A 144,179-nucleotide genomic window follows, 5' to 3' on the forward strand; every position below is an offset into this window, starting at 1 on the left:
CCATCGACAGTAAAAAAAACATAAGAAATATTGAGAAAATTCGTGTTAGAATTATTAATCTTACTTTTTCGGTCATATTTAATAATATATATATATATATATATATATATATATATATATATATATATATATATATATATATATATATATGTATATATATATATATATATATATATATATATATGTATATATATATATATATATATATATATATATGTATATATATATATATATATATATATATATATATGTATATATATATATATATATATATATATATATGTATATATATATATATATATATATATATATATATATATATATATATATATATATATATATATATATATATATATATATATAACTGAAAACTCACACCCCAGAAGTGACTCGAACCCATACTCCCAGAAGCAACGCAACTGGTATGTACAAGACGCCTTAATCCACTTGACCATCACGACCGGACATAATGAGGTGATAGCCGAGGCTATTTGAACCACCCCACCGCCGGCACTCGGATAGTAATCTTGGGCATAGCATTTTACCAAATCACCTCATTCTTTGGGGCACACGTGAGGAACACAAATGCGAACAAGCCTGAATGGTCCCCAGGACAATATGCAACTGAAAACTCACATCCCAGAAGTGACTCGAACCCATACTCCCAGAAGCAACGCAACTGGTATGTACAAGACGCCTTAATCCACTTGACCATCACGACCGGACATAATGAGGTGATAGCCGAGGCTATTTGAACCACCCCACCGCCGGCACTCGGAGAGTAATCTTGGGCATAGCATTTTACCAAATCACCTCATTCTTTGGGGCACACGTGAGGAACACAAATGCGAACAAGCCTGAATGGTCCCCAGGACAATATGCAACTGAAAACTCACACCCCAGAAGTGACTCGAACCCATACTCCCAGAAGCAACGCAACTGGTATGTACAAGACGCCTTAATCCACTTAACCATCACGACCGGACATAATGAGGTGATAGCCGAGGCTATTTGAACCACCCCACCGCCGGCACTCGGATAGTAATCTTGGGCATAGCATTTTACCAAATCACCTCATTCTTTGGGGCACACGTGAGGAACACAAATGCGAACAAGCCTGAATGGTCCCCAGGACAATATGCAACTGAAAACTCACACCCCAGAAGTGACTCGAACCCATACTCCCAGAAGCAACGCAACTGGTATGTACAAGACGCCTTAATCCACTTGACCATCACGACCGGACATAATGAGGTGATAGCCGAGGCAATTTGAACCACCCCACCGCCGGCACTCGGATAGTAATCTTGGGCATAGCATTTTACCAAATCACCTCATTCTTTGGGGCACACGTGAGGAACACAAATGCGAACAAGCCTGAATGGTCCCCAGGACAATATGCAACTGAAAACTCACACCCCAGAAGTGACTCGAACCCATACTCCCAGAAGCAACGCAACTGGTATGTACAAGACGCCTTAATCCACTTGACCATCACGACCGGACATAATGAGGTGATAGCCGAGGCTATTTGAACCACCCCACCGCCGGCACTCGGATAGTAATCTTGGGCATAGCATTTTACCAAATCACCTCATTCTTTGGGGCACACGTGAGGAACACAAATGCGAACAAGCCTGAATGGTCCCCAGGACAATATGCAACTGAAAACTCACACCCCAGAAGTGACTCGAACCCATACTCCCAGAAGCAACGCAACTGGTATGTACAAGACGCCTTAATCCACTTGACCATCACGACCGGACATAATGAGGTGATAGCCGAGGCTATTTGAACCACCCCACCGCCGGCAATCGGATAGTAATCTTGGGCATAGCATTTTACCAAATCACCTCATTCTTTGGGGCACACGTGAGGAACACAAATGCGAACAAGCCTGAATGGTCCCCAGGACAATATGCAACTGAAAACTCACACCCCAGAAGTGACTCGAACCCATACTCCTAGAAGCAACGCAACTGGTATGTACAAGACGCCTTAATCCACTTAACCATCACGACCGGACACAATGAGGTGATAGCCGAGGCTATTTGAACCACCCCACCGCCGGCACTCGGATAGTAATCTTGGGCATAGCATTTTACCAAATCACCTCATTCTTTGGGGCACACGTGAGGAACACAAATGCGAACAAGCCTGAATGGTCCCCAGGACAATATGCAACTGAAAACTCACACCCCAGAAGTGACTCGAACCCATACTCCCAGAAGCAACGCAACTGGTATGTACAAGACGCCTTAATCCACTTGACCATCACGACCGGACATAATGAGGTGATAGCCGAGGCTATTTGAACCACCCCACCGCCGGCACTCGGATAGTAATCTTGGGCATAGCATTTTACCAAATCACCTCATTCTTTGGGGCACACGTGAGGAACACAAATGCGAACAAGCCTGAATGGTCCCCAGGACAATATGCAACTGAAAACTCACACCCCAGAAGTGACTCGAACCCATACTCCCAGAAGCAACGCAACTGGTATGTACAAGACGCCTTAATCCACTTGACCATCACGACCGGACATAATGAGGTGATAGCCGAGGCTATTTGAACCACCCCACCGCCGGCACTCGGATAGTAATCTTGGGCATAGCATTTTACCAAATCACCTCATTCTTTGGGGCACACGTGAGGAACACAAATGCGAACAAGCCTGAATGGTCCCCAGGACAATATGCAACTGAAAACTCACACCCCAGAAGTGACTCGAACCCATACTCCCAGAAGCAACGCAACTGGTATGTACAAGACGCCTTAATCCACTTGACCATCACGACCGGACATAATGAGGTGATAGCCGAGGCTATTTGAACCACCCCACCGCCGGCACTCGGATAGTAATCTTGGGCATAGCATTTTACCAAATCACCTCATTCTTTGGGGCACACGTGAGGAACACAAATGCGAACAAGCCTGAATGGTCCCCAGGACAATATGCAACTGAAAACTCACACCCCAGAAGTGACTCGAACCCATACTCCCAGAAGCAACGCAACTGGTATGTACAAGACGCCTTAATCCACTTGACCATCACGACCGGACATAATGAGGTGATAGCCGAGGCTATTTGAACCACCCCACCGCCGGCACTCGGATAGCAATCTTGGGCATAGCATTTTACCAAATCACCTCATTCTTTGGGGCACACGTGAGGAACACAAATGCGAACAAGCCTGAATGGTCCCCAGGACAATATGCAACTGAAAACTCACACCCCAGAAGTGACTCGAACCCATACTCCCAGAAGCAACGCAACTGGTAGTGGATTAAGGTCAAGTGGTGATGGTCAAGTGGATTAAGGCGTCTTGTACATACTAGTTGCGTTGCTTCTGGGAGTATGGGTTCGAGTCACTTCTGGGGTGTGAGTTTTCAGTTGCATATTGTCCTGGGGACCATTCAGGCTTGTTCGCATATATATATATATGTATATATATATATATATATATATATATATATATATATATATATATATATATATATATATACATATATATACATATATACATATATGATCAATGTTCCCTTCGGGAATCTTAATTTTAAGATGAATAGGAAAACCAGGGATATACTGAACATCTTGTTTCAGATTCTTTACTTTAAAATACATAACGTTTCGAATACTTCTCGTATTCATCATCAGATCTAAAAGAAAAACAGAAATCACAATCAAATAACTGGTAAACAAAGAACTCATACTGAATATAATTGCCTATCAAAGAAAGGAAAATGCTTAAAAAACAAAACACTTAAGCTTACTCAAAGTGATCAATTCAAATAAAACTTAATTGTCACATTGATAAAAGCTAATTTAAAAATCCATTAAAATTACAAGAGGAATTTTATAACTACTAAAACAAACCCTTCTATTAAACTTACGCGAAGTGATCAGAAGTGAAACTTGATAGCTAACACATAGATACTAAACACTATAACAAATATTTATATAATGACTACAAATCTACAAAAAATGTATGTAAAATACAAACAGAATAAACGACAATTATAAAGTACTAACCAAAATCTTATAAAAAACTCAAATATTAAATAAAATTAAATACCAAAAGATGTATTATGTATCCTTAATAAAAGATTATATTAATGTACAATGTCAAGACTTGAAATAAGTAAGAAAGGGCAAAGACATGGTAAACTAAACAAAATTATAATAAAATTAAACTACCAAAATAAACTAAAAATCAAATTACAGGTCCCACTGTGCACTATACAGTGTACAATTGAACAGCTGAAAGGTTGCTATTTAACAGAGGCCGCAGCTCCTTTATATATGAGGATTCCATTACTCTCAAATCTGACTGGCCATTCATACAAGTGTCCAGAATTTTAAAATCAGATTCCAGCAGAGAATGATCAAACTCATAACAATGGTTTCTAATCTCCGAAAATGCTGGTTTAGACAATGCTGGTTTTATTTTATTATAATTTTGTTTAGTTTACCATGTCTTTGCCTTTTCTTACTTATTTCAAGTCTTGACATTGTGCATTATTATAATCTTTTATTTAGGATATATAATACATTTTTTGGTATTTAATTTTATTTAATATTTGAGTTTTTTATAAGATTTTGGTTAGTACTTTAAAATTGTCGTTTATTCTGTTTATATTTTATATACATTTGTTGTAGAATTGTTGTCATTATATGAATATTTCTTATAGTGTTTAGTATCTATGTGATAGCTATCAAGTTTCACTTCTGATCACTTCGCGTAAGTTTAATAGAATGGTTTGTTTTAGTAGTTATGAAATTTCTCTTGTAATTTAATGGATTTTTAAATTAGCTTTTATCTATGTGACAATTAAGTTTTATTTGAATTGATCACTTTGAGTAAGCTTAAGTGTTTTGTTTTTTAAGCATTTTCCTTTCTTTGATAGGCAATTATATTCAGTATGAGTTCTTTGTTTACCAGCTATTTGATTGTGATTTCTGTTTTTCTTTTAGATCTGATGATGAATACGAGAAGTATTCGAAACGTTATGCATTTTAAAGTAAAGAATCTGAAACAAGATGTTCAGTATATCCCTCGTTTTCCTATTCATCTTTATATGATCAACCAGGCTGTGACTCATACGTCAGGCTGCGAGCAGCCGCGTCCAACAGCCTGGTTGATCAGTCCGGCAACCAGGAGGCCTGGTCGACGACCGGGCCGCGGGGACGCTAAGCCCCGGAAGCACCTCAAGGTAACCTCAAGGTAGGTTATATATATATATATATATATATATATATATATATATATATATATATATATATATATATATAATATATATATATAATATATATATATAATATATATATATACATATATATATATATATATATATATATATATATATATATATATATATATATATATATAATATATATATATACATATATATATATATATATATATATATATATATATATATATATATATATATATATATATATATATTATGAATAACAGGGATCCCAGGACAGAGCCTTGGGGCATTCCATTTACAACATTTTCCCACTCTGACTTAACCCCATTTATACTAACTCTCTGTTTCCTTTGGTATAGCCATGCCCTAATCCAGCTTAATATAGCACCCCCAATACCGTGAGCCTCTATCTTTTTAATCAGTCTTTCATGTGGCACTGTATCAAAAGCTTTGCTGAAGTCAAGGTACACAACATCACAATCCTTACCACTATCAACTGCCTCAACTATGCTGGAATAAAATGACAGCAAATTTGTTAAACATGAACGGCCATTTGTAAAACCATGTTGTGAATCTTTATTAATTTATGCTTTTCAAGATGAAGACGAATGGTATTTGCAATTATCGACTCAAGTAACTTTCCTACAATAGACGTTAAGCTAATTGGCCGATAGTTACATGCAAGTAATCTATCTCCTTCTTTGAAAGTTGGCACCACATTAGCAACCTTCCACGACTCTGGCACTCTGCCTGTGCTAATGATTTACTAAATATGGTAGACAATGCCTCGCAGAGCTGCTCATTGCCTTCTTTAAGCACCCTGGCAAACACTTCGTCTGGCCCTGGGGATTTGTTTGGCATGAGCTTCACTATTTATTTATAACATCCTCCCTAGTAACTGCTAAACTAGTCAACCTGTCCTCGTCCCCACCCACATAGACTTGTTCGACTGAGGGGCATAATGTTCAGTTCTTCTTCAGTAAATACACAGATCAGATATTTATTAAAAATACTCCACATCTCATTGTCAATATCAGTTATCTAGCCTTTATCAGTTTTTAATGGACCTATTCTTTCTCTAGTCTTTGATATAACTGAAAAAACCTTTAGGATTTGTCTTTGCTTGCCCTGCTATGCGAACTTCATAACTTCTTTTTGCCCTCCTTATTTCTTTTTTTAACATTTCTAACCAGTTGGACGAATTCTTGTTCTAAACTGACTTCCCCATTCCTAATCCTTTTGTACCACGCTCTCTTTCTATCTATAAGGTTCTTCAGTTCCTTTGTTATCCATTTCGCGTCATTAGTATTCGATCTGTTCAATTTGTATGGTATACTACGTTAGGTTGTATTAGCTTATATCTTTTAAGTTAATACTATATTAGCTTACAGGTCTCTATAGAGTCATCAGGTGGTATTAGCTTACAGGTCTTTATAGAGCCACCAGGTGATATTAGCTTACAGGTCTTTATAGAGCCACCAGGTGATATTAGCTTACAGGTCTTTATAGAGCCACCAGGTGATATTAGCTTACAGGTCTTTATAGAGCCACCAGGTGATATTAGGTTACAGGTCTTTATAGAGCCACCAGGTGATATTAGCTTACAGGTCTTTATAGAGCCACCAGGTGATATTAGCTTACAGGTCTCTATAGAGCCACCAGGTGATATTAGCTTACAGGTCTTTATAGAGCCACCAGGTGATATTAGCTTACAGGTCTTTATAGAGCCACCAGGTGATATTAGCTTACAGGTCTTTATAGAGCCACCAGGTGATATTAGCTTACAGGTCTCTATAGAGTCACCAGGTGATATTAGCTTACAGGTCTCTATAGAGCCACCAGGTGATATTAGCTTACAGGTCTCTATAGAGTCACCAGGTGATATTAGCTTACAGGTCTCTATAGAGCCACCAGGTGTTATTAGCTTACAGGTCTCTATAGAGCCACCAGGTGATATTAGCTTACAGGTCTCTATAGAGCCACCAGGTGATATTAGCTTACAGGTCTCTATAGAGCCACCAGGTGATATTAGCTTACAGGTCTCTATAGAGCCACCAGGTGATATTAGCTTACAGGTCTCTATAGAGCCACCAGGTGATATTAGCTTACAGGTCTCTATAGAGCCACCAGGTGATATTAGCTTACAGGTCTCTATAGAGCCACCAGGTGATATTAGCTTACAGGTCTCTATAGAGCAGGGGTGGGCAACCTTTTTGAGAGTGCGCGCCAAAATCAGCCAAGACTCTGACACAAACTTTTTCCACATGCCACCATTTTTTTTAGAACATATTTGGTATCTCTTAAGAACTTTTTAAACGAAAAAATAATAAATTACCTCAGTGCAGTAAAACATAGAATAAAAAAAAACAGAAAAAAAATTATTTAACCTTCAGAAGTACATTTCAACAGCCTTTAAGCTTTTGTGACTTTAATAGAATACAACAGATAAAAAACTTGTTGACTCCTTTTATATACTGTCAGTGAGACTTCTGCTGCTGCATAACTGATGACAGAGATTTTACATCGGGTTTATATTTAGTAACATTGAGAGATATGCATGCAGCGCTAGTTTCATCTGTCATGCTACTCCTGTTACGAGACTTAACAAAGTTCATAATTGAGAACAAAGATTCGCAAGCATATGTAGACGAAAACATGGTTAGCAATGCTGTTGCAAGGTTTTTTAAAGAGACATAATTTTCTGGAATAGTATTCCAAGTCCTTAATACTTCGTTTTCCGCATTTCTCTTTGTTACTTTCATCTCTAATCTCTCTCTTTCAATATTTTCCAAGTCAACTCTAAGGTCAACAAATTTCTGCTTCCAAATTGAGCTACTCTGAAATTCAATCAACTGCATCTCAAAATCATCCATGTCTATCCATGAAAACATTTGCAAGTTTAGTTCATCCATTTTGATGCTGTCTGGAAACTTGATGAACTTTACTGTGTCTTCCAGTTCTCTGAATTTGGCAAATCTTGTAGAGAACTGCCAAACTGTTGACTCGATAATGTTTACAAACAGCTTTTGAAGACATTTGTGGTCTGTTCTGTCATCTTTTAGATCACTGATGTACCTCTTTAGGTTTGGAAAGTATCTAAATCTCTCATTATCTACATCCCTCTTAAAAACTTTAAGCTTCATTTCAAAAGCTTTATGTAACAAAACATAACATCAAGTGTCTTACCAGCGCCCCGTAACTTAATATTCAATTCATTTAAATGTTCACAAAAATCAGCAAAAAACATCAGTTTACAAACCCACACGATGTCAGACAATTCCTGGTATGACACTTGTTGGTCGTTCAAATAGAGCTTTATCTCATCTAAGCATTCAATAAATCGTTTCAGAACCAAGCCTCTGCTAAGCCAACGAACATGGTGGTACATTTTCAGTCCTTTATACACAGATTCTACCTCATCCAGTAGAGTTTGAAATTGTCTTTTATTTAAAGGCCGACCACAAATGTAATTAACAACCTTGGTAACTGTTTGCATCACTTCTTGCAGTTCCTTTAGGCCAACTTTTGCACATAAAGCCTCCTCATGTATGATGCAATGGAAGCCAATCAGTGGATGACCAACACTTTTTGCAAACAGATTTACAAATCCTGCCTTCTCACCAGTCATGATTGGGGCACCATCTGTTGTGACGGATACTACTTTTGAAATGTCAATTTGCCGAGTAGAGAATTCGTTCACAACTGTTTTACATATTTCAGCCCCGGTAGTACGCTCAGGTAGTGATGCAAGAGCAACCATCTCTTCACATACTTCATCACCCCTACAAAATCTAGAATATATGGCTAGCCTAGCTGATGATGTAATGTCTGTACTTTCATCAACACAAATAGAAAAAAACTTGCATGAAGACAAATCTTTTGTCAATTGTTCAGCTGTATTTCTTTCCAACTTAAGTATCCTATCCTTAACTGTTTTCCTACTCACAGGCAAATCTTTAATGCGCTGAATAATCTTTTTCTTTTCTGAAAAGTTGTCAAAAAGAAAAGGTGCACATTCTAGCCAAGCTTCTTTAATATACTTCCCATCACAGAGAGGCTTTCCGTGTTGGGCAATAACTTTTGAAACTTCAAAACTAGCAGCAACTAAGTTGGAACTAGACCTACCTGAAATATAATTCATAAAAGTTTCAGCTTGTGTTTTTGTCTTGCTCAGTTCACGAGAAATTAATTCTCTTTGTTCCTCCTCAGTTTTATTGCTTAAGTTCTTATGAACATTTTCAAAATGTCTCTTTACAGAAGAAGTTCTACAAACAACTGTGTCAGAACAGAAAATGCATAAAGCTTTATCATCCTTCTTAATCATGCCAAACTTTTCAGTCCAGTATTCCTTAAATTCTCTAATATCCTCTTCATTTGACATATCGTTTCTTAGCTGGTGGTGGTGTCATTCTGTACACTATGTAGAGGGCATGAAATTAAAATAAGTAATATATTGATATGCATGGAAGAGAAGGAAGATCAAAAGTAAGTCAAAATAGTATATGATGAGTAACTCCAAAGAATAGCAATGATAACGGATTGTGTTGTCGTTGTGAAGTGCAGTGACGAGAAATGTATTAGCCTACTTCTACTGAAATGTGAGTATTTAAAGAATTATTTATTTCCTGTTAATATTATAGCACACACAAACTTTGTAGTAAAGTATACGTACGTTTATTCTAATACCAATCAATAAGTTTAATAAGCCAATGTTTGAGGTAAGCGTGACGAGACAATGAATATAATAAAAATCTTCAGAGGATTTTTTTTTCTTTTATGAAAATTAAAAGGTTTTCTTTATTTTACATAATTCCAGAAACACCACCAGCAGCCGCTTATCACAGACACTACTTCCTAGGCATTGAGTACTTATGCCAAGAGTTTATAAGACTTCACTTGGTTCGATAGACAAACCCCGTTTTTGTGTGTTTGTGTGGTGTGTTGTGGCGAAACATCGTTGAGTCGGTGACATCTTGCTTATGTCAGCTCTGTTCTTAGGGAGCAGGCGAGCGAGTACGTGGGAATTTAAGGATTAAGACTATTCTTACAATGATATTGAGTTTCACAAAGTTATGGATTTATAAGGGGAATAATTTTCACCTGGAGATGAAGTACTGACCTTCTTCTCGGGGAGGAGGCAAGTGAGCAACTGTGAGAAACACTACGAAGCAAGACTGTGAGAGAGAGTTACGAGTCTGAGATCGTCTGAACATGTGTTCATTACGGGGACTTCATGGGGGTGGGGGACTGTTGATTTCACTGGTTATATTACGGCCGTCAATGGAGAGAAGGGGAGAGCATAAGAATTCTTATCTTTCTTTAGCTTCCGAAGGTGAAGATGCTTTAGATTTAGATAGTAAAGTGAGTTTAATTAATATGCGTCAAACTGAAGTCGGGCGGCATTCAAACACATGAGGTTTAGGGGGGGGGGGAGATGTTGTGAGGGTTTGAATTCAAAGTTTACGAAATTAATTTGTAAAGGTGGGCAGACATGGCGTATTTTGCCTTCACAGATATGAATGTCAGTGTACACTATGGTTATGGGTGGAGCCTTTAGGTTAGAAAGGCTTATTACATAAAATATGAGCCAAAGTAAATAGAGGGGAATCATCATACATCGGCATGATCGATGACGTAAAAAAAGAAGGTAACTATGGCAACAAGATCAACTTCTTTTTCTTGAGACCTCTTTAGCTTCGTAGAGCTTAAACCTCTTCACCACCAGGACGTCTTGAGACCTCTTTAGCTTCGTAGAGCTTAAACCTCTTCACCACCAGGACGTCTTGAGACCTCTTTAGCTTCGTAGAGCTTAAACCTCTTCACCACCAGGACGTCTTGAGACCTCTTTAGCTTCGTAGAGCTTAAACCTCTTCACCACCAGGACGTCTTGAGACCTCTTTAGCTTCGTAGAGCTCAAACCTCTTCACCACCAGGACGTCTTGAGACCTCTTTAGCTTCGTAGAGCTTAAACCTCTTCACCACCAGGACGTACATATACTGTCATGGCATGTAAGCTTATACCCCAAGGAAAGTAGTTTTTTTTTGTCTGAGCTTATGGTAACCTATGCTCTTGCGTGCCAGAGACAAGTCATCGGCGTGCCAAGTTTGGCACGCGTGCCAGAGGTTGCCCACCCCTGATATAGAGTCACCAGGTGATATTAGCTGACAGGTCTCTATAGAGTCACCAGGTGATATTAGCTCACAGGTCTCTATAGAGTCACCAGGTGATATTAGCTTTACAGGTCTCTATAGAGTCACCAGGTGATATTAGCTCACAGGTCTCTATAGAGTCACCAGTTGATATTAGCTGACAGGTCTCTATAGAGTCACCAGGTGATATTAGCTGACAGGTCTCTATAGAGTCACCAGGTGATATTAGCTCACATGTCTCTATAGAGTCACCAGGTGATATTAGCTTTACAGGTCTCTATAGAGTCACCAGGTGATATTAGCTCACAGGTCTCTATAGAGTCACCAGGTGATATTAGCTCACAGGTCTCTATAGAGTCACCAGGTGATATTAGCTCACAGGTCTCTATAGAGTCACCAGGTGATATTAGCTTTACAGGTCTCTATAGAGTCACTAGGTGATATTAGCTTTACAGGTCTCTATAGAGTCACCAGGTGATATTAGCTCACAGGTCTCTATAGAGTCACCAGGTGATATTAGCTTTACAGGTCTCTATAGAGTCAACAGGTTGTAACAGTAGGACTGTTAATATAGAAAGACCATAGTTCTAACATTTAAAGCTGGCGTTCATAAGAAGTGAGGATACGACCTTTGTAAAGTTGGTAGTTGACCTGACTGGTCAGGGAGGGTCATTCCCTGAGGGATTAGAGCTCATATGTAGAGTACAGGAGCGCCACAGGCACCCTGTGTCGAGTCATCAAACTAGGAGAATAATTCAGGTATTAAAGAATTAGTAGTAATATTCCATCGTGGTTAAGTACTTATGTTAAAATTAACGTCACTTGGGAATAAAGAATAAGTCTCGTATGTTATCAAAGAAGTATTTGACTATAGTAAGAATATGAATATATGTAAGAAGTATCTCGATTACTTGGTAAATATGTACCTACCAGCTTGCTTGGTAATTGCTATAAATTAGTGAAATACAAGTTCAAATAAATATTGTATTAGCCCGGCTCAAGTATCTCGATATTTCCCAATTGTTTTGGAATAATAAGTCACCTTCAGTGACTTATATAATCACTTCAGTGACGATATACATATAATATTATAATATTAAACATATAAATATATATACATATATATTGTTACAAATATACAATATACATATAATATTATAAATATATAGATATATACAACAAAACAAGGCAAAATGGGAGTAAATAAACAAATTTGTGGCCACTGTAACAACTCCTTAAAGACGAAGGTAACGGGAATTGAATGTTATATCTGTAAGACTAGATTCCATTCGGCTTGTACAGGAGTGAGTAACACTACGGCACTGAGAGCTGGCCACTTGCTCTGGGTGTGTAAAAATGACCTGCCAGCTTGGAATATCCTAAAAAACCTTCTAGATAACATGACGCATGATCGGAAAACATCATTCATTGGAAGCCTACCAGCCATCCAGAAGGAGTGGGAAAGGAACAACAATTCTAATATACAAGGGGCGGAGGCTATAGTCAGGGATGAAACTGAGGCTGAAACTCAGGAAGTTGCAAACTCTGACTCAGTAGGCCTGGATGTAGATGACAGTAAACTAGAAAGTGTACCTGACAGCTCGATAGGTACAGACACCACGACGGTTATCGATAGAGCAATTCAGAACAGAAGGACAGACTTATGCAAATTTTATGCAAAGGGCATATGCAGACATAGATATGCTGGTAATAAGAAAGGATTAGAATGCAGTTACCAACATCCCAAAAAATGTTTAAATATGCTTAGGAAAGGTGAGTGTCGATTTGGATCAATATGTAGGTTTTTCCATCCTGACATGTGCCAAACCTCACTGGAGGACAGAAAATGCTATGACCTTAGCTGCCCACACTTTCACGTGAAAGGCACGGAACGCTACATAAAGAGTGGCAAGCAGGATAATGAATTTGGAGGAAACTCTATAAATTTTTTATACCAGACCGGCAGAGAATTCAAAAGGAGCAGCATGGAGAGTGTATGGAACTGGATGCCAGATCCACTTGCATTCCAGAATTACAGATACAATTACCCACCGAAAGGGAACTACAACTACGACAGAAAACTGCCCTACAACAATCAGTACTGGTCAGAACAAACTCATTATGTCCACGATTAATGGACGTGCCGAAAAAGTCTCCCATTCAAACTATCACTAATAGAGTAACCTCATTCATCTTTGCCAACATACAAGGACTGAAAACAAGAACAAACAACAAAGTACAGTTCATAAATGGCCTCCTCACGGAGTCAAATGCAGTATTTGGAGCTTTCACAGAAACCCATGCAGGGGAATTGTTGGACAGTGAGATCTGGATTCCAGGATATAACCTATACAGGTGTGATAGGAAAATTAGGTCACATGGAGGAGTGGGTCTGTATATTAGGGAAGACCTTGTATGCTCGGAGCTCCTAAACGTTACAAATGAGGTGGTAGAGGTACTGGGATTAAAAATAGAGAAAATAAATTTAGTGATTATACTAATATACAAACCGCCAGATGCAACGGCTGAGGAATTCACAGAACAGATAAGCAAAATAGAGAATAGCCTTGATAATTTGGAGAACCCGATACCTGATATTATTTTCCTAGGTGACTTCAACTTGCCTAGTCTCAGGTGGAAAATAGCAAACAATAATATTATACCAGGAAATCTATCAGGACCTAACCAACCACAGATTAGAGAACTACTTAGATTCTGTGACAAATTTTCACTCAATCAGCAGATATCGGAGCCAACGAGAAATGAAAATATTCTAGATCTGGTCTTTACGAACAATGAAGACATTATCAGAGACATTACGATATCAGATACCACATACTCAGATCACAAACTCATTGAAGTGCAAACGACCATCAATACTCAGAATAGACCTAAAACGTTGATAAAGCGAGAGGGGCTATTCAGTAAATTCAATTTTAATAATAAAAGGATAGACTGGGAGATAATAAACAGGGAACTTACAAACATTCCATGGGGAACTGTTCTAAATAATACAAGTCCTACAGAAGGAATAGAAAAACTTACTTCAGAAGCGTATCAAGTCTGTCTGAAACATGTTCCTTTGAGGAAAGCCAGAAAGAGATCTAACGTAGAAAGAGAACGCAGACGACACTATAAACGCAGGAAAAAAATAACGGAACTGCTTATGCAGACACGAATTTCCCGTCAAAGAAGGAATAATTTAAATAGGGAGATTGAAGAAATCGAGCGGAAATTGAAACACTCATATGAAACTGAAGAAAGGCAGTTAGAACAGAAAGCAATTCAGGAAATAAAGAAAAATCCAAAATATTTCTTCTCATATGCGAAATCAAAAGCAAAAACCACTGCCAGTATTGGACCTATTCGTACAAGTGAAGGTTCATACACGGAGGATGACAAAGAAATTAGTGAAATCCTAAAAAAGCAGTATGAGGACATGTTTAGCACTCCAATAAACAACATGAAGGTGGAAGATCCAGACAAATTCTTTATGCGGGATATTCAAACCCCTGTAAATATAACTGATATAAACACGAGCGCACTAAATTTTGAAAAAGAAATTGAAAACATGCCCATGCACTCGGCCCCAGGTCCAGACTCATGGAATTCAATATTTATAAAGAAATGCAAAGTGCCGGTAGCACAGGCACTCAGTATAGTGTGGAGGAAGAGCTTGGACACGGGGGAGATACCAGATGCACTTAAAGTAGCAGACATAGCCCCTCTACACAAGGGAGGGAGCAAAGCATTGGCAAAAAATTATAGACCAGTTGCACTAACATCGCACATCATAAAAGTATTTGAGAGTGATTAGGAGTCAGGTCACCAATTTCATGGAGACCAATGACCTTCATAACCCAGGCCAACATGGATTTCGAGCGGGAAGATCGTGCCTCTCACAGCTACTTGAGCACTACGACAAAGTCACTGAGGCATTAGAAGAGAAACAGAATGCTGATGTGATATACACGGACTTCGCAAAGGCCTTCGATAAATGTGACCATGGCGTGATAGCACACAAAATGAAGTCACTGGGAATAACCGGTAAAGTAGGACGCTGGATACTCAGTTTTCTGTCAAACAGGACTCAGCGAGTAACTGTCAACCATATAAAATCTAGTCCAAGTGCAGTGAAAAGCTCTGTACCTCAGGGTACAGTCCTTGCACCACTGCTTTTCCTTATTCTCATATCAGATATAGACAAAAATACAAGTCACAGCTTCGTATCATCCTTTGCAGATGACACAAAAATCAGTATGAAAATTACCTCGGCTGAGGACATTGAAAAACTTCAAGCTGATATTAATAAAGTTTTCGACTGGGCATCAGAAAATAACATGATGTTTAACAGTGATAAATTCCAGGTACTCAGGTACGGTAAAAATGGGGACCTTAAACATAATACAGAGTACAAAACACAATCAAATGTACCTATAGTAGGAAAACAGCATGTAAAGGATTTGGGAATAATAATGTCGGACGACCTAACGTTTAAGGAGCATAACCAAGCAAATATTGCGACAGCCAGAAAAATGATAGGATGGATTACGAGAACTTTCAAATCCAGGGATCCCATCACAATGGTTGTACTCTTCAAGGCACTTGTGCTGTCCCGTCTTGAGTACTGCTCAGTACTCACTTCCCCCTTCAAAGCAGGAGAGATTGCTGAAATAGAGGGAATACAGAGAACATATACGGCACGCATAGACGCAATAAAGCACCTAAATTATTGGGATCATCTCAAAGCCCTCCAAATGTACTCACTAGAAAGAAGACGAGAGAGATATCAAATAATATACACCTGGAAGATACTGGAGGGCCAAGTACCAAATCTACACAGTAAAATAACAACGTACTGGAGTGAACGACATGGAAGAAAATGTAGAATAGAACCAATGAAGAGCAGAGGTGCCATAGGCACAATCAGAGAACACTGTATAAACATCAGAGGTCCGCGGTTGTTCAACGTCCTCCCAGCAAGCATAAGAAATATTGTTGGAACAACCGTGGACATTTTCAAGAGGAAACTAGATTTATTCCTCCAAGGAGTGCCGGACCAACCGGGCTGTGGTGGGTATGTGGGCCTGCGGGCCGCTCCAAGCAACAGCCTGGTGGACCAAACTCTCACAATTCGAGCCTGGCCTCGGGCCGGGCTTGGGGAGTAGAAGAACTCCCAGAACCCCATGAACCAGGTATCAACCAGTGACGAGGACAGGACTTAAGTTAGTAATCTTCTTCGAAGATTAATTTGGCAACTAGCCTAAGTCAGTCTCTCCCGAGGCATGGCCGAACAACTGGCCTGGCTGTGGTATTTAAGGTAATTGTTCTGTCTGACTTAAGTACAGTGGTAGACTCCACATTATTTTTGGAGTCATTTGCCTCATGAAAATATTCAGTTAGGAAGTGTTCAGATTGGGAGTATTTTTATTTTCTTTGATAATCTTTGATTTAATAAATTTTGTTTATAATTTTATGGTGTTTAGTGAAATTTCCCCCAACGTTTATATTACAGCGTTGTTGGGGTCCAGCGCCATGCTTGGCACTAGGATCCCTCTGTATGCCAGCAAACATTTATTTAATATCACATATAATCCCTTTGTACTTTGATTTAATTCCACTCCACACTTAACGTAAATCTTATCCCAACTATTCTGATAACTGGGGATCCATTTGCGGGGTTTATGCCTAATTGACGGTATCCCACTTCACCGTCAATTGGGGGAGTTCCTCGGCGGGTAGACGGTAGTCGGTGGTGGCGGCGTCTCAGAGGCTTGTAGTGAAGCATATCAGAGGTGAAGGTGTCCTCCGCCCGTGATCTAAACGATCGAATGTTTTAGATCTCGAGAAGCGGTACTGAAGGTTACACAGCAGAACTCTGCTCTGTAGAATTACTTAATAATGACAAGCATTTAACCAGTAAGAGAGGTTAATTCTGACCCCGTTACAAGGTAATATTAGCGTAAATGTCTTAATAGTACCACCAGGTGATATTACCTCACAGGTCTCTATAGAGTCACCAGGTGATATTACCTCACAGGTCTCTATAGAGTCACCAGGTGATATTACCTCACAGGTCTCTATAGAGCACCAGGTGATATTACCTCACAGGTCTCTATAGAGTCACCAGGTGATATTACCTCACAGGTCTCTATAGAGTCACCAGGTGATATTACCTCACAGGTCTCTATAGAGTCACCAGGTGATATTACCTCACAGGTCTCTATAGAGTCACCAGGTGATATTACCTCACAGGTCTCTATAGAGTCACCAGGTGATATTACCTCACAGGTCTCTATAGAGTCACCAGGTGATATTACCTCACAGGTCTCTATAGAGTCACCAGGTGATATTACCTCACAGGTCTCTATAGAGTCACCAGGTGATATTACCTCACAGGTCTATAGAGCACCAGGTGATATTACCTCACAGGTCTCTATAGAGTCACCAGGTGATATTACCTCACAGGTCTCTATAGAGTCACCAGGTGATATTACCTCACAGGTCTCTATAGAGTCACCAGGTGATATTACCTCACAGGTCTCTATAGAGTCACCAGGTGATATTACCTCACAGGTCTCTATAGAGTCACCAGGTGATATTACCTCACAGGTCTCTATAGAGTCACCAGGTGATATTACCTCACAGGTCTTTATAGAGTCACCAGGTGATATTACCTCACAGGTCTCTATAGAGTCACCAGGTGATATTACCTCACAGGTCTCTATAGAGTCACCAGGTGATATTAGCTTATTAGTCTCCACAGTGCCACCTAGTGATAGTCTCTACAGTGTCACTTGATTAGCTTACAAGTCTATATAGAGCCACCAGGTGATATTAGCTTTCAGGTCTCTATAGTGCAACTGATGAGATCAACATACGAGGCTCTGCAGTGCCATCAGATGAGATCAGCACCCAAACCTTTATTGTTCCACTATAGGATTGCATTCGAGGTTCTATAGTGCCACCAGATGAAAGCATCCTGCAAGGCTCTATAGTGCCACCAGATGAGATCATCCTGCAAGGCTGTATAGTGCCACCAGATGATATCATCCTGCAAGGCTGTATAGTGCCACCAGATGAAAGCATCCTGCAAGGCTCTATAGTGCCACCAGATGATATCATCCTGCAAGGCTCTATAGTGCCACCAGATGATATGATCCTGCAAGGCTGTATAGTGCCACCAGATGAGATCATCCTGCAAGGCTGTATAGTGCCACCAGATGATATCATCCTGCAAGGCTCTATAGTGCGACCATATGATATCACCCTGCAAGGCTCTATAGTGCCACCAGATGAGATCCGGCAAGGCTCTATAGTGCCACCAGATGAGATCATCCTGCAAGGCTCTATAGTGCCACCAAATGAGATCATCCTGCAAGGCTCTATAGTGCCACCAGATGATATCATCCTGCAAGGCTCTATAGTGCCACCAGATGATATCGTCCTGCAAGGCTGTATAGTGCCACCAGATGATATCATCCTGCAAGGCTCTATAGTGCCATCAGGTAAGATCATCCTGCAAGGCTCTATAGTGCCATCAGGTGAGATCATCCTGCAAGGCTCTATAGTGCCATCAGGTGAGATCATCCTGCAAGGCTCTATAGTGCCATCAGGTGAGATCATCCTGCAAGGCTCTATAGTGCCATCAGGTGAGATCATCCTGCAAGGCTCTATAGTGCCATCAGGTGAGATCATCCTGCAAGGCTCTATAGTGCCATCAGGTGAGATCATCCTGCAAGGCTCTATAGTGCCATCAGGTGAGATCATCCTGCAAGGCTCTATAGTGCCATCAGGTGAGATCATCCTGCAAGGCTCTATAGAGCCATCAGGTGAGATCATCCTGCAAGGCTCTATAGTGCCATCAGGTGAGATCATCCTGCAAGGCTCTATAGTGCCATCAGGTGAGATCATCCTGCAAGGCTCTATAGTGCCATCAGGTGAGATCATCCTGCAAGGCTCTATAGAGCCATCAGGTGAGATCATCCTGCAAGGCTCTATAGTGCCATTAGGTGAGATCATCCTGCAAGGCTCTATAGTGCCACCAGATGAGATCACCCGGCAAGGCTCTATAGTGCCACCAGATGATATCATCCTGCAAGGCTCTATAGTGCATCAGGTGAGATCATCCTGCAAGGCTCTATAGTGCCATCAGGTGAGATCATCCTGCAAGGCTCTATAGTGCCATCAGGTGAGATCATCCTGCAAGGCTCTATAGTGCCATCAGGTGAGATCATCCTGCAAGGCTCTATAGAGCCATCAGGTAAGATCATCCTGCAAGGCTCTATAGTGCCATCAGGTGAGATCATCCTGCAAGGCTCTATAGAGCCACCAGATTAGTTGGGTATAATATTGAGCCAAGTAATGATGACAACTTTTTTAAAATTATGATATTTAATTATAATAAGTTACAACCTTTATTTCTAGTTGTCGTAATTATGCAATATTGCTACACTAACAGTTTACCAGAGTGTCTGGGACTTACCAGAGTGTCTGGGGACTTACCAGAGTGTCTGGGACTTACCAGAGTATCTGGGGACTTACCAGAGTGTCTGGGACTTACCAGAGTGTCTGGGGACTTACCAGAGTGTCTGGGACTTACCAGAGTGTCTGGGACTTACCAGAGTGTCTGGGACTTACCAGAGTATCTGGGGACTTACCAGAGTGTCTGGGACTTACCAGAGTGTCTGGGGACTTACCAGAGTGTCTGGGACTTACCAGAGTGTCTGGGGACTTACCAGAGTGTCTGGGGGACTTACCAGAGTGTCTGGGACTTACCAGAGTGTCTGGGGACTTACCAGAGTGTCTGGGGACTTACCAGAGTGTCTGGGGACTTACCAGAGTGTCTGGGGACTTACCAGAGTGTCTGGGGACTTACCAGAGTGTCTGGGGACTTACCAGAGTGTCTGGGGACTTACCAGAGTGTCTGGGACTTACCAGAGTGTCTGGGGACTTACCAGAGTGTCTGGGGACTTACCAGAGTGTCTGGGGACTTACCAGAGTGTCTGGGGACTTACCAGAGTGTCTGGGGACTTACCAGAGTGTCTGGGGACTTACCAGAGTGTCTGGGGACTTACCAGAGTGTCTGGGGGACTTACCAGAGTGTCTGGGACTTACCAGAGTGTCTGGGACTTACCAGAGTGTCTGGGACTTACCAGAGTGTCTGGGACTTACCAGAGTGTCTGGGACTTACCAGAGTGTCTGGGGACTTACCAGAGTGTCTGGGACTTACCAGAGTGTCTGGGGACTTACCAGAGTGTCTGGGACTTACCAGAGTGTCTGGGGACTTACCAGAGTGTCTGGGACTTACCAGAGTGTCTGGGGGACTTACCAGAGTGTCTGGGGGACTTACCAGAGTGTCTGGAGCTTACCAGAGTGTCTGGGACTTACCAGAGTGTCTGGGACTTACCAGAGTGTCTGGGACTTACCAGAGTGTCTGGGGACTTACCAGAGTGTCTGGGGACTTACCAGAGTGTCTGGGGGACTTACCAGAGTGTCTGGGGACTTACCAGAGTGTCTGGGACTTACCAGAGTGTCTGGGACTTACCGGAGTGTCTGGGACTTACCAGAGTGTCTGGGGGACTTACCAGAGTGTCTGGGGACTTACCAGAGTGTCTGGGACTTACCAGAGTGTCTGGGACTTACCAGAGTGTCTGGGGACTTACCAGTGTCTGGGGACTTACCAGAGTGTCTGGGGACTTACCAGAGTGTCTGGGGACTTACCAGAGTGTCTGGGACTTACCAGAGTGTCTGGGGACTTACCAGAGTGTCTGGGACTTACCAGAGTGTCTGGGACTTACCAGAGTGTCTGGGACTTACCAGAGTGTCTGGGGACTTACCAGAGTGTCTGGGGACTTACCAGAGTGTCTGGGGACTTACCAGAGTGTCTGGGGACTTACCAGAGTGTCTGGGACTTACCAGAGTGTCTGGGACTTACCAGAGTGTCTGGGACTTACCAGAGTGTCTGGGACTTACCAGAGTGTCTGGGACTTACCAGAGTGTCTGGGACTTACCAGAGTGTCTGGGACTTACCAGAGTGTCTGGGACTTACCAGAGTGTCTGGGACTTACCAGAGTGTCTGGGGACTTACCAGAGTGTCTGGGGACTTACCAGAGTGTCTGGGACTTACCAGAGTGCCTGGGGACTTACCAGAGTGTCTGGGGACTTACCAGAGTGTCTGGGGACTTACCAGAGTGTCTGGGACTTACCAGAGTGTCTGGGGACTTACCAGAGTGTCTGGGGACTTACCAGAGTGTCTGGGACTTACCAGAGTGTCTGGGACTTACCAGAGTGTCTGGGGACTTACCAGAGTGTCTGGGGACTTACCAGAGTGTCTGGGACTTACCAGAGTGTCTGGGGACTTACCAGAGTGTCTGGGACTTACCAGAGTGTCTGGGGACTTACCAGAGTGTCTGGGACTTACCAGAGTATCTGGGACTTACCAGAGTGTCTGGGACTTACCAGAGTGTCTGGGACTTACCAGAGTGCACTCTTGTGCTCAGAATGTCACGCAGTTTTTCTAATATTTCAATAGTTAGTTCTGGGAACTTACAGTATGTGACGAAGAGTGAGACGAGTGTTATTTACCTGTCTATTGCCGTCTCCCCTTTTCTCCGTCTCTTATGTCCGTCCCGCGTTGATTCTCCGTCTTCTCTAATGTTTTTTGTTAATGAAGCGAGAGAGAGAGAGAGAGAGAGAGAGAGAGAGAGAGAGAGAGAGAGAGAGAGAGAGAGAGAGAGAGAGAGAGAGAGAGAGAGAGAGAGAGAGAGAGAGAGAGAGAGAGAGAGAGAGAGAGAGAGAGAGAGAGAGAGAGAGAGAGAGAGAGAGAGACAGACAGACAGACAGACAGACAGACAGACAGACAGAGACAGAGAGAGAGACAGAGAGAGACAGATAGACAGATAACATTAATCACCATTGAGGCGTCACAGTTGTTTGGGGTAATTCAAAACTCAGATGTATAATGTTTGTATATATATATATTTTGCGTGACTAGGTTGGCACATGAAACAATACGCTGTACAGCATCTGTAAACCCACATATGTAAACCAATATATGTAAACTTACATATATAAACTCACATATGTAAACTCACATATGTAAACTCACATATGTAAACTCGCATATGTAAACCACATATGTAAACCCAAATACGTAAACCCACATATGTAACCCCACATATATCTTCAACAAAACTCTCCAAAGTGGCAAGACTTGACCCTCCTGTTATAGAAGTTATAGAAGTCAGATAATAACAATTATAAGCACAACAAAATACTTAGAATCTCGAACGGCGAAGATAATTGTATACAAATTCAAAATCAATGTCAGTAAAAAGTTTGACATTGACATTGATGAAACCATTGCGTCGCCCGTGACGTCATTCGTATCAAATAAGACGTCGAATGACGCAATGAGCTTGTGACGTAAATTTCATTCAGATCTAAATAGATGTTTTAATCAATCTCCAAACTCTTAAAAAAAACCAACAAACTATGACGTCACGAATGCTATATTATATATATATATATATATATATATATATATATATATATATATATATATATATATATATATATATATATATATATATATATATTTCTCTGGGGTCACCCATAGTATAGAAAAAACGGCAGGAGGCACATACTGTTTATCTTGTATATGTGGCTATATGTGGTAATATGTGGCTATATGTGGTAATATGTGGTCATAGAGCTGGTGTTGATATGGTGGTTCCCTGCACCACGGGGTCACTATTGGTGTCACTGTGGAACACACGCGCGCGTTCAACAGTGGAACACATGAACACACACGCGTTCAACAGTGGAACACATGAACACACGCGCGTTCAACAGTGGAACACATGAACACACGCGCGTTCAACAGTGGAACACATGAACACACACGCGTTCAACAGTGGAACACATGAACACACGCGCGTTCAACAGTGGAACACACTCGCGTTCAACAGTGGTACACATGAACACACGCGCGTTCAACAGTGGAACACACTCGCGTTCAACAGTGGAACACATGAACACACGCGCGTTCAACAGTGGAACACATGAACACACTCGCGTTCAACAGTGGAACACATGAACACACGCGCGTTCAACAGTGGAACACATGAACACACGCGCGTTCAACAGTGGAACACACTCGCGTTCAACAGTGGAACACATGAACACACGCGCGTTCAACAGTGGTACACATGAACACACGCGCGTTCAACAGTGGAACACATGAACACACTCGCGTTCAACAGTGGTACACATGAACACACTCGCGTTCAACAGTGGAACACATGAACACACGCGCGTTCAACAGTGGTACACATGAACACACGCGCGTTCAACAGTGGAACACACTCGCGTTCAACAGTGGAACACATGAACACACACGCGTTCAACAGTGGAACACATGAACACACACGCGTTCAACAGTGGAACACATGAACACACACGCATTCAACAGTGGAACACATGAACACACGCGCGTTCAACAGTGGAACACACTCGCGTTCAACAGTGGAACACATGAACACACTCGCGTTCAACAGTGGAACACATGAACACACGCGCGTTCAACAGTGGAACACATGAACACACACGCGTTCAACAGTGGAACACATGAACACACACGCGTTCAACAGTGGAACACATGAACACACACGCGTTCAACAGTGGAACACATGAACACACACGCATTCAACAGTGGAACACATGAACACACGCGCGTTCAACAGTGGAACACACTCGCGTTCAACAGTGGAACACATGAACACACTCGCGTTCAACAGTGGAACACATGAACACACGCGCGTTCAACAGTGGAACACATGAACACACACGCGTTCAACAGTGGAACACATGAACACACACGCGTTCAACAGTGGAACACATGAACACACACGCGTTCAACAGTGGAACACATGAACACACACGCGTTCAACAGTGGAACACATGAACACACACGCGTTCAACAGTGGAACACATGAACACACGCGCGTTCAACAGTGGAACACATGAACACACTCGCGTTCAACAGTGGAACACATGAACACACTCGCGTTCAACAGTGGAACACATGAACACACACGCGTTCAACAGTGGAACACACACGTGGGCAGCCCTTCAATATGTGCTAGAGGGCCTGGTGCTTTGTCCCATCCTCTTTCATGGTACCAAGTGGTATTGTAGAGTATCAAATAATACCAAGAGTATTAGAGGGTATCAGTTCATGGTACGAAGGGTACTAAAGGGTATCAGTTCACAGTACCAAGAGGTGTTGATGGGGTATCAGTTCACAGTACCAAGAGGTGTTGATGGGGTATCAGTTCACAGTACCAAGAGGTAGTGATGGGGTATCAGTTCACAGTACCAAGAGGTGTTGATGGGGTATCAGTTCACAGTACCAAGAGGTGTTGATGGGGTATCAGTTCACAGTACCAAGAGGTGTTGATGGGGTATCAGTTCACAGTACCAAGAGGTGTTGACGGGGTATCAGTTCACAGTACCAAGAGGTATTGAAGGAGTATCAGTCTGAACTAATTGTTTGCTTTTTTGTTGTCTAATATTAACTTGTGAAGACTGAAGGTCAAGGCTGGAGTGGAGGAACAACAGACTTTGTACAATAGTTGACAGTTTCCAAGTAATGTACAGGTGGAGGTGTGACGAGTACTCCAGCGCACACACACACACACACACACACACACACACACACACACACACACACACACACACACACACACACACACATATGCACACGCACACACACACACACACACACACACACACATACACACACACACACATGGGGGCCTCGTAGCCTGGTGGATAGCGCGCAGGACTCGTAATTCTGTGGCGCGGGTTCGATTCCCGCACGAGGCAGAAACAAATGGGCAAAGTTTCTTTCACCGTAAGTGCCCCTGTTACCTAGCAGTAAATAGGTACCTGGGAGTTAGTCAGCTGTCACGGGCTGCTTCCTGGGGTGTGTGTGTGTGTGTGGTGTGAAAAAAAATAGTTAGTAAACAGTTGATTGACAGTTGAGAGGCGGGCCGAAAGAGCAAAGCTCAACCCCCGCAAAAACACACACACACACACACACACACACACACACACACACACACACACACACAGCGATGACAAAGAGATGCCTCACTACGTCTTGGCCTTCATAAAAATAAAAATATACATTTGATGCCAGGTGATAGTGGACAGCTTGCTCTGTCGTGCGTGTGTCCTGGCCGAGTGCTGTCCTCCGTGTGCGGGTAAACGGAGTAACTCTCACACACTAGTTATTCCACTCATTATCCCAAAATTAATGAGGTCAGGAAATTGGCTCCCGGGCACCTGAGGGTGACCTAGTGTTGCCCCTACAGGCGTGGCGGTCCCCGGCAAGCTGGAGGGACCACACCGTCCTCCCCCGGCCTAGATGACGAGGACTGGCTCCCACACTCGGTCACACGTATATTTACACATGTTTTACCACCAGGCGCGGGAGGGCTTCCTGCCCTGAGGAGTCTGGCCACCGTGACCAGGGCCGTGTGCGCTGGCGTCCTCGAGGGGAGACTATCTTGTGGGCGCTGAACGATGGATTAACCACCAATAGTGGTGTCCCCGCGGGGACAAGCGGCACCCTGTACACACGTTCCACTATTCCGGGGGTGAACGCTGAAGCCTAGTTGTTCAGAGTTTTAACGTGAGGTAAGAGGCAAAAACACAAGCCCAGAACGTGGGCAAAGCAGGAGTGGTGCGGACGCGGGAGGTCCTAGCGCGTTCTGCGCAGCTCACCGGTTATAAGCGACCTGGAGATTTGCCTCAGTAACTGAGCAGGACGCCAGCCGCACCTCCGAGCGTGACGCACCACCACACATCTCTCACATCCGTCGAGATCCGCTTCTGTCTCTAAGATGACATAACTTCTTGTTTCATCCCTATTCTCTTCTTCAAGATGCCAGGTGGACGCTTGATAGACAGTGGGTACACGCCAGGTACACACACGGTGGCCTCCAGGTACACACAAGGTGGCCGCCAGGTACACACACGGTGGCCACCAGGTACACACACGGTGGCCACCAGGTACACACACGGTGGCCGCCAGGTACACACACGGTGGCCGCCAGGTACACACACGGTGGCCACCAGGTACACACACGGTGGCCACCAGGTACACACACGGTGGCCACCAGGTACACACACGGTGGCCACCAGGTACACACACGGTGGCCACCAGGTACACACACGGTGGCCACCAGGTACACACAAGGTGGCCACCAGGTACACACACGATGGCCACCAGGTACACACACGGTGGCCACCAGGTACACACACGGTGGCGACCAGGTACACACACGGTGGCCGCCAGGTACACACACGGTGGCGACCAGGTACACACAAGGTGGCCGCCAGGTACACACACGGTGGCCACCAGGTACACACACGGTGGCCACCAGGTACACACACGGTGGCCACCAGGTACACACACGGTGGCCGCCAGGTACACACACGGTGGCCACCAGGAACACACACGGTGGCCACCAGGTACACACACGGTGGCCACCAGGTACACACACGGTGGCCACCAGGTACACACACGGTGGCCGCCAGGTACACACAAGGTGGCCACCAGGTACACACACGGTGGCCACCAGGTACACACACGGTGGCGACCAGGTACACACACGGTGGCCGCCAGGTACACACACGGTGGCGACCAGGTACACACAAGGTGGCCGCCAGGTACACACACGGTGGCCACCAGGTACACACACGGTGGCCACCAGGTACACACACGGCGGCCACCAGGTACACACACGGTGGCCGCCAGGTACACACACGGTGGCCACCAGGTACACACACGGTGGCCACCAGGTACACACACGGTGGCCACCAGGTACACACACGGTGGCCACCAGGTACACACACGGTGGCCGCCAGGTACACACACGGTGGCCACCAGGTACACACACGGTGGCCACCAGGTACACACACGGTGGCCACCAGGTACACACACGGTGGCCACCAGGTACACACACGGTGGCCGCCAGGTACACACACGGTGGCCACCAGGTACACACACGGTGGCCACCAGGTACACACACGGTGGCCACCAGGTACACACACGGTGGCCACCAGGTACACACAAGGTGGCCACCAGGTACACACACGGTGGCCACCAGGTACACACACGGTGGCCACCAGGTACACACACGGTGGCCACCAGGTACAGCCCGTGATAACTCTGGCTGTCCCCATGATCTTTCTCCTGATGCTGTGATGCCGTGATACTGTGATGCCGTGATGCTGTGATACTGTGATGCTGTGATGCCGTGATGCTGTGATACTGTGATGCTGTGATGCCGTGATGCTGTGATGCTGTGATGCCGTGATACTGTGATGCCGTGATGCTGTGATACTGTGATGCTGTGATGCCGTGATGCTGTGATACTGTGATGCTGTGATGCCGTGATGCTGTGATACTGTGATGCTGTGATACTGTGATGCTGTGATACTGTGATGCTGTGATACTGTGATGCCGTGATGCTGTGATACTGTGATGCTGTGATGCCGTGATGCTGTGATACTGTGATGCTGTGATGCCGTGATGCTGTGATACTGTGATGCTGTGATACTGTGATGCTGTGATGCCGTGATACTGTGATGCCGTGATGCTGTGATACTGTGATGCTGTGATGCCGTGATGCTGTGATACTGTGATGCTGTGATGCCGTGATGCTGTGATACTGTGATGCTGTGATACTGTGATGCTGTGATGCCGTGATACTGTGATGCCGTGATGCTGTGATACTGTGATGCTGTGATGCCGTGATGCTGTGATACTGTGATGCTGTGATGCCGTGATGCTGTGATACTGTGATGCTGTGATACTGTGATGCTGTGATACTGTGATGCTGTGATGCTGTGATGCCGTGATGCTGTGATACTGTGATGCTGTGATGCCGTGATGCTGTGATACTGTGATGCTGTGATGCCGTGATGCTGTGATACTGTGATGCTGTGATACTGTGATGCTGTGATGCCGTGATACTGTGATGCCGTGATGCTGTGATACTGTGATGCTGTGATGCCGTGATGCTGTGATACTGTGATGCTGTGATGCCGTGATGCTGTGATACTGTGATGCTGTGATACTGTGATGCTGTGATGCCGTGATGCTGTGATACTGTGATGCTGTGATGCCGTGATGCTGTGATACTGTGATGCTGTGATACTGTGATGCTGTGATGCCGTGATGCTGTGATACTGTGATGCCGTGATGCTGTGATACTGTGATGCTGTGATGCCGTGATGCTGTGATACTGTGATGCTGTGATACTGTGATGCTGTGATACTGTGATGCTGTGATGCCGTGATGCTGTGATACTGTGATGCCGTGATACTGTGATGCCGTGATACTGTGATGCTGTGATGCCGTGATGCTGTGATACTGTGATGCTGTGATACTGTGATACTGTGATACTGTGATGCTGTGATACTGTGATACTGTTATGCTGTGATACTGTGATGCTGTGATACTGTGATGCTGTGATACTGTGATACTGTGATACTGTTATGCTGTGATACTGTGATGCCGTGATACTGTGATGCTGTGATACTGTGATGCTGTGATGCTGTGATACTGCGATGCCGTGATACTGTGATGCTGTGATACTGTGATGCCGTGATACTGTGATGCCGTGATGCTGTGATACTGTGATGCTGTGATACTGTGATACTGTGATGCTGTGATACTGTGATGCCGTGATACTGTGATGCCGTGATACTGTGATACTGTGATGCCGTGATACTGTGATGCTGTGATACTGTGATGCCGTGATACTGTGATGCCGTGATACTGTGATGCCGTGATACTGTGATGCTGTGATACTGTGATGCTGTGATACTGTGATGCCGTGATACTGTGATACTGTGATACTGTGATGCCGTGATACTGTGATGCTGTGATACTGTGATGCTGTGATACTGTGATGCCGTGATACTGTGATACTGTGATGCCGTGATACTGTGATGCTGTGATACTGTGATACTGTGATACTGTGATGCCGTGATACTGTGATGCTGTGATACTGTGATGCCGTGATACTGTGATGCTGTGATACTGTGATGCTGTGATGATGTGATACTGTGATGCCGTGATACTGTGATGCCGTGATACTGTGATACTGTGATACTGTGATGCCGTGATACTGTGATGCTGTGATACTGTGATGCTGTGATACTGTGATGCTGTGATGCTGTGATACTGTGATGCTGTGATGCTGTGATACTGTGATGCTGTGATGCTGTGATACTGTGATGCCGTGATACTGTGATGCTGTGATACTGTGATGCCGTGATACTGTGATGCTGTGATGCTGTGAAACTGTGATGCTGTGATGCTGTGATACTGTGATGCTGTGATGCTGTGATACTGTGATGCCGTGATACTGTGATGCTGTGATACTGTGATACTGTGATGCTGTGATACTGTGATGCCGTGATACTGTGATACTGTGATGCCGTGATGCTGTGATACTGTGATGCCGTGATGCTGTGATACTGTGATGCTGTGATACTGTGATACTGTGATGCTGTGATACTGTGATGCCGTGATACTGTGATACTGTGATGCCGTGATACCTGGTTGATACCTGGTTGATGGGGTTCTGGGAGTTCTTCTACTCCCCAAGCCCGGCCCGAGGCCAGGCTCGACTTGTGAGAGTTTGGTCCACCAGGCTGTTGCTTGGAGCGGCCCGCAGGGCCACGTACCCACCACAGCGCGGCTGATCCGGAACTTCTCTTAGAAAACCGTCCAGTTTTCTCTTGAAGATGTCCACGGTTGTTCCGGCAATATTTCTTATGCTCGCTGGGAGGACGTTGAACAACCGCGGACCCCTGATGTTTATACAGTGCTCTCTGATTGTGCCTATGACACCTCTGCTCTTCACAGGTTCAATCTTGCATTTTCTTCCATATCGTTCACTCCAGTACGTTGTTATTTTACTGTGTAGATTTGGGACCTGACCCTCCAGTATTTTCCAGGTGTATATTATTTGGTATCTCTCTCGTCTCCTTTCTAGAGAGTACATTTGGAGAGCTTTGAGACGATCCCAATAATTTAGGTGTTTTATCTCGTCTATGCGTGCCGTATATGTTCTCTGTATTCCCTCTATTTCAGCAATCTCTCCTGCTCTGAAGGGGGAAGTGAGTACTGAGCAGTACTCGAGACGGGACAGCACAAGTGACTTGAAGAGTACAACCATTGTGATGGGATCCCTGGATTTGAAAGTTCTCGTAATCCATCCGATCATTTTTCTGGCTGACGCGATATTTGCTTGGTTATGCTCCCTAAACGTTAGATCGTCGGACATCATTATTCCCAAATCCTTGACATGCTGTTTTCCTACTATGGGAAGATTCGATTGTGTTTTGTACCCTGTATTATGTTTCAGATCCTCATTTTTGCCGTACCTGAGTACCTGAAATTTATCACTGTTAAACATCATGTTATTTTCTGCTGCCCAATCAAAAACTTTGTTGACATCTGCTTGTAGTTTTTCAATGTCTTCAGCAGAGGTAATTTTCATGCTGATTTTTGTGTCATCTGCAAAGGACGACACGAAGCTGTGGCGTGTATTTTTGTCTATATCAGATATGAGAATAAGGAACAGTAGCGGTGCAAGGACTGTACCTTGAGGTACAGAGCTTTTAACATCGCTTGGACTCGATTTTATCTGATTGACTGTTACTCTTTGTGTTCTGTTCGACAGGAAATTGAGTATCCAGCGTCCTACTTTTCCAGTTATTCCCATTGACCTCATTTTGTGAGCTATCACCCCATGGTCACATTTGTCGAACGCCTTTGCAAAGTCTGTGTATACAACATCTGCATTTTGCTTTTCTTCTAGGGCTTCTGTGATTTTGTCATAGTGGTTGAGTAACTGTGACAGACAGGATCTTCCCGCTCTAAATCCATGTTGTCCTGGATTGTGCAATTCATTGTTTTCCATAAAACTAGAAATTTGATTCCTAATCACTCTTTCAAACACTTTTATTATGTGTGATGTTAGTGCAACTGGCCTATAATTTTTTGCCAAGGCTTTACTCCCCCCCTTGTGCAACGGAGCTATATCTGCAGATTTAAGTGCTGCTGGTATCTCCCCTGTATCCAGGCTCTTTCTCCATATTACGCTGAGTGCTCTCGCTACTGGTACTTTACATTTCTTTATGAATATTGAATTCCATGAGTCAGGCCCAGGAGCTGAGTGCATAGGCATATTATCAATTTCTCTTTCAAAGTCTTCCGAGTTTGTGGTAATATCCGTTATATTATCTGCAGCTTGAATGTCATTCATAAAGAAGCTGTCTGGGTCATCAACTTTCATGTTGTTTATTGGTGTGCTAAACATAGCCTCATACTGGCTTCTTAGAATTTCACTAATCTCTTTGTTGTCCTCTGTGTACGTACCTTCATTTGTAATTAACGGTCCAATACTGGTCGAGGTTTTGGATTTTGATTTTGCGTATGTGAAAAAATATTTCGGATTTTTCCTTATCTCTTGTATAGCTTTCTGTTCCAATTCCATTTCCTCAGACTCATATGATCGCTTCAACGTTTGTTCTATTTCCTCAATCTCCCTGCTTAGGCTTGTTTTCCTTGCTTGTGATAGTTGTGTCTGCCGAAGCATTTCCGTTATTTTTTTCCTTCTCCTGTACAGTCGTCTCCGTTCTCTTTCTAGAGTGGTCCTCTTTCTGCCCCTCCTCACAGGTACGTGCTACAAGCAGACCTTGTAAGCTTCAGCTGTCAGTTGAGCTATTCCCTGTGTGGGAGTTTTGTCGCTTAAGACCGTCTCCCATTGAATGGTTGCAAGGTCTACATTTATTTTTTCCCAGTCAATCCTCTTATTGTTGAAATTGAATTGATTGAATATTCCTTCTCGCTTGTTGGGTCTCTTAGACCTACTACCGTTATTTATGCTAGTTCGCACTTCAATGAGCTTATGGTCTGAGTATGAAGTATCTGAGATTGTGATATCCCTGATTAGTTCATCATTGTTTGTGAATAACAAGTCTAGTGTGTTTTCGTTTCTAGTTGGTTCTGTAATCTGTTGATTGAGCGAGAATTTGTCACAGAATCTCAAAAGTTCTCTAACCTGTGGTTGGTTATTTCCCGGGTCATTCCCTGCTATGATATTTGTGATACTGTGATACTGTGATGCCGTGATACTGTGATACTGTGATGCTGTGATACTGTGATGCTGTGATACTGTGATGCCGTGATACTGTGATGCTGTGATACTGTGATGCCGTGATACTGCGATGCTGTGATACTGTGATACTGTGATGCTGTGATACTGTGATGCTGTGATACTGTGATGCCGTGATACTGTGATGCCGTGATACTGTGATGCCGTGATACTGTGATACTGTGATGCCGTGATACTGTGATGCTGTGATACTGTGATGCCGTGATACTGTGATACTGTGATGCCGTGATACTGTGATGCTGTGATACTGTGACACTGTGATGCTGTGATACTGTGATGCTGTGATACTGTGATACTGTGATGCTGTGATACTGTGATGCTGTGATACTGTGATGCCATGATACTGTGATGCTGTGATACTGTGATGCCGTGATACTGTGATGCTGTGATACTGTGATGCTGTGATACTGTGATGCCGTGATACTGTGATGCTGTGATACTGTGATGCTGTGATACTGTGATGCTGTGATACTGTGATGCTGTGATACTGTGATGCTGTGATACTGTGATGCTGTGATACTGTGATACTGTGATGCTGTGATGCTGTGATACTGTGATGCTGTGATACTGTGATACTGTGATGCTGTGATACTGTGATGCTGTGATACTGTGATGCCGTGATACTGTGATGCTGTGATACTGTGATGCTGTGATGCTGTGATACTGTGATGCTGTGATACTGTGATACTGTGATGCCGTGATACTGTGATGCTGTGATACTGTGATGCTGTGATACTGTGATGCCGTGATACTGTGATGCTGTGATACTGTGATGCTGTGATACTGTGATGCTGTGATACTGTGATACTGTGATGCTGTGATACTGTGATACTGTGATGCTGTGATACTGTGATGCTGTGATACTGTGATGCTGTGATGCTGTGATACTGTGATGCTGTGATACTGTGATGCCGTGATACTGTGATGCTGTGATACTGTGATGCTGTGATGCTGTGATACTGTGATGCTGTGATACTGTGATGCTGTGATACTGTGATGCTGTGATACTGTGATGCTGTGATACTGTGATACTGTGATGCCGTGATACTGTGATGCTGTGATACTGTGATGCTGTGATACTGTGATACTGTGATGCCGTGATACTGTGATGCCGTGATACTGTGATGCTGTGATACTGTGATGCTGTGATACTCTGATGCTGTGATACTGTGATGCTGTGATACTGTAATGCTGTGATACTGTGATGCCGTGATACTGTGATACTGTGATGCCGTGATACTGTGATGCCGTGATACTGTGATACTGTGATGCCGTGATACTGTGATGCCGTGATGCTGTGATACTGTGATGCCGTGATACTGTGATGCTGTGATACTGTGATGCCGTGATACTGTGATGCTGTGATACTGTGATGCTGTGATACTGTGATGCTGTGATACTGTGATGCTGTGATACTGTGATGCTGTGATACTGTGATGCTGTGATACTGTGATGCTGTGATACTGTGATGCTGTGATACTGTGATGCTGTGATACTGTGATGCCGTGATACTGTGATACTGTGATGCCGTGATACTGTGATGCCGTGATACTGTGATACTGTGATGCCGTGATACTGTGATGCCGTGATGCTGTGATACTGTGATACTGTGATGCTGTGATACTGTGATGCTGTGATACTGTGATGCCGTGATACTGTGATACTGTGATGCCGTGATACTGTGATGCCGTGATACTGTGATGCTGTGATACTGTGATGCTGTGATACTGTGATGCTGTGATACTGTGATGCTGTGATACTGTGATGCTGTGATACTGTGATGCTGTGATACTGTGATGCCGTGATACTGTGATGCTGTGATACTGTGATGCTGTGATACTGTGATACTGTGATACTGTGATGCCGTGATACTGTGATACTGTGATGCTGTGATACTGTGATGCCGTGATACTGTGATGCCGTGATACTGTGATGCTGTGATACTGTGATACTCTGATGCTGTGATACTGTGATGCTGTGATACTGTGATGCCGTGATACTGTGATGCCGTGATACTGTGATGCCGTGATACTGTGATACTGTGATACTGTGATGCTGTGATACTGTGATACTGTGATGCTGTGATACTGTGATGCCGTGATACTGTGATGCCGTGATACTGTGATGCTGTGATACTGTGATACTGTGATGCCGTGATACTGTGATGCTGTGATACTGTGATACTGTGATACTGTGATGCCGTGATACTGTGATGCTGTGATACTGTGATGCTGTGATACTGTGATGCCGTGATACTGTGATGCCGTGATACTGTGATACTGTGATGCCGTGATACTGTGATGCTGTGATACTGTGATACTGTGATGCCGTGATACTGTGATGCCGTGATACTGTGATGCCGTGATACTGTGATGCCGTGATACTGTGATGCTGTGATACTGTGATGCCGTGATACTGTGATGCTGTGATGCCGTGATGCCGTGATACTGTGATGCCGTGATACTGTGATGCTGTGATGCTGTGATACTGTGATGCTGTGATACTGTGATGCTGTGATACTGTGATGCTGTGATACTGTGATGCCGTGATACTGTGATGCCGTGATACTGTGATGCTGTGATACTGTGATGCTGTGATACTGTGATGCTGTGATACTGTGATACTGTGATGCCGTGATACTGTGATACTGTGATGCTGTGATACTGTGATACTGTGATGCTGTGATACTGTGATACTGTGATGCTGTGATACTGTGATACTGTGATGCCGTGATACTGTGATACTGTGACGCCGTGATACTGTGATCCTGAGCGTTATCAGTGTCTCCATGCCTGAAGCCCTTCAGCGCCAGCGGCCCCATTCACTCTCTCGCTTGTACTGTCCTTTAGCTGAGAGCGGCCCCGTGACCTGGTACACCAGGCTGTTGGTGTACGCAGTTGGCATCGCCTGGTGGACTCGGGTCCTCATTAAGCTCCTAGCGTCTCTGGGTTTACCGGAGCGTAAACCTGTTTCCTTCTGATCTCACATCACAAGATGTGTGTTAATCATGTTGTTGTTTTCATATAATTATCTGGAGAAAAATCATGTAATTATGATGTAATGATAATATTAAGATAGCCTTTTAATCCCTTTATTCTTGAAGGATTGGGTCTTAATCCTTTATACCTGTAGGATTGGGCCCGAATCTTTCTCTTGAAAGATTAAATACTAACGCTTTATACCTGAAGGATTGGGTCCTAATCGTTTATAGTTAAAGGATTGTGTATAATGATCTACCCGTTTCTCAAGACTCTCCCACAATATTAAGTGATAGACCCCAAAAAAGTTCTCGTTTTGAACTATAATTTTATATAGAAGCTAAGATAGAAATACTAAAAACTCAAAGTTAAACATTTCTAGGGCTAGTATAGCACATATAGCTGTACTATATTAAGCCTAAGATAGCGTATATTAGGCCTAGAGTTATTAAACATCTTTGCTTACGTTCTTTGGGTATATTATCTATTTAATAGAATGGCTGGCGGGTTACTTCAGTACTGCAAAAGGTGGACGTTTGGGTCCAACAGTACATACTGGCTCTTTTGACCAACAGGGGGCCTGGTCGACGACCGGGCCGCGGGGACACCAAGCCCCGGAAGCACCTCAAGGTAAGGTAACCGGTTGCTCAAAAGCACAAATATGCATGTGATGCTTGACATCACAGGATGTCCCTCCCATGCTTGTGATCTCACTGACATCCATCATTGTACAATACTTCCAAATGTTCGGCGTGCTGAACTAAGTACACTTTGTACCATTTTCTCCTGAACGACACTGAACGAGGCTGTCATGAGCACTTGGCGAGGGTCGGGGTAAGAGAGAGTTAGGGGCCGTTCACCCGTAAATTCAAGGAACATACGTCTTAACACTAGAAACTCAACCGTATGGAGGGGATTCTCCTCAAGATTTGGGACAGTTTCACAAGTCTCTGGACAGTTTTCAATATATTCGAATTAACAAATCCACCAAACTTAAAGACCCAGATAATACGTTGCACCAACAAATATTATATATACTGAATACGAAAACACTTGACTGTAAAAATATTTAAATGATAGTTGCATCTGAGAACCTTCAGTGCTGCCCAGTAACAATTTATATTATATATATATATATATATATATATATATATATATATATATATATATATATATATATATATATATATGTCGTACCTAGTAGCCAGAACGCACTTCTCTGCCTACTATGCAAGGCCCGATTTGCCTAATAAGCCAAGTTTTCATGAATTATTTGTTTTTCGACTACCTAAGCGACCAAAAATAACCTAACCTAACTTTTTCGGCTACCTAACCTAACCTAACCTATAAAGATAGGTTAGGTTAGGTTAGGTAGGGTTGGTTAGGTTCGGTCATATATCTATGTTAATTTTAAGTCCAATAAAAAAAAATTGACCTCATACATAATGAAATGGGTAGCTTTATAATTTCATAAGCAAAAAAATAGAGAAAATATATTAATTCTGGAAAACTTGGCTTATTAGGCAAATCGGGCCTTGCATAGTAGGCTGAGAAGTGCGTTCTGGTTACTAGGTACGACATATATATATATATATATATATATATATATATATATGTCGTACCTAGTAGCCAGAACTCACTTCTGAGCCTACTATGCAAGGCCCGATTTGCCTAATAAGCCAAGTTTTCATGAATTAATTGCTTTTCGACTACCTAACCTACCTAACCTAACCTAACCTAACTTTTTCGGCTACCTAACCTAACCTAACCTATAAAGATAGGTTAGGTTAGGTTAGGTAGGGTTGGTTAGGTTCGGTCATATATCTACGTTAATTTTAATTCCAATAAAAAAAAATTCACCTCTTACATAATGAAATGGGTTGCTTTATCATTTCATAAGAAAAAAATTAGAGAAAATATATTATTTCATGAAAACTTGGCTTATTAGGCAAATCGGGCCATGCATTGTAGGCTGAAAAGTGAGTTCTGGCTACTAGGTACGACATATATATATATATATATATATATATATATATATATATATATATATATATATATATATGACAATGTCAGACCCCGGAGGAAAATGAAACAGGAATTTCCTTAAGTACTTTCGTATATTAAATACATCTTCAGAAGGAATGATTCCTTCTGAAGACGTATTTAATATACGAAAGTACTTAAGGAAATTCCTGTTTCATTTTCCTCCGTGGTCTGACATTGTCACATTCTTAATCACGTGTTTATTTTCGTGATATACACACATACATATATATATATATATATATATATATATATATATATATATATATATATATATATATATATATATATATATATTGATAATATAGCCTCTCAGCTGGATACAAGTGGGCGAGCTGTGATGTGTATCCGACAGAACCATCAGCACACCTGCACGACACACCTGTGGTACACCTGCACAACACACCTGTGGTACACCTGCACAACACACCTGTGGTACACCTGCACAACACACCTGTGGCACACATGCACAACACACCTGTGGTACACCTGCACAACACACCTGTGGTACACCTGCACAACACACCTGTGGTACACCTGCACAACACACCTGCACGACACACCTGTGGTACACCTGCACAACACACCTGCACGACACACCTGTGGTACACCTGCACAACACACCTGTGGTACACCTGCACAACACATCTGTGGTACACCTGCACAACACACCTGTGGTACACCTGCACAACACACCTGTGGTACACCTGCACAACACACCTGCACGACACACCTGTGGTACACCTGCACAACACACCTGTGGTACACCTGCACAACACACCTGTGGTACACCTGCACAAGACACCTGTCACACCTGCATGACATACTTGCGGCACACCTTCACAAGACACCTGTGGCATACTTGCACGACATACTTATGGTACACCTGCACAAGACACCTGTGCCACACCTGCATGACATACTTGTGGCACACCTTCACAAGACACCTGTGGCACATCTGCACAAGACACCTGTGATACACCTGTGGTACACCCACAACACACCTATGGTACACCTGCACGACACACCTGTGGTACACTTGCACAATATACCTGTGATACACCTGCGCAAGACACCTGTGGTACACCCACAACACACCTGTGGTTCCCCTGTACAACATATTGAGAGCAGCAACGTGTGCTGTAGCAGTGTGTGTTCCAGCGAGCTGTTGGTGCCTGAGAGGAGCTTGCTGTAGCAGTGTGTGTTCCAGCGAGCTGTCGGTGCCTGAGAGGAGTTTGCAGCCGCAGTTGTTACATCAAAACACTTTTTTTTATTTAAACAGTACTTTATTTTTTAGTATAAATTAACTGAAATAATGCTGTCTTGTTTCTTAAATATAATAAAGGTTAATGTGTCAAGCTTTCTTAGTAGAAATTCATATTAGAAATAATAGGTATGATACATGCATGTTTAAGTTAATACAAGAAGCACACAAGCGTCTTAAGACAGGAGAGTCTCCCGACCCTCTTCGTATGGTTGTAATATCACATATAGGGCTTGTACTTGACTGATTAGCTAAATCAATCACCCTTGTAACAGACTTATGGCTAATTTGAGTGTTTATCTACCATAGGAGACAACACACAATTAAGTTACACACTCGCCCTTGGCAATGCTTAATCACTTGCACACAATTATGCATTTGCTACCTTTATCTCATTAGGTCACTATACACACTATTTACATTGACAGATGACAAGAGACACTTGGAAGAAAAATGCTCATTCGTGCCCCAATTATAAGGGTAAAATTACTTCCTGTGTATAAAAAAGTGCAAAGCCTTTGAGCCTTTGTGTGGGGCATTGAGTGTTAAAACTTGACAACACTATCACATGGTCACTGAGCAGTGGGTGTGTTGTCATGGGGCCGTGGGTACCCGCACGGCTGAGGTGGCCCCGTCATGCCCGGCACAGTCATCCAGCACACAACACACACTTAAGGAGCACCATCATTAATATCCGGCTCTTTTTAAGGAGCTCACTATTGCCGGTGTCGAGTCTTGTTGATGGTCCTGTAGTCTGCGTCTGTGACTGGTAAACTGCAGCTTCGTCTGCGTCTGTGAGCAAGGTTGCTGGAATAGTTGGCTCCATGGGTCACCCGAGGTCACACGGCTGCCTGCAGACGGGTCGGGGATGGCCATTTGTCGATGGTTGGCAAGTCTGGCGTGGCCCCACGATCGCTAGGGTTCTCGTGGTTGTTACCGTAGGTGGCATCGTCCTCAGAGTCTACACATTCAGAAGGAAGATCAGAGTGTGAGGCGAGGGAGGAGGCAGGGCGGGACGAGGAGGGTGACACGCCAGGCCACACCCGAGGTTCCGTTTGCGTTGTACCATCTGTCACTCCAAGAGAGTCTGGGTCGAGGCTGTGTTGCTCATCCTCCTGGCTGGGCGTAGGCTTCTGCAGAGGTTCATTTGGCGAAAGTTTACGGTGGTGGATAGGAAGTTTAACCGGACTAGTGACTTTGGGGTCTTCTCTAGGAACCTTTCTGGGACGGTGCCCACACGGTCGTAACCTTTCACACTTCTCTTCAGCTAGACTCCGCTGCTGAAGATTCTGCTGCTGTACCTGCTTCAACAGTATCTGCTGGTGGTGAAGTGGAAGGCTGAAGACATCTTCACTGCCTAAAGGCGTGTAGCCACTGCAGTTCAGGGAAAAGTTGTTCTTAACAATTTTAGTGAGGAGACATGGCCTGGGAGGCAGCGGCTGGCCCAGACGGTGAAGCACCTCGCCATCATCTCCAGAGGCCTCATCAGTGTGGCCTGCGTAATCCACCACTACTGCCGAGTCTGGAGTAATGTCGTGAAGGTTGAGACGACGGGAGTGTGGTTGTCGCCAGGCCCCTGGAGATGGCCGCTCATCACTGTCATGTTTCCGACTGTGGCGAGTGTGCCGGCTGCCAGTGGAGCACAGATCAGAGTCTGAGCCACGCGTGTGACGGTCGTGGGAGATGTCTGTCAGGTAGTCGACATGAATGTCAGACTGAGGTGAGGTAGATGAAGTGCGGGGTGCAAGCAGCGCCGTCAGCTGCTCCACTGCCTGCCGGCCTTCGTAGCCATGTACAGCAGGCTCCCCCTCAACATACACAGCTCGTTGGCGGGCCAGACGTGCACGTGCAACCGGTCGGTGTAGAGAAGCGTACACATGCGAGGAAGCGGTGGATGACGACTGGTAATAAGGAGCAACTTCAAAGTCATCGTACATGCGGACGTCAAAGCTATTGGCGGCACTGATGGAGGAACAAGTACTGGCATACTTGGACCAGTCATTGTCAGCTGTAGGTGCGGGAGAGAGGGCATCCGTAGAGCTGTAGTCCGTGACACTCGCTGCATCGCTCCTGCAGTGTCTGCTGTCTCCCAGCCCACAGTACAGCTCAGAGTTGATGCGGTTCTGCAAGAGGTGCCCAAACTGGTTGCTGTCATATGGGTCTTCATATCTCGGGGAACTCTTGGACTTCGCAGATGGAGACTTTTCCTCGGGCTGAGGGGTGTTGGCATAGAGGCTCTGGTCATACGAAGGTGGGTCGTCCTTGGGAACCTGCTGCAGGAGCTTCGAATCTGCAGCGTCTGCTTGAATTTCCAGGTTCTGTAGGGACTTTCGGAGGACCTCGTCCATGCCTTGCTGAGGGTCGACTTGCATCCTGAATCTGACGAAGCCAGCATCGTTGAAGAGCATGGAGGAAGGCCTAGAGGCAGAATCCGGGGGAAGGGCGCCGAGGGTGTTGCCGTGGTTCCACAGGAGATGGATGTCAGAGGTGCCAGAGTGGAGAGTGGCAGATTTGCGTATTGATGGTCGTTTGTGAGAGACCCGGACTGTGTTGGCCCGCCGGGCAAGAGGCTCCTGTGTCAGTGCCTCCTGGTAAACAACCTTCCCACAGGACTGCAGTGTGAAGTTCCTCACGGCTTGGTTAGTCTGGCAGACAGCAGGGAAAACTTCATCAACCTTGTCTTGAGTTGTGATGCTGGAGCAACTACCACACCGCCTACAGGAGAACACCGCAAGGATTCTCTTCTCCCCCTTGTGGTTCTGCCGCTTCCCCGAAGATCCCCCCAGAGTAAGAGTCGAGGCCACACCCAACAGCACCCACATGAGCACCTCCAGAAGGCGACAGGTGCTCTGATAGGCCAGCCAGTGCCAGGGATATGCTGGTGGGAGCTCGAAGATGTAGTGAGGACCTACCAAGGGCATACATGTGGAGACCGGCCACCAGCACCTGCAGTAGGGAGGCCACAATAGTCAGGTGGGAGCCACGCAGAAGGGCGAGCCGCGGGTGACGAGGAGGCAGAGTTCCTTCCAGTGGCGCTCGACTCAACCGGACCAGGAGCAGCCCTGGATGGCGGCCGGCTCCACGCCCGACCCGCCACACAGAGAGGAAGCCACCAATGCCCACAGCGCCGCCCCAGGCTGCAGTGACAGCCCTAGCAGCAGCCCTCAGTGGGGCAGCGTGTTCGGGCAGCAATGCTGAGGTCAAATGAGCAGCAATCGATGCCAAGAGATGAGCAGCAGTTAGGAGGGCAAGGGCTAATGGTGCGTGGGGCTTCCTGGGCAGTAGTCGTGGGCAGCGCCATGCCCTCACTATAGCCAGGACCACTACTGCCAGTGCTGCAGTGAGACAGGGCCATCCGGTTTCCTCCACGACGGCAGAGAGTGCAACGGGCAGGCGACGCTCAGCGCCGTAGGGGTCGTGGAAGAGGTGGACACAGCGCAGAAAGGCAGCAAGGAACATCAGGAGGTGGAGGGTGATGTAGTATCCTCGGGGCAGGAGGTGCGCTGCCGCATGCACACGCGCCAGCCAGAACAGTGCCAGCAGTGCCAGCAGGCTGTACAGGCCAGCTGCACAGTACACATGCACGACCCACACCGTCCCCAAGGCCCGCACCCATGCCACCTTGCTCAGGCCAACACCCACGTCTGCTCGAACCACCTCTACTTCCTGCGGTCGGTCCAGGTTCACCATTTGGTCTCTGGTGGCATCCGGCGCAGTGTTCACAGGCGCCTCTATGTACGGCGTCTGAACCGGCCGGTTACCCATGCGCTTGACGCCCCGCTGGTCCGTCACCGCCTTCTGCTGCACCTCCAGCTCCAGGCCAGGCTGGGATGACCAGACAGGCGGTCCTGAAGCCCTATACCCATAGTCATCCCTTGGGGGAAAGTCCTGGGGTAGTTTGTAGCTGGGGGTGGGGCGATGGGTGGAGGTGGTGGTGGTGGTGGAGGGGTGGCTGGTGGAGACACCGTAGGCCACACCGCGGAAGATGGCCGCCAGGGAGCTCTCGATGCTGCTGGTGTTGTTGGTCTTGTGGCGTAGCTCCATTCCTGACCACTTGGAGGAGAAGAGCCCCAGACTGCTGCTGTTGGTGCTGGTGTTGTCGCGTGCCCTGGGTGCGGTGAGCGGTGCCGTGCGCAGTCCCACCTGCGCCCTGGACGAGGTCACCAGCAGCACGCCCACCAGGAGCAACATGGCGGCGAGATGCATGGCTGCGCAGTCACCTTCTGGCCGACACGGCTGCCATCACAACCTGTGAAGGAGAGAGTGGAGGAGTCAGTGGCGCCGCCGCAAGTCTTCCTGTTTACTACAATAGTTTTGTTGAACACGGGTAGTGCTAATGGTGGTGGTGCTGGGAGTAATGGTGGTGGTTGTTAATGGTTGTGGTGGAGCTGGGGGTAATGGTGGTGGTTGTTAATGGTAGTGGTGGTGCTGGGAGTAATGGTGGTGGTTGTTAATGGTAGTGGTGGTGCTGGGGGTAATGGTGGTGGTTGTTAATGGTAGTGGTGGTGCTGGGAGTAATGGTGGTTGTTGTTAATGGTAGTGGGGGTGCTGGGAGTAATGGTGGTTGTTGTTAATGGTAGTGGTAGTTGTGTTAATGGGAGTGGTGGTGCTGGGGGTAATGGGGGTTGTTGTTAATGGTAGCGGTAGTTGTGTTAATGGGAGTGGTGGTGCTGGGGGTAATGGTGGTTGTTCTTAATGGTAGTGGTGGTTCGTGTATCAATAGTAGTGGTGGTTGTTGTATCAATGGTAGTGGCGGTTGTGTTAATGGTGGTGGTGGAGTAATGGTGGTTGTAGTGGTGGTGATGGTGGTTACAGTGAGCAAGGGGATAAGGAAAGCAGAGAGAGTATTGGCACCTGGTGACACTGAAGGTACTGATAATGGTGGTGGTACTTATGGTGGGAGTGTCAAGAATGGTAGTGATTATGGTGCTAATAACGGTAGTGGTGCCAGACGTGGTAACTATTGTAATAGTGGAAGATATTGACGTAGTGATGACTAGAGGCAGGCAAGTGGGTATGGTGGGCCGGAGGTGCCTGGAACTGCTGGGTATAGGCCTACCATAGTAAAAGCTATGCCTATATATAGCATCATTTCAAACTAGGCCTACCATAGTAGAAGCTATGCCTATATATATAGCAACATTTCAAACTAGGCCTACCATAGTAGAAGCTATGCCTATATATAGCATCATTTCAAACTATCACAATTTCGGGAGAACGATTGAAATTATTAAATATAAACTCAACGATTTAAAATAATTATTGAGGGAGATCTGGGAAGCACTGAAGAGTGTTGAATCCCTCCCACATGTGGAGGAGCGGCAACCTTTAACACTATTGGCATTATGGGGAAAATATTTATGCTGTTTGATACGATCCAAAATCTCGACATACAAGAATTAAAGTAAATTCCTGTAACTATTCTTGGTCCAAGACCTGTATCAACCAAGGCTGTGATAACCACTTCCCACCAAACACACACCGAAACTACGACGTTGGTACAACGTTCGAACACGTTTTAACACCTCCTAACCAGTTTTAACAGCCAATATAGCACGTTGTAACAACGTTCTAATACGTCATAAACACGTTAAGCCAAGATGTAACAACTTTATTACAAGTTGTAACAAGCAGAAAATAGAGACAGTTACGGTTTGTGTTACCAGGGTTGATACCTGGAGAGGGTTTCGGGAGTTTATCTACTACCCAAGCCTGGCCCGAGGCCAGACTTGACTTGTGACAACTTGGTCCAACAGGCAGTTGCTTGGAGCGGCCCGCAGGCCCACATCTTAACCACTTGCTATAGCAACGTGAGTGTAGAAGCACTCAGACCCACTGATCACCCCCAGGACATGGTTCAAGGTCACCCTCTACCCCTCGCCCGTGGCTAGGATTTCTTCAATGGTCACCAGTGGGCAGATTCGCGTCCTGGTCAAGAACCGGGCCGCAGGGACGCTCAGCTCCGAAATCATCTCAAGGTAAGGAGGTTATATCACAACTGTAATGCTCCTCTTTACTCTCCCACACACAAGGTTGGAAAGTTTTAAGGCTGATTTCTGCAAATGTCGCACATATTACGATTTTTTCCAGCAAAAATAGTAAGGGATAACTTTTGGGGATCCTTGTCCTAGGATACTTAAATAAGAATATCTTATTTAAGTATCCTAGACATGTTATCCTAGTATCGCACTAAGAAAGCAGAGCGTCTATGGGTCATCCAATAATGTTAGCAGACTTCTAGATGTCACCACTGCTAGACTTAGTCTCGGCTACAAGTACCTCTGGCTGTGTAACATCTGCTGATGTAGACTTGACTAAATGTAAACTGTCAGCAGAACTATTCACATACTTTGCGTCATTATATAATGGAATGTGAAAAATCGCCGAATTCAGAGATAACATTATCAATGGTGTCCAAGAAATGTGTAAGTACTTTATTCATAATGATTGTGCTGCCGGGAATCTTAGCGAAGTATCTCAAATTTGCTTACTGTAGGTGCAGCTGCCGCCCAGTTGGGTGGGTGTGGAGCACATGACTGTAAAGCTGCCGCCCAGTTGGGTGGGTGTGGAGCACATGACTGTAAAGCTGCCGCCCAGTTGGGTGAGTGTGGAGCACATGACTGTAAAGCTGCCGCCCAGTTGGGTGGGTGTGGAGCACATGACTGTAAAGCTGCCGCCCAGTTGGGTGGGTGTGGAGCACATGACTGTAAAGCTGCCGCCGGGTGGATGTGGAGCACATGACTGTAAAGCTGCCGCCCAGTTGGGTGGATGTGGAGCACATGACTGTAAAGCTGCCGCCCAGTTGGGTGGGTGTGGAGCACATGACTGTAAAGCTGCCGCCCAGTTGGGTGGGTGTGGAGCACATGACTGTAAAGCTGCCGCCCAGTTGGGTAGGTGTGGAGCACATGACTGTAAAGCTGCCGCCCAGTTGGGTGGGTGTGGAGCACATGACTGTAAAGCTGCCGCCCAGTTGGGTGGGTGTGGAGCACATGACTAAAGCTGCCGCCCAGTTGGGTGGGTGTGGAGCACATGACTGTAAAGCTGCCGCCCAGTTGGGTGGGTGTGGAGCACATGACTGTAAAGCTGCCGCCCAGTTGGGTGGGTGTGGAGCACATGACTGTAAAGCTGCCGCCCAGTTGGGTGGGTGAGGAGCACATGACTGTAAAGCTGCCGCCCAGTTGGGTGGGTGTGGAGCACATGACTGTAAAGCTGCCGCCCAGTTGGGTGGGTGTGGAGCACATGACTGTAAAGCTGCCGCCCAGTTGGGTGGGTGTGGAGCACATGACTGTAAAGCTGCCGCCCAGTTGGGTGGATGTGGAGCACATGACTGTAAAGCTGCCGCCCAGTTGGGTGGGTGTGGAGCACATGACTGTAAAGCTGCCGCCCAGTTGGGTGGGTGTGGAGCACATGACTGTAAAGCTGCCGCCCAGTTGGGTGGGTGTGGAGCACATGACTGTAAAGCTGCCGCCCAGTTGGGTGGGTGTGGAGCACATGACTGTAAAGCTGCCGCCCAGTTGGGTGGGTGTGGAGCACATGACTGTAAAGCTGCCGCCCAGTTGGGTGGGTGTAGAGCACATGACTGTAAAGCTGCCGCCCAGTTGGGTGGGTGTGGAGCACATGACTGTAAAGCTGCCGCCCAGTTGGGTGGGTGTGGAGCAAGACTAGTAACTGTGTGACTCACCATAGATGTAAAGTGCCTTGTATAGTGACTGTTGTGAGCCTCTTGTTGAATCGATGTGTAAATAATATATATATATATATATATATATATATATATATATATATATATATATATATATATATATATATATATATATATATATATATATATATATATATATATATATATATATATATATATATATATATATATATATATATATATATAATTGTGTAACTAGGGTCAAAAGATTGTCACTTGCTTAACTAAACGAACTATGGAGTTCAGTTCCTGAACTGACCATGTGCCTCTGTAACCCTTTCCACCACCGCCCACGGGATGGGTATATGGGTATGGGGGTGCATAATAAAGAAACAAATTGGAAAGCAGTGGGCATTAGAGGCAGCTGGCGGGCACTGACGCCCCCCCCCCATCCTCCCCCCTAGCGGAGGGTACACTTGGTGAGAGGCCTTCAGGAGGAGAGGAGCCCCCGCGTTAGTGTGGCTGGGGCCCACTAGCAGTAAAGACAGGAGCCGCCATTAACCCTTCCGTGGCACGGCTCAAACGCCCCTCACTCAAAACTCTCTCCGGTTAAACGATCATTTCAACTCAATTTACCGACAGCTTGGAGCTCTTCCCGGGGAAAACTAACTTTGATTTTAGCAGTAAGCGCTTGAGAGTCTCGTAAATGTTCTCCCGAAGCCCACGTTTTTGTGTGAAGAAGCGCCGGCGCCGGGTTAGCGTCTGAGGGGGAATGGTGCTGGTGCTGACCCCCAGGTGACCCCAGCGCCCGGGGGCCGCCGGCTTGCTGACCCCCAGCACCCGGGGGCCGCAGGCTTGCTGACCCTCAGGTGACCCCAGCACCCGGGGGGCCGCAGGCTTGCTGACCCCCAGGTGACCCCAGCACCCGGGGGGCCGCCGGCTTGCTGACCCCCAGCACCCGGGGGCCGCAGGCTTGCTGACCCCCAGGTGACCCCAGCACCCGGGGGGCCGCAGGCTTGCTGACCCTCAGGTGACCCCAGCACCCGGGGGCCGCCGGCTTGCTGACCCCCAGGTGACCCCAGCACCCGGGGGGCCGCCGGCTTGCTGACCCCCAGGTGACCCCAGCACCCGAGGGGGCCGCCGGCTTGCTGACCCCCAGGTGACCCCAGCACCCGGGGGGCCGCCGGCTTGCTGACCCCCAGGTGACCCCAGCACCCAGGGGCCGCCGGCTTGCTGACCCCCAGTGTATGGGATCCTCTTGTATTCAAAATCAAGTTATATTTAAATATGCATTTAATGTAATATGGGCAGATATTTAAGTTATATATAGGAGCACATGCATCTGTAATTATTATTATTTACACGAATTCAGTAAAAATAATGGAATATATAATTAATATGAAGATAGTAGATGTCGTTTACTAATCCCAAAACACGACAAGTGAGCAGTCTACAGCCTCGTGCCAAACACATGCACCAACAGCCAAGACTCGTCTATTACGACAAATCAAAGGACGACACCACAATGCTCATGTGTCAACTTTGTGAAAGAGAAAACATGCACTCTCTTGAACATTATATTGTAGAATGTCCCATATTGACTGACTTTCGCCCTCCTGGGCTAAGGTATGCTGAACTCTGTAGTTACTATATGAGTACTGGAACACTTGATGATATATTGGACTTGTACCCAAGATTAACCATGTAATGTATCAATTATATAATGTATATATATGATGTAACTATATAACCTGAGCTTGTAAAAGCACCTTCATCACCTTCAGTGATTAAGTGCTTAATTGCACACTAGTTTTTCTATGAGCTATCTCTCTCTGCCAGAGTAAAAGAGAAAAATGTATGTGAATGCATGTGTGTGTGTATATATGTATGTATGTATATACGTATACATGTATGTATATATGTATGTGTACATATATATGTGTGTGTGTATGTATATGTATGTGTATAAAGTACATATGGAAGCTGATCAGAATTACATTTCACCTTTGTAAATGCACATTAATGACACTATGTAAAAGACACATCGAACACTTTATGTAGGGCATACGTAAATCTGTGTATCTATGTATTTACGTATGTAGGTTAGCTTAGCATTTTAAAAGCACCGAATCACCTTCTGTGGTTGAGTGTTCAATAAACCCTTGAACTATATGTTTAACACTTCTCTCACCCTGTCCATGGAGGACAGAAGAAAATGTATATATGCTGGTTAGCATTGTAAATATGTGGCCACGTTTGTGGTAGAAAATAATAATAATAATAATAATAATAATAATAATAATAATAATAATAATAATAATAATAATAATAAATGTTCCTACTATTAATGTTACTCGACTGTTTTCAGAAAGGTGGGTAGTGGAACAGACTCCTGCTGACTCCTGCTAGCAGGCTGAGAGCTTTCCCTTACCATAGCTCATGGTAATCCTTACCTGCTAGTTTCCCTGGAACACGACCCGCTCCGAATACGTTAAATAAAATAATAACTTGAGCACCATATATAGTGGGCCGAGGAGGAGCGACACAGTGAAGAGTAGAGGTGCCATAAGCAGTATAAACAACTGGGATCCCTCAGCCTTTCTCTTACTTTTATGACTAAAAATGTTCCTGGAACGCGAGTCGGGATTTCAAGAGACAACTGGACAATTTTATCCAGGATGTAATGGGTATGTGGGCCTGCTGGCCACTTACAGCAACAGATATGTGGGCCTGCTGGCCGCTTACAGCAACAGATATGTGGGCCTGCTGGCCACTTACAGCAACAGTTATGTGGGGCCTGCTGGCCACTTACAGCAACAGTTATGTGGGGCCTGCTGGCCGCTTACAGCAACAGTTATATGGGGCCTGCTGGCCGCTTACAGCAACAGTTATGTGGGCCTGCTGGCCGCTTACAGCAACAGTTATGTGGGGCCTGCTGGCCACTTACAGCAACAGTTATGTGGGGCCTGCTGGCCGCTTACAGCAACAGTTATGTGGGGCCTGCTGGCCACTTACAGCAACAGTTATGTGGGGCCTGCTGGCCGCTTACAGCAACAGTTATGTGGGGCCTGCTGGCCGCTTACAGCAACAGTTATGTGGGCCTGCTGGCCACTTACAGCAACAGTTATGTGGGCCTGCTGGCCACTTACAGCAACAGTTATGTGGGGCCTGCTGGCCGCTTACAGCAACATTTATGTGGGCCTGCTGGCCACTTACAGCAACAGTTATGTGGGCCTGCTGGCCACTTACAGCAACAGTTATGTGGGCCTGCTGGCCACTTACAGCAACAGTTATGTGGGGCCTGCTGGCCGCTTACAGCAACAGTTATGTGGGCCTGCTGGCCACTTACAGCAACAGTTATGTGGGCCTGCTGGCCGCTTACAGCAACAGTTATGTGGGCCTGCTGGCCATGCAACAGTTATGTGGGCCTGCTGGCCGCTTACAGCAACAGATATGTGGGGCCTGCTGGCCACTTACAGCAACAGATATGTGGGCCTGCTGGCCACTTACAGCAACAGATATGTGGGCCTGCTGGCCGCTTACAGCAACAGATATGTGGGCCTGCTGGCCGCTTACAGCAACAGATATGTGGGCCTGCTGGCCACTTACAGCAACAGATATGTGGGCCTTAGTGTACATCCTGCTCACTCCCTGTGTACATCCGGCTGTGTGAATTTTCTGTGTTCACTCTGTGAACTGTGTACTCCTGTCCAGTCACAATACTTCTAGGCTGTTCACTCCTGGCCTATGTAACCTGGCCTGGCCAATTTAACCGGGCCGCGGGGACGCTAAGCCCCGGAAGCACCTCAAGGTAACCTCAAGGTAACCCCCCGCACTGTGTGTTCCGGGCTCTATATCACTCCCCACAGAGTACCCCCCCCCCCCACCCCTCCACTGTGTGTTCCGGGCTCTATATCACTCCCCACAGAGCACCCCCCACTATGTGTTCCGGGCTCTATATCACTCCCCACAGAGCACCCCCCCCCCCACTGTGTGTTCCGGGCTCTATATCACTCCCCACAGAGCACCCCCCCACCCCACCCCTCCACTGTGTGTTCCGGGCTCGACTATATCACTCCCCACAGAGCACCCCCCCCCACTGTGTGTTCCGGGCTCTATATCACTCCCCACAGAGCACCCCCCCACTGTGTGTTCCGGGCTCTATATCACTCCCCACAGAGCACCCCCCCACCCCTCCACTGTGTGTTCCGGGCTCTATATCACTCCCCACAGAGCACCCCCCCACTGTGTGTTCCGGGCTCTATATCACTCCCCACAGAGCACCCCCCCACTGTGTGTTCCGGGCTCTATATCACTCCCCACAGAGCACCCCCCCACTGTGTGTTCTGGGCTCTATATCACTCCCCACAGAGCACCACGACAGGAACGACCAGACCCAGGTCAGGGGGTAAAGAGTCCCGCCGGTGGGAACACGGCAAAGGGTCGTACCGTGGATAATATCATCAAGGGATCCGACAGCTTAAGACCTTAACCCATACCTTCCACCGTAGGGTTAACGCCCATCTCGACACCCTCTGTGGGGCCGAAAATAACCGTTTGATGCGTTAATTCCGGGTTAGGTAAAGATGGGGGGAGGTATGGCATCTTCTTGCCCCTCTCCTCCGGATCTTATGTCGATTTCATACGGGAGTGTAGGCCTAAGCCATCAACTAGTGCTTTCCTTAACTTTCTTTTTGGTTTCTCGTGGCTAAGCGCCGACCTCCAATGGCTTACTTAGGGTGGGATAGGTGTAGTTAGGTTTAACCTGAGGTTAGATTAAACTTAATCAACCAGGCTGTGATTCATGCGTCAGGCTGCGAGCAGCCGCGTCCAACAGCCTGGTTGACCAGTCCAGCAACCAGGCGGCCTGGTCGGGAACCGTGCCGCGGGGAGGTTGAACCCCGAAATTATCGCATGGTAACCGCAAGGTAGGCCTAATTTTATTTCCCTTTGTCTCTGTTGTCTGTCTGTCTGTCTGTCTGTCTGTCTGTCTGTCTGTCTGTCTGTCTGTCTGTCTGTCTGTACTCACTTAGTTGTGCTTGCGGGGGTTGAGCTCTGGCTCTTTGGTCCCGCCTCTCAACTGTCAATCAACTGGTGTACAGATTCCTGAGCCTACTGGGCTCTTATCATATCTACATTTGAAACTGTGTATGGAGTCAGCCTCCACCACATCACTTCCTAGTGCATTCCATCTGTTAACTACTCTGACAAAGTTCTTTCTAACGTCCCTGTGGCTCATGTGGGTACTGAGTCTCCACCTGTGTCCCCTTGTTCGTGTCCCACCCGTACTAAAGCGCATGTCTTGGTCCACACTGTCATTTCCCCTCAGAATTTTGTTGTCTGTCTGTCTGTCTTACAGATGAATACTTGTCACAACACCCGCTACCAGATGTAAAATAATTTTGATGTTTTACTGAGTGTATTCTAGCAGTAAAGGATCTCTGTACGCTCTCCAGGTCAGCAAATTCTCCACATTTTGAATGAGGCTGTTAATGTTCAACAGTATTCCACGCTTGAGAGCACTAGTATATTGACCAGGATCATCACTGGTCACTAGTATATTGACCAGGATCATCACTGGTCACTAGTATATTGACCAGGATCATCACTGGTCACTAGTATATTGACCAGGATCATCACTGGTCACTAGTATATTGACCAGGATCATCACTGGTCACTAGTATATTGACCAGGATCATCACTGGTCACTAGTATATTGACCAGGATCATCACTGGTCACTAGTATATTGACCAGGATCATCACTGGTCACTAGTATATTGACCAGGATCATCACTGGTCACTAGTATATTGACCAGGATCATCACTGGTCACTAGTATATTGACCAGGATCATCACTGGTCACTAGTATATTGACCAGGATCATCACTGGTCACTAGTATATTGACCAGGATCATCACTGGTCACTAGTATATTGACCAGGATCATCACTGGTCACTAGTATATTGACCAGGATCATCACTGGTCACTAGTATATTGACCAGGATCATCACTGGTCACTAGTATATTGACCAGGATCATCACTGGTCACTAGTATATTGACCAGGATCATCACTGGTCACTAGTATATTGACCAGGATCATCACTGGTCACTAGTATATTGACCAGGATCATCACTGGTCACTAGTATATTGACCAGGATCATCACTGGTCACTAGTATATTGACCAGGATCATCACTGGTCACTAGTATATTGACCAGGATCATCACTGGTCACTAGTATATTGACCAGGATCATCACTGGTCACTAGTATATTGACCAGGATCATCACTGGTCACTAGTATATTGACCAGGATCATCACTGGTCACTAGTATATTGACCAGGATCATCACTGGTCACTAGTATATTGACCAGGATCATCACTGGTCACTAGTATATTGACCAGGATCATCACTGGTCACTAGTATATTGACCAGGATCATCACTGGTCACTAGTATATTGACCAGGATCATCACTGGTCACTAGTATATTGACCAGGATCATCACTGGTCACTAGTATATTGACCAGGATCATCACTGGTCACTAGTATATTGACCAGGATCATCACTGGTCACTAGTATATTGACCAGGATCATCACTGGTCACTAGTATATTGACCAGGATCATCACTGGTCACTAGTATATTGACCAGGATCATCACTGGTCACTAGTATATTGACCAGGATCATCACTGGTCACTAGTATATTGACCAGGATCATCACTGGTCACTAGTATATTGACCAGGATCATCACTGGTCACTAGTATATTGACCAGGATCATCACTGGTCACTAGTATATTGACCAGGATCATCACTGGTCACTAGTATATTGACCAGGATCATCACTGGTCACTAGTATATTGACCAGGATCATCACTGGTCACTAGTATATTGACCAGGATCATCACTGGTCACTAGTATATTGACCAGGATCATCACTGGTCACTAGTATATTGACCAGGATCATCACTGGTCACTAGTATATTGACCAGGATCATCACTGGTCACTAGTATATTGACCAGGATCATCACTGGTCACTAGTATATTGACCAGGATCATCACTGGTCACTAGTATATTGACCAGGATCATCACTGGTCACTAGTATATTGACCAGGATCATCACTGGTCACTAGTATATTGACCAGGATCATCACTGGTCACTAGTATATTGACCAGGATCATCACTGGTCACTAGTATATTGACCAGGATCATCACTGGTCACTAGTATATTGACCAGGATCATCACTGGTCACTAGTATATTGACCAGGATCATCACTGGTCACTAGTATATTGACCAGGATCATCACTGGTCACTAGTATATTGACCAGGATCATCACTGGTCACTAGTATATTGACCAGGATCATCACTGGTCACTAGTATATTGACCAGGATCATCACTGGTCACTAGTATATTGACCAGGATCATCACTGGTCACTAGTATATTGACCAGGATCATCACTGGTCACTAGTATATTGACCAGGATCATCACTGGTCACTAGTATATTGACCAGGATCATCACTGGTCACTAGTATATTGACCAGGATCATCACTGGTCACTAGTATATTGACCAGGATCATCACTGGTCACTAGTATATTGACCAGGATCATCACTGGTCACTAGTATATTGACCAGGATCATCACTGGTCACTAGTATATTGACCAGGATCATCACTGGTATGGCATCTCTTGCATCTAAGCAATTGTAATCCCACCTCTCATTTTCCTTGCAGTTATGACAGCTACATTATTCTGTTAAGTAACGCCTAACACTTAAGTAACACCTAACACTTAAGTAACACCTAAGACTTAAGTAACACCTAACACTTAAGTAACACCTAACACTTAAGTAACACCTAACACTTAAGTAACACCTAAGACTTAAGTAACACCTAACACTTAAGTAACACCTAACACTTAAGTAACACCTAACACTTAAGTAACACCTAACACTTAAGTAACACCTAACACTTAAGTAACACCTAACACTTAAGTAACACCTAACACTTAAGTAACACCTAACACTTAAGTAACACCTAACACTTAAGTAACACCTAACACTTAAGTAACACCTAACACTTAAGTAACACCTAACACTTAAGTAACACCTGACACTTAAGTAACACCTTCCCACATGATTTGTCCACAAAAGTGTATATTGTTTTTCTCACTTGTGTGATTTGATTTCGTTTTATATGTGTTTCCATTTTTGTTTCTTCATTGTTCCATAGAGCAGGAGCTAGACTTATCTTCATATAAGCATCATGTGTGGTGCTCTGAAGCCCATTGAAGGACATTATTTACATCAATTTGGGGGTTTGCTGTGTCATCTTTGTTGTCTACTCTGGTGAAAACCCTAGTGTCATGTGCACGGATGACACAGCACTGTACTATGTGTCCTTCTCTCTAGTGTCATGTGCACGGATGATACAGCACTGTACTATGTGTCCTTCTCTCTAGTGTCATGTGCACGGATGATACATGTGCACGGATGATACATGTGCACGGATGATACATGTGCACGGATGACACATGTGCACGGATGACACAGCACTGTACTATGTGTCCTTGTCTCCAGTACTTATGACGTCCTAGTATGTATAATATACATAATTCTTCAAAATCATGCTCTATAATAATAATAATATAATCATATAATATATAATGATTTGGCCAAGTTATCTACTATAAAGTATACAAATATTATCAAATATTATCTATTGGCTGATAATGATATAAAGGCTAATTATATGTCTATAATGAACTACGAAGAATATACTGTATACGTATAACTTATAGACTGGAACAATAAATAGTATCTGTAACCTCTGAATATAATCATTATATACAATCTTTATCAATGTCATTACATACAATGTTGACCCACTCATTATAGCAGGCTTCAGTCTCCGTCCACACACACACACACACACACACACACACACACAGGGGCCTCGTAGCCTGGTGGATAGCGCGCAGGACTCGTAATTCTGTGGCGCGGGTTCGATTCCCGCACGAGGCAGAAACAAATGGGCCAAGTTTCTTTCACCCTGAATGCCCCTGTTACCTAGCAGTAAATAGGTACCTGGGAGTTAGTCAGCTGTCACGGGCTGCTTCCTGGTGTGTGTGTGTGTGTGGTGTGGAAAAAAAAGTAGTTAGTAAACAGTTGATTGGCAGTTGAGAGGCGGGCCGAAAGAGCAAAGCTCAACCCCCGCAAACACAACTTGGTGAATACACACACACACAGAGACAAAGGATGACAGGCAAGAGGCACTGAACTACAGGTCAGTTTGCCTAACTTGTATACCATGCAAGGTGATGGAGAAGATCGTGAGGAAAAGGCTCGTAGAGCATCTGGAGGGAAATAACTTTGTAACGCACCACCAACATGGGTTCAGGGATGGTAAATCGTGCCTCACAGGTTTAATATAATTCTATGACCAAGCAACAAAAATTAGGCAGGAAAGAGAAGGGTGGGCAGTCTGCATGTTCTTGGCCTGTGAGAAAGCCTTTGACACAGTACCTCATAAACCCATAAAAGGCTGGTACAAAAATTGGAGCAACAGTCAGGAGTAAAAGGTAAGGTGCTCCAGTGGATAAGGGAGTATTTAAGCAACAGGAAACAGCGAGTAACTGTGAGGGGAGAGACATCAGAGTGGCGAGATGTCACTAGCAGAGTCCCACAGGGCTCTGTACTTGGACCCATCTTGTTTCTAATAAATATAATCGACCTTCCAGAGAGCATAGACTCATTCCTCTCAATGATTGCCGATGATGCAAAAATTATGAGAAGAATCAAGACAGATGAAGATAGACAGAGACTACAGGACGACCTGGACAAACTGGAGGAATGGTCTAGAAAATGGCTGCTAAAGTTCAACTCAGGAAAGTGTAAAGTAATGAAATTAGGCGAAGGGAGCAGGAGGCTGAACACAAGGTACCATCTGGGAGGTGAAATTTTGCAAAAGTCAAATAGAGAGAAAGATCTGGGGGTTGATATCACACCGAACCTGTCCCCAGAGGCCCACATCAAGAGGATATCATCAGCGGCATATGCTGGCTTGGCTAACATAAGAACTGCCTTTAGAAACTTGTGTAAGGAATCGTTCAGGACCCTGTATACCACTTATGTAAGACAAATAATATGTAGATCCAGCCTGGAGTCCATACCTCGATAAACACAAGACACATTCAGAGAAGGTTCAGAGGTATGCCACCAGACTAGTCCCGGAACTAGAGGTATGAGCTACGAGGAAAGGCTACGGGAGCTGAACCTCACGTCCCTGGAAAAAAGAAGAGTAAGGGGAGACATGATAACCATCTTCAAAATTCTCAGGGGAATTGACAGTGTGGACATAGATAAACTATTTGGCACGGGTGGAACACGATCAAGGGGACACAGGTGGAAACGTAGTACCCAGATGAGCCACACAGGCATTAGATTATTTTTAAGTGTCAGAGTAGTTAACAAATGGATTGTATTAAGGAATGACGTTTTTCAAAAGTAGATTTAATAGAGCCCAGTAGGCTCCAGAATCTGTACACCAGTTGATTGACGGTTGAGGTGCGGGTCCAATGAGCCAAAGCTCAACCCCCGCAAGCACAATTAGGTGAGTACAGTCACGGGAGACATGTTTACCACATATAAAATACTCCGGGTAATTGATATAGCTCACCATGATAAGTTACCAGGGATGGGTGGCATGAGAACAAGGGGACACAGTGCCCAGATGAGCCACACAGTGAGGGCCTGGCACACACACATCAGTTCTGATGTCTGGAAGCTGAAATGACAATAGCCATCATGTCATACCTGGAACATACCTGTGGAAGGTTTCGGGTGTTCTACTTCCCGAGCCCGAGCCCGAGCCTGAGGCCAGGCTCAACTTGTGGTAAGTTGGTCCAACAGGCTGTTGCTTGAAGCGGCCCGCAGGCTCTACAGAACAGCCTGAAGAATAGGTGTCGCAGGCATGCTGCTACAGGCACAGGAGCGCGGGACACGACCGGTTGAGGCATGGTGAGAGTAGGTCTAATAGGCTGTTACCACAGGCATGAGACATGCACTGAAAGAGTTATTGAAGCCACTTCCATTTAAATATAAAAATAACAGGAGTTGAATGATAAGAGACGTCACAAGACCACCAGGAGTACATGGCTAGAAGGTGGGGCCTGAGGAGCTAGAGCTCAGCCTTGGAAAGGTGACAGTTAGTTAGATAAACAAACAATATCGCTAACAGCACCATTACCAACAATAATAATCTTTCCTTCGACGCAACACGGATAACAATCGACTCTCACTCCCAAGTGTTTACCACTGAAATCATTGAAATTAATTATTACAGAAATAGGCCTAGTCGTAGCCATGGTGCTCCTAGGGCTGGTCTCCTAGCCCGACCAGAGGCCAGACATGCCGGGTCTCCTAGCCCGGCCAGAGGCCAGACTGGCCGGGTCTCCTAGCCCGACCAGAGGCCAGACTGGCCGGGTCTCCTAGCCCAACCAGAGGCCAGACATGCCGGGTCTCCTAGCCCGACCAGAGGCCAGACTGGCCGGGTCTCCTAGCCCGACCAGAGGCCAGACATGCCGGGTCTCCTAGCCCGACCAGAGGCCAGACTGGCCGGGTCTCCTAGCCCGACCAGAGGCCAGACTGGCCGGGTCTCCTAGCCCGACCAGAGGCCAGACATGCCGGGTCTCCTAGCCCGACCAGAGGCCAGACTGGCCGGGTCTCCTAGCCCGACCAGAGGCCAGACTGGCCGGGTCTACTAGCCCGACCAGAGGCCAGACATGCCGGGTCTCCTAGCCCGACCAGAGGCCAGACTGGCCGGGTCTCCTAGCCCGACCAGAGGCCAGACATGCCGGATCTCCTAGCCCGACCAGAGGCCAGACTGGCCGGGTCTCCTAGCCCGGCCAGACTTGTAACACTGTAAAAGTGTTTGGTTTAGTTTATTTAAAATATATATAGTATATGAGTCAGAGACAAGGATTTGAGAAGGCGCCAGTTTGGTCGGCCTGAGACTCACACCTCTAAGTGTTAATGACCTCAAGTGACCTGAGGTCAGATCATGCGAATTTCACCTTGCTTCTGCTAATCTTATAATTGGCTTGGTAGAGTGCCTGAGGCTATCTACTTGTGGGCGGAGTTAGCTACTAGGTTTCCCAATATATACTCGGAGAGCAGAGCATAGGGAGAGATAAGAACAGGAGCCAGCCAGCAGAGCAGAGAAGACGGCCTAGCCAGGGAGGCTGTCGGCCGGCAGGGCGGGACAGTCTCTGTCAACTACTGACCCCCCCCCCCCCTCTCAATCCAGCTATAGGCAGACACTTGGTGAGTTGAGCATTAAGGTGACTTGGTCGTGTTTACAAATGTTGTGTGATGATCAGGGGCAGTCAAGTTGTAGGGTTCTCAAATTCTTGGCTGATGGCTCACTTTGAATATTAATCTTTAACATTTTAATTGAATTGCTTAAATTATGATACTTAGCATGTGAAATATAATTGAATTTATTACTTAAATTGTCTTTAACTTGGTTCCCTAGAGTTTTTGAGTTGAGGTGAGAAAGCCTCTGTGGTTACTGGGTACAGGATACAGATGGAACATACTAATATTGACCTCTTGATAACATTTGAGAATATTGTAATACAGACAAGTTCCATCCCTTGTCTTGTATGTAATGATCATGAATGGATGGTGGCATCATTTCCTATTTCTACTTCTACTATCTATTCTTCTACTTCTGCCTATCTACTCCTCCTCCTCCACCCCTCTTCGAACTCTCCCTTTCAACTGATGACCCTCCTCGCTCCTCCCACCTCTTTACCTCTCTCACCCCAACCCTCTAATTACTTCATTATTCATCTCTTTCCTTTCGTTTCTCTTATACGTTTGTGGCAGTGAAATGTATTCTAGAGAGTTCTCTAGAGTTTCGGGTAGCTGATCAAGTTACGGCGCCTTGTAGTCTTAGCACCTAGGTAGTCAAATACCTAGGTTACAAGGTGTTGAACGAGAGAGGTTGCCGTAGGAACTCAGGGGGTGCTCTAGAATAGTTAGCTAACTGGGGACGGGATAACGGACTAGAGAGAGCTGTTTCCCCCGGCCTCGTTAGTTAACTGGGGGGTGGAATAATGGACAAGATAGAGCTATTTCCCTCCACCCCCCGTTACAGACTGGCCGGGTCTCCTAGCCCGGCCAGAGGCCAGACTGGCCGGGTCTCCTAGCCCGGCCAGAGGCCAGACTGGCCGGGTCTCCTAGCCCGACCAGAGGCCAGACATGCCCGGTCTCCTAGCCCGACCAGAGGCCAGACTGGCCGGGTCTCCTAGCCCGGCCAGAGGCCAGACTGGCCGGGTCTCCTAGCCCGGCCAGAGGCCAGACTGGCCGGGTCTCCTCATCACTAAGGCTATTCAAATGTTTATTAACTATTCTCTTTGAAGTTGAAAATCCTCGTTTTCAAATTAATTACTCAACCCTCCCAAGTAACGAGATGAAAAAGCTAATGTTGTTGAATGTGCAGGATGGAGGAGGGATGACAGGGAACACCACAGTGGAGGGATGACAGGCAACACCACAGTGGAGGGATGACAGGCAGCACCACAGTGGAGGGATGACAGGCAGCACCACAGTGGAGGGATGACAGGCAGCACCACAGTGGAGGGATGACAGGCAACACCACAGTGGAGGTATGACAGGCAACACCACAGTGGAGGGATGACAGGCAACACCACAGTGGAGGGATGACAGGCAACACCACAGTGGAGGGTTGACAGGCAACACCACAGTGGAGGGATGACAGGCAACACCACAGTGGAGGGATGACAGGCAACACCTCAGTGGAGGGATGACAGGCAACACCACAGTGGAGGGGTGACAGGCAACACCACAGTGGAGGGGTGACAGGCAACATCACAGTGGAGGGGTGACAGGCAGCACCACAGTGGAGGGATGACAGGCAACACCACAGTGGAGGGGTGACAGGCAGCACCACAGTGGAGGGGTGACAGGCAACATGCAGGGTACTGTGCTTGCTCCAGTACTCTACATCATCCTCATATCCGACCTAGACAACATAGAGGACACGGGTGAGAGTAGACAACATAGAGGACACGGGTGAGAGTAGACAACATAAAGGACACGGGTGAGAGTAGACAACATAGAGGACCTGGTTGATACCTGGTTGATACCTGGTTGATGGGGTTCTGGGAGTTCTTCAACTCCCCAAGCCCGGCCCGAGGCCAGGCTCGACTTGTGAGAGTTTGGTCCACCAGGCTGTTGCTTGGAGCGGCCCGCAGGGCCACGTACCCACCACAGCCCGGCTGATCCGGAACTTCTCTTAGAAAACCGTCCAGTTTTCTCTTGAAGATGTCCACGGTTGTTCCGGCAATATTTCTTATGCTCGCTGGGAGGACGTTGAACAACCGCGGACCCCTGATGTTTATACAGTGCTCTCTGATTGTGCCTATGGCACCTCTGCTCTTCACTGGTTCAATCTTGCATTTTCTTCCATATCGTTCACTCCAGTACGTTGTTATTTTACTGTGTAGATTTAGGACCTGACCCTCCAGTATTTTCCATGTGTATATTATTTGGTATCTCTCTCGTCTCCTTTCTAGAGAGTACATTTGGAGAGCTTTGAGACGATCCCAATAATTTAGGTGTTTTATCTCGTCTATGCGTGCCGTATATGTTCTCTGTATTCCCTCTATTTCAGCAATCTCTCCTGCTCTGAAGGGGGAAGTGAGTACTGAGCAGTACTCGAGACGGGACAGCACAAGTGACTTGAAGAGTACAACCATTGTGATGGGATCCCTGGATTTGAAAGTTCTCGTAATCCATCCGATCATTTTTCTGGCTGACGCGATATTTGCTTGGTTATGCTCCCTAAACGTTAGATCGTCGGACATCATTATTCCCAAATCCTTGACATGCTGTTTTTCTACTATGGGAAGATTCGATTGTGTTTTGTACCCTGTATTATGTTTCAGATCCTCATTTTTGCCGTACCTGAGTACCTGAAATTTATCACTGTTAAACATCATGTTATTTTCTGCTGCCCAATCAAAAACTTTGTTGACATCTGCTTGTAGTTTTTCAATGTCTTCAGCAGAGGTAATTTTCATGCTGATTTTTGTGTCATCTGCAAAGGACGACACGAAGCTGTGGCGTGTATTTTTGTCTATATCAGATATGAGAATATGGAACAGTAGCGGTGCAAGGACTGTACCTTGAGGTACAGAGCTTTTAACATCGCTTGGACTCGATTTTATCTGATTGACTGTTACTCTTTGTGTTCTGTTCGACAGGAAATTGAGTATCCAGCGTCCTACTTTTCCAGTTATTCCCATTGACCTCATTTTGTGAGCTATCACCCCATGGTCACATTTGTCGAACGCCTTTGCAAAGTCTGTGTATACAACATCTGCATTTTGCTTTTCTTCTAGGGCTTCTGTGATTTTGTCATAGTGGTTGAGTAACTGTGACAGACAGGATCTTCCCGCTCTAAATCCATGTTGTCCTGGATTGTGCAATTCATTGTTTTCCATAAAACTAGAAATTTGATTCCTAATCACTCTTTCAAACACTTTTATTATGTGTGATGTTAGTGCAACTGGCCTATAATTTTTTGCCAAGGCTTTACTCCCCCCCTTGTGCAACGGAGCTATATCTGCAGATTTAAGTGCTGCTGGTATCTCCCCTGTATCCAGGCTCTTTCTCCATATTACGCTGAGTGCTCTCGCTACTGGTACTTTACATTTCTTTATGAATATTGAATTCCATGAGTCAGGCCCAGGAGCTGAGTGCATAGGCATATTATCAATTTCTCTTTCAAAGTCTTCCGAGTTTGTGGTAATATCCGTTATATTATCTGCAGCTTGAATGTCATTCATAAAGAAGCTGTCTGGGTCATCAACTTTCATGTTGTTTATTGGTGTGCTAAACATAGCCTCATACTGGCTTCTTAGAATTTCACTAATCTCTTTGTTGTCCTCTGTGTACGTACCTTCATTTGTAATTAACGGTCCAATACTGGTCGAGGTTTTGAATTTTGATTTTGCGTATGTGAAAAAATATTTCGGATTTTTCCTTATCTCTTGTATAGCTTTCTGTTCCAATTCCATTTCCTCAGACTCATATGATCGCTTTAACGTTTGTTCTATTTCCTCAATCTCCCTGCTTAGGCTTGTTTTCCTTGCTTGTGATAGTTGTGTCTGCCGAAGCATTTCCGTTATTTTTTTCCTTCTCCTGTACAGTCGTCTCCGTTCTCTTTCTAGAGTGGTCCTCTTTCTGCCCCTCCTCACAGGCACGTGCTTCAAGCAGACCTTGTAAGCTTCAGCTGTCAGTTGAGCTATTCCCTGTGTGGGAGTTTTGTCGCTTAAGACCGTCTCCCATTGAATGGTTGCAAGGTCTACATTTATTTTTTCCCAGTCAATCCTCTTATTGTTGAAATTGAATTGATTGAATATTCCTTCTCGCTTGTTTGGTCTCTTAGACCTACTACCGTTATTTATGCTAGTTCGCACTTCAATGAGCTTATGGTCTGAGTATGAAGTATCTGAGATTGTGATGTCTTTGATTAGTTCATCATTGTTTGTGAATAACAAGTCTAGTGTGTTTTCGTTCCTAGTTGGTTCTGTAATCTGTTGATTGAGCGAGAATTTGTCACAGAATCTCAAAAGTTCTCTGACCTGTGGTTGGTTATTTCCCGGGTCATTCCCTGCTATGATATTTGTGTTTGCCGTTCTCCATCTTAGACTCGGTAAATTGAAATCTCCAAGGAAGATAATATCTGGAGCTGGGTTTGCTAGGTTGTCAAGTATGTTCTCTATTTTGTGCATCTGCTCTGTGAATTCCTCAATCGTTGTATCTGGCGGTTTATATATTAGAATAATAATTAAGTTTAGTTTCTCTACCTTCATTCCAAGTACCTCTACCACCTCATTAGTTGAATTTAGTAGTTCTGTGCATACCAGGTCTTCTTTAATATACAGACCTACTCCTCCATTTGACCTAGTTTTTCTATCACATCTATATAGATTATAATTTGGAATCCAGATTTCACCATCCATGTAATCTTTTGTATGAGTTTCCGTGAATGCCCCAAATATTGAGTTTGACTCTAATAGAAGGCCATTTATGAACTTAACTTTATTTCTTGACTTTGGCTTTAAACCTTGAACACGGGTGAGAGTAGACAACATAGAGGACACGGATGAGAGTAGACAACATAGAGGACACGGGAGAGAGTAGACAACATAGAGGACACGGGTGAGAGTAGACAACATAGAGGACACGGATGAGAGTAGACAACATAGTGGACACGGGTGAGAGTAGACAACATAGAGGACACGGGTGAGAGTAGACAACATAGAGGACACGGATGAGAGTAGACAACATAGTGGACACGGGTGAGAGTAGACAACATAGTGGACACGGGTGAGAGTAGACAACATAGAGGACACGGGTGAGAGTAGACAACATAGAGGACACGGGTGAGAGTAGACAACATAGTGGACACGGGTGAGAGTAGACAACATAGTGGACACGGGAGAGAGTAGACAACATAGAGGACACGGGAGAGAGTAGACAACATAGAGGACACGGGTGAGAGTAGACAACATAGAGGACACGGATGAGAGTAGACAACATAGAGGACACGGGAGAGAGTAGACAACATAGAGGACACGGGTGAGAGTAGACAACATAGTGGACACGGGTGAGAGTAGACAACATAGAGGACACGGGTGAGAGTAGACAACATAGTGGACACGGGTGAGAGTAGACAACATAGAGGACACGGGTGAGAGTAGACAACATAGAGGACACGGGTGAGAGTAGACAACATAGAGGACACGGGTGAGAGTAGACAACATAGTGGACACGGATGAGAGTAGACAACATAGTGGACACGGGTGAGAGTAGACAACATAGTGGACACAGATGAGAGTAGACAACATAGAGGACACGGGTGAGAGTAGACAACATAGTGGACACAGATGAGAGTAGACAACATAGTGGACACGGGTGAGAGTAGACAACATAGTGGACACGGGTGAGAGTAGACAACATAGTGGACACAGATGAGAGTAGACAACATAGTGGACACGGGTGAGAGTAGACAACATAGTGGACACAGATGAGAGTAGACAACATAGTGGACACGGGTGAGAGTAGACAACATAGTGGACACAGATGAGAGTAGACAACATAGTGGACACGGGTGAGAGTAGACAACATAGAGGACACGGGTGAGAGTAGACAACATAGTGGACACAGATGAGAGTAGACAACATAGTGGACACGGGTGAGAGTAGACAACATAGAGGACACGGGTGAGAGTAGATAACATAGTGGACACGGGTGAGAGTAGACAACATAGAGGACACGGACGAGAGTAGACAACATAGGACACGGGTGAGAGTAGACAACATAGTGGACACGGGTGAGAGTAGACAACATAGTGGACACGGGTGAGAGTAGACAACATAGAGGACACGGCAAACTTCCAATCTGATGTAAATCAGGTCTTTCATGGGGCCACAGAAAATTATACGATGCCTGGGCCAGGCTTGACTTGAGATAACTTGGTCCACCAGGCTGTTGCTGGGAGCGGCCCGCAGGCCCACATACCCACCACGGCCTGGTTGGTCCGGCACTCTTTGCATTATTTAATGCAGGAACCTATTTAATGACTAATTAGCCAGTGCTAATTACTCATGAAACGTGAGAAAAGCTGCGGTAATTAGAGCAACGTGATTGCATCACAACTAGGGTCATGACTCACCTCAAGACACTATAGGAGTTGAAGGTGAGTAACGGAGTCTGTGTACGCGTTGAGTCAGCACTCAGAATACTCCCTACCTTCTCAAGTCACCTTTCAGAATACCAGCAGAAGGCGAGCTCGTCAAGAGGGACACCTTACATCGTCAGCTCCTAACTTGTCCTCGCAATTCTTAGAAAACGCTCAAGACTTAAGAATACCGCGTCACTGCTATGAATATGTGCCCCCCTCCCCCCCCCCCCCCCGCCGGGGCGAGGCGTCTGAGTGGCTAACAACGTTGAGGTGGTCGTTAATGATCTGCTTCTGTCCTCCGTTGGTGGGTTTTAGGGCTCATTCTCTTCTTATCAAATTGTTTATCCTTATTATTCAAGACGTCATCTAGGCATGAACTAATTACACCAGGCTAACGAGCCCAAGTTGGTAATTACACATCTGCTCCAGTGGAAAAGTTTTGTCAGGGATGATTGGTGTTCTGAGGGGCTGGTGCGCTGAGTGTGGTGTTCTGAGGGGCTGGTGCGCTGATTGTGGTGTTCTGAGGGGCGGGTGCGCTGAGTATGGTGTTCTGAGGGGCTGGTGCGCTGATTGTGGTGTTCTGAGGGGCGGGTGCGCTGAGTATGGTGTTCTGAGGGGCTGGTGCGCTGAGTGTGGTGTTCTGAGGGGCTGGTGCGCTGAGTGTGGTGTTCTGAGGGGCTGGTGCGCTGAGTGTGGTGTTCTGAGGGGCTGGTGCGCTGAGTATGGTGTTCTGAGGGGCTGGTGCGCTGAGTGTGGTGTTCTGAGGGGCTGGTGCGCTGATTGTGGTGTTCTGAGGGGCGGGTGCGCTGAGTATGGTGTTCTGAGGGGCTGGTGCGCTGAGTGTGGTGTTCTGAGGGGCTGGTGCGCTGATTGTGGTGTTCTGAGGGGCGGGTGCGCTGATTGTGGTGTTCTGAGGGGCTGGTGCGCTGAGTGTGGTGTTCTGAGGGGCTGGTGCGCTGAGTGTGGTGTTCTGAGGGGCTGGTGCGCTGAGTGTGGTGTTCTGAGGGGCTGGTGCGCTGAGTGTGGTGTTCTGAGGGGCGGGTGCGCTGAGTGTGGTGTTCTGAGGGGCTGGTGCGCTGAGTATGGTGTTCTGAGGGGCTGGTGCGCTGAGTATGGTGTTCTGAGGGGCTGGTGCGCTGAGTGAGGTGTTCTGAGGGGCTGGTGCGCTGAGTATGGTGTTCTGAGGGGCTGGTGCGCTGAGTATGGTGTTCTGAGGGGCTGGTGCGCTGAGTATGGTGTTCTGAGGGGCTGGTGCGCTGAGTATGGTGTTCTGAGGGGCTGGTGCGCTGAGTGTGGTGTTCTGAGGGGCTGGTGCGCTGAGTATGGGTCCTGCTTCCTAGTTAGCGGGTCCTGCTTCCTAGTTAGCGGGTCCTGCTTCCTAGTTAGCGGGTCCTGCTTCCTAGTTAGCGGGTTCTGCTTCCTAGTTAGCGGGTCCTGCTTCCTAGTTAGCGGGTTCTGCTTCCTAGTTAGCGGGTCCTGCTTCCTAGTTAGCGGGTCCTGCTTCCTAGTTAGCGGGTTCTGCTTCCTAGTTAGCGGGTCCTGCTTCCTAGTTAGCGGGTTCTGCTTCCTAGTTAGCGGGTCCTGCTTCCTAGTTAGCGGGTTCTGCTTCCTAGTTAGCGGGTCCTGCTTCCTAGTTAGCGGGTTCTGCTTCCTAGTTAGCGGAAAACTACCCAAAATTGCGGTAAAATGTGAGTTTGTCAACTATGATAATAAAAATATATTTACTCTAACTTTTCAATATCTCAAACTAGACCACTTAGTTCAAGTGATTAACCCTGACAGTGAGCGGCCCTGTCGGTACGGTGAGGCTGGGTCAGAGGTCAGAGGTCAGAGGTCAGAGGTCACAGTTTATCAAGATTCATGCTCCTATTTATATCCACCTATTTATATATATGCTTGTCTAACCTTCGCTTGAAACAACTCAACAAGACTCGTCTATAATACCTTGTTACCCGGAAATTGGCTACACAAATCAACAACATTGTTGTAAACCCGTATTTACCCAGGTCTTTTCTGAATCTCAACTCATCCAATGTGTATTCCTCGTTTCCTGTTTTATTTCCTTTGATATACTTAATGTCATATTAATTAATATTCCCTTCATATACCCGTTCACCCTCTGCTCGTTCACCCCTCCCCTGCTCGTTCACCCCTCCCCTGCTCGTTCACCCCCCCCTGCTCGTTCACCCCCCCTGCTCGTTCACCCCCTGCTCGTTCACCCCCCCTGCTCGTTCACCCCCCCTGCTCGTTCACCCCCCCCCCTGCTCGTTCACCCCCCCTGCTCGTTCACCCGCCCCTGCTCGTTCACCCCCCCCCTGCTCGTTCACCCGCCCCTGCTCGTTCACCCCCCCCTGCTCGTTCACCCCCCCTGCTCGTTCACCCCCCCCCTGCTCGTTCACCCCCCCCCCTGCTCGTTCACCCCCCCCCCTGTTCGTTTACCCCCCCCACATTCTCGTCCACCCCACTTGCTCGTTCACCCCCCCCCCCCCCCCCCGCTGCTCGTTCTATCTCTACAGAGAATGTAACTTTGTGTTTCTATGTAATTAACGATTATAATACTTGGGATTATCTTTGTCAAACTTCTCTCTATGTGTTGAGTAGTATGGTGACTATAGCTGAACTGTTGAGTAGTATGGTGACTATAGCTGAACTGTTGTGAAGTATGGTGACTATAGCTGAACTGTTGTGTAGTATGGTGACTATAGCTGAACTGTTGAGTAGTATGGTGACTATAGCTGAACTGTTGTGTAGTATGGTGACTATAGCTGAACTGTTGTGTAGTATGGTGACTATAGCTGAACTGTTGTGTAGTATGGTGACTATAGCTGAACTGTTGTGTAGTATGGTGACTATAGCTGAACTGTTGTGTAGTATGGTGACTATAGCTGAACTGTTGTGAAGTATGGTGACTATAGCTGAACTGTTGTGTAGTATGGTGACTATAGCTGAACTGTTGTGAAGTATGGTGACTATAGCTGAACTGTTGTGTAGTATGGTGACTATAGCTGAACTGTTGTGTAGTATGGTGACTATAGCTGAACTGTTGTGTAGTATGGTGACTATAGCTGAACTGTTGTGTAGTATAGTGACTATAGCTGAACTGTTGTGTAGTATGGTGACTATAGCTGAACTGTTGTGTAGTATGGTGACTATAGCTGAACTGTTGTGTAGTATGGTGACTATAGCTGAACTGTTGTGTAGTATGGTGACTATAGCTGAACTGTTGTGAAGTATGGTGACTATAGCTGAACTGTTGTGAAGTATGGTGACTATAGCTGAACTGTTGTGTAGTATGGTGACTATAGCTGAACTGTTGTGAAGTATGGTGACTATAGCTGAACTGTTGTGTAGTATGGTGACTATAGCTGAACTGTTGTGAAGTATGGTGACTATAGCTGAACTGTTGTGTAGTATGGTGACTATAGCTGAACTGTTGTGTAGTATGGTGACTATAGCTGAACTGTTGTGTAGTATGGTGACTATAGCTGAACTGTTGTGTAGTATAGTGACTATAGCTGAACTGTTGTGTAGTATGGTGACTATAGCTGAACTGTTGTGTAGTATGGTGACTATAGCTGAACTGTTGTGTAGTATAGTGACTATAGCTGAACTGTTGTGTAGTATGGTGACTATAGCTGAACTGTTGTGTAGTATGGTGACTATAGCTGAACTGTTGTGTAGTATAGTGACTATAGCTGAACTGTTGTGTAGTATGGTGACTATAGCTGAACTGTTGTGAAGTATAGTGACTATAGCTGAACTGTTGTGAAGTATGGTGACTATAGCTGAACTGTTGTGAAGTATGGTGGGCGGTTACCTTGCGATGATTTCGAGAAACAAATGGGCAGAGTTTCTTTCACTCTGATTGCCCTGTTCACCTAGCAGTAAATAGGTACCTGGGACAGCTGCTCCGAGCTGCTTTCTAGTGATGTACTCACCTAGTTGTGTTTGCGGGGGTTGAGCTTTGCTCTTTCGGTCCGCCTCTCAACTGTCAATCAACTGTTTACTACTTTTTTTCACACCACACACACACACCCCAGGAAGCAGCCCGCGACAGCTGTCTAACTCCCAGGTACCTATTTACTGCTAGGTAACAAGGGCATTCAGGGTGAAAGAAACTTGGCCCATTTGTTTCTGCCTGGTGCGGGAATCGAACCCGGGCCACAGAATTACGAGTCCTGCGCGCTATCCACCAGGCTACCAGGCCCCGTGTGTGTGTGTGTGTGTGTGTGTGTGTGTGTGTGTGTGTGTGTGTGTGTGTGTGTGTGTGTGTGTGTGTGTGTGTGTGTGTGTGTGTGTGTGCGTGCGTGCGCGCGCGTGTGTTAAGTGATAAATGTATGTAGCAGACACAATAGAGGAAAAATAGCAAGGTTAAGAAGGTGGGGTCCAGGAGCTGGAGCGTGCAGACACACACACAAGGCTGATGCCCGTATAATGAGGTCCCAAGACACCGTCTACATCATTTATATTCAGTCTTTACGACTCTCAGGGGCGCCTCACTCCACCTTCATAATTTGAATTAAGTCTTTGGGTGGGTTTGCACCCGTGCATCTCCCGGTACCCCGGTACTCCTGTGACCCTGTACCCCGGTGTCCCGGTACTCCTGTGACCCTGTACCCCGGTGTCCCTGTACCCCTGTGTCTCTGTACCCCGGTGTACCTGTACCCCTGTGTCCCTGTACCCTCGTGTCCCTGTACCCCTGTGTCCCGGTATCCCCGTGTCCCGGTACCCCGGTGTCCCGGTACCCCCCGTGTCCGGGTACCCCTGTGTCCCGGTACCCCGGTGTCCCAGTACCCCCGTGTCCCGGTACCCCCGTGTCCCGGTACCCCCGTGTCCCGGTACCCCCGTGTCCCGGTACCCAGGTACCCCCGTGTCCCAGTGTCCCGGTACCCCCGTGTCCCAGTACCCCCATGTCCCGGTGTCCAGGTACCCCCGTGTCCCGGTACCCCCATGTCCCGGTACCCCCATGTCCCGGTACCCCCGTGTCCGGTGTCCCAGTACCCCCGTGTCCGGTGTCCAGGTACCCCCGTGTTCCGGTACCCCCGTGTCCCGGTACTCCCATGTCCCGGTACCCCCGTGTCCGGTGTCCAGGTACCCCCGTGTCCCAGTACCCCCGTGTTCCGGTACCCCCGTGTCCCGGTACTCCCATGTCCCGGTACCCTCGTGTCCGGTGTCCCGGTACTCCCGTGTCCGGTGTCCAGGTACCCCGTGTCCGGTGTCCCGGTACCCCCGTGTCCCTGTGTCCCGGTACCCCCGTGTAACGGTACCCCCGTCTCCCGGTACCCCCGTGTCCCTGTGTCCCGGTACCCCCGTGTAACGGTACCCCCGTGTCCAGTGTCTAGGTACCCCCGTGTCCCGGTGTCCAGGTACCCCCGTGTCCCAGTACCCCCGTATCCCGGTACCCCCGTGTCCGGTGTCCCGGTACCCCCGTGTCCGGTGTCCCGGTACCCCCGTGTCCGGTGTCCCGGTAACCCCGTGTCCGGTGTCCCGGTACCCCCGTGTCCGGTGTCCTGGTACCCCCGTGTCCGGTGTCCCGGTACTCCCGTGTCCGGTGTCCAGGTACCCCGTGTCCGGTGTCCCGGTACCCCCGTGTCCCTGTATCCCGGTACCCCCGTGTAACGGTACCCCCGTCTCCCGGTACCCCCGTGTCCCAGTGTCCCGGTACCCCATGTCCCAGTGTCCCGGTACCCCATGTCCCAGTACCCCCGTGTCCCGGTACCCCCGTGCCCCGGTACCCCGTGTCCCAGTACCCCCGTTTCCAAGTGTCCCGGTACCCCCATGTCCCGGTACCCCGGTGTGCCGGTACCCTGGTGTCCCGGTTCCCTAAGTGTCCCGGTACCCAAGTGTCCCAGTACTCCCGATCGAGTCCCGGTACCCCCGTGTCCCAGTGTCCTGGTACCCTCGTGTCCCAGTGTCCCGGTGTCCCAGTACCCCCGTGTCCCAGTACCCCCGTATCCCAGTACCCCCGTGTCCCAGTACCCCCGTGTCCCAGTACCCCCGTATCCCAGTACCCCCGTGTCCCAGTACCCCCGTGTCCCAGTACCCCCGTGTCCCAGTACCCCCGTTTCCCAGTACCCCCGTGTCCCAGTTCCCCCGTATCCCAGTACCCCCGTGTCCCAGTACCCCCGTGTCCCAGTACCCCCGTGTCCCAGTACCCCCGTATCCCAGTACCCCCGTATCCCAGTACCCCCGTGTCCCAGTACCCCCGTGTCCCAGTACCCCCGTGTCCCAGTACCCCCGTGTCCCAGTACCCCCGTGTCCCAGTACCCCCGTGTCCCAGTACCCCCGTGTCCCAGTACCCCCGTGTCCCAGTACCCCCGTGTCCCAGTACCCCCGTATCCCAGTACCCCCGTATCCCAGTACCCCCGTGTCCCAGTACCCCCGTTTCCCAGTACCCCCGTGTCCCAGTACCCCCGTATCCCAGTACCCCCGTGTCCCAGTACCCCCGTTTCCCAGTACCCCCGTGTCCCAGTACCCCCGTGTCCCAGTACCCCCGTGTCCCAGTACCCCCGTGTCCCAGTACCCCCGTGTCCCAGTACCCCCGTATCCCAGTACCCCCGTATCCCAGTACCCCCGTGTCCCAGTACCCCCGTGTCCCAGTACCCCCGTGTCCCAGTACCCCCGTGTCCCAGTACCCACGAGTTCACTGAAACCAGGAGTAAAAGACATTGTACGTATTTTTGTAATTCTGGGAGGGTAGTAGTGCAGAGAGCAAGCCACAACAGCCCGGGTGAACGTTACCTACGGCGCCCCCACCAGGGCCTCGTCGGGGAAGAGTAAAGCTTTCCTTACTAGCAAGTAAAGACCTTTGTTAAGGTTCATTAAGCTGCTATAAGAGCCACTTTTATGGAGGTAATATAATTGTGTTCTAAAGACTTTTCAAATAAAGTTTAAATAAACCAATATATGAATTGTCTCACTACGGGTACCTTGTTAAGCCTGGAGTATACCTGGAGTATACCTGGGGTATACCTGGAGCTTACCTGGAGTATACCTGGAGTATACCTGGAGTATACCTGGAGGGTTCTGGGAGTCCTTCTACTCCCTGAACCCGGCCTGAGGCGGCTCCACCTATAGCCTCTCATACGAAAAAATAACTAACAAAAAAAAACATATTTTTTAACCCCCCCCTCCCCTCACTTCCCCCCCTCCTCTTCCCCTTGTCCCCTCCCCTTCCCCAGCCCCCCCCCCCCACTCTTATCTCCTCCTCTACAACTAGGTGAGCACAATTAGGTAAGTACACAGACACACACACACACACACACACGAAACTCGTACATAGCCATCCATATAAGAAGGAAAATGAAGGACAGTGAATGACCAAGTGACCAGGTTACGAAAAAGGTGGAGGCCAGTATACAGAAAATGATAAAGATATATGTGAGGAGCTCAGTGCCAGCTTCCATGTAGTGTTCACTACTGAACCTGAACAGCTCCCAGAGCTAGATGAGGAAGCAGCACCAGATGAGTAACTACTAAATATTGATGTAACAACAGTGGCAGTAAGAATACAGCTAGCATCACTGGATGTAACTAAAGCTACTGGGCCAGATAGAGTATCACCATGGATGGTAAAAGAGGCAGCACAGACCCTCAGCATACTTCTTTGCTAATCTATAATGAGTCACTTACACAGGGTATATTGCCCAGCTGCTGGAAGAAGGCAAATGTGGTGAAGCAAACTTCAAGAAAGGAGATAAATAAAGAGGCACTTAACTAGAGACCAGCGTCGCGCACAAGCATCCCTTGCATAGTACTTGAGAGAATTATAAGGCTAAGACTAGTCGTATACCTAGAAAGAATTGGATTTGTAATTACACAACAATATGGCTTTATAGCTGGGAAATCCTGCCTGACGAACATCCTTGAGAAAAATGATAAGGTAACGAAAATAAGGCAAGACAGAGAAGGATGGGCAGATTGCATATTTCTGGACTGCCAAAAAGCCTTTGATACAGTACCACACAGAAGGTTACTATACAAACTTGAGAGTCAGGCGGGAGTAGACGACAACGCATTAACATGGGTAAGGAATTACCTGACAGACAGATGTCAGAGAGAGACAGTGAGGGGCGAGGAGTGGGACTGACGTAGAGCAACAAGCGGGGTGCCTCAAGGATCACTCCTGGGTCCCAGACTACTCCTTATTTATGTAAATGACTTAACTGAAAGAGTTGAGGCTTATATGTCAATGTTTGCAGGTGATGCACAACTAATGAGGAGGGTTGAGACAGATACCTGGTTGATACCTGGTTGATGGGGTTCTGGGAGTTCTTCTACTCCCCAAGCCCGTCCCGAGGCCAGGCTCGAGTTGTGAGAGTGTGGTCCACCAGGCTGTTGCTTGGAGCGGCCCACAGGCCCACATACCCACCACAGCCCGGCTGATCCGGAACTTCTCTTAAAAAACAGGCCAGTTTTCTCTTGAAGATGTCCACGGTTGTTCCGCAAATATTTCTTATAGTCGCTGGGAGGACGTTGAACAACCGCGGACCTCTGATGTTTATACAGTGTTCTCTGATTGTGCCTATGGCACCTCTGCTCTTCACTGGTTCAATCTTGCATTTTCTTCCATATCGTTCACTCCAGTACGTTGTTATTTTACTGTGTAGATTTGGGAACTGGCCCTCCAGTATTTTCCATGTGTATATTATTTGGTATCTCTCTCGTCTCCTTTCCAGAGAGTATATTTGGAGAGCTTTGAGACGATCCCAATAATTTAGGTGTTTTATCTCGTCTATGCGTGCCGTATATGTTCTCTGTATTCCCTCTATTTCAGCAATCTCTCCTGCTCTGAAGGGGAAAGTGAGTACTGAGCAGTACTCGAGACGGGACAAGACAAGTGACTTGAAGAGTACTTGAAGACTGGGTACTGAAGAAGAGTACTTGAAGTCTGGAAGATGAGGATTGTAAGATTCTCCAGGATGACGTGAACTCAGCTGTCTACTCAGCTACCAGGCCCCTGTCAGGTCAGGAGAGGCTAACTCCATTCATAGCTTTAAAAGCAGAAATGATAGGGAAATAGGACAGGAGTCATTGCATTAAACATCAAGCGGTTAGAAAAGCGGGGTCCATGAGCTAAAGCTCGATTCTGCAGGCACAAATAGGTAAATACACACACACACACCAGCTTCAAGTGTAGATATGATAGAGCCCAATAGGCCCAGGAACTTGTACATTAGTTGAGAGCCGGGACCAAAGAGCCAGAGCTCTATCCCCGCAAGCACAACTAGGTAAGTACACACACACACAAATTCAGGGAATTGACAGGGTAGACAAGGATGGATTATTTAACACCGGTGGTACACGCACAAGGGGATGATAAAGTCCAGTAGGCTCAGGAACCTGTACACCAGTTGATTGACGGTTATACGCACCTAGTTGTACTCACAACAAGGTGAGTACACACACACACACACACACACACACACACACACACACACACACACACACACACACACACACACACACACACACACACACACATAGCCGTAACGGTGTGTGAGGCAGCAAACAATGGAAGCGGAGGGCGCCAACACCGACGGTACATGGGCAGGAGTTTCTTGAACAAACACCAACAGACTGGCGGATCACCGCTCATAAAAGAGAAACTGGATAGGTGGTAATAGGACACCAAGGTCAGGTACCGTGGGTCTGGGGATGTACCGGTTTCTGGGAGGGGCGGAGGGGGGGGGGGGAGAGAGAGAGAGAGAGAGAGAGAGAGAGAGTGATGACTGTGTACTTCTGGTTGCTAACACAAACAGCCTCGCCGATCAGTCAATAGGCTTTGACCAGAAAACTCTCGAATTCAATACTCTCATTGTGGTTAAATTCGCCTATCGTAATTTTCTTAGCTTATGTGAAGCCCCTAATTGATGGGGTTCTGGGAGTTCTTCTACTTCCCAAGCCCGGCTCGAGACCAGGCTTGACTTGTGAGAGTTTGGTCCACCAGGCTGTTGCTTGGAGCGGCCCGCAGGCCCACATACCCATCACAGCCTGGTTGGTCCGGCACTCCTTGAAGAAAACTATCCAGTTTTCTCTTTAAGATGTCCACGGTTGTTCCAGCAATATTTCTTATACTCCCTGGGAGGGTGTTGAAGAGCCGTGGACCTCTGGCACACTCTCTTGAAGATATCCTCACAGTGTACCCAAAATTTGCCGTTGCCGGCTACTAAACACATGGCTCTGTATGACTAACCATCCTACGAGATGGGGACTTGTATTACCACTGCTGCCTTATTCACTCTTGTGTTGATGATATCCTCAAAATGCTTCCAGAGTCTGCCAGTGCAGACTGCCTATCACATGCCTCTGTGTGACTAACCATCCTGTGTGATGGGGATTTTATAGCATCACGTAGTTAGCTTTTATGACACACTGTACTCCACTTCATATAGTCTAGGGCAGCTGCACTAATGCACATGTACCTCATGTATTAATAATAACAAAATCAAGGGCTCCCTAGTCTCTTCTGAAGGACACCAATATGGGGTCACATATACACTTTATGCAGATGTGTATTTGGTCGCAGGCGTAGTCATGGATCTGTGAGCTTCAGTATAATACTGCGTGTTTCGTCGTACAAGGACGAATATCATCACACAAGGACATATATCATCACACAAGGACATATATCATCACACAAGGACGTATATCATCACACAAGAACGTATATCATTACACAAGGACTTATATCATCACACAAGGACATATATCATCACACAAGAACGTATATCATTACACAAGGACGTATATCATCACACAAGGACGTATATCATCACACAAGGACGTATATCATCACACAAGGACATATATCATCACACAAGGACATTTATCATCACACAAGGACATATATCATCACACAAGGACGTATATCATCACACAAGGACATATATCATCACACAAGGACATTTATCATCACACAAGGACGTATATCATCACACAAGAACGTATATCATTACACAAGGACTTATATCATCACACAAGGACATTTATCATCACACAAGGACATATATCATCAGACAAGGACATATATCATCACACAAGGACATATATCATCACACAAGGACATTTATCATCACACAAGGACGTATATCATCACACAAGGACGTATATCATCACACAAGGACATTTATCATCACACAAGGACGTATATCATCACACAAGGACGTATATCATCACACAAGGACGTATATCATCACACAAGGACGTATATCATTACACAAGGACGTATATCATCACACAAGGACGTATATCATCACACAAGGACGTATATCATCAGACAAGGACATATATCATCACACAAGGACATATATCATCACACAAGGACATATATCATCACACAAGGACATATATCATCACACAAGGACATATATCATCACACAAGGACATATATCATCACACAAGGACATATATCATCACACAAGGACATATATCATCACACAAGGACATATATCATCACACAAGGACATATATCATCAGACAAGGACATATATCATCACACAAGGACATATATCATCACACAAGGACATATATCATCACACAAGGACATATATCATCACACAAGGACGTATATCATCACACAAGGACGTATATCATCACACAAGGACATATATCATCACACAAGGACATTTATCATCACACAAGGACGTATATCATTACACAAGGACTTATATCATCACACAAGGACATTTATCATCACACAAGGACATTTATCATCACACAAGGACGTATATCATCACACAAGGACGTATATCATCACACAAGGACATATATCATCAGACAAGGACATATATCATCACACAAGGACATATATCATCACACAAGGACATATATCATCACACAAGGACATATATCATCACACAAGGACATATATCATCAGACAAGGACATATATCATCACACAAGGACATATATCATCACACAAGGACATATATCATCACACAAGGACATATATCATCACACAAGGACATATATCATCACACAAGGACATATATCATCACACAAGGACATATATCATCACACAAGGACATATATCATCACACAAGGACATATATCATCACACAAGGACATATATCATCAGACAAGGACATATATCATCACACAAGGACATATATCATCACACAAGGACATATATCATCACACAAGGACATATATCATCACACAAGGACATATATCATCACACAAGGACATATATCATCACACAAGGACATATATCATCACACAAGGACATATATCATCACACAAGGACATATATCATCACACAATCAAATATAAAATTATTATACTCAGTCATGGCTGGAGGACCTCAGTGTGCAGCCGACAGTGACTTAATGCTTCCTGTGGGAGGGAGAGAGAGGGAGGGACAGTGGGAGGGACACTGGGAGGGAGAGAGAGGGAGGGACACTGGGAGGGAGGGAGGCACAGTGGGAGGGAGGGAGGGAGGGAGTAACAGTGGGAGGGAGGGAGGCACAGTGGGAGGGAGGGACAGTAGGAGGGAGGGAGGGAAACTAGAAGGGAGAGGAGGTAGTGTAAGTTAGAGAAACTGCGGGATAAGGAGGAGGGAAATGCAAGCAGATAGCGGAGATAAAGAGATAGCGAGAACTTTAAAGGTGTAGAAACCGAGGGTGAGAGTTGGGGAAAGAAAAGAGAGGGAGTGAGAGGAGGTGACAGGGCCATGGAGGACAGGGGGAGACAGATAAAGGAGAGGGAGGGAGGGGTCGGGTGCAGAAAAAATGTGGGAAAGGGGGGGGAAGGGGAGGGGAAGGGGGGGGAAGGGGAGGGGAAAGGGGGGGGGGGAAGGGGAGGGGAAGGGGGGGGGGAGTAGACAATGCACAATGGGCGGAAGCGGCAGGAGTTACCCACAAGGCAGCGCCGATCAATGCTAATGGGTATTACTGGTCGTTGTTGACCAGCCATGGTCATCCTGGCCACCAGTGGTGGTGTTGACCAGCCCTCGTCATCCCGGCCACCAGTGGTGGAGGTGACCAGCCCTCGTCATCCCGGCCACCAGTGGTGGTGGTGACCAGCCCTGGTCATCCCGGCCACCAGTGGTGGTGGTGACCAGCCCTCGTCATCCCGGCCACCAGTGGTGGAGGTGACCAGCCCTCGTCATCCCGGCCACCAGTGGTGGTGGTGACCAGCCCTGGTCATCCCGGCCACCAGTGGTGGTGGTGACCAGCCCTCGTCATCCCGGCCACCAGTGGTGGAGGTGAGAATTATTGGCAGGAATCAAAGGTAATTTATTTTTTTTAATTTTGCCCCGAGGGGCGAGTTTATTGGGCAGCGCCACTCATCTTGTGAGTGAACATACCGCCATAGCAGCATGTACAACACTCCCCAATAGGAAGAAAACCCGCTGGGTTGTTCATCCTGTCACTTGTACCCAGACACAGCTGGGACTTGCTTAACTGTCTCAAGTGAACAGCTCCTCAAACAAGAAGATTAACATTTATCAACCCTTAAAAGCTTACGTTATCTTGCGGGTGCAAAATAGGGAAATCTTTTAAGATCAGTATCAATATTTGACAAATAGTGTTTTCCTAACTCAAACAATGTGGGGTTTATTATTCTACAGTTATTCCTAATGTCTCTCAGGTGTTCACATTCACGTAGATAGTGGTCAAGGCGGTGTCCATCACTCTCACTACAGATTCTGCAACTTCGCTGATCAACTGTTGTTTCCATTCCAAATCTCCATGGATATTTGTATCCAAGACGGATTCTCGCTATTACTGATTCTGTCCCTCGTCGTCCTCCTCTTCGGCCATAATGATTGGGATTGTCAGCTGCAACCATGTTGTACCATCGTACAGAATCAATGTACAGAATCAAAATGTTGTACCATCGTACAGAATCAAAGTACAGAATCAATCATCGAATCAAAGGTTTATCATTAAATTATTATGAAAATTATTATTGTCGCTACTTCACTGTACGAGTCGTTCTCTCGGCACTGTAACGACCTTAGTAACTACGGTGAACAGGCGCCCCAGACGGTGCTATTCTTATGGAGCAGCCACAGGCCTCCTGGTGCTGCCATAAGCCTCCTGGGGCTGCCATAAGCCTCCTGAAGCTGCCATAAGCCTCCTGGAGCTGCCATAGGCCTCCTGGTGCTGCCATAAGCCTCCTGGGGCTGCCATAAGCCTCCTGGGGCTGCCATAAGCCTCCTGAAGCTGCCATAAGCCTCCTGGAGCTGCCATAAGCCTCCTGGGGCTGCCATAAGCCTCCTGAAGCTGCCATAAGCCTCCTGGAGCTGCCATAGGCCTCCTGGGGCTGCCATAAGCCTCCTGGGGCTGCCATAAGCCTCCTGAAGCTGCCATAAGCCTCCTGGAGCTGCCATAGGCCTCCTGGAGCTGCCATAATCCTCCTGAAGCTGCCATAGGCCTCCTGGAGCTGCCACAAGTTTCCTGGAGCTGCCATAGGCCTCTTGAAGCTACCATAGGCCTCCTAAAGTTGCCATAGGCCTCCTGGAGCTGCCATAAGCCTCCTGGAACTGCCATAGGCTTCTTGAAGCTGCCATAGGCGTTCTGAAGCAACCATAGGCCTCCTGAAGCTGCCATCTGCTTGATACCTGCTTGATGGGAGTTCTTCAACTCCCCAAGCCCGGCTCGAGTTGTGAGAGTTTGGTCCACCAGGCTGTTGCTTGGAGCGGCCCGCAGGGCCACATACCCACCACAGCCCGGCTGATCCGGAACTTCTCTTAGAAAACCGTCCAGTTTTCTCTTGAAGATGTCCACGGTTGTTCCGGCAATATTTCTTATAGTCGCTGGGAGGACGTTGAACAACCGCGGACCTCTGATGTTTATACAGTGTTCTCTGATTGTGCCTATGGCACCTCTGCTCTTCATTGGTTCAATCTTGCATTTTCTTCCATATCGTTCACTCCAGTACGTTGTTATTTTACTGTGTAGATTTGGACCTGGCCCTCCAGTATTTTCCATGTATATATTATTTGGTATCTCTCTCGTCTCCTTTCTAGTGAGTACATTTGGAGAGCTTTGAGACGATCCCAATAATTTAGGTGTTTTATCTCGTCTATGCGTGCCGTATATGTTCTCTGTATTCCCTCTATTTCAGCAATCTCTCCTGCTCTGAAGGGGGAAGTGAGTACTGAGCAGTACTCGAGACGGGACAAGACAAGTGACTTGAAGAGTACAACCATTGTGATGGGATCCCTGGATTTGAAAGTTCTCGTAATCCATCCGATCATTTTTCTGGCTGACGCAATATTTGCTTGGTTATGCTCCCTAAACGTTAGATCGTCGGACATCATTATTCCCAAATCCTTGACACGCTGTTTTTCTACTATGGGAAGATTGGATTGTGTTTTGTACCCTGTATTATGTTTCAGATCCTCATTTTTGCCGTACCTGAGTACCTGAAATTTATCACTGTTAAACATCATGATATTTTCTGCTGCCCAATCGAAAACTTTGTTGACATCTGCTTGTAGTTTTTCAATGTCTTCAGCAGAGGTAATTTTCGTGCTGATTTTTGTGTCATCTGCAAAGGATGACACGAAACTGTGACGTGTATTTTTGGCTATATCAGATATGAGAATAAGGAACAGTAGCGGTGCAAGGACTGTACCTTGAGGTACAGAGCTTTTAACATCGCTTGGACTCGATTTTATCTGATTGACTGTTACTCTTTGTGTTCTGTTCGACAGGAAATTGAGTATCCAGCGTCCTACTTTTCCAGTTATTCCCATTGACCTCATTTTGTGAGCTATCACCCCATGGTCACATTTGTCGAACGCCTTTGCAAAGTCTGTGTATACAACATCTGGATTTTGCTTTTCTTCTTGGGCTTCTGTGATTTTGTCATAGTGGTTGAGTAACTGTGACAGACAGGATCTTCCCGCTCTAAATTCATGTTGTCCTGGATTGTGCAATTCATTGTTTTCCATAAAACTAGAAATTTGATTCCTAATCACACTTTCAAACACTTTTCACATCTATATAATTGTAATTTGGAATCCAGATTTCACCATCCATGTAATCTTTTGTATGAGTTTCCGTGAATGCCCCAAATATTGAGTTTGACTCTAATAGGAGGCCATTTATGAACTTAACTTTATTCCTTGACTTTGGCTTTAAACCTTGAATGTTTGCAAATATGAATGATTGTCCATGTTGTGTGTAACTTCTGGAAGGTTTTGGTAGTTCTCCCTCCTCTCTACCCTGACCCAGGGTGTGTTGTTGTGGCAATGGTTTGTCCAGTTTTGGAAGTGATACTGGGGAGTGTGGTAGTCTGTGTAGTTGGGGGTTGTAGTATGTGTGGGCTTGATGACGAACCGTAGTCCAGTCTTGGGCATTTCCCCCTCTCCGTCCGTACTCCTGCCACGTTTCTGCCTGTCTGTTTCTCCCTCTGTTTCTGCCTGCCTCTAAAAAAATTTCAGGGCTATTATATTGGACTTCCTCCCTTATATAGCGCTGTGTACCTCTGACGTGGAAATCAGGGCAATGAAGATCGTAGCATTTCCTCTCATTGACTGAGAGTTTGCATAGCTTAGGGTGAAAATATCTACACTCTGTATCAAAACGACATCTGCCTTTCCCTAACCAGTTTCGGCATTTCCGTGGGTGCATGAATGAGCATTCCGTGCCTCTGGGCCCATATCTACACTGTCCTTTTGCATAATACCTGCAAATATTTTCATTTGTGATTGTATTATTCTTGTTTGTACCCGTGCACGACTTGGCTACCTCTGTGTTTTTTGTTCCAACTTCCTCGTTTCTGCATTCATTCTCGGTATTGCCCTTATCTTTCTCCTTGTTGCTTTCGTCTTTCTCATTTGTGTTCTCATTCGTCTCATTTTTTCTCTCCTTATTCATATCACCATAGGCCTCCTGAAGCTACCATAGGCCTCCTGAAGCTGCCATAGGCCTCCTGAAGCTACCATTGGCCTCCAGGACCTGCCGTAGGCCTCCTGGAGCTGCCATAGGCCTCCTGGAGCTACCATAGGCCTCCTAGAGCTGCCATAGGCCTCCTGAATTTGCCATAAGCCTCCTGAAGCTGTCATAGGCCTCCTGAAGCTGCCATAAGCCTCCTGAAGCTGCCATAAGCCTCCTGAAGCTGTCATAAGCCTCCTGAAGCTGCCATAGGCCTCCTGAAGCTGCCATAAGCCTCCTGAAGCTGCCATAGGCCTCCTGGAGCTACCATACCTGGTTGATGGGGTTCTGGGAGTTCTTCTACTCCCCAAGCCCGGCCCGAGGCCAGGCTCGATTTGTGAGAGTTTGGTCCACCAGGCTGTTGCTTGGAGCGGCCCGCAGGCCCACATACCCGCCACAGCCCGGCTGATCCGGAACTTCTCTTAGAAAACCGTCCAGTTTTCTCTTGAAGATGTCCACGGTTGTTCCGGCAATATTTCTTATGCTTGCTGGGAGGACGTTGAACAACCGCGGACCTCTGCTCTTCACAGGTTCAATCTTGCATAGGCCTCCTGGAGCTGCCATAGGTCTCCTGCAGCAGCCATAGGCCTCCTGCAGCAGCCATAGGCCTCCTGCAGCAGCCATAGGCCTCCTGCAGCAGCCATAGGCCTCCTGCAGCAGACATAGGTCTCCTGCAGCAGCCATAGGCCTCCTGCAGCTGCCATAGGTCTCCTGCAGCAGCCATAGGCCTCCTGCAGCTGCCATAGGCCTCCTGGAGCTGCCATAATCAACATCAGTATGAGTGTCAGCAGCAGCAGCAGTATGAGTGTCAGCAGCAGTATGAGTGTCAGCAGCAGCAGCAGTATGAGTGTCAGCAACAGAAGCAGTATGAGTGTCAGCAACAGAAGCAGTATGAGTGTCAGCATCAGCAGCAGTATGAGTGTCAGCAGCAGCAGCAGTATGAGTGTCAGCAACAGAAGCAGTATGAGTGTCAGCATCAGCAGTATGAGTGTCAGCAGCAGCAGCAGTATGAGTGTCAGCAGCAGCAGTATGAGTGTCAGCAGCAGCAGTATTAGTGTCAGCAGCAGCAGTATGAGTGTCAGCAGCAGCAGTATGAGTGTCAGCAACAGCAGTATGAGTGTCAGCAGCAGTATGAGTGTCAGCAGCAGCAGCAGCAGTATGAGTGTCAGCAGCAGCAGCAGCAGCAGCAGTATGAGTGTCAGCAGCAGCAGCAGCAGTATGAGTGTCAGCAACAGCAGTATGAGTGTCAGCAGCAGTATGAGTGTCAGCAGCAGCAGTATGAGTGTCAGCAGCAGCAGCAGTATGAGTGTCAGCAGCAGCAGCAGTATGAGTGTCAGCAGCAGCAGCAGTATGAGTGTCAGCAGCAGCAGCAGCAGCAGCAGTATGAGTGTCAGCAGCAGCAGCAGCAGTATGAGTGTCAGCAGCAGCAGTATGAGTGTCAGCAACAGCAGTACGAGTGTCAGCAGCAGTATGAGTGTCAGCAGCAGCAGTATGAGTGTCAGCAGCAACAGCAGTATGAGTGTCAGCAGCAGCAGCAGTATGAGTGTCAGCAGCAGCAGTATGAGTGTCAGCAGCAGCAGCAGTATGAGTGTCAGCAGCAGCAGCAGTATGAGTGTCAGCAGCAGCAGCAGCAGTATGAGTGTCAGCAGCAGCAGTATGAGTGTCAGCAGCAGCAGCAGTATGAGTGTCAGCAGCAGCAGTATGAGTGTCAGCAGCAGCAGTATGAGTGTCAGCAGCAGCAGTATGAGTGTCAGTAGCAGCAGTATGAGTGTCAGCAGCAGCAGTATGAGTGTCAGCAGCAGCAGTATGAGTGTCAGCAGCAGCAGTATGAGTGTCAGCAGCAGCAGTATGAGTGTCAGCAGCAGCAGTATAAGTGTCAGCAGCAGCAGCAGCAACAGTGTACACCGGGGCCAGACCCTGACCACACCACGCAGCAGCAGCAGCAGCAGTGTACACCGGGGCCAGACCCTGACCACACCACGCAGCAGCAGTGTACACCAGGGCCAGACCCTGACCACACCACGCAGCAGCAGCAGCAGTGTACACCAGGGCCAGACCCTGACCACACCACGCAGCAGCAGCAGCAGTGTACACCGGGGCCAGACCCTGACCACACCACGCAGCAGCAGCAGCAGCAGTGTACACAGGGGCCAGACCCTGACCACACCACGCAGCAGCAGCAGCAGTGTACACCAGGGCCAGACCCTGACCACACCACGCAGCAGCAGCAGCAGTGTACACCGGGGCCAGACACTGACCACACCACGCAGCAGCAGCAGTGTACACCGGGGCCAGACACTGACCACACCACGCAGCAGCAGCAGTGTACACCGGGGCCAGACCCTGACCACACCACGCAGCAGCAGCAGCAGTGTACCCCGGGGCCAGACCCTGACCACACCACGCAGCAGCAGCAGCAGTGTACACCAGGGCCAGACCCTGACCACACCACGCAGCAGCAACAGTGTACACCAGGGCCAGACCCTGACCACACCACGCAGCAGCAGCAGTGTACACCGGGGCCAGACCCTGACCACACCACGCAGCAGCAGCAGTGTACACCAGGGCCAGACCCTGACCACACCACGCAGCAGCAACAACAGTGTACACCAGGGCCAGACCCTGACCACACCACGCAGCAGCAGCAGCAGTGTACACCAGGGCCAGACACTGACCACACCACGCAGCAGCAACAACAGTGTACACCAGGGCCAGACCCTGACCACACCACGCAGCAGCAGCAGTGTACACCAGGGCCAGACCCTGACCACACCACGCAGCAGCAACAACAGTGTACACCGGGGCCAGACCCTGACCACACCACGCAGCAGCAACAGTGTACACCAGGGCCAGACACTGACCACACCACGCAGCAGCAACAACAGTGTACACCAGGGCCAGACCCTGACCACACCACGCAGCAGCAGCAGCAGTGTACACCGGGGCCAGACACTGACCACACCACGCAGCAGCAGCAGTGTACACCGGGGCCAGACACTGACCACACCACGCAGCAGCAGCAGTGTACACCGGGGCCAGACCCTGACCACACCACGCAGCAGCAGCAGCAGTGTACCCCGGGGCCAGACCCTGACCACACCACGCAGCAGCAGCAGCAGTGTACACCAGGGCCAGACCCTGACCACACCACGCAGCAGCAACAGTGTACACCAGGGCCAGACCCTGACCACACCACGCAGCAGCAGCAGTGTACACCGGGGCCAGACCCTGACCACACCACGCAGCAGCAGCAGTGTACACCAGGGCCAGACCCTGACCACACCACGCAGCAGCAACAACAGTGTACACCAGGGCCAGACCCTGACCACACCACGCAGCAGCAGCAGCAGTGTACACCAGGGCCAGACACTGACCACACCACGCAGCAGCAACAACAGTGTACACCAGGGCCAGACCCTGACCACACCACGCAGCAGCAGCAGTGTACACCAGGGCCAGACCCTGACCACACCACGCAGCAGCAACAACAGTGTACACCGGGGCCAGACCCTGACCACACCACGCAGCAGCAACAGTGTACACCAGGGCCAGACACTGACCACACCACGCAGCAGCAACAACAGTGTACACCGGGGCCAGACCCTGACCACACCACGCAGCAGCAGCAGTGTACACCAGGGCCAGACCCTGACCACACCACGCAGCAGCAACAACAGTGTACACCGGGGCCAGACCCTGACCACACCACGCAGCAGCAACAGTGTACACCAGGGCCAGACCCTGACCACACCACGCAGCAGCAACAACAGTGTACACCGGGGCCAGACCCTGACCACACCACGCAGCAGCAACAGTGTACACCAGGGCCAGACCCTGACCACACCACGCAGCAGCAGCAACAGTGTACACCGGGGCCAGACCCTGACCACACCACGCAGCAGCAGCAGTGTACACCAGGGCCAGACCCTGACCACACCACGCAGCAGCAGCAACAGTGTACACCAGGGCCAGACCCTGACCACACCACGCAGCAGCAGCAGCAGTGTACACCAGGGCCAGACACTGACCACACCACGCAGCAGCAGCAACAGTGTACACCGGGGCCAGACCCTGACCACACCACGCAGCTGCAGCAACAGTGTACACCGGGGCCAGACCCTGACCACACCACGCAGCAGCAGCAACAGTGTACACCGGGGCCAGACCCTGACCACACCACGCAGCAGCAACAACAGTGTACACCAGGGCCAGACCCTGACCACACCACGCAGCAGCAGCAGCAGTGTACACCGGGGCCAGACCCTGACCACACCAAGCAGCAGCAACAACAGTGTACACCGGGGCCAGACCCTGACCACACCAAGCAGCAGCAACAACAGTGTACACCAGGGCCAGACCCTGACCACACCACGCAGCAGCAGCAGCAGTGTACACCGGGGCCAGACACTGACCACACCACGCAGCAGCAGCAGCAGTGTACACCGGGGCCAGACCCTGACCACACCACGCAGCAGCAACAACAGTGTACACCGGGGCCAGACCCTGACCACACCACGCAGCAGCAGCAACAGTGTACACCGGGGCCAGACCCTGACCACACCACGCAGCAGCAGCAGCAGTGTACACCAGGGCCAGACACTGACCACACCACGCAGCAGCAGCAGCAGTGTACACCAGGGCCAGACCCTGACCACACCACGCAGCAGCAGCAACAGTGTACACCGGGGCCAGACCCTGACCACACCACGCAGCAGCAGCAACAGTGTACACCGGGGCCAGACCCTGACCACACCACGCAGCAGCAGCAACAGTGTACACCGGGGCCAGACCCTGACCACACCACGCAGCAGCAGCAACAGTGTACACCGGGGCCAGACCCTGACCACACCACGCAGCAGCAGCAACAGTGTACACCAGGGCCAGACCCTGACCACACCACGCAGCAGCAACAGTGTACACCAGGGCCAGACCCTGACCACACCACGCAGCAGCAACAGTGTACACCGGGGCCAGACCCTGACCACACCACGCAGCAGCAGCAGTGTACACCAGGGCCAGACCCTGACCACACCACGCAGCAGCAGCAACAGTGTACACCGGGGCCAGACCCTGACCACACCACGCAGCAGCAGCAGTGTACACCAGGGCCAGACCCTGACCACACCACGCAGCAGCAGCAACAGTGTACACCAGGGCCAGACCCTGACCACACCACGCAGCAGCAGCAGCAGTGTACACCAGGGCCAGACCCTGACCACACCACGCAGCAGCAGCAGTGTACACCAGGGCCAGACACTGACCACACCACGCAGCAGCAGCAGCAGTGTACACCGGGGCCAGACCCTGACCACACCACGCAGCAGCAGCAACAGTGTACACCAGGGCCAGACCCTGACCACACCACGCAGCAGCAACAACAGTGTACACCAGGGCCAGACCCTGACCACACCACGCAGCAGCAGCAGCAGTGTACACCAGGGCCAGACACTGACCACACCACGCAGCAGCAACAACAGTGTACACCAGGGCCAGACCCTGACCACACCACGCAGCAGCAGCAGCAGTGTACACCAGGGTCAGACACTGACCACACCACGCAGCAGCAACAACAGTGTACACCAGGGCCAGACCCTGACCACACCACGCAGCAGCAGCAGTGTACACCAGGGCCAGACCCTGACCACACCACGCAGCAGCAACAACAGTGTACACCGGGGCCAGACCCTGACCACACCACGCAGCAGCAACAGTGTACACCAGGGCCAGACACTGACCACACCACGCAGCAGCAACAACAGTGTACACCGGGGCCAGACCCTGACCACACCACGCAGCAGCAGCAGTGTACACCAGGGCCAGACCCTGACCACACCACGCAGCAGCAACAACAGTGTACACCGGGGCCAGACCCTGACCACACCACGCAGCAGCAACAGTGTACACCAGGGCCAGACCCTGACCACACCACGCAGCAGCAACAACAGTGTACACCGGGGCCAGACCCTGACCACACCACGCAGCAGCAACAGTGTACACCAGGGCCAGACCCTGACCACACCACGCAGCAGCAGCAACAGTGTACACCGGGGCCAGACCCTGACCACACCACGCAGCAGCAGCAGTGTACACCAGGGCCAGACCCTGACCACACCACGCAGCAGCAGCAACAGTGTACACCAGGGCCAGACCCTGACCACACCACGCAGCAGCAGCAGCAGTGTACACCAGGGCCAGACACTGACCACACCACGCAGCAGCAGCAACAGTGTACACCGGGGCCAGACCCTGACCACACCACGCAGCTGCAGCAACAGTGTACACCGGGGCCAGACCCTGACCACACCACGCAGCAGCAGCAACAGTGTACACCGGGGCCAGACCCTGACCACACCACGCAGCAGCAACAACAGTGTACACCAGGGCCAGACCCTGACCACACCACGCAGCAGCAGCAGCAGTGTACACCGGGGCCAGACCCTGACCACACCAAGCAGCAGCAACAACAGTGTACACCGGGGCCAGACCCTGACCACACCAAGCAGCAGCAACAACAGTGTACACCAGGGCCAGACCCTGACCACACCACGCAGCAGCAGCAGCAGTGTACACCGGGGCCAGACACTGACCACACCACGCAGCAGCAGCAGCAGTGTACACCGGGGCCAGACCCTGACCACACCACGCAGCAGCAACAACAGTGTACACCGGGGCCAGACCCTGACCACACCACGCAGCAGCAGCAACAGTGTACACCGGGGCCAGACCCTGACCACACCACGCAGCAGCAGCAGCAGTGTACACCAGGGCCAGACACTGACCACACCACGCAGCAGCAGCAGCAGTGTACACCAGGGCCAGACCCTGACCACACCACGCAGCAGCAGCAACAGTGTACACCGGGGCCAGACCCTGACCACACCACGCAGCAGCAGCAACAGTGTACACCGGGGCCAGACCCTGACCACACCACGCAGCAGCAGCAACAGTGTACACCGGGGCCAGACCCTGACCACACCACGCAGCAGCAGCAACAGTGTACACCGGGGCCAGACCCTGACCACACCACGCAGCAGCAGCAACAGTGTACACCAGGGCCAGACCCTGACCACACCACGCAGCAGCAACAGTGTACACCAGGGCCAGACCCTGACCACACCACGCAGCAGCAACAGTGTACACCGGGGCCAGACCCTGACCACACCACGCAGCAGCAGCAGTGTACACCAGGGCCAGACCCTGACCACACCACGCAGCAGCAGCAACAGTGTACACCGGGGCCAGACCCTGACCACACCACGCAGCAGCAGCAGTGTACACCAGGGCCAGACCCTGACCACACCACGCAGCAGCAGCAACAGTGTACACCAGGGCCAGACCCTGACCACACCACGCAGCAGCAGCAGCAGTGTACACCAGGGCCAGACCCTGACCACACCACGCAGCAGCAGCAGTGTACACCAGGGCCAGACACTGACCACACCACGCAGCAGCAGCAGCAGTGTACACCGGGGCCAGACCCTGACCACACCACGCAGCAGCAGCAACAGTGTACACCGGGGCCAGACCCTGACCACACCACGCAGCAGCAGCAGTGTACACCGGGGCCAGACCCTGACCACACCACGCAGCAGCAGCAGCAGTGTACACCAGGGCCAGACCCTGACCACACCACGCAGCAGCAGCAACAGTGTACACCAGGGCCAGACCCTGACCACACCACGCAGCAGCAGCAGTGTACACCGGGGCCAGACCCTGACCACACCACGCAGCAGCAGCAGTGTACACCGGGGCCAGACCCTGACCACACCACGCAGCAGCAGCAGCAGTGTACACCGGGGCCAGACCCTGACCACACCACGAAGCAGCAGCAGCAGTGTACACCAGGGCCAGACCCTGACCACACCACGCAGCAGCAACAGTGTACACCAGGGCCAGACACTGACCACACCACGCAGCAGCAGCAGCAGTGTACACCGGGGCCAGACACTGACCACACCACGCAGCAGCAGCAGCAGTGTACACCAGGGCCAGACACTGACCACACCACGCAGCAGCAACAGTGTACACCGGGGCCAGACCCTGACCACACCACGCAGCAGCAACAGTGTACACCGGGGCCAGACACTGACCACACCACGCAGCAGCAGCAGCAGTGTACACCAGGGCCAGACACTGACCACACCACGCAGCAGCAGCAGCAGTGTACACCAGGGCCAGACACTGACCACACCACGCAGCAGCAGCAACAGTGTACACCGGGGCCAGACCCTGACCACACCACGCAGCAGCAGCAACAGTGTACACCGGGGCCAGACCCTGACCACACCACGCAGCTGCAGCAACAGTGTACACCGGGGCCAGACCCTGACCACACCACGCAGCAGCAGCAACAGTGTACACCGGGGCCAGACCCTGACCACACCACGCAGCAGCAACAACAGTGTACACCAGGGCCAGACCCTGACCACACCACGCAGCAGCAGCAGCAGTGTACACCGGGGCCAGACCCTGACCACACCAAGCAGCAGCAACAACAGTGTACACCGGGGCCAGACCCTGACCACACCAAGCAGCAGCAACAACAGTGTACACCAGGGCCAGACCCTGACCACACCACGCAGCAGCAGCAGCAGTGTACACCGGGGCCAGACACTGACCACACCACGCAGCAGCAGCAGCAGTGTACACCGGGGCCAGACCCTGACCACACCACGCAGCAGCAACAACAGTGTACACCGGGGCCAGACCCTGACCACACCACGCAGCAGCAGCAACAGTGTACACCGGGGCCAGACCCTGACCACACCACGCAGCAGCAGCAGCAGTGTACACCAGGGCCAGACACTGACCACACCACGCAGCAGCAGCAGCAGTGTACACCAGGGCCAGACCCTGACCACACCACGCAGCAGCAGCAACAGTGTACACCGGGGCCAGACCCTGACCACACCACGCAGCAGCAGCAACAGTGTACACCGGGGCCAGACCCTGACCACACCACGCAGCAGCAGCAACAGTGTACACCGGGGCCAGACCCTGACCACACCACGCAGCAGCAGCAACAGTGTACACCGGGGCCAGACCCTGACCACACCACGCAGCAGCAGCAACAGTGTACACCAGGGCCAGACCCTGACCACACCACGCAGCAGCAACAGTGTACACCAGGGCCAGACCCTGACCACACCACGCAGCAGCAACAGTGTACACCGGGGCCAGACCCTGACCACACCACGCAGCAGCAGCAGTGTACACCAGGGCCAGACCCTGACCACACCACGCAGCAGCAGCAACAGTGTACACCGGGGCCAGACCCTGACCACACCACGCAGCAGCAGCAGTGTACACCAGGGCCAGACCCTGACCACACCACGCAGCAGCAGCAACAGTGTACACCAGGGCCAGACCCTGACCACACCACGCAGCAGCAGCAGCAGTGTACACCAGGGCCAGACCCTGACCACACCACGCAGCAGCAGCAGTGTACACCAGGGCCAGACACTGACCACACCACGCAGCAGCAGCAGCAGTGTACACCGGGGCCAGACCCTGACCACACCACGCAGCAGCAGCAACAGTGTACACCGGGGCCAGACCCTGACCACACCACGCAGCAGCAGCAGTGTACACCGGGGCCAGACCCTGACCACACCACGCAGCAGCAGCAGCAGTGTACACCAGGGCCAGACCCTGACCACACCACGCAGCAGCAGCAACAGTGTACACCGGGGCCAGACCCTGACCACACCACGCAGCAGCAGCAACAGTGTACACCAGGGCCAGACCCTGACCACACCACGCAGCAGCAGCAGTGTACACCGGGGCCAGACCCTGACCACACCACGCAGCAGCAGCAGTGTACACCGGGGCCAGACCCTGACCACACCACGAAGCAGCAGCAGCAGTGTACACCAGGGCCAGACCCTGACCACACCACGCAGCAGCAACAGTGTACACCAGGGCCAGACACTGACCACACCACGCAGCAGCAGCAGCAGTGTACACCGGGGCCAGACACTGACCACACCACGCAGCAGCAGCAGCAGTGTACACCAGGGCCAGACACTGACCACACCACGCAGCAGCAACAGTGTACACCGGGGCCAGACCCTGACCACACCACGCAGCAGCAACAGTGTACACCGGGGCCAGACACTGACCACACCACGCAGCAGCAGCAGCAGTGTACACCAGGGCCAGACACTGACCACACCACGCAGCAGCAGCAGCAGTGTACACCAGGGCCAGACACTGACCACACCACGCAGCAGCAGCAACAGTGTACACCGGGGCCAGACCCTGACCACACCACGCAGCAGCAGCAACAGTGTACACCGGGGCCAGACCCTGACCACACCACGCAGCAGCAGCAGCAGTGTACCCCAGGGCCAGACACTGACCACACCACGCAGCTGCAGCAACAGTGTACACCGGGGCCAGACCCTGACCACACCACGCAGCAGCAACAGTGTACACCGGGGCCAGACCCTGACCACACCACGCAGCTGCAGCAACAGTGTACACCGGGGCCAGACCCTGACCACACCACGCAGCAGCAGCAACAGTGTACACCGGGGCCAGACCCTGACCACACCACGCAGCAGCAACAGTGTACACCGGGGCCAGACCCTGACCACACCACGCAGCAGCAGCAACAGTGTACCCCGGGGCCAGACCCTGACCACACCACGCAGCAGCAACAGTGTACCCCGGGGCCAGACACTGACCACACCACGCAGCTGCAGCAACAGTGTACACCGGGGCCAGACCCTGACCACACCACGCAGCTGCAGCAACAGTGTACACCAGGGCCAGACCCTGACCACACCACGCAGCAGCAACAGTGTACACCGGGGCCAGACCCTGACCACACCACGCAGCTGCAGCAACAGTGTACACCGGGGCCAGACCCTGACCACACCACGCAGCTGCAGCAACAGTGTACACCGGGGCCAGACCCTGACCACACCACGCAGCAGCAGCAGCAGTGTACCCCAGGGCCAGACACTGACCACACCACGCAGCTGCAGCAACAGTGTACACCGGGGCCAGACCCTGACCACACCACGCAGCTGCAGCAACAGTGTACACCGGGGCCAGACCCTGACCACACCACGCAGCAGCAACAGTGTACACCGGGGCCAGACCCTGACCACACCACGCAGCAGCAGCAGTGTACACCAGGGCCAGACACTGACCACACCACGCAGCAGCAGCAGCAGCAGTGTACACCGGGGCCAGACCCTGACCACACCACGCAGCAGCAGCAGCAGTGTACACCAGGGCCAGACCCTGACCTCACCACGCAGCAGCAACAACAGTGTACACCAGGGCCAGACCCTGACCACACCACGCAGCAGCAGCAGCAGTGTACCCCGGGGCCAGACCCTGACCACACCACGCAGCAGCAGCAGCAGTGTACACCGGGGCCAGACCCTGACCACACCACGCAGCAGCAGCAGCAGTGTACACCAGGGCCAGACCCTGACCACACCACGCAGCAGCAGCAGCAGTGTACCCCGGGGCCAGACCCTGACCACACCACGCAGCAGCAGCAGCAGTGTACACCAGGGCCAGACACTGACCACACCACGCAGCAGCAGCAGTGTACACCAGGGCCAGACCCTGACCACACCACGCAGCAGCAGCAGCAGTGTACACCAGGGCCAGACCCTGACCACACCAGGCAGCAGCAGCAGCAGTGTACACCAGGGCCAGACCCTGACCACACCACGCAGCAGCAGCAGCAGTGTACACCAGGGCCAGACCCTGACCACACCACGCAGCAGCAGCAGCAGTGTACACCTGGGCCAGACACTGACCACACCACGCAGCAGCAGCAGCAGTGTACACCAGGGCCAGACACTGACCACACCACGCAGCTGCAGCAACAGTGTACCCCGGGGCCAGACCCTGACCACACCACGCAGCAGCAGCAGCAGTGTACACCAGGGCCAGACACTGACCACACCACGCAGCTGCAGCAACAGTGTACACCAGGGCCAGACACTGACCACACCACGCAGCAGCAACAGCAGTGTACACCAGGGCCAGACCCTGACCACACCACGCAGCAGCAACAGTGTACACCGGGGCCAGACCCTGACCACACCACGCAGCAGCAGCAACAGTGTACACCAGGGCCAGACCCTGACCACACCACGCAGCAGCAGCAGCAGTGTACACCGGGGCCAGACCCTGACCACACCACGCAGCAGCAGCAGCAGTGTACACCAGGGCCAGACCCTGACCACACCACTCAGCAGCAGCAGCAGCAGTGTACACCGGGGCCAGACCCTGACCACACCACGCAGCAGCAGCAGCAGTGTACACCGGGGCCAGACCCTGACCACACCACGCAGCAGCAGCAACAGTGTACACCAGGGCCAGACCCTGACCACACCACGCAGCAGCAGCAGCAGTGTACACCGGGGCCAGACCCTGACCACACCACGCAGCAGCAGCAGCAGTGTACACCGGGGCCAGACCCTGACCACACCACGCAGCAGCAACAGTGTACACCAGGGCCAGACCCTGACCACACCACGCAGCAGCAGCAACAGTGTACACCAGGGCCAGACACTGACCACACCACGCAACTATCGCCCCACAGCAACAACAACTGGCAGCGTTCGTGTCCATATCCGCTCAACACAAGCCAGACATAAACAGTATTAATAGTGACGAACGGCGCCGGATTCAACATTTTTCCAGCCACGAGCATAATTAATTAATAATAGCGTTATTAGCCAACTGGGAATCCGTACACCTACACACATCCGGCTCCCGGCTCATCTAAACCGGCTGTAGTAGCGAGGCTCAGTGGTAGAGCCGGTCCAACCACTGCTATATCACACGTGTCTCCTCTCATATATAAACAAACACGATTTGTAATTTAATCTCTCTCTCTCTCTCTCTCTCTCTCTCTCTCTCTCTCTCTCTCTCTCTCTCTCTCTCTCACTCTCTCTCTCTCTCCCCTCCCTCTCTCTCTCTCTCTCTCTCTCTCTCTCTCTCTCTCTCTCTCTCTCTCTCTCTCTCTCTCTCTCTCTCTCTCTCTCTCTCTCTCTCTCTCCCCTCCCTCTCCCTCTCCCTCCCTCTCTCTCTCTCTCTCTCTCTCTCTCTCTCTCTCTCTCTCTCTCTCTCTCTCCCCTCCCTCTCTCTCTCTCTCTCTCTCTCTCTCTCTCTCTCTCTCTCTCTCTCTCTCTCTCTCTCTCTCTCTCTCTCTCCCCCCTCCCTCCCTCTCTCTCTCTCTCTCTCTCTCTCTCTCTCCCCTCTCTCTCTCTCTCTCTCTCTCTCTCTCTCTCTCTCTCTCTCTCTCTCTCTCTCTCTCTCTCTCTCTCTCTCTCTCTCTCTCTCTCTCTCTCTCTCTCACGTTTTTCCTTTTTTTGCAATCATTGAAAATTTATAATAATGTCAACAAACAACAAACACCAATAAGCCTAGAAGCCATAAAGGAAGGTTTAATATATTATCATAAGAAGGTGGAAGAAAATATGCTCCTTTAAGTGTCGAATATGGCAACAATGTGTGCTGAGTATTGTCGAATATGGCAACAATGTGTGCTGAGCACTGTCGAATATGGCAACAATATGTGCTGAGTATTGTCGAATATGGCAACAATGTGTGCTGAGCACTGTCGAATATGGCAACAATGTGTGCTGAGCACTGTCGAATATGGCAACAATGTGTGCTGAGCACTGTCGAATATGGCAACAATGTGTGTTGAGCACTGTCGAATATGGCAACAATGTGGGCTGAGTATTGTCGAATATGGCAACAATGTGTGCTGAGCACTGTCGAATATGGCAACAATGTGTGCTGAGCACTGTCGAATATGGCAACAATGTGTGTTGAGCACTGTCGAATATGGCAACAATGTGTGCTGAGTATTGTCGAATATGGCAACAATGTGTGTTGAGCACTGTCGAATATGGCAACAATGTGTGCTGAGCACTGTCGAATATGGCAACAATGTGTGTTGAGTACTGTCGAATATGGCAACAATGTGTGCTGAGTATTGTCGAATATGGCAACAATGTGTGTTGAGCACTGTCGAATATGGCAACAATGTGTGCTGAGCACTGTCGAATATGGCAACACTGTGTGCTGAGCACTGTCGAATATGGCAACAATGTGTGCTGAGTATTGTCGAATATGGCAACAATGTGTGCTGAGCACTGTCGAATATGGCAACAATGTGTGCTGAGCACTGTCGAATATGGCAACACTGTGTGCTGAGCACTGTCGAATATGGCAACAATGTGTGCTGAGTATTGTCGAATATGGCAACAATGTGTGCTGAGTATTGTCGAATATGGCAACAATGTGTGTTGAGCACTGTTGAATATGGCAACAATGTGTGCTGAGCACTGTCGAATATGGCAACAATGTGTGTTGAGCACTGTCGAATATGGCAACAATGTGTGCTGAGTATTGTCGAATATGGCAACAATGTGTGTTGAGCACTGTCGAATATGGCAACAATGTGTGCTGAGCACTGTCGAATATGGCAACAATGTGTGTTGAGTACTGTCGAATATGGCAACAATGTGTGCTGAGTATTGTCGAATATGGCAACAATGTGTGTTGAGCACTGTCGAATATGGCAACAATGTGTGCTGAGCACTGTCGAATATGGCAACACTGTGTGCTGAGCACTGTCGAATATGGCAACAATGTGTGCTGAGTATTGTCGAATATGGCAACAATGTGTGTTGAGCACTGTCGAATATGGCAACAATGTGTGTTGAGCACTGTCGAACATGGCAACAATGTGTGATGAGCACTGTCGAACATGGCAACACTGTGTGATGAGCACTGTCGAACATGGCAACAATGTCTGCTGAGCACTGCACAACGTCTAAGTATATTAAAGCTCACACAAATCCTTGAACTGTTTAAAATCAAGCACTAAAGTATCTTAGCGTACATGAGCCTGTAGCTTAGATTGTCCCACACTAAACACATTCATAATTCCCGCCCATTTTGTGCCAATCGCGTCAATAGTTATCCAAGAACAATTCCAGGAGCCATGAGTGATATAATTGGGACGAGGGTACCGGCCAGGGCTTCTTGAGCTTATCTTGAGAGGATTTCGGGGCTTAGCGTCCCCGCGGCCCGGTCCTTGACCAGGCCTTTTTGTTACACACCCCCAGGAAGCAGTCCGTAGCAGCTGTCTAACTCTCAGGTACCTATTTACTGCTAGGTAACAGGGGGGTAGCATCAGGGTGATAGAAACTCTGCCCATTTTTTTCCGCCTCCACCGGGGATCGAACCTGGAACCTCAGGACTACGAATCCGAAGCGCTGTCCACTCAGCTGTCAGGCCCCTTGTTAGGGCGGTTTACATACACTTATTATATTACAACAGTCACATTCTGCACTGAGATTGCTCAATATTGCATAAATTAGGTCGGCGTTCAATCCCCGACCGTCCAAGTGGTTGGGCACCATTCCATTCCCCCCGTGTCATCCCAAATCCTTATCCTGACCCCTTCCCAGTGCTGTATAGTCGTAATGGTTGGTGCTTTCTCCTGACAGTTCCCTTCCCCTTGGAAAACCTCACAAATCCAGCCCCGAACATCATCCTGCTTGGGGACTTCAATCCTACGGCACCTGATATGGAAGCACCTGGCTAATACAGTAATATAAGGTAGAATACCAGGGAGTAGCCTAAATGAACAGGCTCATGCAAATGACCTGCTACGGATGGACGACAGGTTTGCCTTAAATCAGCAAATAGTAAAATTGAGCCACACTTTGGTGTATTATTGGGATCGTCTCAAAGCTTTCCAAATGTACTCACTAGAAAGAAGACGAGAGAGATATCAAATAATATACATCATGGAAGATACTGGAGGGCCAAGTACTTAAATCTACACAGTAAAATAACAACGTACTGGAGTGAACGATATGGAAGAAAATGCAGAATAGAACCAATGAAGAGCAGAGGTGCCATAGGCACAATCAGAGAACACTGTATAAACATCAGAGGTCCGCGGTTGTTCAACGTCCTCCCAGCAAGCATAAGAAATATTGCCGAAACAACCGTGGACATCTTCAAGAGGAAACTAGATTTATTCCTCCAAGGAGTGCTGGACCAACCGGGCTGTGGTGGGTACGTGGCCCTGCGTGCCGCTCCAAGCAACAGCCTAGTGGACCAAACTCTCACAAGTCAAGCCTGGCCTCGGGCCGGGCTTGGGGAGTAGAAGAACTCCCAGAACCCCATCAACCAGGTATCAAGCAGGTAGTAGAACCAACTAGGAAGGAGAACACCAATAATGTTGGTGTTCATATCATTTTCACCGATAATGATGAATTGATCAGGAACATAATGATTACAAATACCTGTCACTCAGATCACAACTTAATTGAAGTTCTGACAACCATGGGGAACAGACCTTCAAAACCAGTCCCGATACCCGGTGGAGGAGATTTCAGCAAATTCAACTTCAATAATAAACAGATAAACTGGGAGCAAATAAACCAGGACTTCAAAGAAATAAGCTGGGAAGAACAGCTAGAAAATGCAAACCTGAACCAGTGCCTGGAAAAAATAAGCTCAGTAGCACTAGAAATATGATCAAACCGCATACCCCTAAGAAAAAAGAGTAAGAGATGCAGATTGGAACGGGAACGTCGTTCCCTATATAGGCGAAGAAAACGAATCGCGGAAGAACTTGAGAGTCGCACCCTATCTCAAGAACGGCGAAAGTTAGGTAGAGAAATAGAAACAATTGAACTCAAGCTACTAGAATCATACAAAACCCAGGAGAGACAAAGAGAGCAAAAGGCCATCAGTGAAAGAGAGAAATCCGAAATATTTTTTCTCCTATGCAAAATCAAGATAAAAAACCACATCTAGTATCGGGCCCCTGCGAAAAGGAGATGGAACTTTCACAGATGACAACAAAGAAATGAGCGAGTTACTGAGGAAGCAGTACGTCTCTGTTTTCAGTGAGCCATTAAACGCACTAAAGATTGATAACCCAAATGAATTTTTCATGGATATGATACCAACATCAAATCATATATCAGACGTCACTCTATTCCCAATGGATTTTGAAGAAGCCATAAACTATGCACTCTGCACCAGGCCCTGATTCTTGGAACTCCAATATTCATCAAGAATTGTAAAAAAAAAACATTATCGCAGGCCCTCCACATTCTTTGGAGACAAAGTCTAGATACTAGCGTTATCCCTGACATACTAAAAACAGCAGAGATAGCACCACTTCATAAAGGAAGAAATAAGGCAGAGGCAAAAAATTACAGACCGATAGCACTAACATATCACATCATAAAAATCTTTGAGAGGGTGCTAATAAGTAAGATCACTAAAATACATGGAATCACTGCATCTCCAGAACCCCGGACAACATGGTTTCAGAACAGGGCGCTCTTGCCTGTCGCAGTTGCTGGACCACTATGATATGGCATTAGATGCTATGGAAGACAAACAACACGCTGATGTAATTTACACAGATTTCGCAAAAGCCTTTGACAAATGTGACCATGGTGTTATTGCACATAAAATGCGTTCAAAAGGAATTACCGGAAAAATAGGCAGATGGATCTACAATTTCCTGACTAACAGAACCCAATGTGTAATAGTCAACAAAATAAAATCCAGCCCATCAACCGTGAAGAGCTCAGTCCCCCTGGGTACTGTGCTTACTCCAGTACTCAGTCCCCAGGGTACTGTGCTTGCTCCAGTACTCAGTCCCCAGGGTACTGTGCTTGCTCCAGTACTCAGTCCCCAGGGTACTGTGCTTGCTCCATTATTTTTCTCATCCTCAAATCGGACATAGACAAGGACACAACCTATAGTACTGTATCACCCTTTGCAGATGACACTAGGCCAGACCTTTGTCATGTAGACCATGTAGACCAATACGTATCAGACATTTACAGATGACACTAGGATTTTCATGAGAGTAGACAACATAGAGACACGGCAAACCTCCAATCAGATGTAAATCAAGTCTTTCAATGGGCTACAGAAAATAATATGGTGTTTAATGAAGATAAGTTCCAGCTCTTCCGCTACGGAAAATATGAAAATATAAAAGCAGAAACCACGTACAAAACGCAGTCAAATCATAAATAACATCGAACGAAAAGACAATGTAAAGGATTTGGGTGTACTCATGTCGGAAGACCTTACCTTTAATTTAAAGAACACAATAAAGTAGCTGTCACAACTGCAAGAGAAATGACAGGTTGGATAACAAGAACTTTTCAAACTAGAGATGCTATACCAATGATGATACTCTTCAGGGGCCAGATTCACGAAGCAGTTACGCAAGTATTTACGAACGTGTACATCTTTCCTCAATCTTTGACGGCTTTCTTTACAACTTATTAAACAGTTTACAAGCATGAAAACGTCGCAACCAACTGTTGTTATTGTCATAAACAGCCTCCTGCAGCTTCGGAGTTAATTAACTGTTTAATAATTGTAAACAAACCCGCCAAAGATTGAGAAAAGAAGTACAGGTTCGTAGTGCTTGCGTAAATGCTTCGTGAATCTGGTCCCAGGACGCTTGTGATCTCTAGAGTGGAGTACTGCTACACAATGACAGCCCCTTTCATAGCTAGAGAAATTGCTGACCTGGAGAGCGTGCAGAGATCCTTTACTGCTAGAATCCACTCAGTAAAACATCTAAATTACTGGGACCGACTAAAGAGCCTAAATCTGCATTCTCTTGAGCGCGAATACAGCTCACCCACTAGAGGTGGGTGAGCCTCTAGTGTTGAGCCTCTAGTGTTGAGCCTCCAGTGTTGAGCCTCCAGTGTTGAGCCTCCAGTGTTGAGCCTCCAGTGTTGAGCCTCCAGTGTTGAGTCTCTAGTGTTGAGCCTCCAGTGTTGAGTCTCTAATGTTGAGCCTCCAGTGCTGAGCCTCCAGTGTTCAGCCTCCAGTGTTGAGTCTCTAGTGTTGAGCCTCCAGTGTTGAGCCTCCAGTGTTGAGTCTCTAGTGTTGAGCCTCCAGTGTTGAGTCTCTAATGCTGAGCCTCCAGTGCTGAGCCTCCAGTGTTCAGCCTCTAGTGTTGAGTCTCCAGTGCTGAGCCTCCAGTGCTGAGCCTCCAGTGCTTAGCCTCTAGTGTTGAGCCTCTACTGTTGAGTCTCTAGTGGTGAGCCTCTAGTGGTGAGCCTCCAGTGTTGAGCCTCCAGTGTTGAGCCTCCAGTGTTGAGTCTCCAGTGTTGAGTCTCCAGTGCTGAGCCTCCAGTGTTGAGCCTCCAGTGCTGAGCCTCCAGTGTTGAATCTCCAGTGCTGAGCCTCCAGTGCTGAATCTCCAGTGCTGAGCCTCCAGTGTTGAGCCTCCAGTGTTGAATCTCCAGTGCTGAGCCTCCAGTGCTGAGCCTCCAGTGCTGAGCCTCCAGTGTTGAGTCTCCAGTGCTGAGCCTCCAGTGCTGAGCCTCCAGTGCTGAGCCTCCAGTGTTGAGCCTCCAGTGCTGAGCCTCCAGTGTTGAGCCTCCAGTGTTGAGCCTCTAGTGCTGAGCCTTCAGTGCTGAGCCTCCAGTGCTAAGCCTCCAGTGTTGAGTCTCCAGTGTGAGTCTCCAGTACTGAGCCTCCAGTGCTGAGCCTCTAGTGTTGAGCCTCCAGTGTTGAGTCTCTAGTGTAGAGCCTCCAGTGTTGAGCCTCCAGTGTTGAGTTTCCAGTGTTGAGCCTCCAGTGCTGAGCCTCCAGTGCTGAGCCTCCAGTGCTGAGCCTCCAGTGCTGAGCCTCCAGTGTTGAGGCTCCAGTGTTGAGCCTCCAGTGTTGAGTTTCCAGTGTTGAGCCAATAGTGCTGAGCCTCCAGTGCTGAGCCTCCAGTGTTAAGCCTCCAGTGCTGAACCTCCAGTGTTGAGCCTCCAGTGCTGAGCCTCCAGTGTTGAGCCTCCAGTGCTGAGCCTCCAGTGTTGAGCCTCTAGTGTTGAGCCTCCAGTGTTGAGCCTCCAGTGTTGAGCCTCCAGTGTTGAGTTTCCAGTGTTGAGCCTCCAGTACTGAGCCTCCAGTGCTGAGCCTCCAGTGTTGAGCCTCCAGTGTTGAGCCTCCAGTGTTGAGCCTCCAGTGTTGAGCCTCTAGTGCTGAGCCTCCAGTGCTGAGCCTCCAGTGTTGAGCCTCCAGTGCTGAGCCTCCAGTGTTGAGCCTCCAGTGTTGAGCCTCTAGTGCTGAGCCTCCAGTGCTGAGCCTCCAGTGCTGAGCCTCCAGTGTTGAGCCTCCAGTGTTGAGCCTCCAGTGTTGAGCCTCCAGTGCTGAGCCTCCAGTGTTGAGCCTCCAGTGCTGAGCCTCCAGTGCTGAGCCTCCAGTGCTGAGCCTCCAGTGCTTGAGCCTCCAGTGCTGAGCCTGGAGGCTCAACACTGAGCATGTATTCTGCATTTCCTTCCGTGTCTTTCGCTTCAAGTATGTTGTTATTCTACTGTGCAAATATGGGACCTGGCCCTCCAATATCTTCCATGTATATATTATTTAATAATTTTCTCGTCTCCTTTCCAGAGTACAAGTTGAGAGCTTAGAGACGGTCTCAACAGTTTAGATATTTTATCGCTGTCTGTGCGTGCCGTATATGTTCTCTGTATTCCCACTAATTCAGCAATCTCTCCCGCTCTGAAAGGTGAAGTGAGTACCGAGCAATACTCAAGACGGGAACAGCACCAGGGATGTAAATAGTATTAGCCCTGCTGTGGGGTCTAGGGAGCCGAACGTTCTCCTAATCCATCCTATAATTTTCCTGGCTGAGGCTACATTTACTCCGTTAAGCTCCTTAAACATTAGGTCGTCAGACATTATATTTCCCAGATCTTTTACATGTTGTTCTCCTTCTATGATACATTTCCACCATACCTAAGTATCTCGAACTTATCCTGTTATTTATCATGATATAATATATTATGTTTCATTTATCATGAAACATCATGTTATTTTCCGTTGCCCAATCAGACTTTATTAATATAAGCTTATCATTTTTCAGTGTCTTCTACAGAGGAAATTTTCATGCTGATTTTTGTATTATTAAAAAAGGATGACACGAAGCTGTGACTAGTATTTTGTCTATATCATAGATACGAATGAGAAAGAGCAGTGGTGCAAGGATTCTGCCCTGGGGTACGAAGCACTTACGAACCTGTACATCTTTTCTCAAACTTTGACGGCTTTGTTTACAATTATTAAAACAGTTAATGAGCTCCGAAGCACCAGGAGGCTGTTTATAACAATAACTACAGTTGACTGGGAAGTTTTCATGCTTGTAAACTGTTAAATAGATGTAACCAAAGTCCGTCAAAGATTGAGGAAAGATGTACACGTTCGCAAGTACTTGCGTAACTGCTTCGTGGATCTGGCCACGAAGAATCGTGAAGAACTGCTTCGTGAATCTGGCCACTGGGATACAGAGTTTTTCAGTACACTTGGGCTTGATCTTATTTGATTGACCGTCACTCTCTGCATTTTGGTTGTCACAAAATTGAAAATCCAACGCCACATTGTAGCCGTTATTCCAGTTGATCTCATTCTGTGGGTTATTAATCCATGGTCACATATATCAAATGCCTTTGCAAAACCTGTGAATACAACACATGCATTTTGTTTTTCTTCTAACACTTCTGTGATTCTGTCATAGTGATTGATTAGTTGCGAAAGACGGGATCGTCCCGCTATAAATCCAGTTGACATAGGAGTGTCAAGGGTCAGTTGACCTAGGTTGTGAAGTTCATTATTTGTCATAAAACTTGAGACTTGATTCGTAATCACTGTTTCAAAACTTGTATTATATGTGACGTCAGTACAACTGGTCTATAGTTTTTTTGCCAAAGCTTTACTACCCCCTTTGTGCAGAGTAGCTATATCTGCTGATTTAAGTGCTGCTGGTATCTCCCCTGTATCCAGGCTCTTTCTCCATATTACACTGAGTGCTCGCTACTGGTACTTAATTTAACATTTCTGTGTGAATATAGACTTCCCTGAGTCTGGACTTGGGCCTGAGTGCATGGGCATGTTGTCAATTTATATTTCAAAGACTTGTGTGTTTGTGTTAATATAAGTGATATTGTCTGGGGTTTGGATGACAATTATAAAGAAGCTGTTCAGATCTTCCACTGTCATGTTGTTTCTTGAGGTGCTGAACACTGCCTCACACTGGCCTCTTAGGATTTACTGGATTGTTAGTATTATTTAGGCTTTCAGAGGAAGAAAGGTCCAGGAACGATTGGTTAAGGTAAGAAACCTAGACACGAATAGGTAGAATGTGAGGGAGACGATGAACCAATAAAGGGGAAGGGGGTGACGGGGGGAGAGAACACGAAGGGTAAGGGGAGTGACAAGGGGAGAGAGGACACCGAGAGGGTCGAGAATAAATGGGTTGAGAGTATTGAAAGGGTGATGGGGAGAGGAAGAAAGACAAGAGTGGAAGCATAAAGCAAGGGCAGAGAGAGAGAAAGGGGTAAATCAGAGAGGGGACACACGCAGGAACAAGGGGACGACAGGGGAGTGAGGGAAGAGTGAGAGAGAGAGAGGGGAGACCTCGCATACTTTACGATTAAAAATTATCCTCTGTTGAGTAATTGACGGTGGTTCCCCAGGCTGGGGTGAGGGGTCACGACCAGGGGACCTGGGGTGAGGGGTCACGACCAGAGGTTCCCCTGGCTGGGGTGAGGGGTCACGACCAGGGGACCTAGGGTGAGGGGTGAGGGGTCACGACCAGGGGACCTGGGGCTGGGGTGAGGGGTCACGACCAGAGGTTCCCCAGGCTGGGGTGAGGGGTCACGACCAGAGGTTCCCCAGGCTGGGGTGAGGGGTCACGACCAGAGGTTCCCCAGGCTGGGGTGAGGGGTCACGACCAGAGGTTCCCCAGGCTGGGGTGAGGGGTCACGACCAGAGGTTCCCCAGGCTGGGGTGAGGGGTCACGACCAGAGGTTCCCCAGGCTGGGGTGAGGGGTCACGACCAGAGGTTCCCCAGGCTGGGGTGAGGGGTCACGACCAGAGGTTCCCCAGGCTGGGGTGAGGGGTCACGACCAGAGGTTCCCCAGGCTGGGGTGAGGGGTCACGACCAGAGGTTCCCCAGGCTGGGGTGAGGGGTCACGACCAGACGACCTGAGGTGAGGGGTCACGACCAGAGGGTCTGGGGTGAGGGGTCACGACCAGGGGACCTGGGGCTGGGGTGAGGGGTCACGACCAGGGGACCTGGGACTGGGGTGAGGGGTCACGACCAGGGGACCTGGGGCTGGGGTGAGGGGTCACGACCAGGGGACCTGGGGCTGGGGTGAGGGGTCACGACCAGGGGACCTGGGGCTGGGGTGAGGGGTCACGACCAGGGGACCTGGGGCTGGGGTGAGGGGTCACGACCAGGGGACCTGGGGTGAGGGGTCACGACTAGAGGGGCTGGGGCTCTGGAACACCCCACCATGGGAGTAAGAACACCCCACCATGGGAGTAAGAACACCCAACCATGTGAGTAAGAACACCCCACCATGGGAGTAAGAACACCCCACCATGGGAGTAAAAACACCCCACTATGAGAGTAAGAACACCCCACCATGGGAGTAAGAACAAGCCAACATGGGAGTAAGAACACCCCACCATGGGAGTAAGAACACCCCACCATGGGAGTAAGAACACCCCACCATGGGAGTAAGAACACCCCACCATGGGAGTAAGAACACCCCACCATGGGAGTAAGAACACCCCACCATGGGAGTAAGAACACCCCACCATGGGAGTAAGAACACCCCACCATGAGAGTAAGAACACCCCACTATGAGAGTAAGAACACCCCACCATGGGAGTAAGAACACCCCACCATGAGAGTAAGAACACCCCACCATGGGAGTAAGAACAAGCCACCATGGGAGTAAGAACAAGCCACCATGGGAGTAAGAACACCTTACCATGAGAGTAAGAACACCCCACCATGGGAGTAAGAACAAGCCACCATGGGAGTAAGAACACCCCACCATGAGAGTAAGAACACCCCACCATGGGAGTAAGAACAAGCCACCATGGGAATAAGAACAAGCCACCATGGGAGTAAGAACACCTTACCATGAGAGTAAGAACAAGCCACCATGAGAGTAAGAACACCCCACCATGGGAGTAAGAACAAGCCACCATGGGAGTAAGAACACCCCACAATGGGAGTAAGAACACCCCACCATGGGAGTAAGAACACCCCACCATGTGAGTAAGAACACCCCACCATGTGAGTAAGAACACCCCACCATGGGAGTAAGAACACCCCACCATGTGAGTAAGAACAAGCCACCATGGGAGTAAGAACACCCCACCATGGGAGTAAGAACACCCCACCATGGGAGTAAGAACACCCCACCATGGGAGTAAGAACAAGCCACCATGAGAGTAAGAACACAACCTACTATGAGAGTAAGAACAAGCCACCATGGGAGTAAGAACACCCCACCATGGGAGTAAGAACACCCCACCATGGGAGTAAGAACACCCCACCATGAGAGTAAGAACACCTCACCATGGGAGTAAGAACAAGCCACCATGGGAGTAAGAACACAACCTACTATGAGAGTAAGAACAAGCCACCATGAGAGTAAGAACACCCCACCATGAGAGTAAGAACACCCCACCATGGGAGTAAGAACACCCCACCATGGGAGTAAGAACACCCCACCATGGGACTAAGAACACCCCACCATGGGAGTAAGAACAAGCCACCATGGGAGTAAGAACAAGCCACCATGGGAGTAAGAACACCCCACCATGGGAGTAAGAACACCCCACCATGGGAGTAAGAACACCCCACCATGGGAGTAAGAACACCCCACCATGAGAGTAAGAACACCCCACCATGGGAGTAAGAACACCCCACCATGAGAGTAAGAACACCCCACCATGGGAGTAAGAACACCCCACCATGGGAGTAAGAACACCCCACCATGGGACTAAGAACACCCCACCATGGGAGTAAGAACACCCCACCATGGGAGTAAGAACACCCCACCATGGGAGTAAGAATACCCCACCATGGGAGTAAGAACAAGCCACCATGAGAGTAAGAACACCCCACCATGGGAGTAAGAATACCCCACCATGGGAGTAAGAACACCCCACCATGGGAGTAAGAACACCCCACCATGGGAGTAAGAATACCCCACCATGGGAGTAAGAACACCCCACCATGGGAGTAAGAACACCCCACCATGAGAGTAAGAACACCCCACCATGGGAGTAAGAATACCCCACCATGGGAGTAAGAACCCCCTACCATGGGAGTAAGAACACCCCACCATGAGAGTAAGAACACCCCACCATGGGAGTAAGAACACCCCGCCATGAGAGTAAGAACACCCCACCATGGGAGTAAGAACACCCCACCATGTGAGTAAGAACACCCCACCATGGGAGTAAGAACACCCCACTATGGGAGTAAGAACACCCCACCATGGGAGTAAGAACACCCCACTATGGGAGTAAGAACACCCCACTATGGGAGTAAGAACACCCCACCATGGGAGTAAGAACAAGCCACCATGGGAGGAAGAACACCCCATCATGGCAGTAAGAACACCCCACCATGGGAGTAAGAACACCTAACCATGGGAGTAAGAACAAGCCACCATGAGAGTAAGAACACCCCACCATGGGAGTAAGAACACCCCACCATGGGAGTAAGAACAAGCCACCATGGGAGTAAGAACACTTCACCATGAGAGTAAGAACACCCCACCATGGGAGTAAGAACACAACCTACTATGAGAGTAAGAACACTTCACCATGAGAGTAAGAACACCCCACCATGAGAGTAAGAACAAGCCACCATGAGAGTAAGAACACCCCACCATGAGAGTAAGAACACCCCACCATGAGAGTAAGAACACCCCACCATGAGAGTAAGAACAAGCCACCATGAGAGTAAGAACACCCCACCATGGGAGTAAGAACAAGCCACCATGAGAGTAAGAACACCCCACCATGGGAGTAAGAACAAGCCCGGAACCTGAAGATGCCAACACAGAAGACACTGTTCAACATGCCACGCCCACTACACCTGATTAATCTTTGTATGTGTTTCGTACCATTTTTTTATTCGTCCCTATTACGTCCCCCATTTAAGCCCTATTCGTCCTCCCTTTACGCTGTACTCCTCACCTACTTGTATTATGTACCTGTCCTCCCTAAATGAATAAATCCAATTCGCTCAGAACAGTCTCTGGGCGTCCCAGTTCATACCGACTCTAAATCCTCGCTCCAAGCATTGTTATCCTGCCAGCACAGAGATAATATACAACTCATCACAGAAATCCAACATATAGGGGAAAGAAGCACACAATCTAGGGCTGTCAATCATTCTAAATTGGATTCAAAGTCACATTGACATTACCACTGCTCTATCTGTTGTAGGTTAAAATACCTCCAAGTTTTTCACAGATTAAGGAGCAAATCAAGAAGAAAATATTCTCAACTATCAAAAGTCGCCACAGAGCCAAAGTAGCGGAAGGAAGATCCACTGCGATATGGTACGAACATGCCACTGGTTACTCCTCTTTCAAGCCTGGCAAAAAGATATCCAGAGACATTGCAGTAGCCATACACAGACTCAGACTTGGTTACAAGTGCTGCTGGGAGGAAATGAACCCAATAGTTAAAGAGTGTCACATCTGTGGAACTGAGGCAGAGGAGCCACTATTGCATTACTTACTGGAATGTGAAGCTACTGAAGCCCTGCGCATCAAACAAGAGCAGCTGTATTAGATGCAAAATCCACAGGGACTACAATAGTTATGAAAGCAGTTAAAGACTGGGACACACTAGTGAACACTGTTCATCTACATCCGCCACCAACATAATGTTATTTTCTGGCTGACGCAATATTTGCTTGGTAATGCTCCCTAAACGTTAGATCGTCGGACATCATTATTCCCAAATCCTTGACATGCTGTTTTCCTTCTATGGGCAGATTCGATTGTGTTTTGTACCCTGTATTATGTTTAAGGTCCTCATTTTCGCCGTAAGTGAGTACCAGAAATTTATCACTGTTAAACATCATGTTATTTTCTGCTGCCCAATCGAAAACTTTGTTGATATCTGCTTGTAATTTTTTAACGTCTTCAACAGAGGTAATTTTCATGCTGATTTTTGTATTATCTGCAAAAGGATGACACGAAGCTGTGACGTGAATTTTTGTCTATATCTGATATGAGAATAAGGAACAGCAGCGGTGCAAGGACTGTACCTTGAGGTACAGAGCTTTTAACTGCTCTTGGACTCGATTTTATTTTATTGACTGTTACTCTCTGTGTTCTGTTCGACAGGAAATGAAGTATCCAGCGTCCTACTTTTCCAGTTATTCCCATTGACCTCATTTTGTGAGCTATCACCCCATGGTCACATTTGTCGAACGCCTTTGCAAAGTCTGTGTATACAACATCTGCATTTTGCTTTTCTTCTAGGGCTTCTGTGATTTTGTCATAGTGGTTGAGTAACTGTGACAGACAGGATCTTACCGCTCTAAATCCATGTTGTCCTGGGTTGTGCAACTCATTATTTTCCATAAAACTAGAAATTTGATTCCTAATCACTCTTTCAAACACTTTTATTATGTGTGATGTTAGTGCAACTGGCCTATAATTTTTTGCCAAGGCTTTACTCCCCCCTTGTGCCGAGGAGCTATATCTGCAGATTTAAGTGTAAAGATTCAATGTAAAGTGTCCTCTCCTAACCTGCCAGAGGACCCAAAACAGAAAACGGGACAGTACTTTACTTTCGCCAACCGCTTCCATTTTCTAGTACGACTATTTTTTACTTTATGTAACGCCTACGAGGGAAAAGTGACGTTCTTTGTAGGAGGACAGGTTGTAGGAGGACAGGTTGTAGGAGGACAGGTTGTAGGAGGACAGATTGTAGGAGGACAGATTGTAGGAGGACAGGTTGTAGGAGGACAGGTTGTTGGAGGACAGATTGTAGGATGACAGGTTGTAGGAGGACAGGTTGTAGGAGGACAGGTTGTTGGAGGACAGGTTGTAGGAGGACAGGTTGTTGGAGGACAGGTTGTAGGAGGACAGGTTGTTGGAGGACAGATTGTAGGACAGGTTGTAGGAGGACAGGTTGTAGGAGGACAGGTTGTAGGAGGACAGGTTGTTGGAGGACATGTTGTAGGAGGACAGGTTGTAGGAGGACAGGTTGTTGGAGGACAGATTGTTGGAGGACAGATTGTAGGAGGACAGGTTGTAGGAGGACAGGTTGTTGGAGGACAGGTTGTTGGAGGACAGGTTGTAGGAGGACAGGTTGTAGGAGGACAGGTTGTTGGAGGACAGGTTGTTGGAGGACAGGTTGTAGGAGGACAGGTTGTAGGAGGACAGGTTGTAGGAGGACAGGTTGTAGGAGGACAGGTTGTAGGAGGACAGGTTGTAGGAGGACAGGTTGTTGGAGGACAGGTTGTAGGAGGACAGGTTGTTGGAGGACAGATTGTTGGAGGACAGATTGTAGGAGGACAGGTTGTAGGAGGACAGGTTGTTGGAGGACAGGTTGTAGGAGGACAGGTTGTTGGAGGACAGATTGTAGGAGGACAGGTTGAAGGGAGGACAGGTTGTAGGGGGACAGGCTGTAGGAGGACAGGTTGTTGGACAGATTGTTGGACAGATTGTAGGAGGACAGGTTGTAGTGGGACAGGTTGTAGGAGGACAGGTTGTAGGAGGACAGGTTGTAGGACAGGCTGCAGGAGGACAGGTTGAAGGGAGGACAGGTTGTAGGGGGACAGGCTGTAGGAGGACAGGTTGTAGGGGGGACAGGTTGTAGGGGGGACAGGTTGTAGGGGGACAGGTTGTAGGAGGACAGGCTGTAGGAGGACAGGTTGTAGGGGGGACAGGTTGTAGGGGGGACAGGTTGTAATGGGGGACAGGTTGTAGGGGGACAGGTTGTAGGAGGACAGGTTGTTGGACAGATTGTTGGACAGATTGTAGGAGGACAGGTTGTAGTGGGACAGGTTGTAGGAGGACAGGTTGCAGGAGGACAGGTTGTAGGGGGACTATCCCGCCTGCGGCATGCATGAGTTTACTATCCATCATACAATATATGAAGTTCCTCAACATCCAGCCTGTACTTGCAGATATTATCCACAATCTGCCTGTAACTAACGTCAGTGTAACAAACAACTGTTATTATCCAGCCTGCAGCTGTCACAAGATCACCCTGGCCAGCCTGCAGCTGTCACAAGGTCACCCTAGCCAGCCTGCAGCTGTCACAAGGTCACCCTGGCCAGCCTGCAGCTGTCACAAGGTCACCCTGGCCAGCCTGCAGCTGTCACAAGGTCACACAGGCCAGCCTGCAGCTGTCACAAGGTCACCCTGGCCAGCCTGCAGCTGTCACAAGGTCACCCTGGCCAGCCTGCAGCTGTCACAAGGTCACACAGGCCAGCCTGTAACTGTCACAAGGTCACACAGGCCAGTCTGTAACTGTCACAAGGTCACCCTGGCCAGCCTGCAACTGTCACAAGGTCACACAGGCCAGTCTGTAACTGTCACAAGGTCACACAGGCCAGTCTGTAACTGTCACAAGGTCACACAGGCCAGCCTGCAGCTGTCACAAGGTCACCCTGGCCAGCCTGCAGCTGTCACAAGGTCACACAGGCCAGCCTGCAGCTGTCACAAGGTCACACAGACCAGCCTGCAGCTGTCACAAGGTCACACTGGCCGGCCTGCAATGGATTATGAGAACGTTTAAATCCAGGGACCCCACAGCAATGCTAATACTATTTAAATCTCTGGTGCTGTCCCGTCTTGAGTATTGCTCGGTACTCACTTCACCTTTCAGAGCGGGAGAGATTGCTGAATTAGTGGGAATACAGAGAACATATACGGCACGCACAGACGCGATAAGACATCTAAATTATTGAGACCGTCTCAAAGCTCTCAAAATGTAATCTTTGTAAAGGAGACGAGAAAGGGATCAAATAATATATACATGAAAGATACTTGAAGGCCAGGTCCCAAACTTGTACTGTACAATAGCAACATACTGGAGCGAAATGTAAAGAAGGAAATGCAAAATAGAACCGGTAAAGAGTAGAGGTGCCATAGGCACTATCAGAGAACACTGAACATCAGAGGTCCACAGCTGTTCAACACACTCCCAACATGCATTAGAAATATTGCCCGAACGAAGTTATTCAAGATGCACTTGGACAGGTTCTTACAAGAAGTGCCTGACCAACACAAAAACACAATTAAAGAACTGAATGCGAAGCTTGCAATTAAGATTCCTGTGTTACTTACAGGGGGAAACAGGAGAAGCAAAAAATGGCATCACAGATCAGTCTGCTACCTCGAAGAGCTTCACCTGCTTGAGCAAGCCCGTGAACTCCTGCCTGTAGAGAGGTTACCTCCCTGGGAGGATGACTCATGCAAGATCATCATCAATGAAATGGCAATGAAAAAATCCAACATGATACCACAAGAAATGAGGCACAAGTAAGTATCTTGAGGAAATCTATAAAGAAGCCGGAGATGAATTAAATCAAATCTACACTGACGGGTCATCTAACCCTGTCAATGGCAGGGCTGGTGCAGCATACACGGTAATCAAGGATAATACTTTCCAACGCAGAAATGAAGAAAAAGCACGTATAGAGAACTATGCCTCTTCAAAGCAGAGCTAACTGCCATTGTTATGGCGTTAAGGTTTCTTGAACGGAACACTAATGGTGCAGTGATTTGCACTGATTCAAAAGCAGCACTGCAAAGCCTAAGTAAAAATCGGGCAGAAAATCTTGCAATAGTCGCTGAAATTAAGAAAGCTGTGAGAGTACTTACCAATCAGAGAAGAGTCATCAAGTTTCTGTGGATCCCCTCCCATGTTGGGGATCCCCTCCCATGTTGGGGATCCCTTCCCATGTTGAGGATCCCCTCCCATGTTGGGGATCCCCTCCCATGTTGGGGATCCCCTCCCATGTTGGGGATCTCCATCCCATGTTGAGGATCCCCTCCCATGTTGGGGATCCCCTCCCATGTTGGGGATCCCCTCCCATGTTGGGGATCTCCATCCCATGTTGGGGATCCCCTCCCATGTTGGGGATCCCTTCCCATGTTGAGGATCCCCTCCCATGTTGGGGATCCTCTCCCATGATGGGGATCCCCTCCCATGTTGGGGATCCCCTCCCATGTTGGGGATCCCCTCCCATGTTGTGGATCCCCTCCCATGTTGGGGATCCCCTCCCATGTTGTGGATCCCTTCCCATGTTGTGGATCCCCTCCCATGTTGGGGATCCCTTCCCATGTTGAGGATCCCCTCCCATGTTGGAGATCCTCTCCCATGTTGGGGATCCCCTCCCATGTTGGGGATCCTCTCCCATGTTGGGGATCCCCTCCCATGTTGGGGATCCCCTCCCATGTTGGGGATCCCCTCCCATGTTGTGGATCCCCTCCCATGTTGGGGATCCTCTCCCATCTTGTGGATCCCTTCCCATGTTGTGGATCCCCTCCCATGTTGGGGATCCCTTCCCATGTTGAGGATCCCCTCCCATGTTGGGGATCCTCTCCCATGTTGTGGATCCCCTCCCATGTTGGGGATCCCCTCCCATGTTGGGGATCCCCTCCCATGTTGGAATATGTGGGAATGAACGAGCAGATGTGCTGGCTGCTGAAGGCGCTGAAGGAGACCATATTGAATACTTCATACCCAAGACTCAACTACAAATTAGAGGTATTATCAGGCAACATCACCGTGACAAGGTAACTGAGGAAAGGAGGATAGAAGCACAAACCAGTGAATCTGTACGATGGTACAACATGGTTGCAGCTGGCAATCCCAATCATTATGGACGAAGAGGAGGAGGACGAGGGAGAGAATCAGTATTAGCGAGAATCCATCTTAGATAGAAATATCCACGGAAATTCGGAATGGGAACAACATTTGAGCAGCGGAGTTGCAGAATCTGTAGTGAGAGTGATGGACGCCGCCTTGACCACTAACTGAGAGAATGTGAACCTCTAAGTCATTAGAAATATGTGTAGAATAACAAACCCCACAAGAATAGAACCAGTGAAGAGCAGAGGTGCCATAGTCACAATCAGAGAACACTGTATAAACATCAGAGATCCGCGGTTGTTCAACGTCCTCCCAGCGAGCATAAGAAATATTGCCGGAACAACCGTGGACATCTTCAAGAGGAAACAAGATTGTTTTCATCAAGAAGTGCCAGACCAACCGGGCTGTGATGGATATGTTTGCCTGCGGGCAGCTCCCAGCAACAGCATGGTGGATCAAGTTATCTCAAGTCGAGCCTGGCCTCAGGCCAGGATGGAGCAGTAGAACTCCCGAAACCCTGTACAGGTATGTAACTCTCACAAGGTCACACAGGCCAGCCTGCACCTGTCACGAGGCCACACTGGCCAGCCTGCAGTTGTCACGAGACCACACTGGCCAGCCTGTAACTCTCACAAGGTCACACTGGCCAGCCTGTAACACTCACAAGGTCACACAGGCCAGCCTGCAGCTGTCACGAGGCCACACTGGCCAGCCTGTAACTGTCACAAGGTCACACAGGCCAGCCTGCAGTTGTCACGAGGCCACAGGCCAGCCTGCAGCTGTCACGAGGCCACAGGCCAGCCTGCAGCTGTCACGAGGCCACACTGGCCAGCCTGTAACTGTCACAAGGTCACACAGGCCAGCCTGCAGCTGTCACAAGGTCACACAGGCCAGCCTGCAGCTGTCACAAGGTCACACATGCAAGCCTGCAGCTGTCACAAGGTCACACTGGCCAGCCTGTAACTCATAAGGTCATACAGGCCAGCCTGTAACTGTCACAAGGTCACACAGGCCAGCCTGCAGCTGTCACGAGGCCACAGGCCAGCCTGCAGCTGTCACAAGGTTACAGGCCAGCCTGCAGTTGTCACAAGGTTACAGGCCAGCCTGCAGCTGTCACAAGGTTACAGGCCAGCCTGCAGCTGTCACAAGATTACAGGCCAGCCTGCAGCTGTCACAAGGTTACAGGCCAGCCTGCAGTTGTCACAAGGTTACAGGCCAGCCTGCAGTTGTCACAAGGTTACAGGCCAGCCTGCAGCTGTCACAAGGTTACAGGCCAGCCTGCAGCTGTCACAAGATTACAGGCCAGCCTGCAGCTGTCACAAGGTTACAGGTCAGCCTGCAGTTGTCACAAGGTTACAGGCCAGCCTGCAGTTGTCACAAGGTTACAGGCCAGCCTGCAGTTGTCACAAGGTTACAGGCCAGCCTGCAGCTGTCACAAGGTTACAGGCCAGCCTGCAGTTGTCACAAGGTTACAGGCAAGCCTGCAGTTGTCACAAGGTTACAGGCCAGCCTGCAGTTGTCACAAGGTTACAGGCCAGCCTGCAGCTGTCACAAGGTTACAGGCCAGCCTGCAGTTGTCACAAGGTTACAGGCCAGCCTGCAGTTGTCACAAGGTTACAGGCCAGCCTGCAGTTGTCACAAGGTTACAGGCCAGCCTGCAGCTGTCACAAGGTTACAGGCCAGCCTGCAGTTGTCACAAGGTTACAGGCCAGCCTGCAGTTGTCACAAGGTTACAGGCCAGCCTGCAGCTGTCACAAGGTTACAGGCCAGCCTGCAGCTGTCACAAGATTACAGGCCAGCCTGCAGCTGTCACAAGGTTACAGGCCAGCCTGCAGCTGTCACAAGATTACAGGCCAGCCTGCAGCTGTCACAAGGTTACAGGCCAGCCTGCAGCTGTCACAAGATTACAGGCCAGCCTGCAGCTGTCACAAGGTTACAGGCCAGCCTGCAGTTGTCACAAGGTTACAGGCCAGCCTGCAGTTGTCACAAGGTTACAGGCCACCCTGCAGCTGTCACAAGGTTACAGGCCAGCCTGCAGCTGTCACAAGGTTACAGGCCAGCCTGCAGCTGTCACAAGATTACAGGCCAGCCTGCAACTGTCACAAGGTTACAGGCCAGCCTGCAGCTGTCACAAGGTTACAGGCCAGCCTGCAATTGTCACAAGGTTACAGGCCAGCCTGCAGCTGTCACAAGGTTACAGGCCAGCCTGCAGTTGTCACAAGGTTACAGGCCAGCCTGCAGCTGTCACAAGGTTACAGGCCAGCCTGCAGTTGTCACAAGGTTACAGGCCAGCCTGCAGCTGTCACAAGGTTACAGGCCAGCCTGCAGCTGTCACAAGGTTACAGGCCAGCCTGCAGTTGTCACAAGGTTACAGGCCAGCCTGCAGCTGTCACAAGGTTACAGGCCAGCCTGCAGCTGTCACAAGGTTACAGGCCAGCCTGCAGTTGTCACAAGGTTACAGGCCAGCCTGCAGTTGTCACAAGGTTACAGGCCAGCCTGCAGCTGTCACAAGGTTACAGGCCAGCCTGCAGCTGTCACAAGGTTACAGGCCAGCCTGCAGTTGTCACAAGGTTACAGGCCAGCCTGCAGCTGTCACAAGGTTACAGGCCAGCCTGCAGCTGTCACAAGGTTACAGGCCAGCCTGCAGTTGTCACAAGGTTACAGGCCAGCCTGCAGCTGTCACAAGGTTACAGGCCAGCCTGCAGTTGTCACAAGGTTACAGGCCAGCCTGCAGCTGTCACAAGGTTACAGGCCAGCCTGCAGCTGTCACAAGGTTACAGGCCAGCCTGCAGTTGTCACAAGGTTACAGGCCAGCCTGCAAGACATGTGTTCAGGCAATACTATGAGCAACCCGGCCTGTAATTCATCGGAAATTTCTATATTTTACATTTGTGTTTACCATTGTCTGGAACAGGATGTGTGTTAGGCTTATCCAAGATGCAACCCACAACAGTCGTCTAGCTCCCGGATATGTTCTAACTACATCGGGTTTAGGCCTAAATAAACGTGCCCAACCGTCTTGACCAGACATGAGACTCGACCAATGTGGGGTCCAATCAGCTATAAGCCGACTGCACGGCCTAGGCTCTTGAGCACCCATTATTCGCAATTTATATATATATATATATATATATATATATATATATATATATATATATATATATATATATATATATATATATATATATATATATATATATATATAATAACGCAAGGTTTTCAACTAACATGTCAGCGTCGTACAAATGGCATTAAATTACAGAAATTGTTGACACTAATCTGTAATAAATAGTTACTTTCTCGTATATGTTTATTTGGTTAACTACAGCCGGATTTATCACTAAAAAACTGAGCCTTATGGGGGCTGGCAATTAGTTCACATACATTAAATATATAACAATAAAAATCGAACTCACCTGATTAATAAATGTTTGTATATCACCAGCGTGTTGCTCCAATTTATATTAAAGGAATCACATATATGTGTTTGGTTCTCATCTCATTTATATAAGAGCCGGCAAAACAACAACTGCCTTTCCAAAATAGGGAACGCACAAAACTTCCCAAGATTAACGAGAGACACACCCTCACTCCTCAACACACAGATGCGAACTGGCGGGAGAGACCCGCAATCAGCGAGCAGACCCCTCGCTCTGCCTGGGACGTGCTGCCGGCGACGGGACAAACATGTCGTACCGCTTCCGTCACAAGTTTCCACTTCATTCATAAGCTATACCAGATAATAACGACAATAATACACATTTAACACTGACAGTATAACGGGAAATAAATAACGATACTTATTTAAAAATTACAATATCATTAATAGTTCTGAGAATAACTATAAAAAAATATACAGTATACTGGACCATCCCACACAGTATACTGGACCATCCCTCACAGTATACTGGACCATCCCACACAGTATACTGGACCATCCCTCACAGTATACTGGACCATCCAACACAGTATACTGGACCATCCCACACAGTATACTGGACCATCCCACACAGTATACTGGACCATCCAACACAGTATACTGGACCATCCCACACAGTATACTGGACCATTCCACACAGTATACTGGACCATCCAACACAGTATACTGGACCATCCCACACAGTATACTGGACCATCCCACACAGTATACTGGACCATCCCACACAGTATACTGGACCATCCCACACAGTATACTGGACCATCCCACACAGTATACTGGACCATCCCACACAGTATACTGGACCATCCCACACAGTATACTGGACCATCCCACACAGTATACTGGACCATCCCACACAGTATACTGGACCATCCCACACAGTATACCTGACCATCCCTCACAGTATACCGGACCATCCCACACAGTATACCGGACCATCCCACACAGTATACCTGACCATCCTACACAGTATACCTGACCATCCCACACAGTATACCTGACCATCCCACACAGTATACCTGACCATCCCACACAGTGTACCGGACCATCCCACACAGTATACCTGACCATCCCACACAGTATACCGGACCATCCCACACAGTATACCTGACCATCCCACACAGTATACCTGACCATCCCACACAGTATACCTGACCATCCCACACAGTATACCTGACCATCCCACACAGTATACTGGACCATCCCACACAGTATACCTGACCATCCCACACAGTATACCTGACCATCCCACACAGTATACCGGACCATCCCACACAGTATACCGGACCATCCCACACAGTATACCGGACCATCCCACACAGTATACCTGACCATCCCTCACAGTATACCGGACCATCCCACACAGTATACCTGACCATCCCACACAGTATACCGGACCATCCCTCACAGTATACCTGACCATCCCACACAGTATACCGGACCATCCCACACAGTATACCTGACCATCCCACACAGTATACCGGACCATCCCACACAGTATACCGGACCATCCCACACAGTATACCTGACCATCCCACACAGTATACCGGACAATCCCACACAGTATACCTGACCATCCCACACAGTATACCGGACCATCCCACACAGTATACCGGACCATCCCACACAGTATACCGGACCATCCCACACAGTATACTGGACCATTCCACACAGTATACCGGACCATCCCACACAGTATACCTGACCATCCCACAGTATACCTGACCATCCCACACAGTATACCTGACCATCCCACACAGTATACCGGACAATCCCAAACAGTATACCTGACCATCCCACACAGTATACCGGACCATCCCACACAGTATACCTGACCATCCCACACAGTACACCTGACCATCCCACACAGTATACCTGACCATCCCACACAGTATACCTGACCATCCCTCACAGTATACCTGACCATCCCACACAGTATACCGGACCATCCCTCACAGTATACCTGACCATCCCACACAGTATACCTGACCATCCCTCACAGTATACCTGACCATCCCACACAGTATACCTGACCATCCCACACAGTATACCTGACCATCCCACACAGTATACCGGACCATCCCACACAGTATACCGGACCATCCCACACAGTATACCTGACCATCCCACACAGTATACCGGACCATCCCACACAGTATACCTGACCATCCCACACAGTATACCGGACCATCCCACACAGTATACCTGACCATCCCACACAGTATACCGGACCATCCCACACAGTATACCGGACCATCCCACACAGTATACCTGACCATCCCACACAGTATACCGGACCATCCCACACAGTATACCTGACCATCCCACACAGTATACCGGACCATCCCACACAGTATACCTGACCATCCCACACAGTATACCGGACCATCCCACACAGTATACCGGACCATCCCACACAGTATATGCCTGTGCTAACAGCTGTCTCAAAAACATTACAATAATTTTTTTTACAATTGCTTCATTAGTTTTGATATATCTTCGTCTTCATAAAAACGTTGTTCATTTACTTATAATATAAAAGTAAATACTATATGAATTATTATTTAATATTTCTGGTAATTTAATAAAGATGGACTTTTTTCATGAGTCAAGGCAGAGATCCTTAAGCTGTAAAGGCGTGTGGAACTGTCCACCTGGTGCACCTGTCCACCTGGTGGAACTGTTCACCTGGTGCAACTGTCCACCTGGTGCAACTGTCCACCTGGTGCAACTGTCCACCTGGTGCAACTGTCCACCTGGTGCAACTGTCCACCTGGTGCAACTGTTCACCTGGTGCACCTGTCCACCTGATGCAACTGTCCACCTGGTGCACCTGTCCACTTGTGCAACTGTCCACCTGATGCAACTGTCCACCTGGTGCAACTGTCCACCTGGTGCAACTGTCCACCTGGTGCAACTGTCCACCTGATGCAACTGTCCACCTGATGCAACTGTCCACCTGATGCAACTGTCCACCTGATGCAACTGTCCACCTGATGCAACTGTCCACCTGGTGGAACTGTCCACCTGATGCAACTGTCCACCTGATGCAACTGTCCACCTGATGCAACTGTCCACCTGATGCAACTGTCCACCTGATGCAACTGTCCACCTGGTGCAACTGTTCACCTGGTGCAACTGTCCACCTGGTGCAACTGTCCACCTGGTGGAACTGTCCACCTGATGCAACTGTCCACCTGATGCAACTGTCCACCTGGTGCAACTGTTCACCTGGTGCAACTGTCCACCTGGTGCAACTGTCCACCTGGTGGAACTGTCCACCTGATGCAACTGTCCACCTGATGCAACTGTCCACCTGATGCAACTGTACACCTGGTGGAACTGTCCACCTGGTGCAACTGTCCACCTGGTGCAACTGTCCACCTGGTGCAACTGTCCACCTGGTGCAACTGTCCACCTGATGCAACTGTCCACCTGGTGCAACTGTCCACCTGATGCAACTATCCACCTGGTGCAACTGTCCACCTGGTGAACTGTCCACCTGGTGCAACTGTCCACCTGGTGCAACTGTCCACCTGGTGCAACTGTCCACCTGATGCAACTGTCCACCTGGTGCAACTGTCCACCTGATGCAACTATCCACCTGGTGCAACTGTCCACCTGATGCAACTGTCCACCTGGTGCAACTGTCCACCTGGTGCAACTGTCCACCTGGTGCAACTGTCCACCTGATGCAACTGTCCACCTGGTGCAACTGTCCACCTGGTGCAACAGTCCACGTGGTGCAACTTTCCACCTGATGCAACTATCCACCTGGTGCAACTGTCCACCTGGTGCAACTGTCCACCTGGTGGAACTGTCCACCTGATGCACCTGTCCACCTGGTGCAACTGTCCACCTGGTGGAACTGTCCACCTGGTGCAACTGTCCACCTGGTGGAACTGTCCACCTGGTGCAACTATCCACCTGGTGCAACTGTCCACCTGGTGGAACTGTCCACCTGGTGCAACTGTCCACCTGGTGCAACTGTCCACCTGGTGCAACTGTCCACCTGATGCAACTGAACACCTGGTGGAACTGTCCACCTGGTGCAACTGTCCACCTGGTGCAACTGTCCACCTGGTGCAACTGTCCACCTGGTGCAACTGTCCATCTGGTGCAACTGTCCACCTGGTGCACCTGTCCACCTGGTGCAACTGTCCACCTGGTGCAACTGTCCACCTGGTGCAACTATCCACCTGGTGCAACTGTCCACCTGGTGCAACTGTACACCTGGTGGAACTGTCCACCTGGTGCAACTGTCCACCTGGTGGAACTGTCCACCTGGTGCAACTGTCCACCTGGTGTAACTGTCCACCTGGTGCAACTGTCCACCTGGTGTCTAGCACGGGTGGTGGACCTCTTGGCTCTCCTGTTATTCTGGGCAGGTTCTGGCTAGGTTGGTAAGGCTTGTGTGAGTGAGGCTCCCGTTGTTACCCTTACCAACGGAGAGGTAACGGTAGGACTGGCTCCCGTTGTTACCTTACCAACGGAGAGGTAACGGTAGGACTGGCTCCCGTTGTTACCTTACCAACGGAGAGGTAACGGTAGGACTGGCTCCCGTTGTTACTCTTACCAACGGAGAGGTAACGGTAGGACTGGCTCACGTTGTTACTCTTACCAACGGAGAGGTAACGGTAGGACTGGCTCCCGTTGTTACTCTTACCAACGGAGAGGTAACGGTAGGACTGGCTCCAGTTGATACTCTTACCAACGGAGAGGTAACGGTAGGACTGGCTCCCGTTGTTACTCATACCAACGGAGAGGTAACGGTAGGACTGGCTCCCGTTGTTGCTCTTACCAACGGAGAGGCAACGGTAGGACTGGCTCCCGTTGTTACCCTTACCAACGGAGAGGTAACGGTAGGACTGGCTCCCGTTGTTACCCTTACCAACGGAGAGGCAACGGTAGGACTGGCTCCCGTTATTACCCTTACCAACGGAGAGGTAACGGTAGGACTGGCTCCCGTTGTTACCCTTACCAACGGAGAGGTAACGGTAGGACTGGCTCCCGTTGTTACCCTTACCAACGGAGAGGCAACGGTAGGACTGGCTCCCGTTATTACCCTTGCCAACGGAGAGGTAACGGTAGGACTGGCTCCCGTTGTTACCCTTACCAACGGAGAGGTAACGGTAGGACTGGCTCCCGTTGTTACTCTTACCAACGGAGAGGTAACGGTAGGACTGGCTCCCGTTGTTACCCTTACCAACGGAGAGGTAACGGTAGGACTGGCTCCCGTTGTTACCCTTACCAACGGAGAGGTAACGGTAGGACTTGCTCCCGTTGTTACCCTTACCAACGGAGAGGTAACGGTAGGACTGGCTCCCGTTGTTACCCTTACCAACGGAGAGGTAACGGTAGGACTGGCTCCCGTTGTTACTCTTACCAACGGAGAGGTAACGGTAGGACTGGCTCCCGTTGTTACTCTTACCAACGGAGAGGTAACGGTAGGACTGGCTCCCGTTGTTACTCTTACCAACGGAGAGGTAACGGTAGGACCGGCTTCCGTTGTTACTCTTACCAACGGAGAGGTAACGGTAGGACCGGCTTCCGTTGTTACTCTTACCAACGGAGAGGTAACGGTAGGACTGACTCCCGTTGTTACTCTTACCAACGGAGAGGTAACGGTAGGACTGGCTCCCGTTGTTACTCTTACCAACGGAGAGGTAACGGTAGGACTGGCTCCCGTTGTTACCCTTACCAACGGAGAGGTAACGGTAGGACTGGCTCCCGTTGTTACCCTTACCAACGGAGAGGTAACGGTAGGACTGGCTCCCGTTGTTACCCTTACCAACGGAGAGGTAACGGTAGGACTGGCTCCCGTTGTTACCCTTACCAACGGAGAGGTAACGGTAGGACTGGCTCCCGTTGTTACCCTTACCAACGGAGAGGTAACGGTAGGACTGGCTCCCGTTGTTACCCTTACCAACGGAGAGGCAACGGTAGGACTGGCTCCCGTTATTACCCTTACCAACGGAGAGGTAACGGTAGGACTGGCTCCCGTTGTTACCCTTACCAACGGAGAGGTAACGGTAGGACTGGCTCCCGTTGTTACCCTTACCAACGGAGAGGCAACGGTAGGACTGGCTCCCGTTATTACCCTTACCAACGGAGAGGTAACGGTAGGACTGGCTCCCGTTGTTACCCTTACCAACGGAGAGGTAACGGTAGGACTGGCTCCCGTTGTTACTCTTACCAACGGAGAGGTAACGGTAGGACTGGCTCCCGTTGTTACCCTTACCAACGGAGAGGTAACGGTAGGACTGGCTCCCGTTGTTACCCTTACCAACGGAGAGGTAACGGTAGGACTTGCTCCCGTTGTTACCCTTACCAACGGAGAGGTAACGGTAGGACTGGCTCCCGTTGTTACCCTTACCAACGGAGAGGTAACGGTAGGACTGGCTCCCGTTGTTACTCTTACCAACGGAGAGGTAACGGTAGGACTGGCTCCCGTTGTTACTCTTACCAACGGAGAGGTAACGGTAGGACTGGCTCCCGTTGTTACTCTTACCAACGGAGAGGTAACGGTAGGACCGGCTTCCGTTGTTACTCTTACCAACGGAGAGGTAACGGTAGGACCGGCTTCCGTTGTTACTCTTACCAACGGAGAGGTAACGGTAGGACCGGCTTCCGTTGTTACTCTTACCAACGGAGAGGTAACGGTAGGACTGACTCCCGTTGTTACTCTTACCAACGGAGAGGTAACGGTAGGACTGGCTCCCGTTGTTACTCTTACCAACGGAGAGGTAACGGTAGGACTGGCTCCCGTTGTTACCCTTACCAACGGAGAGGTAACGGTAGGACTGGCTCCCGTTGTTACCCTTACCAACGGAGAGGTAACGGTAGGACTGGCTCCCGTTGTTACCCTTACCAACGGAGAGGTAACGGTAGGACTGGCTCCCGTTGTTACTTTTACCAACGGAGAGGCAACGGTAGGACTGGCTGCCGTTGTTACCGACGCAACACGTCCTCCTAACAGGGCGCCACATTCTGACGTACACTCTGCCTAGCGCCATTAATCGTCGTTGTGGAAAATGGAAGCGGTTGGCGAAAGTGACGTACTGTCCCGTTTTCTGTTTTGGGTCCTCTGGAAGGTTAGGATATAGACTCATAAGGGCCAGAGTCATCCAGTTTAATCATCTTAATCATTTATTCTCTTCACAGGACTTTCATACCATGCTGACAACCTCTCTACATAGGACTATTCACACAATGTGCAGTGTGGGTACACAAGGACCTCACTCTAGCGTGAAGTATCTATAAGAAAATCTCTGGAGCAGGTCTGTGGGATCGATCCAGCGTCTTTGGTTACTCCTCATGCCCCAGAGATTCCTAATAAAGTCTCAACGTTACCATATATCTCGGTATCACATCACTGCCTAATGCATTCCATCCGTTAACTACTCTGACACTGAAAAAGTTCTTTCTAACGTCTCTGTGGCTCATCTGGGAACCAAGTTTCCACCTGTGTTCCCTTGTTCGTGTTCCACCCGTGCTAAATACTTTTCTTTGTCCACGCTGTCAATTCCTCTGAGAATTTTGTATGTGATGATCATGTCTCTCCTTACTCCTCTGTCTTCCAGAGACGTGAGGCTTAGCTCCCGTAGCCTTTCCTCGTAGCACATACCTCTAATGAACAAATCCACAAGGGCCGTGACGAGGATTCGAACTGGGATGCTTCCGGACGCAGGTTCGAATCCTCATCACGGCCCTTGTGGATTTGTTCATTTGATGCATCACGTTAGTGTGATCTCTGTGTGTCATACCTCTCAGTTCCGGGACAAGTGTGGTGGCATACCACTGAATATTCTTTAACTTTGTCTTGTGTTTATCTAGGTATGGACTCCAGGCAGGAGCTGCATACTCCAGGATTGGTCTGACATACGTGGTATACAAGGTCCTGAACGATTCCTTACGCCAGTCTCAAAAGACAGTTGTTACGCTGGCCAGTGTGTCACGGGCCGCTGGTAGGGAGCCGGGGAGGGACCCGGGGAGGGACCCCCCCCCCCCACACACGTCTCACTTTAGTACTTCTAAACTCCACCAAATAATCTTTAGCTTCATTTTACCCGATTTTCCAGACTGCTTTTCTGTCTTACCTTTATGTTAGATCTTACGTTAATGTTAGATCTTAGGTTAATGTTAGATCTTAGGTTAATGTTAGATCTTACGTTAATGTTAGATCTTACGTTATTGTTAGATCTTACGTTATTGTTAGATCTTACGTTATTGTTAGATCTTACGTTATTGTTAGATCTTACGTTATTGTTAGATCTTACGTTAGATCTTACGTTAATGTTAGATCTTACGTTATTGTTAGATCTTACGTTATTGTTAGATCTTACGTTATTGTTAGATCTTACGTTAATGTTAGATCTTACGTTAATGTTAGATCTTACGTTAATGTTAGATCTTACGTTAATGTTAGATCTTACGTTAATGTTAGATCTTACGTTAGATCTTACGTTAATGTTAGATCTTACGTTAATGTTAGATCTTACGTTAATGTTAGATCTTAGGTTAATGTTAGATCTTACGTTAATGTTAGATCTTAGGTTAATGTTAGATCTTACGTTAATGTTAGATCTTACGTTATTGTTAGATCTTACGTTAGATCTTACGTTAATGTTAGATCTTACGTTAGATCTTACGTTGATGTTAGATCTTACGTTAGATCTTACGTTAATGTTAGATCTTACGTTAGATCTTACGTTAATGTTAGATCTTACGTTGATGTTAGATCTTACGTTAGATCTTACGTTGATGTTAGATCTTACGTTAACGTTAGATCTTATATTAGATCTTACGTTAGATCTTACGTTAATGTTAGATCTTACGTTAGATCTTAGGTTAATGTTAGATCTTACGTTAGATCTTACGTTAATGTTAGATTTTACGTTAATGTTAGATCTTAGGTTAATGTTAGATCTTACATTAGATCTTAGGTTAATGTTAGATCTTACATTAGATCTTAGGTTAATGTTAGATCTTACGTTAGATCTTAGGTTAATGTTAGATCTTACATTAGATCTTACGTTATTGTTAGATCTTACGTTAGATCTTAGGTTAATGTTAGATCTTACATTAGATCTTACGTGCTGGAAGAGGATGTAGGGGAACTTGTAAGAGAGACGGTTGAAGACACAAGTAAACAGTCTTACTCGTTGCTTCACCAATGGGAATAATAATTGAAGAAAGAAATGAAAATTAGTCAGCTGGGATCCCTGCCGTTGATGTTGCCAGAAGCGGCGCCAACATTTTTCCAGTTGTTTTTATGAGGCATTTTTAAATACATTTTTTTGTATTTTCTCCTCGTCTCTCGCTTTTTTTTTGTTGTTCTTATGTTCATTATTTTTCAATTTGTGTTTTTTTTTTCCTTCTCATTGTCGGTTTTTGCTGCTTTTCCTATTTACTTGATCTTGCTTTCACTTTATTTAATTACAGTCAGACTCTTAAACACTGTCTTTTGTTTTTAGGAGGGGGGGGGGGATTTTTATTAGCACAAGAGCTCACTGAACATTAAATATCAATAAATTTTAATTTATGATAATATTATAAGTGACTATACAGTCGTATGCCCGCGCGCATGCGCGAGGGCATACACACACAGATTGACAGACACACACACACACACATTCACACACACACACACTGATAGAATTCTACGATCAGGTGACAAAGATTAAGCAAGAAAGAGAAGGATGGGCGGACGGCATTTTTTTGGACTGTCGGAAAGCCTTTGACACAGTACCCCATAAAAGGTTGATGCATAAGCTGGAGAAACAGGCAGGAGTAACTGGTAGGGCGCTCCAGTGGATAAGGAAGTAACTAAGCAATAGGACGCAGAGAGTTACAGTGAGGGGTGAGACCTCAGATGGCGTGAAGTCACCAGTGGAGTCCCACAGGGCTCTGTACTTGGACCTATCCTGTTTCTGATATACGTAAATGATCTCCCAGAGGGTATAGACTCATTCCTCTCAATGTTTGCTGACGACGCCAAAATTATGAGAAGGATTAAGACAGAGGAGGACAGCTTGAGGCTTCAAGAAGACCTGGACAAGCTGCAGGATTGGTCAAACAAATGGCTGTTAGAGTTTAACCCAAGCAAATGTAATGTAATGAAGATCAGGGTAGGAAGCAGAAGACCAGATACAAGGTATCACTTGGGAGATGAAATACTTCAAGAGTCCGAGAGAGAGAAAGACCTGGGGGTTGATATCACGCCAGACCTGTCCCCTGAAGCTCATATCAAGAGGATAACATCAGCAGCATATGCCAGGTTGGCTAACATAAGAACGGCCTTTAGAAACTTGTGTAAGGAAACTTTCAGAACATTATATACCACATATGTCAGACCAATCCTGGAGTATACGGCACCAGCATGGAGTCCATATCTAGTCAAGCATAAGACTAAACTGGAAAAGGTTCAAAGGTTTGCCACCAGACTAGTACCCGAGCTGAGAGGTATGAGCTACGAGGAGAGACTACGGGAATTGAACCTCACTTCGTTAAAAGACAGAAGAGTTAGGGGGGACATGATCACCACATTCAAGATTCTCAAGGGAATCAACAGGGTTGATAAAGACAGGCTATTTAACACAAGGGGCACACGCACTAGGGGACACAGGTGGAAACTGAGTGCCCAAATGAGCCACAGAGATATTAGAAAGAACTTTTTTAGTGTCAGAGTGGTTGACAAATGGAATGCATTAGGAAGTGATGTGGTGGAGGCTGACTCCATACACAGTTTCAAGTGTAGATATGACAGAGCCCGATAGGCTCATGAATCTGTACACCTGTTGATTGACGGTTGAGAGGCGGGACCAAAGAGCCAGAGCTCAACCCCCGCAAACACAACTAGGTGAGTAACTAGGTGAGTACACACACACACACACTCACACACATAAATCTTGTAAATCTTGCCTGACTGGCTTAATAGAATTCTATGACTAGGTAACACAGATTAAGCAAGAAAGAGAGGGCTGGGCTGACTGCATTTTCTTGGATTGTCGGAAAGCCTTTGACACAGTACCGCATAAGAGGCTGGTACATAAGCTGGAGAGACAGGCAGGTGTAGCTGGTAAGGTGCTCCAGTGGATAAGGGAGTACCTAAGCAATAGGAAGCAGAGAGTTACGGTGAGGGGGTGAGACCTCAGATTGGCGTGAAGTCACCAGTGGAGTCCCACAGGGCTGTGTACTTGGTCCTATCTTGTTTCTGATATACGTAAATGATCTCCCGGAGGGTATAGATTTATTTCTCTCAATGTTTGCGGACCATGCCAAAATTATGAGAAGGATTAAGACAGAAGAGGACTGTTTGAGGCTTCAAGAAGACCTAGACAAACTGCAGGAATGGTCGAACAAGTGGTTGTTAGAGTTTAACCCAACCAAATGTAATATAATGAAGATAGGTGTAGGGAGCAGGAGGCCAAATACAAGGTATCATCTGGGAGAGGAAATTCTTCAGGAGTCAGAGAAAGAAAAAGACTTGGGAGTTGATATCACGCCAGACCTGTCTCCTGCAGCACATATCAAGAGGATAACATCAGCAGCATATGCCAGGTTGGCTAACATAAGAACGGCCTTTAGAAACTTGTGTAAGGAATCTTTCAGAACATTATATACCACATATGTCAGACCGATCCTGAAGTATGCGGGTCCAGCATGGAGTCCATATCTAGTCAAGCATAAGACTAAACTGGAAAAGGTTCAAAGGTTTGCCACCAGACTAGTACCCAATCTGAGAGGTAAGAGCTACGAGGAGAGACTACGGGAATTAAATCTCACTTCGTTGGAAGACAGAAGAGTTAGGGGGGACACGATCACCACATTCAAGATTCTCAAAGGAATTGATAGGGTAGATAAAGACAGGCTATTTAACACAAGGGGCACACATGCACTCAGGTGGAAACTGAGTGCCCAAATGAGCCACTGAGATATTAGAAAGAACTTTTTTAGTGTCAGAGTGGTTGACAAATGGAATGCATTAGGAAGTGGTGTGGTGGAGGCTGACTCCATACACAGTTTCAAGTGTAGATATGATAGAGCCCAGTAGGCTCAGGAACCTGTACACCTGTTGATTGACAGTTGAGAGGCGGGACCAAAGAACCAGAGCTAAACCCCCGAGAGCATAATTAGGTGAGTACAATTAGGTGAGTACGCACACCAGGAATGTAAGGTAGCGAAACAATTGAGTACAAGAACATGGGGAAACTACAGGAATAACAGAACACCAGAGAGCAGGGAGAGATACCAGAGGGCCAGGAATGAGTACATCAGAGTGAGGAGAGAAGCAGAGAGCCAATATGAAAATGACATCGCGAGTAAAGCCAAGACCCAACCGAAGCTGCTCCACAGCCACATCAGGAGGAAAACAGCAGTGAAGAAGCAAGTGATGAAACTGAGGAAAGGGGAGAACAGGTACACAGAGAATGACAAGGAGGTGTGCAAAGAACTCAAGAGATTCCAGGAGGTCTTCACAATAGAACAAGGAGAAACCCCTGCACTAAATGAGGAGGCGGCAAACCAAGCAACCTTGGAGGAATTTGACCTCACCAGTGACGAGGTCAAAAGGTGTCTGCTGGAGCTGGATGTGACAAAGGCTGTTGGGCCTGACAGAATCTCACCATGGATACTAAAGAAAGGTGCAGAAGCACTAAGTTTGCCACTCTCTATGGTCTATACAGGTCACTGGAAACAGAAGACCTACCTGAAAGCTGGAAAACAGCTAACGTAGTCCCAATATACAAAAAGGGTGACAGGTAAGAGGCACTGAACTACAGGCCAGTTTCCCTAACTTGTATACCATGCAAGATGATGGAGAAGATTGTAAGGAAAAGGCTCTTAGAGCAACTGGAGGGAAATAACTTTGTAATGCACCACCAACATGGGTTCAGGGATGGTAAATCGTGCTTCAAAGGTTTAATAGAATTCTATGACCAAGCAACAAAAATTAGGCAGGAAAGAGGGTGGGCAGACCGCATTTTCTTGGACTGTCAGAAAACTTTGACATAGTTCCTCACAAAGGTTCTTACAAAAGTTGGAGCAACAGGCAGGAGTAAAAGGCAAGTTGCTCCAATGGATAAGGGAGTACTTAAGCAACAGGAAACAGCGAGTAACGGTGAGGGGGAGACAAACAGAATGCCGAGATGTCACCAGCGGGGTTCCACAGGGCTCTGTACTTAGACCCATCCTGTTTCTAATATGTGTTTATAAATATGTTTTTGACTATTTCAAAACTCTATTTAGATCGTCTTGAAGTGATAGTGAGTCTTCTTCCGTGTTAATTTCCCTACCGATTTTCGTATCATCGGCAAATTTGCAAATGTTGATACTCAAACCTGAATCTAAATCATTTATATATATTATGAACAACAGAGGTCCCAGGACAGAGCCTTGAGGCACTCCACTTCCAACATTTTCCCACTCTGACTTGACTCCATTTATACTAGCTCTCTGTTTCCTTTGGTATAGCCATGCCCTAATCCATCTTAATATAGCACCCCCAATACCATGAGCCTCTTATCTTTTTAATCAGTCTTTCATGTGGCACTGTATCAAAAGCTTTGCTAAAGTCAAGGTACACAACATCACAATCCTTACCACTATCAACTGCCTCAACTATGCTGGAATAAAAAGATAACAAATTTGTTAAACATGAACGGCCATTTATAAAACCATGTTGCGACTCATTTATTAATTTATGTTTTTCAAGATGAAGACGAATTATATTTGCAATTATCGATTCAAGTAACTTTCCCACAATAGACGTTAGGCTAATTGGCCGATAGTTTGACGCAAGTGATCTATCTCCTTTCTTAAAATTTGGTACCACATTAGCAACCTTCCATGACTCTGGCACTCTGCCTGACTCTATTGATTTATTAAATATGGTAGACAGTGGCTCGGAAAGCTCCTCTTTGCATTCTTTAAGCACCCTGGCAAACACTTCATCCGTCCCTGGGGATTTGTTTGGTCTGAGTTTTACTATTTGTTTAATTACATCCTCCCTGGTAACTGCTAAACTAGTCAACCCGTCCTCGTCCCCACCCACATAGACTTGTTCGGGTGAAGGCATATAGGTAAGTTCCCGGGGCAATAACAGGTCACACTCGTAGTCCACAAAATAATCGGGGTAGTCACCCTGTCCCTCCTCCTAAGGTTTCCCAACCTCAAGAACACGTTCAATGTAAAGTGTCCTCTCCTAACCTACCAGAGGACCCAAAACAGAAAACGGGTCAGTACGTCACTTTCGCCAGCCGCTTCCATTTTCTAGTACGGCAATTTTTGGCTTTATGTAACGCCTACGAGGGAAAAGTGACGTTCTTTGTAGGGGGACAGGTTGTTGGAGGACAGGTTGTTGGAGGACAGGTTGTAGGAGGACAGGTTGTAGGAGGACAGGTTGTAGGAGGACAGGTTGTAGGAGGACAAGTTGTAGGAGGACAAGTTGTAGGACAGGCTGAAGGAGGACAGGTTGTAGGAGGACAGGTTGTAGGAGGACAGGTTGTAGGGGACAGGTTGTAGGAGAACAGGTTGAATGATGACAGGTTGTTGGATGACAGGTTGTAGGAGGGCAGGTTGTAGGAGGACAGGTTGTAGGAGGGCAGGTTGTAGGACGGCTGGTTGCAGGAGGACAGGTTGTATGAGGAAAGGTTGTAGTAGGGTAGGTTGTACGAGGACAGGTTGTAGGAGGACAGGTTGTATGATGACAGGTTGTAGGAGGGCAGGTTGCAGGAGGGCAGGTTGTAGGAGGACAGGTTGTAGGAGGACAGGTTGTAGGAGGGCAGGTTGTAGGAAGGCAGGTTGTAGGAGGGCTGGTTGCAGGAGGACAGGTTGTATGAGGAAAGGTTGTAGTAGGGTAGGTTGTAGGAGGACAGGTTGTAGGAGGACAGGTTGTATGATGACAGGTTGTAGGAGGGCAGGTTGTAGGAGGGCAGGTTGTAGGAGGACAGGTTGTAGGAGGACAGGCTGTAGGAGGACAGGTTGTAGGAGGACAGGCTGTAGGAGGACAGGTTGTAGGAGGGGTAGGTTGTAGGATGACAGGTTATAGGAGAACAGGCTGTAGGAGGACAGGTTGTAGGAGGACAGGCTGTAGGAGGACAGGTTGTAGGAGCACAGGTTGTGTGATGACAGGTTGTACGAGGACAGTTTGTAGGACAGGTTGTAGAACAGGTTGTAGGAGGACAGGTTGTAGGACAGGTTGTAGGAGGACAGGTTGTAGGGGGACAGGTTGTAGGAGGACAGGTTGTAGGACAGGTTGTAGGAGGACAGGTTGTAGGAGCACAGGTTGTAGAATAGGTTGTAGGAGGGCAGGTTGTAGGAGGACAGGCTGTAGGAGGACAAGTTGTAGGAGGACAGGTTGTAGGAGGACAGGTTGTAGGAGGACAGGTTGTAGGGGGACAGGTTGTAGGACAGGTTGTAGGAGGACAGGTTGTAGGAGGGCAGGTTGTAGGAGGGCAGGTTGTAGGAGGGCAGGTTGTAGGAGGACAGGTTGAAGGAAGACAGGTTGCAAGAGGACAGGTTGTAGAAGGACAGGTTGTAGGAGGACAGGCTGTAGGAGGGCAGGTTGTAGGAGGACAGGTTGTAGGAGGACAGGTTGTAGGAGGGCAGGCTGTAGAAGGGCAGGTTGTAAGAGGACAGGTTGTAGGAAGACAGGTTGCAAGAGGACAGGTTGTAGGAGGACAGGTTGTAGGGGGACAGGATGTAGGAGGACAGGTTGTAGGAGGACAGGTTGTTGGAGGGCAGGTTGTAGGAGGGCAGGTTGTAGGAGGGCAGGTTGTAGGAGGACAGGTTGTAGGAGGACAGGTTGTAGGAGGGCAGGCTGTAGAAGGGCAGGTTGTAAGAGGACAGGTTGTAGGAAGACAGGTTGCAAAAGGACAGGTTGTAGAAGGACAGGTTGTAGGAGGACAGGATGTAGGAGGACAGGTTGTAGGAGGAGAGGTTATAGGAGGGCCGGTTGTAGAAGGACAGGTTGTAGGACAGGCTGAATGAGGACAGGTTGTAGGAGGACATGTTGTAGGAGGGCAAGTTGTAGGTCAGGCTGTAGGAGGACAGGTTGTAGAAGGACAGGTTGTAGGGGACAGGTTGTAGGAGGACAGGTTGTAGGGGGACAGGTTGTAGGAGGACAGGTTGTAGGAGAACAGGTTGAATGATGACAGGTTGTAGGAGGACAAGTTGTAGGATAGGCTGAAGGAGGACAGGTTGTAGAGGGACAGGTTGTAGGAGGACAGGTTGTAGGACAGGCTGTAGGAGGACAGGTTGTAGGAGGACAGGTTGTAGGAGGACAGGTTGTAGGAGGACAAGTTTTAGGACAGTTTGAAGGAGGACAGGTTGTAGGAGGACAGGTTGTAGGAGGACAGGTTGTAGGAGGGCAGGTTGTAGGAGGGCAGGTTGTAGGAGGGCAGGTTGTAGGAGGACAGGTTGTAGGAGGGCAGGTTGTTGGAGGACAGGTTGTAGGACAGGCTGAAGGAGGACAGGTTGTAGGAGGGCAAGTTGTAGGACAGGCTGTAGGAGGACAGGCTGTAGGAGGACAGGTTGTAGAAGGACAGGTTGTAGAGGGACAGGTTGTAGAAGGACAGGTTGTAGGAGGACAGGTTGTAGGAGAACAGGTTGAATGATGACAGGTTGTTGGATGACAGGTTGTAGGAGGGCAGGTTGTAGGAAGACAGGTTGTAGGAGGGCAGGTTGTAGGAGGGCTGGTTACAGGAGGACAGGTTGTAGGAGGGCAGGTTGTTGGCGGACAGGTTGTAGGATAGGCTGAAGGAGGACAGGTTGTAGGAGGACAGGTTGTAGGAGGGCAAGTTGTAGGACAGGCTGTAGGAGGACAGGTTGTAGAAGGACAGGTTGTAGGGGGACAGGTTGTAGAAGGACAGGTTGTAGGGGGACAGGTTGTAGAAGGACAGGTTGTAGGGGACAGGTTGTAGGAGGACAGGTTGTAGGAGAACAGGTTGAATGATGACAGGTTGTTGGATGACAGGTTGTAGGAGGGCAGGTTGTAGGAGGACATGTTGTAGGAGGGCAGGTTGTAGGAGGGCTGGTTGCAGGAGGACAGGTTGTATGAGGAAAGGTTGTAGGAGGGCAGGTTGTAGGAGGACCGGTTGTAGGAGGACAGGTTGTAGGAGGACAGGTTGTAGGAGCACAGGTTGTAGGAGAACAGGTTGTAGGAGGGCAGGTTGTAGGAGGACAGGTTGTTGGACAGGTTGTAGGAGGACTGGTTGAAAGGGGACAGGTTGTATGAGGACAGGTTGTTGGAGGACAGGCCGTAGCAGGACAGGATGTAGGAGGACAAGTTGTAGGAGGACAGGTTGTAGGAGGGCAGGTTGTAGGATGACAGGCTGTAGGAGGACAGGCTGTTGGAGGACAGGCTGTATGAGGACAGGCTGTAGGACAGGCTGTAGGAGGGCAGGCTGTATGAGGACAGGTTGTTGTAGGAGGACAGGTTGTAGGAGGACAGGTTGTAGGAGGACAGGTTGTTGTAGGAGGACAGGTTGTTGTAGGAGGACAGGTTGTTGTTGGAGGACAGGTTGTAGGAGGACAGGTTGAAGGAGGACAGGTTGTTGTAGGAGGACAGGTTGTTGTAGGAGAACAAGTTGTTGTAGGAGGACAGGTTGTAGGAGGACAGGTTGTAGGAGGACAGGTTATTGTATGAGGACAGGTTGTAGGAGGACAGGTTGTAGGAGGACAGGTTGTTGTAGGAGGACAGGTTGTAGGAGGACAGGTTGTAGGAGGACAGGTTGTAGGAGGACTGGTTGTAGGAGGACAGGTTATTGTATGAGGACAGGTTGTAGGAGGACAGATTGTAGGAGGACAGGTTGTTGTAGGAGGACAGGTTGTAGGAGGACAGGTTGTAGGAGGACAGGTTGTAGGAGGACAGGTTGTAGGAGGACAGGTTGTAGGAGGACAGGTTGTTGAAGGAGGACAGGTTGTTGAAGGGGGACAGGTTGTAGGAGGACAGGTTGTAGGAGGACAGGTTATTGTATGAGGACAGGTTGTAGGAGGACAGGTTGTTGTAGGAGGACAGGTTGTAGGAGGACAGGTTGTAGGAGGACAGGTTGTAGGAGGACAGGTTGTAGGAGAACATGTTGTTGTAGGAGGACAGGTTGTTGTAGGAGGACAGGTTGTTGTAGGAGGACATGTTGTAGGAGGACAGGTTGTAGGAGGACAGGTTGTTGTAGGAGGACAGGTTGTTGTATGAGGACAGGTTGTTGTAGGAGGACAGGTTGTAGGAGGACAGGTTGTTGTAGGAGGACAGGTTGTTGTAGGAGGACAGGTTGTAGGAGGACAGGCTGTATGAGGACAGGTTGTTGTAGGAGGACAGGTTGTAGGAGGACAGGTTGTAGGAGGACAGGTTGTAGGAGGACAGGTTGTAGGAGGACAGGTTGTTGTAGGAGGACAGGTTGTTGTAGGAGAACCTGTTGTTGTACGAGGACAGGTTGTTGAAGGAGGACAGGTTGTAGGAGGACAGGTTGTAGGAGGACAGGCTGTATGAGGACAGGTTGTTGTAGGAGGACAGGTTGTAGGAGGACAGGTTGTAGGAGGACAGGTTGTAGGAGGACAGGTTGTAGGAGGACAGGTTGTTGAAGGAGGACAGGTTGTTGTAGGAGAACCTGTTGTTGTACGAGGACAGGTTGTTGAAGGAGGACAGGTTGTTGTAGGAGGACAGGTTGTAGGAGGACAGGCTGTATGAGGACAGGTTGTTGTAGGAGGACAGGTTGTTGTAGGAGGACAGGTTGTAGGAGGACAGGTTGTAGGAGGACAGGTTGTAGGAGGACAGGTTGTTGTAGGAGGACAGGTTGTAGGAGGACAGGTTGTAGGAGGACAGGTTGTTGTAGGAGGACAGGTTGTTGTAGGAGGACAGGTTGTAGGAGGACAGGTTGTAGGAGGACATGTTGTAGGAGGACAGGTTGTTGTAGGAGGACAGGTTGTAGGAGGACAGGTTGTAGGAGGACAGGTTGTAGGAGGACAGGTTGTAGGAGGACATGTTGTAGGAGGACAGGTAGTTGTAGGAGGACAGGTTGTAGGAGGACAGGTTGTAGGAGGACAGGTTGTAGGAGGACATGTTGTAGGAGGACAGGTTGTTGTAGGAGGACAGGTTGTAGGAGGACAGGTTGTAGGAGGACAGGTTGTAGGAGGACAGGTTGTAGGAGGACAGGTTGTAGGAGGACATGTTGTAGGAGGACAGGTTGTTGTAGGAGGACAGGTTGTAGGAGGACAGGTTGTAGGAGGACAGGTTGTAGGGGGACAGGTTGTAGGAGGACATGTTGTAGGAGGACAGGTTGTTGTAGGAGGACAGGTTGTAGGAGGACAGGTTGTAGGAGGACAGGTTGTAGGGGGACAGGTTGTAGGAGGACATGTTGTAGGAGGACAGGTTGTTGTAGGAGGACAGGTTGTAGGAGGACAGGTTGTAGGAGGACAGGTTGTTGTAGGAGGACAGGTTGTTCACTGCCACCAGTGCCAGAGACATATTGACTTCACTTACCTGCAGCGCTCCCAGGGAAGATCACAACCAATGGACGAGCCTCTCATCCCTCAGAGGCTCAACCTTGAGTCTTCTCAGCTAGGTGATTAATGTATTACTCTCAAGGGCTCTGGTGTAGGTGAAACATGGTATAGGTTACCTGCACGACGGCAACACAATGTTTCTTATTAATAAGAACATTTGCTGAGAAAAGTATACACACACCTGTCACACCAAAGTATACACACACACCTGTCACACCAAAGTATACACACACCTGTCACACCAAAGTATACACATACACCTGTCATACCAAAGTATACACACACCTGTCACACCAAAGTATACACACACCTGTCACACCAATTGTATACACACACCTGTCACACCAAAGTATACACACACCTGTCACACCAAAGTATACACATACACCTGTCATACCAAAGTATACACATACACCTGTCATACCAAAGTATACACACACCTGTCACACCAAAGTATACACACACCTGTCACACTAAAGTATACACACACCTGTCACACCAAAGTATACACACACCTGTCACACCAAAGTATACACACACCTGTCACACCAAAGTTTACACACACCTGTCACGGCAAAGTTTACACACACCTGTCACACCAAAGTATACACACACACCTGTCACACCAAAGTATACACACACACCTGTCACACCAAAGTATACACACACCTGTCACAGCAAAGTATACATACACCTGTCACACCAAAGTATACATACACCTGTCACACCAAAGTATACATACACCTGTCACACCAAAGTATACACACACCTGTCACAGCAAAGTATACACGCACCTGTCACACCAAAGTATACATACACCTGTCACACCAAAGTATACACACACCTGTCACAGCAAAGTATACATACACCTGTCACACCAAAGTATACATACACCTGTCACACCAAAGTATACATACACCTGTCACACCAAAGTATACACACACCTGTCACAGCAAAGTATACACGCACCTGTCACACCAAAGTATACATACACCTGTCACACCAAAGTATACACACACCTGTCACAGCAAAGTATACACACACACCTGTCACACCAAAGTATACGCACACCTGTCACACCAAAGTATACACACACACCTGTCACACCAAAGTATACGCACACACCTGTCACACCAAAGTATACACACACACCTGTCACACCAAAGTATACGCACACACCTGTCACACCAAAGTATACACACACACCTGTCACACCAAAGTATACACACACCTGTCACACCAAAGTATACACACACACCTGTCACACCAAAGTATACGCACACCTGTCACACGAAAGTATACACACACACCTGTCACACCAAAATATACGCACACACCTGTCACACCGAAGTATACACACACCTGTCACACCAAAGTATGCACACACCTGTCACACCAAAGTATGCACACACCTGTCACACCAAAGTATACACACACCTGTCACACCAAAGTATACACATACACATTAATAACATTCCCGTGCTAGCCTCATACAATGTGAGACCAACGCGGCCTCTCTTGGTCTTCTACAAACCAACGTTGTTCTTCTCAAATACTTCAGATAGCTATGAGAGTTAGGCGAATTTGGCAATAATCCTAAGTGAATTTTGGTTGTGGGAGATTCCCAGGTGAGGTATTTCATAGAACTTTTTGTGCCAGAGATAGGGGGAACAGGTTAAGGGTTTGCTATCCGGGAGCTGGAATTGGTGATATTATAAACAACATGGATGATATTATGGCTGGAAATGTGAACAAACTCATAATTTGTATCAGTGCAGGTGGAAATGATGTTGGACGAGTTAGGAGTGAGGCACTGAATCAGAGGTTTAAGACAGCCATACAATTAGTTAGGAGCAAGGAAGGAAAGTTGTAAAGGACAGGGGCCTTAAGAAGACTTTGACAAAGCCGCCTACAGACGCCCTAAGAACTTCTAATTCATTTGCCGTATTGGAAGACGAGTGCTGTGGTGAGACTGAGACGCGAAAGGGAAACAACGAAGAGCAAGGAAGCGCAGGCCCCTCAGAGAGTAAAGGAAGTACCTAAGCAAACCTTAGTTATGGGAGATTCCCAGATAAGGTATTTGGATAGAACGTTTTGTGCTAGAGATAGGGGGAACAGGTTAAGGGTTTGCTATCCCGGAGCTGGTATTGGTGATATTATAAACAACATGAATGATATTATGGCTGGAAATGGGAACAATCCCGTTATTTGCATTAGCGCGGGAGGAAATGATGTTGGTCGAGTTAGGAGTGAGGAACTGATTCAGAGGTATAAAACAGCTATTGTAGTAGATAGAAGCAAGGGAGGAATCCCGATCATATGTGGCATTCTTCCAAGAAAGGGAGTGGGAAATGAATGGATATCGAGGGCACTTGGTGTCAATTGCCGGCTGGAAAGATATTGTAAATCAAATGCAATATCTTTTATAGACAACTGGGAACACTTCTATGGAAGAAATTAAATATATGCTCGTGATGGGGTGCATCTATCGAGGGCTGGGGTTGTTGCTGTTGCGAACTCGTTGGAACCAGTGGTTAGAGGTGTTTGTTTGGGTTTAAACTGTTAGTAGATAGTGGTATGGGAATTGATTTGGAGGAAGGAGGTAATAAAAGTATGTGTTTGTAGGAGAAAAGAATTTGCAAAATGATCAGGGAAAGAGAAGGGCCTCAAAATAACAATTCACTTAGGGTATATTACACTAACACTAGACGTCTAAGAAAAAAATAAACGATTTAAATGCTCTTGTCTGCACAGAAAAAATAGATATTACTGCACTTACCGAAACGTGGAAGAATGGCGAAAATAGAGAGCTATTAGCTGAATATCAAATAAATGGATTTAAACTATTTCACACAGATAGATATATTAGACGAGGAGGGGGAGTAGCCATATATGTTAAGGACAATTTGAAATGTAGTCTCAAAGAGGGAATCAAAACTGAGCCACACACAGAAACTATTTGGATAGAATTAAACGAAAAAGCAAATAATATTATAATAGGAGTTATATATAGGCCACCAAATTTAGACAGAATGGAAGCAAAGCATCTATGGAATGAAATATCTAGAGCATCTAGATCTAACAGTAGTTATGTCATGGGTGACTTTAATTTTAGTGGAATAAACTGGGTGAACAAAACAGGGAATAGTGAAGCAGAAGATTTTCTAGAATTAATTGACGATTGCTTTCTTAAGCAACACATTAAGGAACCAACACGGGAAAATAATATTTTAGATTTAGTGTTAACTAACAGGGAAACATGCATAAATGATCAATGCATAAATGATCAATGCATAAATGTTCGTAATAAGGCAAATCGGACACTTGGATTTATTAATCGCAGCGTTAGTAACAAGACACCTGGTGTGGTTCTCAAGCTATATCTTGCTCTAGTTAGGCCCCATTTAGATTATGCGGTTCAGTTTTGGTCGCCATATTATAGAATGGATATAAATTCACTTGAACGTGTCCAGCGTAGGATGACTAAGTTAATTCCCCAAATTAGAAATCTTTCATATGAAGAAAGATTAACAAAGCTTAAGTTGCATTCACTGGAAAGGCGAAGAGTTAGGGGTGACATGATAGAGGTTTACAAGTGGATGAATGGACATAACCGGGGGGATATTAATAGGGTATTAAAAGTATCAACACAGGACAGAACACGAAACAATGGATATAAATTGGATAAGTTTAGATTTAGGAAAGACTTGGGTAAATACTGGTTCAGTAACAGGGTTGTTGATTTGTGGAACCAATTGCCGCGTAACATTGTGGAGGTGGGGTCCCTCGATTGTTTCAAGCACGGGTTGGACAAGTATATGAGTGGGATTGGGTGGTTATAGAATAGGAGCTGCCTCGTATGGGCCAATAGGCCTTCTGCAGTTACCTTTGTTCTTATGTTCTTATGTTAACGAGTCGGGATGTAGTACATAAGAACATAAGAAGGGCATGGCTATACCAAAGGAAACAGAGAGTTAGTATAAATGGAATCAAGTCAGAGTGGGAAAATGTTGTAAGTGGAGTGCCTCAAGGCTCTGTCCTGGGACCTCTGTTGTTTATAATATATATAAATGATTTAGATTCAGGTTTGAGTAGCAACATTTGCAAATTTGCCGATGATACGAAAATCGGTAGGGAAATTAATTCGGAGGAGGACTCACTATCACTTCAAGTTGATCTAGATAGGGTTTTGAAATGGTCAAAGGATTGGCAGATGCAGTTTAATGCTGATAAATGTAAAGTTCTGAGGTTAGGTAATGATGATAGAGTTACAAGATACGAGCTAGATGGTGTTGTGATTGCGAAGTCGCATTGCGAAAGGGATCTGGGAGTTATGATTAGTAAGAATTTAAAACAAAAGGATCAATGCATAAATGTTCGTAATAAGGCAAATCGGACACTTGGATTTATTAATCGCAGCGTTAGTAACAAGACACCTGGTGTGGTTCTCAAGCTATATCTTGCTCTAGTTAGGCCCCATTTAGATTATGCAGTTCAGTTTTGGTCGCCATATTATAGAATGGATATAAATTCACTTGAACGTGTCCAGCGTAGGATGACTAAGTTAATTCCCCAAATTAGAAATCTTTCATATGAAGAAAGATTAACAAAGCTTAAGTTGCATTCACTGGAGGGGCGGGGGGTTGGGGGTGGCGTGATGGAGGTTTACAGGTGGATGAATGGACATAACCGGGGGGATATTGATAGGGTGTTGAAAGTGTCAACACGGGACGGAACACGAAACAGTGGATGTAGGTTGGATGAGTTTGGATTTGGGAGGGACTTGGGTGGGTGCTGGTTCAGTAACAGGGTTGTTGATTTGTGGAACCGGTTGCCGCGTAACGTTGTGGAGGTGGGGTCCCTCGATTGTTTCGGGCACGGGTTGGACGGGTATATGAGTGGGATTGGGTGGTTGTGGAATGGGAGCTGCCTCGTGTGGGCCGGTGGGCCTTCTGCGGTTGCCTTTGTTCTTGTGTTCTTGTGTTGTGTTCTTGGACGCAAGTGATCTATCTCCTTTCTTAAAAACTGGTATCACATTAGCAACTTTCCAAAACTCTGGCACTCTGCCTGACTCTATTGATTTATTAAATATGGTTGACAGTGGGTCACAAACATGTGACCCATTTATGACATGCATAAATGTTCGTAATAAGGCAAATCGGACACTTGGATTTATTAATCGCAGCGTTAGTAACAAGACACCTGGTGTGGTTCTCAAGCTATATCTTGCTCTAGTTAGGCCCCATTTAGATTATGCAGTTCAGTTTTGGTCGCCATATTATAGAATGGATATAAATTCACTTGAACGTGTCCAGCGTAGGATGACTAAGTTAATTCCCCAAATTAGAAATCTTTCATATGAAGAAAGATTAACAAAGCTTAAGTTGCATTCACTGGAAAGGCGAAGAGTTAGGGGTGACATGATAGAGGTTTACAAGTGGATGAATGGACATAACCGGGGGGATATTAATAGGGTATTAAAAGTATCAACACAGGACAGAACACGAAACAATGGATATAAATTGGATAAGTTTAGATTTAGGAAAGACTTGGGTAAATACTGGTTCAGTAACAGGGTTGTTGATTTGTGGAACCAATTGCCGCGTAACATTGTGGAGGTGGGGTCCCTCGATTGTTTCAAGCACGGGTTGGACAAGTATATGAGTGGGATTGGGTGGTTATAGAATAGGAGCTGCCTCGTATGGGCCAATAGGCCTTCTGCAGTTACCTTTGTTCTTATGTTCTTATGTTCTTATGTACAAAGCTCCTCTTTGCATTCTTTTAGCACCCTGGCAAACACTTCATCCGGCCCTGGGGATTTGTTTGGTTTGAGTTTTACTATTTGTTTAAGAACATCCTCCCTGGTAACTGTTAAACTCGTCAACCTGTCCTCGTCCCCACCCACATAGACTTGTTCGGCTGAAGGCATATTGTTAAGTTCCTCTTTAGTAAATACAGATACAAAATATTTATTAAAAATACTACTCATCTCTTCATCACTATGTGTTATTTGACCTGTCTAAGTTTTTAATGGACCTATCCTTTCCCTAGTCTTAGTGCGATATAACTGAAAAAACCCTTTAGGATTTGTCTTTGCTTGCCCTGCTATGCGAACTTCATAATTTCTTTTTGCTTTCCTTATCTCTTTTTTAACATTTCTAACCAGTTGTACGAATTCCTGTTCTAAAGTGACCTCCCCATTTTTAATCCTTTTGTACCAAGCTCTCTTTTTACCTATAAGGTTCTTCAAATTCTTTGTTATCCACTTTGGGTCATTAGTATTCGATCTATTCAATTTGTATGGTATACTACGTTCCTGTGCTTTGTTTAGAATATTCTTAAATGAGTTATATATTGAATCCACATCGAAATCCCCATTTACGTCACCTATCGCTGGGTTCATGTCTCGCTCCAAGACCGGCCCCCACCCCATACCCAAGACTTTCCAATCAATTTGACCCAAAGAATTTCTTAGGCTATTAAAATCAGCTTTTCGAAAATCTGGCACTTTAACAGAATTTTCTCCTATAGGTCTATTCCATTCTATGATTTGCAAATTTGCCGATGATACGAAAATCGGTAGGGAAATTAATTCGGAGGAGGACTCACTATCACTTCAAGTTGATCTAGATAGAGTTTTGAGATGGTCAAATGATTGGCAAATGCAGTTTAATGCTGATAAATGTAAAGTTCTGAGGCTAGGTAATGATGATAGAGTTACAAGATACGAGCTAGATGGTGTTGAGATTGCGAAGTCGCATTGCGAAAGGGATCTGGGAGTTATGATTAGTAAGAATTTAAAACAAAAGGATCAATGCATAAATGTTCGTAATAAGGCAAATCGGACACTTGGATTTATTAATCGCAGTGTTAGTAACAAGACACCTGGTGTGGTTCTCAAGCTATATCTTGCTCTAGTTAGGCCCCATTTAGATTATGCAGTTCAGTTTTGGTCGCCATATTATAGAATGGATATAAATTCACTTGAACGTGTCCAGCGTAGGATGACTAAGTTAATTCCCCAAATTAGAAATCTTTCATATGAAGAAAGATTAACAAAGCTTAAGTTGCATTCACTGGAAAGGCAAAGAGTTAGGGGTGACATGATAGAGGTTTACAAGTGGATGAATGGACATAACAATAAGTTTAGATTTATGAAAGACCTGGGTAAATACTGGTTCGGTAACAGGGTTGTTGATTTGTGGAACCAATTACCGTGTAACGTGGTTGAGGTGGAGTCCCTCGATTGTTTCAAGCGCGGGTTGGACAAGTATATGAGTGGG

At 48.0% G+C, this 144,179-nt stretch overlaps 2 protein-coding genes across 2 annotated transcripts; one reads left to right on the forward strand and one right to left on the reverse strand.

The window, feature by feature from the left end:
• Nucleotides 1-37,998: 37,998 nt before the first annotated feature.
• Nucleotides 37,999-117,555, reverse strand: LOC123756886 (uncharacterized). The gene is given in 3 exon segments (XM_045740287.2): nucleotides 37,999-41,842; nucleotides 41,844-43,176; nucleotides 117,374-117,555. Coding segments are annotated over 2 exon segments (3,366 nt in total). The 5' UTR covers nucleotides 43,134-43,176; nucleotides 117,374-117,555; the 3' UTR covers nucleotides 37,999-39,766.
• LOC138368964 (sericin-2-like) lies at nucleotides 83,028-95,716 on the forward strand. The gene is made up of 3 exons (XM_069331694.1): nucleotides 83,028-83,582; nucleotides 83,615-83,787; nucleotides 95,650-95,716. The coding sequence occupies exons 1-3, from the start codon at nucleotides 83,028-83,030 to the stop codon at nucleotides 95,714-95,716; spliced, it is 795 nt and encodes a 264-aa protein (XP_069187795.1).
• Nucleotides 117,556-144,179: the final 26,624 nt, after the last annotated feature.

This window comes from Procambarus clarkii, chromosome 26 (assembly GCF_040958095.1).
Source record: "Procambarus clarkii isolate CNS0578487 chromosome 26, FALCON_Pclarkii_2.0, whole genome shotgun sequence".
In the NCBI taxonomy this organism is placed as follows: domain Eukaryota; kingdom Metazoa; phylum Arthropoda; class Malacostraca; order Decapoda; family Cambaridae; genus Procambarus; species Procambarus clarkii.

What these genes read in the sequence shown, in the direction of transcription:
- LOC138368964 (XM_069331694.1), top strand. Translation starts at nt 83,028, where the DNA reads ATGAGTGTCAGCAGCAGCAGCAGTATGAGTGTCAGCAGCAGTATGAGT. An exon ending in GCAGCAGCAGCAGTATGAGT is followed by an intron (nt 83,583 to 83,614) that starts GTCAGCAGCAGC and finishes GAGTGTCAGCAG; the next exon opens with CAGCAGCAGCAGCAGCAGTA. An exon ending in GAGTGTCAGCAGCAGCAGCA is followed by an intron (nt 83,788 to 95,649) that starts GTATGAGTGTCA and finishes AACACCAATAAG; the next exon opens with CCTAGAAGCCATAAAGGAAG.